The following is a 140,824-nucleotide window of genomic DNA, read 5'->3' as shown; positions in this document are numbered from 1 at the left end:
ATTCTTTTTTCAAATAGAGTTAAGCAATGAAATTCTTTTTTTAAGCAATGACATTTTTTTAAACAGAATTAAATTACGCGATGAAATCTATACTAATAAAAGGGACCTTTTGAGGCTCCATAGAGCGTCCACATCAGCAAAAAAAACTACTTCCGAAAGATGACACGTGGCATAAAATATAGTTTTACTAATTTTCAAAAATTATAAATAATATCTAAACATACAACATAAAAAATGGAAAAACTACATTAAACATATGTAAGATTACCATTTTTCACTTAAAAAAACGGCTTATCTCCATAATGTAACATTACCGTTTTATAAAAAAAAACAAAAAACATTATATATAATTTCGAAAATAATAAATATATGTAAACATACTGATGTTAGGAGTTTTCAAGGCTCCTAAGACAAATGTTGTAGTATAAATGATTGTCGAACCAGTTCTGAAGGATATCAAAGCACCGAGAATGCAAGTACTCACTTAATCTAAGTGCAACCAATGATTTAGATGGGTTTTAAACTACTACTAATACTAGAAAGCAATAACAGAATGATATTTTCTTGACTAAGGGAAAAGAGAACTCATGGGCATAGGGATTAGACCTTGGGTGATCAAGTATCGAACTAAGGATGGCAAATGATCAATCAAACTATCAACCTTAAGCCTAGACACAATTCTAAGCAAGCTCTATGTCTAGATGAATGCTCATTTGCTAACATATCTCAAACATCAAATGTCTTTGGTTGAATAATATGAAAGCAATCATTACTAACAAGTCTATTAGCTATCTTAGCACCTTTAACAACAAATGTCTTTGGCAAAGTATACTAAAAGCCTAGGAGAGTTGTCTCAGGCATTTCATCAAACACCTTTTGGGTGGGAAATGTCAATTGATCAACTTTTGAGTGGCCAACTCAGAAGATGCATTATGAATACTCTACTAGCAAGGAACAAGAATGATCTACACTAAAACAACCTAGAACTAACCTAATCACCCTTAATCTCCCTAACTCATGAATTCAAAAGGTGATTACTCACTAATCTCCATGATTCCTCTTAAACCCATATTGGATTTCAGATTAATCATGTAGAGAAATAGATAAGAAATCAACAAGAACACAAGATGAAAGCAATGAAATCTCAATCAAAAGAGGGTTTTTTATTAGTTCTCCTCTAGAAAAGAGATTCTCTTGCCTCCAATGGCTTACAAAAGTACTTAACTTAGGTTTAGAAAGTGTAAAACATCAAAACAAATGACCAAAAGGTCCCTGAAATAACATAAAAATCGTCCAAGCAAAACACCCGGAGTGACCTGGCATAGTCGCTCCAGGAGGTCACTCCCGACGCGTTTTTTCGTGTCTCGGCGCGTCAAAACGCGAGTGACTTGAGCTGGTCGCTCTGGCTGGTCGCTCTGGCTGGGAGTGACTTGAGGTAGTCGCTCTGGCTGGTCGCTCTGGCTGGGAGCGACCTCGGTAGGTCGCTCTGAGAGGTCACTCTGCGATACTCGACCAGGATGGATATGCCTCTAGTAAATTGATCATAACTCCTTCATTACATCTCCAAATGACTTGAAACCACTTCCATTAGAAAGCTAACTCAATTTTCTGTGTCTCCACAAAATCTTAGCAACAGAAGATTTCTCTAAAGGCTCCATCCATACTCATCTTTCACCCCATTTTGGATCACAATGCTCCCAAACATCTCAAATCACTCCATGGCACACTCCAGCACCTAATAAGGACAATGAATGCAAAATGCAACCTAGACATGGCTAAATCCTAATCTATATGATGAAAATGCTCATGGATGAATGGATAAAACAATGTAAATATGCAAGATATCAACTCCCCCAAACTTGTTCTTTTACTTGTCCACAAGTGAACTTTCTAGAACTCATAGGGAGAGAGGTTGAAGGTGGGAGCACATAGCCAAAAGAAACACAACTAGCACACTCTCTTATTACACTCTAGCTTCTCTAGGCCTATCTCAACTCTTTTTGCTCTTACACTCATCATCAAGCATCCACACATTCAAATCAACCAACTCTCACATTCATTAAGCACAAAACATTAGGTGAATTCTTGCAAATGGTCAGTTGGTCCAAATCATTTGGTTGGGTAAGGAAGGTTTTTATTCAAGTGATTCAAGAGGTTCAAAACATATGATCTTTAAGGTGGTTTACTCTCGAAACAAGTAGACTTGACATTGCACATAATATATCTAAGAAAGGGATCAACTCATGCTTACAATGCTCAATCTCCATTGTTCTACCCTTTTCCCAAACATACAATTACACAATTATTCCCAAATGTCAAACCCAACTCACATCTCTCACCAAAAGATCCTAAGAACTTTAACTCCTTCTCCTTGAAATCTACAAGGAATTTTTTTCAGAACCTCAAAATATTTCTTAGCTCCTAACAACTTTGCTAGCCCCTTTTTTTTTTTCTTTTTCTTTTCTTTTTATATTTTATTTCTTTTCCTTTTTTTTCTTTTTTTTTAGATGGGGGCCAAGACTTTTCATAACTTGAGCTAGAGGTTTTTCTACTTATCCCAATAAGACAATTCACTTAACACAAAGAGTCATTTCTTTTCCTTTTTCATTGCTCCCAAATCATAATCACAACTCTCACCCCCCACCTATAGCTAGACAATAGAGTGCCCAATCTAGCAAGAATGAAGATCAAGCATTGTCGTTCCCGATACTCTCAACATTATGCACATGTAAGACTTTCCGAAAAAGGCCTCACTCATCAAACAATGAAAGCTTAAAAGGAGGGAAGGGTTTTGGGAGTGGTCTACCACTAGAGTTTGTCAAAATAAGATTGGCATAAAGGATGTGACAACTCAAGTGTGTATAGCCATGACTCAGTACACAAGGGACCATGAGCAAGAAGCATTAAGTTCGTTCAGTTCAAATAAGGTTGTAGTTGGCTTCAAAGACTGAGTTTCAGCAATCAACAAGTTTCAGGAAGAGTTTTCAAGGCTCGAAACATACAAGTCTTTTTGAGAGGTGCAAAAGCTACTCAGGTGCAACGTAGTGTTCTTTACAAGGCATTTAAAATCATTGCTCCCAATGCAAGTGAATGCAACCTATATGCTCTAGACTCTCCTAGAAATGCAAATGATGCAAACTAAATGATTGATTTTTTTTTTATATGCAAATAGGTATGCAATGCATGACTCAATGAAACAACATCAAAGCAAACATGATCAAATACTTGGTACCTCCCCCAAACTTGAGTTACACAGTCTCTGTGTTGTCAAGTAGAGAGAGAGAGATACCGAAAAGAAGACTAATATGCAAAAATAAAATGGTATATACAGGGGAGTGTGGTGGGTTACCTTCTATGGGGAATGAGTAGAGGGAGATGATCCCTCCTCGTCGTCCTCAGGTGGTAACTCTTCAAGGTGCTCATCAGCAGGAGTGTCCATCTCTTCAATGTAGAAGGCTTGCCCGAACACAGTTGGTTTCCTCATTTTCCTCTTGATGTCAAAGTGGAGGATGTTCTCTTTACCCAAATGGAGATCAATCGTGCCTTCCTTCACATTAACAATAGCTCCTGCTGTAGCTAAGAATGGTCTTCCTAGAATCAATGGATCTTGAGCCTCCTCACCCATCTCAAGCACCACAAAATCTGTAGGTATCTCATACCTTCCAATCTTCACAGGGAGGTCCTCTAAGATGCCCACAGGATACTTCACTGAACGATCAGCTAACACCAGAGAGAGTCTACACTTCTTGTACTGAGTGAATCCAAGCTTCTTTGCAACAGACAAAGGCATCAAGCTGACACTAGCTCCCAAATCGCTGAGACTTTTCTCAAATACCATAGGTCCAAGAGCACAAGGTAGTGTGAAGCTTCCTGGATCCTCTAATTTCTCTGGAACATCAAGCCTCTGGATGATGGCACTGCACTCATGGGTAAGAATCATCATGCCTTCCATCTCCTTCTTCTTTGCAGCTACAACATCTTTCAGGAACTTGCTGTATTGGGGAATCAACATGAAAGCATCGATGATGGGCATTGCAACCTGAGCTTCACTCATTTGCTTCTCAAACAGAGCCTTGTACTTCTCTAGCAGCTGCTTCTTGAATCTACCAGGGAATGGAAGTTTGGGTTCATATGGAGGAGGAACAAAAGAACTTTCACTTGCTGGAGTAACAACTTCACCATCTTTTACTGTCTTCTTCTCTTCCCCAACCTTTCCTTTACCTTTGGCTTCCACTATCTTCTCCAAGATCTCGTCATTGATCTTCTCATCAACAATCACCACTTCATCATCTATGTTGATGGCAACCCCCTCACCTAGTTTCTCAGCATCCTTGGTGAGGGTTCTAGGAGGTAACTGCTTACCACTCCTAAGGGTGATAGCTTTGGCCTCCTTGGGATTTTGGTCAGACTTTCCAGGTAGAGATCCTTGCTGGCGATTCTGGTGAGTGTTCATGGAAGCAAATTGATTCTCTAAATTCCTGACTGTAGAAGCAAGGTGTGAGAATTTGTTGTTGAGCTCATTGTAGCTCCCATCAATCTTGGAATGAAGGTTCTTCAACTCATAACCAACTTGCTTCTCACTTCTAGTCTGAGACTCCAAGATTTGTTTCAGTAAGGTATCAGTGCTGCTCTCTTGAGGAGCAGAGGAACCAGACGAGGGGTTTTGCTGAGGCTGATAGCTGCCTTGCTGGTTATTTCTAGGCGGATAACCACTCTGTTGGTTGTTGGGATAGGATTTCTGTTGGTAGTTGTTGTACTGAAAGTTGGGCTCCTTTTTGTACCAGCTACCATTGTTGTTAATGAAACACAACTCCTCTTGACCTTCCAAACCCTCAACCTCATTGACAGCAAGTGGATCTTCCTGCTTGGAGTTACCAACAAACTTCAGCTGCTCTTGGGTTGCTTTTTCAGCAATGAGTAGGTCGATCTTGTCTTCCAAAGCTTTGATCTCTTTCCTCGTCTGCTTATCATCTGTTCTACTGCCTCTGTCGTGGTCTCCACTGTAGACTGCATCACTCTTTACCATGTTGTCAACCAGCTCTTCTGCATCCTCCTCAGTTCTCCCCAAGAAGAACCCATTGCTAGCTGTATCCAGTCTGGCTCTGTACTTAGGAAGAGCACCACGGTAGAATGTGCTCAGCAAGCTCTCCTTAGAAAAGCCATGGTGTGGGCATTGAGCTTGGTAGCCCTTGAATCTCTCCCAGGCTTCACTGAAGCCTTCCAAGTTCTTCTGTTGAAAGCTGGAAATCTCGTTTCTCAGCTTAGCAGTTCTTGAAGTAGAGAAGAACTTCTCCAAGAATGCTTTCTTGCAGTCATCCCAAGTAGTGATGGAGTCACTGGGTAGAGACTTCTCCCACTGACGTGCCTTATCCCCCAAAGAGAAAGGGAATAGCTTGAGCTTTAAGGCATCTTCGGACACACCATTGGTTTTTGACAACCCACAGTAGCTGTCGAACCTGTCCAAGTGATCAAATGGATCCTCTAGAGCCAAGCCATGATACTTGTTGTTCTCGATCACGTTGAGGAGTCCTGATTTGATCTCAAAGTTGTTGGCTGCCACAGCGGGTGCTCGGATTCCCAATCTATGACCATGAATGTTGGGGCGGTCGTAAGTGCCAATGGGTCGAGCTGCTCGCTGTTGGTTTTGAGGTATGTCTCCCATATCAGTACTCAATCTCTGCAAGTGAGCCTGTTGCTCTTCTTCTCTTCTATTTCTAGCACACTCTCTCTCTAAAGCTCTGATGTCTGCAGCTATTGGAACTAGGTTTGATGGACCCCTGCTCCTCAAGTTCATACACCTGTAGATTAAAGGGAGGTGAAGAAGAATCAGTAACAAAATAAAATAAAAATGACTTAGTCTCAAGCAAGTGACTAAATCTCAATGTTCAAATCTACTCAGAATTTGGCAACGGCGCCAATTTGATGTTAGGAGTTTTCAAGGCTCCTAAGACAAATGTTGTAGTATAAATGATTGTCGAACCAGTTCTGAGGGATATCAAAGCACCGAGAATGCAAGTACTCACTTAATCTAAGTGCAACCAATGATTTAGATGGGTTTTAAACTACTACTAATACTAGAAAGCAATAACAGAATGATATTTTCTTGACTAAGGAAAAAGAGAACTCATGGGCATAGGGATTAGACCTTGGGTGATCAAGTATCGAACTAAGGATGGCAAATGATCAATCAAACTATCAACCTTAAGCCTAGACACAATTCTAAGCAAGCTCTATGTCTAGATGAATGCTCATTTGCTAACATATCTCAAACATCAAATGTCTTTGGTTGAATAATATGAAAGCAATCATTACTAACAAGTCTATTAGCTATCTTAGCATCTTTAACAACAAATGTCTTTGGCAAAGTATACTAAAAGCCTAGGAGAGTTGTCTCGGGCATTTCATCGAACACCTTTCGGGTGAGAAATGCCTAAGGATCAACAACTGAGTGGCCAACTCAGAAGATGCATTATGATTACTCTACTAGCAAGGAAATATGAATGATCTACACTAAAACATCCTAGCTCTAACCTAATCACCCTTAATCTCCCTAACCCATGAATTCAAAAGGTGATTACTCACTAATCTCCATGATTCCTCTTAAACCCATATTGGATTTCAGATTAATCATGTAGAGAAATAGATAAGAAATCAACAAGAACACAAGATGAAAGCAATGAAATCTGAATCAAAGAGGTTTTTTATAGTTCTCCTCTAGAAAAGAGATTATCTTGCCTCCAATGGCTTACAAAAGTACTTAACTTAGGTTTAGAAAGTGTAAAACATCAAAACAAATGACCAAAAGGTCCCTGAAATAACATAAAAATCGTCCAAGCAAAACACCGGAGTGACCTGGCATAGTCGCTCCAGGAGGTCACTCCCGACGCGTTTTTTCGTGTCTCGGCGCGTCAAAACGCGAGTGACTTGAGCTGGTCGCTCTGGCTGGTCGCTCTGGCTGGGAGTGACTTGAGGTAGTCGCTCTGGCTGGTCGCTCTGGCTGGGAGCGACCTCGGTAGGTCGCTCTGAGAGGTCACTCTGCGATACTCGACCAGGATGGATATGCCTCTAGTAAATTGTTCATAACTCCTTCATTACATCTCCAAATGACTTGAAATCACTTCCATTAGAAAGCTAACTCAATTTTCTGTGTCTCCCCAAAATCTTAGCAACAGAAGATTTCTCTAAAGGCTCCATCCATACTCATCTTTCACCCCATTTTGGATCACAATGCTCCCAAACATCTCAAATCACTCCATGGCACACTCCAGCACCTAATAAGGACAATGAATGCAAAATGCAACCTAGACATGGCTAAATCCTAATCTATATGATGAAAATGCTCATGGATGAATGGATAAAACAATGTAAATATGCAAGATATCACATACAACATAAAAAATAGAAATACTACATTAAACATATGTAAGATTACCATTTTACATTTTTATTTTTAAAAAATAATACGTAAACATACAACATAAAAAATGGAAAAACTACATTCAACATATGTAAGATTACAATTTTTCACTAAAAAAAAGACGGCTTATCTCCATAATGTAACATTACTATTTTGTAAAAAAACATTATATATAATTTTGAAAATAATAAATAATATGTAAACATACAACATAAAAAATGGAAATACTACATTAAACATATGTAAGATTACCATTTTACATTTAAAAATAACAATAATATGTAAACATACAACATAAAAAAATTGAAATCTACATTAAACATATGTAAGATTACCATTTTTCACTAAAAAAATGCCTTATCTCCATAATGTAACATTACCATTTTATAAAAAAAGAAAAAAAAACATAAATATAACTATTTGACTATTTGTCCAAATTCTTCTATTAAACATTGTCGTTTTACATTAAAAATGGAAAAATACATTAAAACTTAAACATCTATTTTAAAATATAGATATTAACTAAATATAAAGTATAAGAAAGAGAAATACTCAATATATAGAAAATAAATAATAAGTATATATTATAAATATATAAATATACGAATTATATATACAATAATAAGTAAATGCACAATTTTAAAAAATGGAAAGAATACATTAAATATTAAACATCTATCTTAAAATGTAAAATATAGATATTAAGTAAATAGAAAGTATAAGAAAAAGAAATACACAACTTAAAAACAATGGAAAAATATATTAAGATTTAAACATCTATCTTAAATGTAAAATATAGATATTATGCAAATAGAAAGTATAAGAAAAGGAAATACACAATTTAAAAAAAATGGAAAAAGTACATTAGTATTTAAACATCTATCTTAAAATGTAAATCTATCTTAAAATATAAAATTATTAGTAAATAGAAAGTATAAGAAATAGAAATACACAATATAAATAAAAATAATTAATAAGTAAATATATAATATAGGTAAATACCCAATTTAAAAAATGGAAAATTACATTAAGATTTAAAATATATCTTAAAATTTAAAATATAGATATTACGTAAATAGAAAGTATAACAAATAGAAATATACAATTTAAAAAAATGGAAAACGTAAATTAACATTTAACATCTATCTTAAAATGTAAAATAGAGATATTAAGTAAATAAAAAGTACAGGAAATAGAAATACATATACAGGAAAATAAATAATAAGTAAATAATGTAAATATATAATATATGAATTATATATATAATAATAAGTAAATACACAATTTTTTAAGAAAATGGAAAAAGTTCATTAAACATTAAACATCTATCTTAAAATGTAAAATATATAATATAAGTAAATACACAATTAAAAAAAATGGAAAAAGTACATTAAGATTTAAATATATATTTTAAAATATAAAATATAGATATTACGTAAGTAAAAATATAAGAAATGGAGATAAACATTTAAAAATGAAAAAAAGTACATTAAGATTTAAACATCTATCTTAAAATGTATATCTATCTTAAAATGGTAGTATATTATATAAAAATAGAAATACCACATTAAACAAAAAAAATGTATAGTTTTACATCAAGAAAGTTCCTATAAAACTGATTATCCCATCAACATCAACCTCACACAATCAAAGAAAACTTCAAAGCACTCGAGCAAAAAAATAGTTCCACCATCAATTCTTGCCGTCCCAAAAACCTTTAATGACCTTGAAGGAGATTTTTTTATAACAATGAACTTTTTGTTAGGTGGATTCATTGTTGTAAAACTCGCAACTTCCAAAAGCCAAACTTATTAATGGAAATTGAATTGCTTTTCATAGACACAAAAGTATTCTTACAAATTTAAATTAATCTAATCCATAATTTTATTGTTAATATTCATACTAACTCTTTCATGATCAAACCATTACAGTTAATAACCATTCAAGCGTTTATCCCGAAACACTTCCTTTAATCAGGTATTGGTTTATGTTGGTTTAGTATTATTTTTGGTTTATTAACCGGTTTAGGATGGTCCTATTGTAAATATAATTTAAGTTGGTTTAGCATATATTATGCTTAAAATAACTTAAATTAAATAATAGTAATATTATGCTTAAAATATAATTTTAGAGAGTTTTCAAATATAGTTTACAGAACATTATAGGTGATGAATTTTATTTATTAAATTCGTTTATTACTTAAAACTAAGTTTTTTTTAAAACATACTGAGTTATAAATATCAATGATGGATTGGTAAGTATAACATGAAGACAAAAATATAAATATTTGATTTTCAAGATAAGAAATTCAGCTTTTATCCAGTTACTCTATATATAATATCTTAATTTTTTTTTAAAAAATATACATAATTTATATATATAGATTAATCTTCCAAACTTAAACTATTATATTATATATGAATAATGTTTTTAAATAAAAATAATTCTGATTAAAATAAATAAATAAAAACAACAAAAGGTTATTTTCAAATAATGGATGTAATTTACATTATACTATCATTTAACAAGTATTAGATACGTTTTGATATATCATTATTTTCTATTTCCAGAAAACAATAATGTTAAACATCAATATCATCTAGGTTAAGTATACGAACATCACAATTCAAACATCACAAAATTTTTATATAAACATTATAATACAATATTTTAATCAAAAAATACAATTCAAAAAAAAAATATTCAAAGAATAGTTATATACTTAATATTTGAAAATCAAAGATATTTTTGCTAAAATTATACTTACCTGGCCAAGGAGATCAACCATCTTTTTACGGATCGATCGATTGTTGAGCATGTGGTGGATCCGAAAATACTCTGGAGTTTAACTAAATATCTAAAACATTTATTCCAACACTCAACAGATAGTTTTGCTAAATATGATAACTAGATAGCCAACAAAATTACAAAAAAATATTTAAATAGTAAAAAATATGTTAATTTAACGTGTTAAAATTTAAAAATAAATTTAAAGTATGGCATGCATTCTTAACATTTATATAAATATATTTCATAGCCTAAATATAAATAATTTAACAACTTAAATTAGAAAAAAGTAAAAATCCCGGGCGTAGCCCGGGTTAATCCCTAGTCCTTACTAATAAAAGGGACCTTTTGAGGCTCCATAAAGCGTCCACATCAGCAAAAAAAACTTTTCCCGTAAGATGACACATGGCATAAAATATAGTTTTACATTTTAATATTACTAATTTTCGAAAATTATAAATAATATGTAAACATACAGCATAAAAAAATGGAAAAACTACATTAAACATATGTAAGATTATAATTTTTCACTTGAAAAAAAGACGGCTTATCTCCATAATGTAACATTACCGTTTTATAAAAAAAATAAAAAACATTATATATAATTTGGAAAATAATAAATATAATGTAAACATACAACATAAAAAATAGAAATACTACATTAAACATATGTACGATTACCATTTTACATTTTTATTTTAAATAAATAATATGTAAACATACAATATAAAAAATGGAAAAACTACATTAAACATATGTAAGACTACCATTTTTCACTAAAAAAAAAGACGTCTTATCTCCATAATGTAACATTACTATTTTGTAAAAAAAACATTATATATAATTTTAAAAATAATAAATAATATGTAAACATACAACATAAAAAATGAAAATACTACATTAAACATATGTAAGATTACCATTTTACACTTAAAAAACGGCTTATCTCCATAATGTAACATTACCATTTTATAAAAAAAAATAAAAAAACATAAATATAACTATTTGACTATTTGTCCAAGTTCTTCTATTAAATATTACCGTTTTACATTAAAAATGGAAAAATACATTAAGACTTAAAATATAAAATATAGATATTAACTAAATATAAAGTATAAGAAAGAGAAATACTCAATATATAGAAAAATAAATAATAATTAAATATTATAAATATATTAATATACAAATTATATATACAATAATAAGTAAATGCACAATTTTAAAAAAAATGGAAAGAGTACATTAAATATTAAACATCTATCTTAAAATGTAAAATATAGATATTAAGTAAATAGAAAGTATAAGAAAAAGAAATACACAACTTAAAAACAATGGAAAAAGTATATTAAGATTTAAACATTTATCTTAAAATGAAAAATATAGATATTACGCAAATAGAAAGTATAAGAAAAGGAAATACACAATTTGAAAAAAATGAAAAAATTACATTAGTATTTAAACATCTATCTTAAAATGTAAATCTATCTTAAATTATAAAATTATTAGTAAATAGAAAGTATAAGAAATAGAAATACACAATATAAAGAAAAATAAATATTAAGTAAATATATAATATAAGTAAATCCCCAATTTAAAAAATGGAACATTAAATTAAGATTTCAAAATATATCTTAAAATTTAAAATATAGATATTACGTAAATAAAAAGTATAACAAATGAAAATATACAATTAAAAAAAATGGAAAACATACATTAAGATTTAAACATCTATCTTAAAATGTAAAATAGAGACATTAAGTAAATAAAAAGTACAAGAAATGGAAATACATATACAGGAAAATAAATAATAAGTAAATCATATAAATATATAATATATATAAATAATAATAAGTAAATATACAATTTTTTTAAAAAATGGAAAAGTTCATGAAGCATTAAACATCTATCTTAAAATGTAAAATGTAAAATATATAATAAAGTAAATACACAATTTAAAAAAATAGAAAATGTACATTAAGATTTAAATATCTATTTTAAAATATAAAATATAGATATTATGTAAATAAAAATATAAGAAATGGAAATAAACATTTTAAAAAATGGAAAAAGTACATTAAGATTTAAACATCTATCTTAAAATGTACATCTATTTTAAAATGGTAGTAAACTATATAAAAATGGAAATACCATATTAAACAAAAAAAATAAAAATGTATAGTTTTACATCAAGAAAGTCTCTATAAAACTCACTATTCCATCAACATCAACCTCACACTATCAAGGAAAACTTCAAAACACTCGAGCAAAAAAATGGTTCCACCATCAACTCTTGCCGTCCCAAAAACTTTTAATGACCTTGAAGGAGATTTTTTATAACAACGAACTTTTTGTTAGGTGGATTCATTGTTGGAAAACCCGCAACTTCCAAAAGCCAAACTTATTCATGGGAATTGAATTGCTTTTCATAGACTCAAAGGTATTCTTACAAATTTAAATTAATCTAATCCATAATTTTATTGTTAATATTCATACTAACTCTTTCATGATCAAACCATTACAATTAATAACTATTCAAGCGTTTATCCCGAAACCATTACATCATGTTGGTTTAGTATTGTTTTTGGTTTAGTAACCGGTTTAGGATGGTCCTATTGTAAATATAATTTAAGTTGGTTTAGCATATTTTATGATTAAAATAACTTAAATTAAATAATAGTAATATTATGCTTAAATACAATTTTAGAGAGTTTTCAAATATAGTTTACATAACATTATAGGTGATGAATTTAATTTATTAAATTTTTTATTACTTAAAACTATTTTTTTTAAACATACTGAGTTATAAATATCAATGATGGATTGGTGAGTATAACATGAAAACAAAAATATAAATATTTGATTTTCAAGATAAGAAATTCAGCTTTTATTCAGTTACTCAATATATAATATCTTAAATTATTTTTAAAAAATATACATAATTTATATATATATATATATATATATATTATATATTAATCTTCCAAACTTAAACTATTATATTATATATGAATAATGTTTTTAAATAAAAATCATTTCTGATTTAAAAATAAAATAAAAACAACAAATGGTATTTTCAAATAATGGATATAATTTACATTATACTATCATTTAATAAGTATTAGATACGTTTTGATATATCATTATTTTCTATTTCCAGAAAACAATAAATTTAAACATCAATATCACCTAGGTTAAGTATACGAACAACACAATTCAAACATCACAAAAAAATATTTACATAAACATTATAATACAATGATTTAATCAGAAAATACAATTCAAAAAAAAACAATATTCAAAAGAATAGTTATATACTTAATATTTAAAAATCAAAGATATTTTTGCTAAATTTGTACTTACCTGGCTAAGTAGATCGACCATCTTTTTACGGATCGATCGATTGTTGAGCATGTGGTCGATCCGAAAATACTCTGCAGTTTGATTAAATTTCTAAAACATTTATTTCAACACTCAACAGATAGTTTTGCTAAATATGATAACTAGATAGCCAACAAAATTCAAAAAAAAATATTTAAATAGTAAAAAATATGTTAATTTAATGTGTTATAATTTAAAAATAAATTTTAGTTATGACATGCATCTTAACATTTATATAAATATATATCATAACCTAAATATAAATAATTTAACAACTTAAATTAAAGCAAAAAAAAATCCCGGGCGTAGCCCGGGTTAATCCCTAGTTCTTTTTAAAAGTAATGAAATTCTTTTAACGAACGTACATATAAGTCGTGACTGGTAATTTTAGAATAAATGGGGAAAAAAATAAAAAAAATGAGAAAGAATGAAAAAGGTAATATGGGATAAAGAGGAAAGTGGAGTAAATGGAAGAGAAAATGAGAATAATTATATTTTCTGCTCATATATTTACTTTAAAAATTACTTACAGTCAAAGCCTTAGTGATCAGTTTTTTCACTTTTTCAGTGGAGGGTTGACTCCCACTAATTCATGGTGTGGTTTTACTTTGCTCATCAAAAGTTAATATAGGTTTACCAATGAAACCACCCTATTGCAGTATTGCTCATGTCGGAATGAACATATATACACTAATGGTTTGTCTCAAGATTTTCTTGAAATTATTCTCCCTGAGTGCTTTTTCACTTTAGCCCAAGAACCATGCATTACACTGAGAAAAAAATATAAATCATGGTTAACCTAAGTACAACTAAATCACCAAGCTACACAACAACGACAGTTTTTTTTTTTTAATCTTTTAATCAGCTTCTTTGATCAAGATTATATAAGCTCGTGATTATAAAACTACAGTATATCATAGTAACCAAAAACTATTTCCAGTGTGAAATCAAAGCATCGTACTATTCGACTCTGTAATCAACATAATGCGTTTTGTTTACAGCTATATCTTGAGTTATGTATGCTTGTAAAGAAACCAAGAGGTATCATATCTTCGTTATATTTTGTTTACCCAAAATTTATCATACTATATTAAAGTTAGTTAGCCTAAAATGAGTTTTAGGTTTTAAATTTTATTTTTTAGTTCCTGATTTTTTAGCTATTGGTGTAGATTTTAATTTTTTTAAAAACAAACTGAATGGTAGTTTTTTAGTTTGACTTTTATATATAATAAATAATAATAATAATAATTTTATAAACGTTTTATGAATTTAAATTTAATATATTTGTAATTACATGTTTTAAATCACTAAATTAAATTCTATCACTTTAATGAATTTCATCTAATTTATGGGGATAATTAAGAAAATATCCTATTTATAATTTTAAATTTTCAAAATTCATATTTAAAGTTACCCTTTATTATATGTGATAAGATATTTTTATAATGATTCTAATAAGAAATTACATATTTTGATGACAAATTTAAATTCAAAATATTATTAATATTAGTATTATAATTTCTTGAGATAATAAATATATATTTGAGATAAATATACAATCTATTTCAATAGTATACAATAAGAAATCTATAAATTTTATAAAATACTAGTTTATCACTAGAAAATAATATAATTTTATAAATCATATCTACAAAGAAGGTTATATAAATTGCTATTAGTATTTAAAATATCTAAAATCAAATATACTGTTAAAAAGCAGATGAAATAGCAGTATTTTAAACAGGGGAAATTAAATATTGAAAAAACTAACATAATATTTTTCAGAAAAACCTAACAAAAGTGTTTTTTTTTCTTTGAAAATTGAAAAAGTGTTGAAAACCAGTTTACCTAGATTATAGGAAATCTATTTTCTCAAAATCTTGAATGGCTAAAAATGGAATTTTGAAAAACAGAAAACAAAAACTACTAAAAAATCTGTAAACAATCAACAACAAAAAATGACCAAAAAGCTCAGACAACTAGTTAAGCCTTTACTTTACATTTTTATTAAAGGGAATTTGCACTTCATAACCTAAAAAGAAACTTCAATTAGCTATATGGAAATCTACTGTACCACTTTCATAAATCCTAAATGTGTCCTTACAAAATAGATGATGAAATAAAAAATAACTAAAAACTCTCTTGTTTTTTGCCACAAAAACTTTACTATTTATTGCCTCCTCTTCTCAATTCATAGATATTTTCTTTGATAAAGACAAGATTGATGATGGTGAAGGAAGAAGAAGACGAGCTTCTTGGTGTGTTAGGTTGCAAGCTAGGTAAGGTCGTTGGATATGGCGGAGGTTGCTTTGAAGCTCGAGCAGTCCGGCACGTTGGGAGCTACGTTGCAAGGCACCAGCGCATGAGGACGAACGGAACCGGCTGATGAGTAGAGATCGGATTCGTCAAATAACTATTTTTTTTATTTCTGGATATTACTATCACAAGCCAAATTAGTATGTATCCAGCTTGTATACATCATCTTCCTCATCTAGCTTCACCTGTTTTTTAAATTATTAACCACTATGTTTTTGTGGAGTTTTATGTAATTTCACACACATTCCTTGCATGATTCTGCAAATAATTTTGAAAAACAACCATCTACCTAATTACCATTCCATCTATGTATATTCACCTAAATGAGCCTTTATTAAATTCATTAAGAATTTTCTTTATTTAAAACACTTCCACTTTAAAACTAATAGAAACACATGTAAATGGAGAATACTTCTCTTTGCTTCTATTCATATATGGCCTTAACATCTTAACGACATTGTTGTCTCATATTTGAAACCATTTGCTAAAAGCAAATACATTAGAATTTCCAAACCCTCTTAACTTATTCGCAAAAGGGGCTGGTCCAATATGTGTGGCATCACGCGTTTGGCAATAGTCAATGTTTTGTTGGGTGCCAAATTTTATGTTTCTCCAAGATTTTGAAAATGCGTTCCGGTGAAGTAAAAAAAGAAGGAAAATCCGAATTCCTAAAATTTATTTTTAAAAATATTCTTAATGCAAGGTAGCGAAAAACATGAAAAGGGAACACAATTGCTTTGCCACAAAATGCAAAAAGGCAGAAAAGAAAAGTATTATTCAAAAAGGAAAAAAAGCAACTTGACATACTTTTTACTTGTAAGAATGATAATAATATTGCCGTTATAAGAAAAAGACTGATAATAATATTGTGTGTCACAGTATATGTGGCTTAAAATTATTTTGGCAGTCTGAAATATCTAAGTTGCTTTCGAAGGCACAGACCAAATAATAAATAAAACCTAAAAACATTATAGTGACCCATCCTTTTCAGTATCAATATCCAAAATATAAAATTATTTAAAAGGGAGAATGGAAATAAAAATAACTTTTCCACTTTCCAGCACATTAATTCTGATTGTCTTTACGTTGAATGGCACATGTTCATCTAAAATCTAAGGGACATATATTATTGTGCAAAAAGAAAAATCTTCAGAAAAAACAAGACAAGTAATTTTCGCATGGCCCTAATTATCCAGGAATAGATTTTCTTTGTTTCTGTAAATTTTATAAAAACTAAAAGATTCAAAATACTAAAATTATGCTTCTTTCAAAAATAATTATAATCTAAGGAGATGAATAATGTGTTTAAAGATATTTCATAAATTCCCACAAGTTAATAATATACAAATTCAACATATATATAAATATATATATGTACAATAGTTTATAATTCAGATATTATATTGTTTTTAAGTTCATCTTTGAAAGATTATAAAGTGAATTTTTAACTTTAAAAAGGTTGATTTTTAGGATGAAAAGATTCATAAGTGTGTGTTATTTAAATTAATTTTCTAAATGCATTGAAAGTTCGTTAGCTCGAAGCTAAACTATTTCAAACAGCACGGAGTCAGTCATTAGATTTCGATCACGGTTAACTTTTTTGTCAAAGAAACATTTTTGTCACTTTTTTTTAGTATCTTTCTTTTAGCAGAACTGTTCACAAGATAAGAACAAGCAAAGAAGACTCAGAAGAGTGTCGGTTGTAATGGCCAACGCAACAACGGTCAGTGTCAACTTTCTGCCATTAGTGAGTGTCTTCCAACATTTTCAACAAATGAAGAAAGAAAGAAAAGCAATAAAAGAAAAAAAAAAACAGAAAAGAATTCGGAAACAGAAAAGAAAGTGTACAGTTCAAATAGAATTTGAATTTAGCTAGTTCGGTTCAAGTAGTTTTAGTTTTCGATTAAGAAAACAAAAATCTACCGAATTGAACCAAAAGTTTACAATTTGGTTTCAGTTAATTTGATTATTCAATGTTGTTATCAAACTTAATAAAAAAACTTGGGCTTTTTAATTATGTTAATTCAGTTAGTTTGATTTAAAATACTGGTAAGATTGATTTAGTTGTAACTTTAAACAAACACGAAGTAACTAATTGCCGAACCGAACCTCTGATTAAATTAGTTTTGAAGATATGTTATAACTCTGTTCAAAAACCATAATCGAACATGAACAAAAAACCAAAAACTTCGGTTCGGTTTGGAATGTTTGGGCTGGTTCAAAACCACAAGGATAGCACAAAACATGAGGATGGATGGATTAGTGAGAGACTAAAAGGAGTAATGTCACAAAACCCTCATTCTCCAATAAACTGTATATACAAAACAATCATACATATATACGTATATAACTATTTAAACCCGTTCTTGGAAATTGAGTGATCGCGATAGAGCAGCAGGGTTAGCAGAAAGAACATGAGAGTTATTGGTTTGATCCTTGTTACTCTTGTTCGTCTTCTGATCAAACCCTTTGAACATACCGCCGCCTTTGCTTCCCAATGTTGAACCTTCGTTCTTGATTCCCAATGTTGTCCATATAGAGCTCTTTGCTGCTTCGTTGGGATCGTCTATTCTCAACGTTTTCGGGACTATAACGCACCCGTTCCTCTGTTTCCGCTCTGTTGAAGAATCCTCGTCTCTGTAGTGCTTCCCGAGAGTGGGAGAGTTTGGACTTGAACCCTTTTGACTCATAGGTGATGAGGATTGATTCGGCGGTGCCATTGGGATGGTCCAGTAAGGATAAAAGGGCATTGGATACCCTGGAGGAGGGTAAAAACCTGGTGGAGGCATCGCTGGATTCCACGTGTATGGCCATGGAACACCCGGGATGCAAGCATAACCATTCATGTTGTTGTTGTTCACTTGTGGTTCAACAACTCTGCAGCTTTGTGCTCTTGTTTCATCCACTGAGGTAGTCACAGAGGAACCACTCGAGCAGTCATCTCCATTCTCAACCCGAGCGTTTCTAGCTCCGTTTGAAACCTTCTGGTCTCCTTGTAGTTTCATCACGGGGGTCATGGGAGCAGCGTGCTGCTGATGAGGAGCTTGTAAACCAAAGCTCAGCACTCGTGTGTTCGCCTGTAAGCCCGGATCGAGCCTTGCAGCCTGGAGAGCCTCGGAGATGGTGATGTGACGGTATTGGGAGGAAGAGCTTTTGTGCTTGCGGCGTCCTGCACCGACGGGCACATTCCTCATGGTGCCTCCGGCTGTCCAGTATCTCTGACAGGCCTTGCAGAAATGGCGAGGCTGGTTGATGTTGTAGTTGTTGTAATAGCAGAACTTGGTGTCCATGCTTTTGCATCTCGGACAGGGAAGAATCTTGGTTGGTTTCTTCAGGGTTTTGCCGTCTGCTGTTGTCTGCTGATTGGTCTCATCGCTCTCTATCTGATCAGTTGATGTCGCCTCCTCTTTGTCCCCTGTCTCTGGTTTGGAATCATTCGAATTGTTTAGACTCTTGTTGTTACAGTTATTCTTCTTCTCTGGAGTGGCTTGCTCTGTAGTTACCTGAGGTAATAAAAAACAGTTAGTTAAAATAAGAACAATGGACCAATGAATAAACAAAGTCTCTAAAGAAAGTTCTAGACCAAGAATCAAACAATTTATTCTTAAAGTAATGAGAAAAAAAACAATCTTCATCAACTCCTCGAATCTCTAAGACTATTATAACAAAATTAGAAAAACAAAAACATAAAGATGGAAACTGATAAACACAAATTGTAGATCCAAAGAACATAACAATACACTGAGAGTTTTAATCTGATTCAAAAAAGTATTGGATATGATGATGAGCTCGAAACAGAGGATTCTGTCAAAGTTGTCTGATTTAAAGTTTATGAGATTCAGACAAAACAGGTTTGTCTGTTTGGTGATTCAGAGATTAAAAACTACCTTTGTAAGACTTCCATTTACTTCGGTCTGGTTTTATTAACAAGTTTCAATATTAAATTGTTTTTTTTTAATCCCTTTTAAAGAAAACAGAGCATAATCAATCAGTAAGTACCTTCTCTGGTGATGTATCATCTCCGCCGCTGTAATCCTCTTCTAGAGCCACCGCCGTCGTCGGTTCAAAAACAGCCGGAAAAGGGATTTTCATACCGAAGAGCTTAATAGCTGGATCTCTACTTTCCATCATCATTATTTAAATATGTTTTTTTTAATAAATATTTGTGTGTGTGTGTGTTTGTGGAGATTTGGGGGAAGATATGGAGGTGAAGTGTTGAAAGAAGGGATTTAGATCCGTATAAAAGAGGAAGGGGGTACCACGTCAGCATCACCATTCATTTCTCAGCCACAAGTTTATGTGGCCTCCGATATTTTCCTTTTTCCCACCTCTTTATTAGCGGGTCGGGTTTCCCGGTTTTAATAATCATAAATATTACTAATTCTTATCTTTTTATGTCTATTATTCGCATCTTTTTTTTTTTCCTTTTAATTAATTAAAAGAGGTTTTGAGCTGAAGCATCTTTGTATATATATCTTCAGACTTGAAATAAGATGATGATGTTATACGGTTGAACTTTAAACTTCGCTTCTTCTTCTTTTTCCCAGGTTTCTATCAAGACATGATTTTTTTCAACTAAAGTCCTTTTAGATTAATAAAGGTAATATTGGACTAGTGGTTTAGTGTTTGGAATTAGTTTTACTGCGCCTCAACTTCAATTTCTCCTATTACTATCTTTAATCGATGTGCCCGGCTTGGAGAGATTAGTCGGATTCAAGGTCCAAATCACCGTTCGTTTATTCGAAATAAATTTTATTTTCTATGAACTATTTATTTTCTCTTTTTCAAACTAATGTAAAATTATGTTCTATCACTTTTTTTTTAACAGCGATGTTCCGCAGCCCGTAGCCACTCTCAAGGAGCTGTCCGTAACCCGTAGTCACCCCTGGCCCGGAGCCAGCCTGCGCTAATACCTTTAAGTGGCGTAAAGCACTCTGTGGCCACATAGGGTTTATGGACGAGTCGAACCCAGGAACACGCAGCCAAACGGTATGACGCTTAACTCAACTGGGTACCACTAGCCCACCACTACGTGGTTAAATATGTTCTATCACTACATCGAAATGAATGAGTCTTTGTGATGTTTCTCGATAAATTAGTTCACTTGTGATTCTCTTTAGCTACAAAACATGGAGACTTCACGAAACAAAGAGCTATTGACAACATTCAGTTTCTTCATCAATTGTTGGTAATCGGTTTTCAAAGTTTTTTTATTATATAAATGCCATAATTAAAGTATATAGTTTTTTTATATTTTACTCTAAATGTTTTAAATAATATAGAGACTCGGTTTGAAAAATATATTACATTAAATTTAGAATTGGTATGGGTGTAAAATTTGTTATGTTAAATGACATATTTAATTTTAATGTGAATAAAGAGACTAAAATAAAAATATCAATGAAGGTTGTCGATATATTTTTTTTTCAGTTCAAAAATAATATCGACAACTTTTTATATTTTTATTAAGTTACTTATAACAAAAAAAACTTACATATTTAAAACTTGAAAGTGGTCCGTAATTTATAAAGTAAAAAGAAAGAAATATTAAAATTGAAAATAAATTTGAAATGCTTTCCAAACTAATGTTAACTAGGATCGAACTAGCACGTCCGTGCATATATATAATATATATATATATATATGTTTTAAAAAAGATAATCTTTAAAATACAATTATTTTTTATTTATGTAACCAAATATTATTTTTGAAAATTTTATATATATTGAAATTTATTTTTTCAAAATTGTACTAATCATATATTCACCATTTATTTTATTTATTTAAAAATGTAACAACATATTAATAATGTACTTTTAAACATTGGTTTTATATGAATTATTACAAATTTTAAATTTTTATTTACAAGGTTTGTATTCTTGAGATAGTTTATGTGACTAAATTAAAATAGCTAATATTATATTTTGATGATATATTTTATTTAATGTATTATATATTAGTTTTGTGATTTTTTTTACTATCAAATGTGTCCTATATTAAATATGGTAAAAACAGTAATTTCATAATATAAATGTATTTGGGTTTTACAGAATTTTTTTTTGTTCAAGATTTATATTTTTTTCTTTTAGGATATCATCTATGAATAAATTTAAGATATTTTTTTTAATTTCTAGTTAGTGGCCTTACATAAATTTTTTTATGGTAGATAAAAATTAGGACCCTAAATTAATAGATTAGATGGATAGTTCAACTAATGTTAATGGATAGTTTGTTTCTTTTAGGTGGAAAAATATAAAGTAAAAAAATAGGAAAATGAAAAATATAATGTTACTCTCATCAAACTTAAAATAATAATAGTATTTTTTTAGTTTAAACTTTAAACAGTATCTAGTGTAACTAAGACGAAATGTAATTCTTTTTGATTGGCAAATTTATAAGATAATTAAGATTTTTTTTTATCAGCCAGATAATTAAGATAATAAAAAAAATCATTTTTTGTTCACTCTAACAATGATAACCGGTCAAAACCTAAGTTGAATATTTTTAGCATTTCATTTTCTTAACATCTATTTTTTTTTACACCAGCTATACATTTTACATCAATAGAGAACATCCTATGTTCTGTGTTCTTTGTGCAAGTCAAGATGAACAAAGAAATCGTATCTTTCTAGTTTCCAGGTTTCATCTCAGATATGGAGAAAGCTGTCATTTGGATTGCTTGGTTTTTGATATTTTTTCTTTCCCAGAATCTAATAAAAAACAAAGACAATACAATTATGATCAAAGAGATATAATTGGATGTGCTCAGTATACTATGCATGATCAGGAATCGGACCAGTTAGTTTGTACGTGTGGATAAGGAAAAGCAAAGGAAGGTTGGATTCAACGACGTGTCAGTAAATCATTGGATTTCAACAAAAAGGTTCCGTAGGTCGCTGCTACATTGTACAGTTTATCAACTTGCGTTTTTGGAGAATCTATATCAAAGTCTACCTTTTGCCACCTCAGATTTGTGTTGGCCCACGTCATATCTGCGCATAGATTTCTACAAAATTGCATATCTTTCACTTGGTCGATCTAATAACTACCCTCCACGTGTTCCGCTGTGATCGCATCCTAACAAGATTTTTTCTTCTTGTGTCACTCGCTGGTTTTTAAATGGTAACAATGGCTAAAACTAGAAACCAAAAATATTACTCTATGTGTTCGAATGGAGTAACGGGAGAAGTGTTCATCCCGCACAATGCAGTTCTCCCGCAATAAAATCACTATTCATATTTTTTTGTTTTTAAAATCAGTTCAAGCGAAAGATCTGCATTGATCTGTTTTTTTCTTTTTTTTGTCTAATAAATAATTTTGTTACAAACATTTTAACTTAAAATATATTTATCCAATTTTATAAATAATGTACAATGATTAACTCAAACTATATAGTTCACATTAATACTATTTTGTCTTTTTAAAATTATAAGCATGACGTCCAATCGCTGATAAAACGCAACATCTCTTAAGGAATAAGATAAAAATCTTCCTACATAAATATCAGCACAGATAAGTAGTTAATAATTTTTTTATGTTTTAAAATAGTTGATGTATAGGTAAATGATTGAAATTTTGTAAATCTATTGAGAGAAGACAATTTTAAATGTACTCTTAACCGAGAACGAATATTTACTGAGTTGTAAGATCAACTAATTTTCATGACCAATTACTGTTTTAAAGATCCTACACCCACTAGTAAAAAGTTTTGTGGTGATAAGTTCGACCAAGAATTTAATATTAGCATAATCTACCAGTTCTCCAAAAATAACTTGATCAACTAGAATAAAAATAGAAGAGGTACAAGTATCTTATCAAAATTTCTACAGCCATTCGGTCGATTCTACAACATATGAGATATTTGTTTTCATATTTTGGTGTAGTTTTTATTGTTTTAATATATATAATTTGTAGTTTTGAACTGCTTTTTCCATTTATAATTTATAATAAATTACTTTATCTGCATTTCTTCTTCATGATCCACTTGTTCTGCACTTGTCCCATTTCATCTGCACTTGTCTCGCTTGATCTGCTTGATCTGCAACGCTTGAACTGTTTTTACCATTCATACCCCATATGTTCCAAAATAGTTGATGTTTTGGGTGTATGCAAATCAGTTAAGGTATACATTCTTTCATAAAAAAGTAACACTAAAAATATAAACTAAAAGTAATTCAGCCAATCCTTAAAATAAGTATAAAACATCATTGCTCACATAATTTTCAGTAAAACTAAGATTAATATAAAAATACCAAAATATCATTTATTTTAAAACATCAAAAACTTTCCAAAACGTCATCTATTTTGGAACGGAAGGAGTACCATGTTAGATGACAATCCGCGCCATGCGCAAGATGAGTTTTTTTTTATTTTAAATATTGTATTTTATTATTATAAGCAATACACATTTTGTTATCGATAACCTATTTTACATTTGATTAGGAGTGTGCATTTGGGTACCATTCGGGTTCTATTTGAGTCTATTATGGTTTCAGTTTTTTCGGGCTAAGATTTTAGTCATATTCGTGTATTGATAAATTTTGTTTTGGGTTCGGTTCGGATTCTTGCGAGTTTGGTTCGGGTTTGGATAATTCATTTAAACTATTTTTAAAAAATTAAAATTTATTTATACTTTAAATTTCTCAAAATATAAAAGTAAAATAATATATAAGATACAAATTTGAATAATGTATGCCGAAATACTTAAACTTAACATAAAAATTGGTTTAGCCTAAATATTTGGATAGGAAATCAGTAGATATTTTCAAGTATTTTTGGTATTTTGAATATCGTTTAGCTATTTTAGACATGTATTTTAAGTATTTGTATATATTTCCAAGTATTTTGAATAACTTAAAAATATCTTATATATCTTATATATTTTGGATATTTTTAGATATTGAATCTAAAAATAATTAATATATTTAAGTATATAAATCTAATTCATATATATTCGAATACCTGAAATATTTTGGTTTAGATCGGATTTGGTTTCGGTTCTATAGATACCAAAATTTGAATATGTTAGAATATCTAACCAATTTCGTTTCAAACTGAGTAATAATTTTTCGGATCAGATTTGGTTCAGTTTTCTGGATTCTGATTTTTTTTTCCAGCCCTTATATTTGATTGTAACAATGTTTTAAACGAAAGTGATGGTGGTTCATATTGATTTTGGGTATGTAACAATTTTAAAACCAAAACACATTCTACTATGTACGAAGACCATTTAGTTAATCATTAAAAATTGTTTTAGGCCCATTTAAAAAAACGATGGGCTCAGACAGGAAATGAGAGACATTCTGGGCATTCAGAATCTTGGAGGAATGAGAACTTATCTAGGATTACCAAAAAACCTTGGGGGCTCAAAGATTCAGGTTTTTAGTTTCGTGAAGAATAGACTAAACAAACGGGTTAATGACTGGACTTTTAAGTTCTTTACAAAAGGAGGAAAGGAAGTGATTATTAAATGGGTGGTTATGGCATTACCAAATCATGTGATGTCTTGCTACGGATTGCCTTAGGTAACCGCAAAAAAACTGACAGGTACAGTAGCCCAATTTTGGTGGAGCTCAGGGGGAAGTGCGAGAGAAATGCATTGGAAATCTTGGGATAAAGTATGTGTTAGCAAGGAGGAAGGAGGTTTGGGTTTTAAAGACATCACTAATTTCAATACAGTGATGCTTGGTAAACAGTTTTGGCGATTGATTGAGAAGCCAAATACTTTCTTTGCTCGTGTTTTTAAAGGTCGGCATTACAGGAACGCCTCACCCCTGGAACCGATTCGCTTGTACTCTCCGTCATATGGCTGGCGGAGTATTACATCAGCTAGATCTCTGGTTAGCAAAGGACTAATCAAACGGGTGGGATCAGGATCTTCTATATCTGTACGGAATGATCTTTGGCTCCCAACCACTCGTCTGAGACCAGCAAATAAAATCAACATAATCTTTACCCAGACCTCACAATGGATTCTCTTATAGATCTCACTTTGCGAATTTGGAACTCGTAGGCACTTCAGGCTTTAGTGGACCCACAGGATGTGAAAATTATCGAGAGCATACCATTGAGCAGATTCCAGATGGTAGACATAGATGGATGGCATTTCACAACAAATGGGAAATACACGGTTAAATCGGGATATCAGGTAGAACGGGTTTACCCGGATAGAGAAAAATCACCAGTATTGTTTGGACCTACAGTCGTTGTATTGAAGTCATTCTGCTGGAATGTAAGGTGCCCACCAAAGCTTAAACATTTTCTCTGGCAATTGGTGACAGGGTGTATAGCGGTCAAAAAAAATTTCCAAGCGCCAGAGATAACTGCTGATATATGTTGTGCAAGATGCGGAGCTGACGAGGAATCGATAAATCATGTGTATTTCGAATTTCTTCCAGCACTTCAGGTTTGAGCTCTCTCAAAGATACCAACAAATCCAACTATGTTTCCAACACAATCCCTTTTTACAAATATGGATCATGTTTTCTGGAGAGTCTTTCCGCAGTTAGATGATCACCAGTTTGCATGGATACTATGGTATATCCGGAAAGGAAGGAATAGTAAGGTCTTTAGCAATCTGGATATCGATCCTAGGGATACGCCCAAATTGGCGGAAACAAAATCAACCCTTTGGGCTGAAGCCCAGATAGTGAACGAACGAAGGATGGTCCCAGATGTAGAGATTTTGTCTTCACTGTCAAATCCAGGTCGATGGTGTTTCGTAGATGGTTCATTGAAAGAGAAGGATATTTCTCCGGACAGGGTTGGTACAGTACTTTAGAAGGCTTCGATGAGTTGCTTGGGGCGAGGAATGTTCGGGCTAGTCTCTCTCCTCTCCATACGGAGATGGAAGCACTACTTTGGGATATGGAATGTATGAGGAACTTACGTCAATTTCAGGTTATGTTTGCAACAGATTGTTCTCAATTGGTGAAGATGGTTTCAGAACCAGAAGAGTGGTCAGCTTTTGCAATATTATTTGGAAGACATTAAAACCCTGAGAGAAAGTTTCCTCCAATCAGAGATCGTCCATGTACCAAGAGCACAAAATATAAAGGCGGATAGCCTAGCACGCAGTGTTAGGATTCAGCCGTCTTTCGTCGTTCACATGGATCAATATCTTCCGGTTTGGTTTAGAGAGTCTGTATGAATCTGTAAAGTTGATGACAAAAAAAAACGATGTGCTGAAAGAACCGATTCACAAAAATCTATAAATATAAGGAAAAGCTTTGAAAAATTGTTAGATTGACTAGCTTACAAAATAACCATAAAAAAATCCTTAGAAAACTTAGGAGTTTTGGTTTAAGGGAACGCAATTGCACAGAATGGTTAATTTATAAAAATCTAATGTGACCATATCAAGCTCAACGAAATTCTCGACCAAGTAATATATGTTAATTTATAAACATTTATGTAGTTATTATGAGTCATAAATACAATGGAATAATTAAAATATATGCAATCTCTTTTGCTGAGTTATTACCCCCTCCAATACGAATACGAATACGAATATACTATTGATTTCCACTATTAATTTCACACGTTTGAGTACACAATCATCAAGAGTTTTTTAACACATTAAAAGTCGTAAAAATATAAGGAAAGATTTATAAGGTTAGTTATACATATTAAAATAAGGTTCTATATATTATAATTTTTAGTCATTCATTAAATGTTCAGCGCTTGCTATTCTAGTAAAGTTGGTCGATTAAAAAATGGGTGAGAAACTCTCTCAGCTTAAAACGTAAACATACTTTTCATGGTTGTTATTTAACCAATGATCTATGATTAATATATACTAGATTTTGACCCGCACTTTCTAAGCACGGGGTTGTTGGATTATATTATAATACAAAATTTTATTATATCGAAAAACATAATTTTTAACAGCTATATAATCTACAAATTAGTTTATTTGAGATTTTATATGTATACTTTTACGTAAGTTTCTTTTCGACATGAGAATTATATCCGGATAACAAAAACAAACCGAACCGACCCAAAATTATAGGTTTAGTTCAGGTCCAGAAAAGATAACCTATTGTGTTTTTTTTGACCCGCAGGTCTTTGTTTGAGTCCGGATCCTACCCTAGACCCGATCATAAATATGTGTTTATTAGGTATATTTGAATATTTCGAATATGTTTCCGGTATTATGGATATTATTTTTAAGTTTTTGGTTTACGATTAGAGTTTTGATTTCAGGTAAAATTTTCAAATTAAATTTTTTTTTGGGTATTTGGATAAAATTTTGGGTATTTTTCAGTTCATCGTGTCAGATTTTGAATAAGATTTAAAAATTTTAGGTATTTGAATTTTTTTTGGTATTTGTTTGGAGTTTCAAATATTTTTCGTGTTTCGGATATTTTTCAGATTTTTTTATATATTTCGAATTCTTTTAGGATCTTAAATATCCGAACAGATGTGGACTCATTACGTCCATATCAGGTCCAACAACCTTTTGATATAGATTTTTAACGTTATTGTACAAAAACATGGTTGATGAAATATTTTTCTGAGTAAATGTATCATAAAAAATAATATTAAGATCTGTTAAAATATTTGAAATATTGTATGTTTAGAATGATTAATGTAGTATCAGAAAAATAATAAATAGTTATATATAATTCCAACAACTTTTTTATATTAGACTTTTTAAAACTCTTTCCCTTTTAATAGTATTGATTCGTTTTAAGTGAAAAGTATATAAAAGTATAATATCTAAACAAATAATTTTCAAAATCTTAAATAATCAATACTGATATCGTGAAGTCGGGTTAGCTTTAATAGAACCAATGAATTTCTTCATTTTTGTGAAGGTAACATGAATATTCAGAAAAATCATTTTTAAATATGAAAATATTATCAAACTATAGACAGTTGAAAGTTTAGTATATGATATGAGATTTTAGTAGAAAATTTTATATATGATATGATTACTTTATTATAAACGAAAGAGGAAGTTAGAATGTACATATATATATCTTGTAATTTATCTTGCTTTAAATCATAAATTATATGATAAAAATGATAATATAAAACATTAGTTTCAATGCTTTTACAATTAAAATTCAAAATGATAAATATAGTAATAGTAATGATTAGGATTTAGGAGTGAGATTTAAATAAATAAAAGAATTGACTAAATTTATTGTTAGAAAAATATATGGTAACATATTGTTAGTATAAATTTAAGGTAATACAAAAAAATAATGAATTAAATGAAAGGGTCCAAATAACTTTTATAGGTATATTTTTTTAGACTCCTTCCCTTTTAAGTTTTAATAGTATTTTTTTTTTTTGACAACAAAGGCACCATCTTTCATTAAACTGGTCCGGGAGGGTTAGCCTGAGCTAAGTCCGGATGAACCAAAATGTTTACATGGGAAAATTCAGAGTTTTTCATACGAGCATCCTTCGAAAGGAGATCCGCACGAGAATTGAGCTCGCGATGAATAAAGGAAAGGGAAAATAAAGTAAACAAAGAACGGAGATGAAAGAATTCATCTAATTCTGAAGCCAAGGATGGCCAATATTCTTCTTCTTCGATCAGCTTAACCATTTGCAGGCAGTCCGATTCGAAATGCATAGATTCATGCCCCAGTCGGAGAGAATTACCCATTGCCCATAACAGGGATTGGAACTCCGCGTGTATGGGAGAGATGACTTGATTTCTCCCAAAGGAACCCGAGATTGAGCTCCCGTCTTCTTTGTCGAGAACAAAACCCCCACCGAAAGTAGCTTGGTTGATCGCCCAAGATGCATCCACTTGACATCTCGGTTTGTGCGACTCCATCATCTCCTCTCGGTATACCGTTGCTGCGCGCTCTCGAGCCTTACCTGCCAATACGACATCTTGCGCAACACACCACTCGTCACTTTCCTGGCTGGCATTTTGTAGAGAATCCAAAGGAGAGATCTCCACTCCATTGAACAGCTTATCATTCCTTGATTTCCATAAATACCAGGCAATCCATGGAAACTTGATAAGCCTTTGCGTTGAGATTCCTTTTGCAGTGGCTCGAAACAAAAGGAAATCAAAGTTCTCCAGGAGTGACTTACTCGGGAATTGTCCCGGAATTGATGGAATGTCGGACAGCGCCCACGTCTGCACCGCCGGAGGGCATTCGAAGAGGAGATCGTTTATAGTTTCCTCATCTCCTCCACACCTAGGGCACGCTCGTTCGTTTCCGCAGTGTCGTTCAGCCAGTCGGCTGCATACCGCGATGCACCCTGTTAAGCATTGCCAGAGGAAGTGTTTAATCTTCCTGGGAGCCTTCAGTTTCCACACCTTAGATAGTAAGGGATTGATACTCGGTTCTAGCACTTGTTGATCATCACTTTCGCACTTTTCCAGAGTCGCTAGTTCATACCCAGACTTGACTGTGTATAGACCAGACTTTGTATGGGTCCAGCAGAACCCATCAGCCTTAATATTCCTGCTAGGTCGAATGCTCTAGATAAGAGAGATCTCCTCGGGATCACATATGTTCTGTATCAGGTCCATCTTCCATTCGCCGGTACTGTGATCAATTAGATGATTCACATACAGCTTAGGATCTCTCCATGTTCCATTATCTTTGACCAATCTAGGTGTTTGTGTCGGAATCCATTGATCAAACCACACCCGCGTGTTATAACCTGATCCAATCGTATGTCTCAGCCCCTTCTTGAGTAGATCCTTAGCCGCAAGCATGCTTTTCCAACCATACGATGGGCTATTCGAACTGCTTATCTCCAATGGGTTGGTATGCCTATAGTACCTGCCTTTCATCACACGGGCCAGGAGAGAAGTTGGGTGATGTAGTAGGCGCCATAATTGCTTCGCAAGTAATGCGAGATTAAAATTCTTCAAGTCTCTGAAACCCAAACCCCCTTTCTCAGCAGGTTTACATATCTTATCCCAAGCCATCCAGTGTAAACCTTTGTTATGTTCTTTTGTGCTCCACCAGAACTTTGCTATCGCACTCTTTAGCTTATTCAAAACGTCTTGGGGAAGTAAGAAACACGACATGACATAGGTGGGAAGTGCTTGTGCTATAGACTTTATGAGGATCTCTTTTCCTCCCTTCGTCAGAAACTTCGCGGTCCAAGAGTTGATCCGATTGTTTATTCTGTCTCTAATGAACGCAAATACCTGTCGTTTGGATCCACAAATCTTTTCCTGGAGGCCTAGGTAGGTACCCATTCCACCTTCTCGCTGGAATCCGACTGCTGTTTTGATGGCTTGTTTCGCTTCCGCTGGGACTTTGTTACCAAATAATATGGACGATTTGGAGGTATTCAGTTGTTGCCCCGAAGCCAGACCATAGTTATGAATATGATTTTAGAGAGTTGAACAGGTATTGAGAGATTTAGAGAAAGATTAAAGTGAGATGAGATGATTTATGAAATGTAGAAGAGAAACATGATGAACTAGAGAGAGAATATGATGAACTCGTGTTCATCATTAATCAAGACAGAGTTTACAATATATAGAGAGAGACATTAGGGTATTCAGAAGCATTAAGCATGTGAGGTCAAGGATAAGGTTGCTTTAATTTGAATGTAAACCAATGGGGAAGATCACACGCTTAAGGCATCTTTGGGTGAGACTCCTTTTGCCTTTACAGCCTGTGCCAGACTGTCAGGATAAGCCGCGGTCACTCTATCCATCCAAACAGTCATATCTTCTAAGGTAAAACTCCTTTGGCCGTTTACCTCTCTTACCCGGGTAACTTCTCTTCTTGGTCGAGTTATGGATCGACCCGGACAGTACGGACGGTACGGCCAGTACGGCCTCTTGTACGGCCTGGTCGATCCCTAACCTTCCTTCCCTTTGCCTCCACATTCTCACATCCTCAACTCCCTAAGCCATCTTCTCACATATTGATCAACTCATTTCAACACTCCCCCTCAAGCTTAACTTAGTAACTTAGTTAAGCTTGGAACCACCATGAGATCTTCCTCATTAAAAACCTCACCAAGGAAAACCCATTGGGACAAAACCTTGATGAGGGAAAAAGAGTGAAGACCTCATGGCAAAGGGGATCAGCTCCTTGGGGAAAGATCTATGAGCCCCAATCTGGTATGAATGGACTCCATAGTCTTTTGTCTTGCGGCCTTGGTGAACACATCCGCAAGTTGATCCTCACTCCTTGTGTAGCATGGCAAGATCACTCCCAAGACAATCATCTGCCTCACCTTGTGACAATCAACTTCAATGTGCTTGGTTCTCTCATGGAAGACTGAGTTGGTCGCAATGTGTATAGCCGCTTGATTATCACAATGCATAGTCATTGGAGTTCCCTGCTCTATCTCCAAGTGCTTCAAGATTCCTTTGATCCATACCAACTCATTGGTAAGCTTCAGCATTGCTCTATACTCAGCTTCAGCGCTTGAACAAGACACCACCTTCTGCTTCTTACTCTTCCAAGTCACCAAGTTGCCTCCAATGAATGTACAATAGCCGGTGGTTGATCTCCTGTCTGCTCTATCTCCAGCCCAATCCGCATCACAGTATCCCACCACTTCAGTGCTCTTGTTGCATCCCATCCACACTCCAAGGCTTGACGTTCCATTCAGATACAAGAGAAGTCTCTCCACCATTCGCCAGTGATGATCCTTTGGGACTTGCATATGCTGGCTCACTTGGTTCACCGCAAAGCATATGTCTGGTCGTGTGATTGTAAGGTAGATGAGCTTCCCTACTAGCTTCCTGTACAGCTTTGGATCATGAAAGGCCTTGCTATCTTCAACCTCCCCCTCACGTGGAACCTTGTATCCATCTTCAAGAGGCATCTTTGCTGTCTTGTCTCCTTGTATACCTGCATCTTTCAAAAGATCAAGTGTATACTTCCTTTGGGAAATGAACAATCCTTCCTTAGATCTACACAACTCAATTCCAAGGAAGTATTTCATTTCCCCTAAGTCCTTGATTTCAAACACAGATTTCAAAAACTCCTTTGTGGCTTTTATACCAGCCTTATCACTACCTGTTATGATAATGTCATCAACATATACGAGTAGACAGATGATACCTGAAGGTGTAGTGAGGGTGAAGAGGGTGTGATCCAACTCTGACTTCTTGAACCCACGGCCATTCAGAGTAGTACTCAGCTTGTTGTACCATGCTCTAGGTGATTGCTTCAACCCATAGATTGCCTTCTTGAGTCTCAATACATTCCCTGGTTTCACAAGATGTTCAAGACCCGGTGGTGGATGCATGTACACTTCATCTTCTAGTTCTCCCTGAAGAAATGCATTCTTCACATCCATCTGCCAAAGCTCCCACTCAAGGTTCACAGCAAGAGACAATACAATTCTTATTGTATGTAGCTTAGCAACAGGGGCAAAGGTATCAATGTAGTCTTCCCCATATGTTTGAGTGTATCCTCTAGCCACCAGTCTTGTCTTCTTTCTGTCAATGGTTCCATCAGGTAGATACTTAATGGTGAATATCCACTTGCTGGTTACTGCCTTCTTTCCTTTTGGCAACTCACTTTCAAACCAAGTGTCATTCTTTATCATGGCATTTGCCTCATCTCCAACAGATTCCTTCCAATCTTGATGTAGCATTGCCTCTTCATATGATCTTGGTACACTACTTTCATCTAGGCTCATCATGAATGCGCAATGCTCCTTTGGATAACAGGCAAATGAACACACAGCTTGAGAAGGATGCTCCACAGCCTGGGCATTGTAGTACACTCTCGTGTTTACCCAGTTGGAAGCATCTCTCTTCAGCCGTGTGCTTCTCCTCAATGGTACCTCAGCTGGTGCTTGCTCTGGTGCTTCTACTTCAGTTGCTTCCACTTCTCCTTGTTCTGGTAACTCATTAAGCTCTTCATTACTTGGTTCAGCTCCACCTTGATCAGGATGATCCGCAAAATCTTGATTCTCATCCGGCTCAATTCCATTCCCTCCCTCATGATCAAGGTGAGATGGTTCTTCAGCTTCTTGTCTTTCAGATGACTGATTCTCTGTCGACTCCTGGGACATTCCAATTCCAAGGCCTTCTAGTATCTGTCTCAAGCTTGTAGCTCTATCTGAAGGTTGTGAAAGATCCTCCAGCTCTTTCCAATCTTTATCTTCATAGTAGCTCTTCTCTTCAAAGAACTTGACATCTCTTGATACAAGAACTCTCCTTGACTCAGGAACAAAGCACTTGTATCCCTTCTGTGTGGTTGAGTATCCTATCATCATAGCTTTGATACTCTTTGCTTCCAGCTTGTTTCTTATCTCTCCCGGGATAAGAACATAGCTTACACACCCAAACACTCTTAGGTGATCTAGGACTGGCTTGCTGTTGTTGAGAACTTCATAAGGAGCTTTGTCTTCCAGGATCTTGGTTGGAATCCTATTGATTAGGTAGCAAGCCGTGATCACAGCATCACTCCAGAATCTCTTTGGCACTCTCATCTGGAACATCATTGATCTAGCCACTTCCATAAGATGTCTGTTCTTTCTCTCAGCCACTCCATTTTGTTGAGGTGTATAAGGGCAACTCGTTTGGTGAAGTATCCCATGTTGAGCTAGATGGTTCTTGAATGCATGGCCAGTATACTCTCCACCATTATCAGACCTGAAAATCTTAATCTTGGCATTATACTGGTTAGAAACATATGATTGAAAGTTTCTAAATGCATCTAGAACCCTATCCTTTGTTTTAATTAGTGTTATCCAGGTGTATTTGGATTTTTCATCTATGAATGTGACAAAGTATTTGTAATTGTCCCTAGATAAGCATGGAGCAGTCCATACATCAGAATGAACAAGATCAAAGCATTTATCATAGATAGTAGTGGATCTCTTGAACACAGTCTTACAATGTTTTCCCAAAATACAAGCTTCACATTCATTATTTTTAAACATGACACCTGGTAACATTAAGCTTAAGGCTCTAACATGTGGATGTCCTAGCCTAGAATGCCACAATGCACCTCTACTTAAAACGGAACTCAACAAGCAACTAGAACTAGAAATGATAGAAAGGTCTTCAAGTAAATAAAGGTCTCCTTTGGTTACTCCTTGCCCAATCAACTTACTGCTTTCAATATCCTGAAATTTCACATCATTAGGACTGAAAATAACATTGCATTGAAGATCATTGGTACACCTCTTAACAGATAATAGATTAGAAGTAAACTCAGGCATGTACAAAGCTTTAGAATCCTTATTAAACAGTTTCAAGTCTCCTACTCCTCTAATAGGAATTCTATCACCATTTGCAATCATTACATGTCCATGAGCCGGTTCTATGTTCTTTATAAGGCTATCATCACTTATCATATGATGTGAAGCACCTGAATCAATAATCAACGGTTTTATTCCTTGAGCAATATGATTCCTAGGTGATTCTTTTACCAGTTTCAGTTTATCAATGAGATCAAGCAATGTGAATTCATTTCTAGACATCCTATCAGCAGCAAAGGTTGTATATCTATCTTGTTCATTTCCCATTCTATCAAAGTTTCCTAGCAAGCTATCACAAGTTCTAGGCAACACATGAGCAGTATAGGAATAACCAAGGGCTTTACCAGACTCTTTAAGGGCTTTGATCAAGGCATCAATGTCTGACTTCTTGATCACCTCATGATCCATGTTCTTCACAGCTCCTTGGTGGTGAGAGGTTAAGGCTCTTCCTTCACTTTCACCCGCAAGACCAGATGAGCCAGCTCCTGATGCGCCAGCTTCACTTGTCTCTGCAGAAAGGTGAGCTCTTCCCTCTCTCTCCTTGTTGAACTTGGCCGGCTTCAAATGGGGGTGTAGGATCCAGCACTGACTCCTCTTGTGTCCCGGCTTCTTGCAATGGTCACAGTTTCCACTGAACTTCCTTTCCTCTCCACGGTAAGCAGCCTTGTGTGCTTGGATTGCTTCAGCCTTGTTGGACAGAGCCATGTCTCCTTTCCCTCCAAACATACCAAGTGACCCCTCTTCCTTCTGAATCTGCGCACACACTTCCTCCATAGATGGAAGACTCGGCATCCTCAACATGTGCTTGATCACATCATTGAACGGAGGATCTAGTGTCAGCAACAATCCAAACACCTGATCCTGCTCCCTCCTCTCCATGAGTAGCTCTTGATCCGCGGTGCTTGGCCTCAATGATTCAAGCTCAGACCACAAGGATCTATACTTGCCCAAATGCTTGGTGAACTCTTCTCCATCTTGAACCAGTGTGTTGATAGCCTTCTTAATCTCATACACGCGGTTCAGATTGGTAACGTTCCCAAATGTCTTCTGGAGTACCTCCCACAGGTGTTTTGGAGTCTCGCAATAGCTGTAGGCCTCCAAGAGATGCTCTTCAAGGGACCCTTGTAGTACTGAAAGCACCATCAAGTCTTCTTGAATCCACTTCTTCTCGGCAGCAGCAACTTGATCTCCCACACCTTCATCTCCTTCTCCGTCTTTAGCCACTGGCTTGGTTGCATCATCCGTGATGTGACTCCACAGCCCTAGCCTCCCAATGGCTGTCTTCACCAGCCTTGACCACAACAGGTAGTTACTACCACCCTTCAATGCAACAGGAACCGTAATGACCTTGTAGTTTCCCTCCATCTTGCTTTGTTAGAACCGAAAAGAAAGTATGAAAGAGTATGAACTGAAGCTGAAGAACACTCTAAATCTCAATACCAAAGCCAACCTGGCTCTGATACCATATGATTTTAGAGAGTTGAACAGGTATTGAGAGATTTAGAGAAAGATTAAAGTGAGATGAGATGATTTATGAAATGTAGAAGAGAAACATGATGAACTAGAGAGAGAATATGATGAACTCGTGTTCATCATTAATCAAGACAGAGTTTACAATATATAGAGAGAGACATTAGGGTATTCAGAAGCATTAAGCATGTGAGGTCAAGGATAAGGTTGCTTTAATTTGAATGTAAACCAATGGGGAAGATCACACGCTTAAGGCATCTTTGGGTGAGACTCCTTTTGCCTTTACAGCCTGTGCCAGACTGTCAGGATAAGCCGCGGTCACTCTATCCATCCAAACAGTCATATCTTCTAAGGTAAAACTCCTTTGGCCGTTTACCTCTCTTACCCGGGTAACTTCTCTTCTTGGTCGAGTTATGGATCGACCCGGACAGTACGGACGGTACGGCCAGTACGGCCTCTTGTACGGCCTGGTCGATCCCTAACCTTCCTTCCCTTTGCCTCCACATTCTCACATCCTCAACTCCCTAAGCCATCTTCTCACATATTGATCAACTCATTTCAACAATGAATGATCTTCATCAACTCAGCACATTGCTGGACATCTGCTTTGCAGAAAAATAGGCTATCGTCTGCGAAGAGGAGGTGCGAAACTGCGGGACTTGCTTGAGCAATCTTAAGCCCCGTTAATCTTCCTTCAGCTTCTGCACCTTTTATTTGGGAGATAAGAGCTTCTGTCAGGATAATAAAAAGAAAAGGCGACAAAGGATCTCCCTGCCGGAGTCCTCTCGTGGGTTTGATGTTGCCCTTTGCTTCACCATTTAAGAGGACCTGATAGGAGACAGAAGAGATACACCATTTAATCCATGCTACCCATTTCTCTGCGAAACCCATCTTAAGCATTAGAGCTTCCAGAAAGTTCCATTCCACTCGATCATAGGCTTTGCTCATATCAGTTTTGATAGCTACAAACTTTGACTTGCAGATAGGATTTGTTCTCATAGCATGAAAAATCTCCTGGGCTACTAAAATATTGTCTGAGATCAGACGTCTAGCCACAAAGGCCGATTGTGTCTCCGAGATGAGCTTCGGGAGGAATTTTTTTAGTCGTCTACACATAATCTTGGAGATGATTTTGTAACTTACATTACATAAGCTTATCGGTCTAAATTCTGTCATCTCCTTGGGGCGATCTGTCTTTGGAATCAAGCAGATGTTGGTCTGGTTTAGTTGGCTATCAAAGGAGTCCGAATTGAAGAATCCCTTGACTGTATGAATCACTTCTTCTGCGACTATGTCCCCAAACGCTTGATAAAAAGTACCAGTCATCCCGTCTGGCCCAGGCGCTTTTTCTGGGTTGATGTCTCCTATGGCTTTCATGATTTCCGAGTCCCGGACCGGACGTATGAGCGACGTGTTCATATCTGGGGAGACCTGCACAGTAATATACCGGAGTACATCCTCGGGATTTCCCGGAGAAGAAGTAGTAAACAGGTTTTGGAAATATGTAGTTGCCACTTGCTCTATGCCTTCGTCGTCCTCTACCCATCCACCAGCTGAGTTTCGTAATTTAATTATACGATTCCTTCCTCTCCGTTGCTTAGTTATTGCGTGAAAAAACTTTGTGTTGCGGTCTCCTTCCTTGAGCCAGAGGACTCTGCTCTTTTGTTTCCAATAGAGCTCTTCCTCTCGAAAGGCTGAGCATAAGTTCCATTTTAGGTTCAGGACTTCCTCGCTAGTGAAACCATCCTCCGTTTGAGCTTGTTCAAGCAAAGCCTTTATATCTTCGATCTTCTTTGCCGAGTTGGTCGGATTTGCTTTTTTCCATTTTGCAATAGCTCGTCTTACATTACTTATTTTAAAATGGAGCTCGCTTGCATCTCTTCTAGAGGAGATTCCCCATCCCTCTTTTATGGCTTCCTCTAGACCGTCTTTGCTCAGCCACCGCTTATCAAACTTAAAGTTACGTTGGATCCGTATTTCCCGTGATTGGATCCTTGGCAGGACTGGTCAATGGTCTGAGCCCCATAGCTTAAGATACTCCACATTAGTGTGGGAAAAAAGATGGTGCCATTCTTCATTACCTACCGCACGGTCAAGTCGACATTGTACCTTGCCCGAGCTTCTGAACCCAACCCACGACATTGGGTTACCTTTGAATGGAAAGTCGATCATGCCACAGTTAGCCAACATCGTTCTAAAGGGGATAAAGGACGCTTCCTGCCTTTTTCGCCCTCCCTTTTTTTCTCCATTGTTCTTGATTTCATTGAAGTCTCCTACCATGAACCAGGCTCCTGTTCTTCCCAAGCTCATCCGGGTAAGGCGTTCCCAAACATATTCACGGCACTCAATGACCGGATCACCATAAACAAATGTCAAGAAAGTCTTGCGTCCATCAATAGTGGCTTCTATATCAATCATACGCTTATCAGAGTAAAGAATCTTGACATCAAAAGAATCCAAATAAAAAAGAGCCAGTCCACCGCTTCGACCTTCCGGTTCCACGGTGAACAATTTATTATAACCATAAGAAAGCTGTAAATCTTGCATAAAAGAAAAAGAGTTTTTTGTTTCTGATAGAAAAAGAAAAGAAGGTGAAAAGTAACGGTGCAACTCTCGCAAGTGTTGCTTCGTCAAGTAGGCTCCCGCCCCTTGACAGTTCCATGAGATGATGTTCATATCTTCTTACTGGGTGGTTTCTGGGACACCACCGAACCTGAAAGAGAAAGAGATTTCTTGCTATTAGCAGAAGGAAACACCTCAATACGAGGGACTTTTTGAGAGGCAGATTTTTGGGGTATACCCGATCCTCTGACTTTCTTAGGGGATGCTCTTCCCTTTTGAGCTGCAAGTTTCTTGGACGCACGAGCACCTTTAACATCAGCATTGCTAGCCGGTTTCTTCTTTGCTACCCCTTTATCTGTAGCAATCATGTCAAGGGGAGCTTTCAGCATGGGTTGTGCCGATGTAGCATGTTTCTTGGTTTCATGCTCGGCTCTCTGAGCCTTCTCATGCCTATGGGAACTCAGATTTTTTTGTCCCATTGTCTCATCTGGCTCGTTTTGGACCTGCATTGGGGACAGCTGGGAAATAGCATCAATCTTCTCCGCATCAAAGCCCGGTTCATCTACCAAGAGGTCATCATTTTCCATCATATTTTCGTCCATTATCACGTCCCCAAACTCAGAGACAAGCCTATCCACCTCTGCTTCATCTTCCGCAGTCATAGTCACATGTTTAGCTTGCTCTTCAGTTAGCATGTCGTCATCCAGGAGCTCCGCCTCTCTTGCCGCGGTATCATTGAGGGAGGCTCTCTCAAAGGATGCATTTTGCCTTCCTTGTGCACTCTCTGCTGTCTGTCCGATCAGAGCTCTTTGAGAGGTTGGTCTGTTCGATGGCTGGTCTCCAATGATGATAGTATTTCTACCAATTAGGATAGCTGAGCTTGTCGCATCTTTTGCCTTAGACATTGGAGTTGCATCAAGTGGAGCCATGACCGCTTTACCTTTTAACCTCCTCCGTTTTTCCTCTTCTGTCTCATTCCTATGCACCACCAGATGTCCACTCCCTTGTGTTCCATTATTGGTGAAATTTCTCGGATGTTCAGAGATAGTTCTTTGGGAGTCTGTGCCATCCTGATCAGCTCCTATTGACACTGGGGTACTATGGTTCATTCCCCTGGGCACAAAGACCCGATCCTTATGTGAGTCTCTGGTTCGGTCGCTATTGTAAGACTGAGAAACTCTTGGTCTCCACTCTTGCTGTCGTGACCCGTTAGCCTCCCTGGAGAAGTTCTCCCCTTTACCTCTAGCTGTAGCAGCACGAGGTATATAATCTCGACTTTGCTCCCTGCTCCTATGCTGTGTGTTTGAGCGGATCCCCGCACTGTCATCACGTCTTGTAACTCGAGGATTGGGGTGTTCTTTGTCCAACCGACTCCACACCCCATGTATAAACGATTCTGAGTTATAGTTATTCCGCTGGTACGAGCGTTCATGGTGGTATGACATGTTGGTCTGGTTGGATTTAAAGGCTCGAGACTCCTTGTTATTATCATACCGCTTGTTTCTCCCATAAGCACTATCAGTTTGAAACTTGCGGGGCGGTGACTGCCTGTGTAAATCTAGCGAAGGAGAGCGTGGCCTTTTGTTGCCTTGCTTACGTTCTTGGCCAGGGTCATATGCTGGTAGCTGCCGTTGTGCACCAGGGCTGTTTAAAGCCAGTCTCTGTAGACGTTTTTGTTCCCTTTGGGCTTCCGTTAGCTTCGGGCAGCTATTCTCATCATGAGAAATCATTTTACAAGTGAAACAGTATCTGTGGAGGCCCACGTATAGGAAAGTGACCTTTCCAGTATCTCCATTCGGAAAACCCACTGTTCCTTCAAATTGGAGAGGCTTGTCAATGTTGACAGAGATTTGAATACGGGCACTTGTTGCGTCTATTGCCATCTTTGTTCCCAGCGCCTTTGCTATCTCAATGAAAGTGCCATCATTCCAGAAATGTACCGGAACACCCGTAACTTGCACCCAAAAGGGGATTGTGTTTGGGAAGTCTTCCCTAGTGAAAGGCTCCCATCTCTCCAGAGCAAAACTCCAATGGTTGAAGTGGCAAGGTCTCTTGTTCAATACCGCTTGGAGGTCTCGCTCATTGTCAAAATCAAATTGAAATCGTCCATTCCCTAAGTTTCTCCCTCTCACTCGTCCTTCTACGTTCCAGATGCGAGGTCTAGGCAATTGCGAGATTAGGGCTTCAATGCTTCTCCCCCCCAGATGGAGGACACGCCCAATAAGAGTCAACTTAAATCTTTCTGCCATTGCCGTCATGTCACACTCAGGGATCCTGATGATGTCCTTCTCTAGATCTAGACCTCGGTTCCCTTGATCTGAACTCTCTCCACGCAGCACCATACTGTTTATCTTACTCATCCTGTCAACAACACTGAGGGAGAGAAGATCGATGTAAGTAGACACTAGATCTGAACTAATATTGATATCGAAATCAAACAAAAATACTTAGCATATGCTAGAGATGAACCAGAAAACACCGGAATAGCTTTACGTGAGCCTGAAGCTATAGGAAACCAAACGTAGCAATCGCTAGAACCAGAAACAAAAGAAATCCCCTGATGAGCGAGGTAAACAAAGAGTGTAGTAGTCTCCTTTGTTTCTCGTCAGAGCCTAGAGATCTATCTTTTATCGCAGGTGACGGTGGATCGCTTGGAGACAAAAATCGCCTTTTTTTCCCCCAAAACCCTAGGAGCCGCCATCACTCGTTTGTATCTTGAGTTAATTTATCTATTTTTAAGTTTTAATAGTATTGATATAATTATCTTAGTTTTCTTGTAGTGTATAGAAGTGTCTTTCGTTTTGTTGGCCAACAAATAAGCCTATTTTGAACTTGTGAACTCTGAGAAAAAATCGTCACATACGAATTTGTTATTTGAAAACTGTATATATTTTATTTAGATAAAAACATAATTATCTGGAAAGAAAAAGAAATATCAAAAATGTTGCTTCATTATGCTCAATATGTTTCTTATCTGAATAACACATTTGTATCAGTCCCCAAAATAAATAATAAAGCATTTGTACTTTTCGATCTAGCGTCTTCGAAATTGAGGATGTTTTGATTTATCAGAGATAAAAAAACTGAGGATTTTGTTTTTTGAAATGGTAGATAATATGAAGATAAGTCATCTACTGTTTGTGTTTAAGCCTTGCCTTTACACAGTACTGCTGGCAAGATGTGGACGCTGCGTCCCCTTGGGAGCTACATTAAAAACAACATGTTCTCTACCTATCAATTTTTTCCTTTTGCTTAAATTCTAGTCGATGCTTACAACAAAAGTAAAAAAAAAAAGATCTCTTCAACAGTGACAAAATTTATGTCAATTGTGAAGAGGTTTTAAGAACAATATAAAACTGTGTATTTAGACCTTATTGAAACACAAAAGAGATAGTTCAAATGAGCACAAAATAAAGGAGGAAGCTTTAGATTGCTTTCATGATCAAAATGATTCTAAACTAGTATTCATAAAAAAAAGGAAGGCTGCACTTTACAGCAGCCAAGTTAAACCATTACGAAACTATAACACATCTTTTATATAACAAAACTATCTTGTTGAGAACGCTGGTATATATGAGTCTTTGGCCTGACTTCATAGACTTTGGGCTTGTGCTCTAATACTCCTGCGGAAACTTAGTGTAGGGTGCGGAGCTAAGTTTGGAAACTCAAATGCAGCGGCTTGATAAAGGGATGAGAGCTCAAAGTGTTCTTTTGAAGTAGTCAATATCTTCACTTCACCATAAGATCAGTCAATAGTGTGAGATCTGTATCTTTGTAGCTTATTTATCTAACGAAGAGTTCGGTTTTTTTACCTCGTTTAATTCCCCTAAGCTGTCTCATAATGAAAGTGAGTTGTAACAGCCCGATCCCCCGGCGTCCGACCGGGGTTATCGAAGGGGCGTTATGGACACGTGTCTACTCATTTAGACAACCCTACGTGTCCCGTTACTGGTCCCGAGAGACGAGCGCATAACCTTCTTTGAAATACCGTCACACCCACATCCATATACTTCTACTTACAGTCCTGCGCACAGGGAAAAAATGGAAATGGAGGGGGTGAGCAACAAGTTACTCAGTGAAGTGGCTCTAGACCAGCCTGCCCGCACGACACTCTAGACTACTCTATGCGGGAACTAGGACTGACTAGCCACTACAATCACTTAATGCATTTTATCATTTCCTATCACCATCTGTAATTTCTACACACACTTCCATTCATTTCTAACAACCTAGTAATCAATCAATACAATGATCTCACTCATTGCCACACACGCCATCCCTAGACTTAACCGACTCATCTTACTAGTCCGACTCGATCCTATGACTTCTTTAACTTCCTGTACCCGACCATGAGCTAGAACCCTACAATGCATATCCTTTTCATCTTTTCATCTTTTCCTCTTTTCCTCAGTGGGTAGCCCCCCACTAGGCTTCTACCCCATATTCATGTGGATTGGCCACATCTCCTATGGGTGCTTCCATATTCATGTGGATTCGCCACATCTCCTATGGATACCTAGCGTGGACTACTTACCCCACCTACTTTCCTTAGACTCTCTATATGCTTTCCCACCCATGCTTAACCTTAACAACATTCTTTCATACTTTTACTTATCCTTCCACTTCCTTATCGTTTTCACCTAACCCTTCCCATTCCCAATTACTTCCCTTTTCATTCCTACTTGTACTTGGACTCAATCACTAGACGCCACCCGTTATCGGTGTCACACAATACACATTGCATTCAAGTTCTACTTCAATAACTTTTATAATCATTGCTCATCTATCATCCTAGCATTTATTTCTCTCTAGCATCCTAACTTCAATCACAACCACACATGGGACAACACAACCAAACATAAAAGAATCAACTACCAATCAGCCATTACCACAACAATTCAATTCAGTTCATCAAGTCCCATTTATCAATATGAGGGTTCTTATGCATCATGATCCATTCATCTATCATCCTAGCAATACCATGTACTATCAACCTAACTCCCAAACAGGGTCTAATCAAACCTAACCCCAACATATAGGAGTATACAGGACCATGAAAGAAGGTTGGGTTCGAAACACTCCACCTTAGCCTAGATCTGGATCCGGATCTGGGAACAAGAGACAAGAGGGAGGAGATCTGAACAGATCTGGAACAAGTAAACAAGAGAGAGACGAGATCTGGTCACCACCACAACACCACACAGCCACCACCATCACCACACTCGGACGATCACCCCACCACCCCTTGGACGTCCACCACCACCACCACTGGCGGCTCGGCTTGCTCTTGGGGGGCTCGCGGCAAGGAGAGAGAAGAGAGATCACGGAGAGAGAAAGAGAAAGAGAGGCATGAGAGAAGAAGAGAGAAAAGGAAAAGAGAAGCTTGACGGCTAGGGTTTCCTAGTCTCTCTAAATCTCTGCAGAGCTTCGCTCAAGTTTCAGAAATGAGAGAAAAGAAGGGGCTGCATCTCTTTTTATAGGAAAGGGTGAAGGGAACCCTAGGTTTTTGTCAAATGGGCCGTAGAGAAGCCCAATCTTTTATGATAATTTGTGGGCCATGAACCGGGCCGTTACAATTCTCCCCCACTTGAATGGAATTCGTCCCCGAATTCTGTGTGTCGGTAATCCAACTTAACATCCCAAACCCAAATGGGTAACAACTCGTCCTTTGAAATCTAATGGTTCATGCAACAGGCCAGGTTCCATATTCCTCACAGAGATCCAACGTCTTCTTAAATCCCCATCGATTCTCCAACCGCGTTCTCATCCCTAGATTGCTTTCATCTCATATGCATTTCCATATCACCACCACTCTTGTCGACGTAATTCTCTAATGGTCATGTACCTCTTCTATCCTTTCATAAAGCAGCTCATCATCAACAATTATATCTGCTAAGCGGTTTCCTAGATCATCTCAGGCTCGAGATTCTGATCTCCCCCACTTTGGTCCAACATAAGGGATTCAACATGGTTGTTCATACAATTCTCATAGGGGATATCCATTTGCTCGACTCGTAGCTAATGTCTTGCATGGATTCAACTAATATCAGCTCCATTAACCTACTTCCTCTCTAAGCTCAACACACATGTACACCACATAGGTTGATTGCGATATCCTTGGCGACCCAACAACAAAAATATATTGTTATCATGTTCCATTTCCATTTGACACATACAACTCTTGCATCAATCATATACGGCCTTACACCCCACTGTTCTCAACTAACAAATCTCGACTGCAAAGCTCCATTAAAACCCTCTTTATCTTTACCCATGGCAGTTCCTCTTCGAATTCTGATAAATATGTCTGCTGCCCACTATAATGCCCATTGCGACCAATAACTTGTCCCATGGTCTCTTCCTTCACCGTTGCGTGGTACCCAACCACATCTCCGTTGATTAACTTAGCGAGCACTTCATCTCATGAAACTTAACAAGCTACTCCCAAATACCGTCACACTCTTCGGTGGAATAGAATATTGTGTCTTCGATCATCACTATCGCGTGCTTATCTTAATACGCTTGCGGCATCGTACATCCACTTCACATGAACATGTTGCGCATCAGTTGATCTAAAGACACACTTCTACAATTGGTAATGTCCATTACCAACTCATAATGTTGTCTCCTGGATGTTTTTCTTTGATATCAGAATCTGGCAATACCGTAATGTCAAATCGCTCTTAGTGAACTCCAAAGCTACTTGCTGTAGGTTCCAACAACTCAACGAACTATATGGTGCTAACCAATATGGTTCCTTTGACTAGACAATGTTCTGTATTTCCGCTCTATGGTGTATGCACTATTTCAGTTCCATGGGTCCTTAAAAAAAATGCTCAAAAGCGTTTGCATACCCGGCGACTGCAGCAATGGTATCCAATACTTAGAGTTTTCACTTCCAAATACAAATCATTCTCCTTTACACTTAACTCTTAAGCTTACAACATCAAGATAGCTTATATCCATATCCTAATCTTTATTCCATTACGGACTACTCTCCTCTCCTATCGAGGATTATGAGTACATGCCAATACAATACATTAACTCCATGTGCTTGGTCACGGTCTGCTTTCCTAGCTCTCTTCCTATTCATTAATCTTTGACCTCCGTATAGATTCTCGCTAAGCCCCGATGCTATCCCTAACATACTGCAACATCCCCGAACACTGGTACACCTCTAAATACGCATCCCAAAATTCTGTCACTTCATATCATTCCAAACTCCAACCCCAGCAGGTCCTGACTTGGTGTTTAGCTACTCCGCACCGAACATATCCTCATCCTTGAGTCCTTCGGTCTGACCATGTTTTCCTTGATGAACGAACCTCCTATCATAGTCCTACTGGTTGTACTAGTAGTATGCTCCCATCCATTATATCCTAGTGTGGTTCTTCTCGCACTTCCGTTCTTGTCACAACGAAACCGCCTTGTGGTAATGGCGATGTCGCAAGTTCCCCTTGGCTCTGAGTATGTGATGCTTGGTTAGCCTATGATCTTCTTACAACCAAAACTATAACTCTGCACGTAATCTTGATTAGCTCATGATCCCAGTAATCTTGCACGTCACAACTATTCTTCAAATCGTTTTCATTTCCTTCAGGAAGCGGTGAATCAGTTCTTTCTCCCTTAGAGGGTGCCCAACAAATCTCCTCGGGGGATTACATCCTTATTGTATTCTCTTACATACATGTCTCTCTGGTCGTTACTGATTGTCGAAGACATCTTTCAAGTAGACATCCGATCAGAACCATACTAGAAGTATAAATATAGTGGGTGGTTTTGAAATCGTTTTCAGATCTTTTAGGAGAATCAAAACTTTCACAAACTCTTTTCTTTTTAATGAAAACAAGTTTTTTTTTTAAACGTCGGAAATGCTGATCCCTTAGGACAGAACTAAGGGATCTTATCCCGCTCTGATACCAATTGTAACAGCCCGATCCCCCGGCGTCCGACCGGGGTTATCGAAGGGGCGTTATGGACACGTGTCTACTCATTTAGACAACCCTACGTGTCCCGTTACTGGTCCCGAGAGACGAGCGCATAACCTTCTTTGAAATACCGTCACACCCACATCCATATACTTCTACTTACAGTCCTGCGCACAGGGAAAAAATGGAAATGGAGGGGGTGAGCAACAAGTTACTCAGTGAAGTGGCTCTAGACCAGCCTGCCCGCACGACACTCTATACTACTCTATGCGGGAACTAGGACTGACTAGCCACTACAATCACTTAATGCATTTTATCATTTCCTATCACCATCTGTAATATCTACACACACTTCCATTCATTTCTAACAACCTAGTAATCAATCAATACAATGATCTCACTCATTGCCACACACGCCATCCCTAGACTTAACCGACTCATCTTACTAGTCCGACTCGATCCTATGACTTCTTTAACTTCCTGTACCCGACCATGAGCTAGAACCCTACAATGCATATCCTTTTCATCTTTTCATCTTTTCATCTTTTCCTCTTTTCCTCAGTGGGTAGCCCCCCACTAGGCTTCTACCCCATATTCATGTGGATTGGCCACATCTCCTATGGGTGCTTCCATATTCATGTGGATTCGCCACATCTCCTATGGATACCTAGCGTGGACTACTTACCCCACCTACTTTCCTTAGACTCTCTATATGCTTTCCCACCCATGCTTAACCTTAACAACATTCTTTCATACTTTTACTTATCCTTCCACTTCCTTATCGTTTTCACCTAACCCTTCCCATTCCCAATTACTTCCCTTTTCATTCCTACTTGTACTTGGACTCAATCACTAGACGCCACCCGTTATCGGTGTCACACAATACACATTGCATTCAAGTTCTACTTCAATAACTTTTATAATCATTGCTCATCTATCATCCTAGCATTTATTTCTCTCTAGCATCCTAACTTCAATCACAACCACACATGGGACAACACAACCAAACATAAAAGAATCAACTACCAATCAGCCATTACCACAACAATTCAATTCAGTTCATCAAGTCCCATTTATCAATATGAGGGTTCTTATGCATCATGATCCATTCATCTATCATCCTAGCAATACCATGTACTATCAACCTAACTCCCAAACAGGGTCTAATCAAACCTAACCCCAACATATAGGAGTATACAGGACCATGAAAGAAGGTTGGGTTCGAAACACTCCACCTTAGCCTAGATCTGGATCCGGATCTGGGAACAAGAGACAAGAGGGAGGAGATCTGAACAGATCTGGAACAAGTAAACAAGAGAGAGACGAGATCTGGTCACCACCACAACACCACACAGCCACCACCATCACCACACTCGGACGATCACCCCACCACCCCTTGGACGTCCACCACCACCACCACTGGCGGCTCGGCTTGCTCTTGGGGGCTCGCGGCAAGGAGAGAGAAGAGAGATCACGGAGAGAGAAAGAGAAAGAGAGGCATGAGAGAAGAAGAGAGAAAAGGAAAAGAGAAGCTTGACGGCTAGGGTTTCCTAGTCTCTCTAAATCTCTGCAGAGCTTCGCTCAAGTTTCAGAAATGAGAGAAAAGAAGGGGCTGCATCTCTTTTTATAGGAAAGGGTGAAGGGAACCCTAGGTTTTTGTCAAATGGGCCGTAGAGAAGCCCAATCTTTTATGAGAATTTGTGGGCCATGAACCGGGCCGTTACATGAGTCTTCTTCCACAACTAAGGATCCTTTTTACTCTCTGCTTCCCATCACTAAACCAACTACAACATGTGTTCTACCATTGTGTCTTTCTCTTTGGCAATATACTCCAGAAACTTGCAGCTAAAACCCCATAATTATCAAACACCAAACCCATGTACTCATTCAGCTTCACGATTCCACACTTCTAAATCTAAAACAGTTGCTCTTCTCAAGCTATGACAGTAAGCTACTCCATATTCTGTCTTTAACGAGATAACATAATCGTAACCTTTCACATCTTGATTTTCGTTGAGACCATGTTGCTCTCACCACTATAGAGCTGAAAACAGTTTTGTCGGTTTGAGTGCTTGCGCTGATTCACTGAACAAGGATTTAAGGGCCGGCTCAATGGTATCACATGGGCCTTGGGGTAAATTGTTTTTTTTAATTTCCAAACTATTATTTTTCTTTAATTTCCAAACTATTATTTTTCTTTAAAAAATCAGATAGATATATGTTTTTTTCAAAATACCAAAAGTATTTTTTAAATAAATCTATGGAAATGAAAAAAATACTTTCATATAAAAAAATTTTGGTCCTCTTTTCTTATTTTTAATATAAAAATATATGTATTTTTTTAAAAAATCGAACCTTTATCTATTAAGAAACAGGGGGATAGGATTGGGCCCGGGACGGTCGCACCGCTCGCCCCTTATCTAAGCCGGCCCTGAAGGTGTTGAGCATCAAACATTTCTCTCACGAACTTAAAGGTCACACCTTTAGCCGTTACGACGTCTCTGTCTCTCGTCGTCAACATGAATAGGAGACTCTGATCTGATGAAAGCTTCGACCTTGAACTCCTTGCTTTTCTAAGATAGTTTGATGGAAACTTGAGATGGCTTAGACAGAGTGTGCAGAAGCTAGAAGAGTATAAGATAACCCATGAGAACCAACTAAAGCTCTGATACCATGAAGAGGTTTTAAGAACAAGATAGAGTTGTGTATTTAGGTCTTATTGAAACACAAAAGAGATAGGTCAAATGAGTCGTATTGTGATGCAAAACAGAAATAAAGGAGGAAGCTTTAGATTGCCTTCAAAATCAAAATGATTATAAACTGATATTTATAAAAGGAAAGGGAGACTGCACTTTACGGCAGCCAAGTTAAACCATTATAAAACCATAACACAACTGTTATATAACAAAACTATCTTGTTGAGAACCATAATATATGGGTCTTGGGCCTGACTTCATAGACGTGGACTTGTGCTCTAATACTAGGTTCAAGAATAGAAACCTTTTGCATCATAAGGACATACCTTAGGATTAGGTTTAACTATGCCTGACATTGATCTTGTTACCATGGGATGCTATTTCTGTTGAATAGGTTCTGGAACCGGAGCTAAGGAAGGAGAAGACACCTTTGGTGATCCAGTATGATTAGGATTTGAAGTTGTAAGAGGGGGAAAATAAGCCTCTGTGAATAATGGAGAGACAGCTTGATGAAGAACCTGAGTGTCTTTAGGAATGGAAACTTCTTCATTGGTAGATGATTTGTCCTGAGGTAAGAAACTCATTTGCCAAGCCTTAAGTAGTGGAGTGAGAACTAATGGATGACTTTGCTTGTAGGTATCCGCAAAAGGAAAGTCAGTCTCATCGAATAACACATGTCTAGGGATATAGACTCGTCCAGTAGGTGGGTAAAGACATTTGTACCCCTTGTACTTGTTGTTGTAGCCAGGGAATACATAGCGTAGCAACCTATGATCGAATTTGTTGACACCATAATCTCTTAGAGATGGATAGCAAGCACAACCAAACGTTCTTAGAAAGGTGTAGTTCAAGAGAGTGTCAAATAGCTTCTGATGGGGTGTTTGATGATTTGGCAGGGTTGAGGTTGGCAGAAGATTACTCAGAAATGCAGCTGTGAAGAAGGCTTCCATCCAATAATTCAACATCATTTTACTCTCGAACATCATAGATAGCCCCAACTCGGTGATATGGCGATGCTTCCTCTCAGCAAGACCATTCTGCTGAGGCATGTGAGGATATGAGACTTGTTGCTGAATCCCATCTTACTTAATTGTTAGGTACTTCTTACTTAAATAAAAGACATGTAAAAAGTACTCTATGTTATTTTCTCAAAAAAGTACTCTATGTTAGACCAAATATAAGTTTACGTATCTATCTAATTTATTAAAACCGAAGTACAATTAGTACTTAATCCTGACTTTTTTTAATATTTACAATTGATTGCCACTAACCTAGTATACAATCGTTTTATCTAATTATTAAGCCAACTACTTAAATTGAGAGAATCTATGAAATGAGATATTGGCTTTGTCTTCTCCAAATCTCAACTTCGGTGATCCGTGAAGGCTTTTCGAAGTGGCTCCTGGTCTCCCCGTCATCGACTCACTATGCTCTGCGACTGTGCTCACCTAGCCACCGTGGCTCTTCCTCCATGGCCTCCAGTCTCCATCTATGCCGCTTTGCTGCATGACGCGTCTGTATTCCACGACCCCTCCATTTAGTGTCTCTGTTCCCTCGTGGCCTTCGTCGTCATGGCCGTCGTCAAGCTCCAGATCCGGTGAAGAGAAAGCTCGATCCATTCCAATGGCTGGATTCTCCATATTTGCACTTAGGTCTCTCAAATTTCTGATTATTTTCAAATCAGACCAAGGTTTTGTAAATTGAGAAACATCCTTCTGAATCAACCCCAAATCTTTCAATTGTGTAATGTAGACCCAATGAGTATTTCTCTTTTGAATCTTGGTACCTGAATTTTTTGTTGTTTTCACTTTTTTCGAATACTTCTAAATTCATCGGAATAACCTCATGATTTTGCCCCAAACTTTTCAAGTGTGCACTTAAACCATATACTAGATTTTGACCCGCACTTTGTGCACTTAAACCATATACTAGATTTTGACCCGCGCTTAAAAGCGCGGGATTTTTTTGTTGATAAACTTATTGTTTGTTAGTTCACTAATAAGTTTAAAGCTACGTGTTCGGTTTCGATTCAGTTCTTTTTAGGGTTTTAGTTCGGTTTTGATTCGATTTTTGATTTTTGATTTTTGATTTTTTTATTCAAAAAATATAGAAACTATTTAGTTATTTATAAGTTTGAGTTTGGTTTCGGTTTATTTGTTTTGGTTTTTAATTTGTTTTAGATACCAATTTAAAAACCTGTTAAAATCTTGAGTTCAATTCGGTTCTGGTTTGGTTCTCGCTTTAAGGATAATCTTACATAATTCAGGTAAAAGTCATATTTTTATTTTTGGATGAAATATCAGAAAATTCAGATAAATTTAAATATTTCTTATAAGAATATTTGAGTGGTTCAGTTTTTTTAGTATTAATAATTCACATTTTTGAGTGATTCATATTTTTTTAGTATTAAGAATATCTATACTATTGAACAGATGAAAACATTTGTGATTGTTATAGCGGTTTTGCACCTTGCGTGGATGTGAAGTATTAACGAACCTATATTGGTTGAACTATTTTATTTAAGGGGAATTAGTTGAACCATTTTGTAAATATATTAAGGTAGACAAAATTTCACTGACCATATATTTTATACATCAGTATATGTATTTATTATTTTCAGGATTTAGAGCTTAGGATTATCCTTCCACATATATACACATTCAGGGACACTGCTCTAAGGTTGACAAATATATAACTGTAAATCATTTTAATATAAACTCCATGGACTATATGCAAATATAAAAATCAATATTGTTAAATTTGTATATTCAGTAGGTCTGATATGTGTCTGATATGTGTATTTTTAGTTCTACCAGTCAAAACTATGTGAAGTCGTGAACCATAAATTGTTAAAATCGTAAGTAAATATTTTCTGATTGCATAGTCTATATGTCATGTATTTAAATAATGATAGTCCACTCGTGAATCTCACAATGTTTTGTTTACATGAAAGAAATGAGTATTATTTATTATTAATTAATATATAGCTAATTATCTTTTAGGCTATATTGTAGATATGATCGACAAATATATAAGTATCACAGATGGCTTTGATTCATGTCACAAAAATTTAAAATATTTTATTTAAGGTAAATCTTAGAAAATTTAGGAAATCTAGTTATATCACCTATTAAATTGATTAAATTATTGTTAAAGAAATATATAGTAATATATTGTTATTATAAATTTAAGATAAGACCAAAATAGTAATAATCTAGTGAAAGAGTCTAACAACCTTTCATAAGTAGATTTTTCAAGACTGCTTCTCTTTTAATAGTATAGATGTAATTATGCAGACAAATGCAATCTAAATGATTAAAATGAGATAAAATTAGATTAAAAGTCATTAAAAATACTATATATCACATATTCATAAACACTACATATCTGTAGCCATTAAAGTGCACTAGAGCTTGACTCGTGTAAAATATATATTGCAATGTTCGACATTATCATGGTCCTCTCAGTTTCAGCCATGATACTGTCATCAAGAACAACTGCAAAGCCATTGTTATAAATAAAAGATGGCGTCTTCTGCACTATCATGCCTGAAACTAAGAGGCGTTTTGTTTCGTGCAGTGCTGTAAATTTCGAGGACCATGATCCACCATTCTGTTAGACCAACCAAAGGATCTTAACTTAAAGTCACACATCATTATTTTTGTTTGAACATTTAAAATTCATTTATTTATTTATTTTATGTTTTTTACGTCAAAAGGTCATTCTATTATTCAAACTTGAGGTGGTCTGGGTAACCAGACCGGAATATAATAACTAATAAAATATAACTCCCTATGGAAAGATTTAGCAGTCTTTAGCTAAAAAGTCTGAAATCTGATTGCGCGCTCGTGGAACATGAATGATATTGAAGTCTGGGAAGCATATCTGTAGCGTCTCTATCCTCTCCAATTCTGTCGCAAAACTTGGCCAAGCATGAGGTTCCTCTATCATTGCAATCAGCTCCTTGTAGTCTGACCCAAAGCTCTGACATGTTGAATGTTGAAGCATATTCTCCATTGCCCATCGCAGTGCTTCTACTTCCAAATGCAAGGCTGATTCGCGTCGAGTGCAATTTGCGTAAGAGCATCACAGATGAATATGGTAGAGGTCGTTTACCGTATTAAATGTTTTAGTTAATGATTTTTTTTTGCTTATAACTTTGATTATCAGTTCTATGTGATATTTGAAATATTTGTTTTATTTATTTAAGACTTGATGTATTATTTTGCTTTTGTTTATGATAAAAAAAATGTTGTTAAATTTATTACTAATTAAATATAATATTTTGAATCTATATTTTATTTAGTTAAAATACAATGTTAGAAATTTAAATCTACATTTTATTTATTTAGAATACAATTTTACAAATTTAAACTACATTTTATTTATTTAAAATACAATTTTACAAATTTAAATCTACAGTTTATTTATTTAAAATACAATTTTACAAATTTAAACTACATTTTATTTATTTAAAATACAATTTTACAAATTCATAAAATTAATAAAATTAAAATATGAAATAAATGAAAATTGCGTCTACGGCAACTAAACGAACATAACTAAATCTACTTTCTGCGGCTACGGCAATGTTCTGCGTCTTCGAAATGAACAACAAGCTGCGGCTGCGACTGCAAAACGAACAACAACCAAACGAACAGCCGCAGACTCAGCCGCAGCCGCAGCCGCAGGAACCTGCGGGAACCAAACGAACAGCACTACTGAAATATTATTAAAGTTAAGTTGTTTGTTGTTACTTGTTAGCATATAACTAGGATGTAACTAATTAAAGATAACAATTGGATTTCATTTATGTTTCAGTTAGCCGAAAGTGTGCCAGTAGCTGAAAGTGATCTCAAGTGTAATTTTAAACTCAATAAGTGTCCTAGAATGTAAAACTTTCTAATATATACTTCAACTGCGAAAGAAGGGATAACAACCGGGACAAATTAGCTCCACGGCTACTAAAGGTTAATTATATCTCCTCCATTCACATTAGTTCCATGCAAAAAATAATCGCCGCATCTTTGCTTAAAAAGGAGTATAAAAATACAACCACACCAATCCACCGCAGCCAAGAAACGCCACAGCTTGACCGGAATTGTATAAGTCTACAACCATCAAAGCCAGCTTGAACTTTTGAATTTTGTATAGACTTTTGTTTTTGTTATACAAAAATTGAACATAACTTTTTTGGAAAAATATGTAAATAATTTTTAGTTATAAATATATATATATATATATCTCTCATTTTAATTTTTATTTACTCTAAATTAATTTTTTTTAAATGAACCTTTTTGTAATAAATGTTTTTATGCGGTGAAACACTGGAGAGTAAGGGGGTGTATTCAATCGAAAGTTTTAGGTGATTTGTATTAAAAATGATAAATTCACTGTTATTCAAACATGAATTTTAAAAACTCATTTAAAATCCACTGTTATTGAACTTAACATTTCGTAGAGTACTCTAAAATCCACTGTTATAGAAAATATTTTAAGTTGTGGAGTTTTAAAGTTTTAAGGTGATTTTAGGGTGTTTGGATGGAGTTTCTTAGTTAAAAAAAATTAAAACTCAAATCTCATGGTTTTAGATTATATTTACCTAAATTTCTGCAACTTATTAAAATCATCTAAAACTCTATTAAAAGTCAAATCACCTCAAAAGTGAATACATCCCCTAAGAATTGAACTAAGTTGTTTGAACTGCAACTAATTTTTCTGTAATAGTCAGTTGACCTTATAAAAACTATGAACCGATAAATAATGAAACAGAGTTAGAACCACTAGACCACTTCAGTCTTCAGCGCGATCTAGTTCTTTAAGAGTTCTCTACGTTGGAGTTCGTCTCAAAGACAGAAACCACACCTTGCTAATATCAAAGTATGAAAAGGAAACTGAAATCATAAATCCAGCACACATCAATATAAGATAATTCCTCAAAGTGAGTCTATAAGAACATCCCCATCAGTTCATATCTTTACGTGAATATTAAAATAAAAATTATTAATATTTTAATAGTATAATTATCTAATTAAATTTTAGTTTTTATAAAAAACAGAACCAGTTGCGCATCAACACATGTAAGAGAAGTATCTAAAAGGTATCTCCAAATTCTTTTTCAGAGAAATTATTGACCTTCTTTTTCCTATTTTACTATTTTTTTATCAAAAAAAAAATTAGTAGCTAGTCTCTCAATCTTAGTTTCTATCTTTTCTAAAACAAAATGTTGAAATAATTGGTAGAGTTCTATTATTGGAAGTGCTCTAAGACCATCTTCATGTATTTCTCTATTTTTTATTCTATAATAGAGGAATTTTATAACAGAGATGAGTTCCTCTCCAACGTATTCTTTTATTTTTTTTTTCTTTAAAAAATATTATTACAAGATTCCTTTTATTTTTACAATTAACATATTTTACTTATAAATGTTAAAAATTAATCCATTCATTGCAATTTTTGATTTTTTTTCATAAAATTGCAATATTGTTTAAACTAAACATTTTATTCGAAAAAGACTTAATACACAATATAAATTTAATAATTATCAATATGAAAACTCTATGTGGAATTTTTAATAATTAATTTTATTTTATTTTAATTACATATAAACTTCAAATATCATTTGTTTAATAAAAATTTTCCTTTTAAAGAAAATAATAGTATTTTTTATTTATGTTTATTATAATTGTGAAATTTTATGAATCATTATGTAAACAAAACAATTGTTGTGTTATATGTAAAAAGAAAATGTATTTTTCCATGGACATGTATTTTAGTTATAATCTCAAAAAGTCAAAAGACTATTTTGTAAATAAGTATGCCTTTATTATAGAGGAATGTTATTTTTTTCTCTAAAAATTGAGGTAAAAATAATAATTGCTATTTTAGGTAAAAAATAGAGGTAGATTGGAGTAGATTTAACTCTATTATAGAGTATAGAGACAAACAATAGAATAGTGTTGGAGATGCTCTAAGAACATCTATAATAAGGAGTCTCTCAACCTTAGTTTCTAGGTGATATTAAATTAGTAATTTAAGTTGATTTTGTTTTGTATTAAAATAAATGACTTAAAACTCTAACTATACCACTAAAATAAAGACATGTGTAAAAAGGTTTCTCAGATTCATTTAAAAGTTTTTTTAGAAAACAATTCTATCATTTTACCTCTTTTCTCCTGTTTTTAATCTTTAAATAAAATTTTATCTTAAAATTGTGCTAGTTAAAAAAGGTTAAGGGGGTGTTATTGGTTAGTGGATTTAAAGTTAACTCTTTAGGATTTATAATGTACTGTTATTCAATAATGCATTTTAAATATTTTATCAAAATCTTGTGTTATTAGTTATTGTATTTAAAATATCTTTGTTAAAAGATTTTGAAATCTAGTGTTATTGGTTGTTGTATTTAGAGTCTCTTCATTAAAAGAATTTTAAATCCATTGTTATTCAATTAAAGATTTAAATGAAAGATTTAAAATCTTGTGTTATTCATGTTTTGATAAAATTTTACAATTCATTTGATTTGAAATATTTTGAATGGATTTAGATAGCATTCTATGTGTAAAATATATAAGTCAAAATCTAACCTATTACCTCGTGATTTTATAGAACTCTATCTAAACCAAGACTCGTGAAAACATATGACTTGATGAACACCACTCATCTAGTGGCAAAAAACTTCACTTTGAACCAGATTCTATGTATCTAGAAAATTTATACCAATTTTTGTTATAAAGTTCGCGTCTCCTATTGTGTTAATTCTGTATTTTTCATTTGATCAAACCCTAGAAAATAGCTTTCATCATTTGACCAAACCCAGATTTCCTTTGCATTATCAAATTCAGATTTTTTTCTTACGGTACTTCACAATGCTTAGATCATCCTTTCATTTTTCATAATGATAAATAAAATAGTGTTTCCACTTTGTATTATGGTGATTTTATAATAATATTGTTTTTTGCACCTACATACAACGTTAGATGAGATTCAAGAGAAGAATGTACGAATGATAGATATATAAATAACTTTTATTTTATATTTTTATAATTTGAGAGTTTGGAATTACAATTCATAGAATCCTCTTAAAATGAATTATAGTTCTGTTATAATGAATATATAAATGCATTGACAGATTTAAAGTATCTAAACAAATCATATATTGAAAATGAATAAATAAAAAATTAAAATCTAACCTATTTGAAATCTAATAGAGTTGATTTCAACTTATATAACCAATAACACCACCTAAATGACACCAGGGTTTCTCAATAGGAGTTTTCATAGAGAGAAGGTTCTCTCATTTCTACCCGCTCTCTAATCATTTTATTTTTAACACTATTCTGTCGAAAGAATTTAATATTTTGTAACCGACTTGGGTATGGATCTTTTAACCTGGACCCAAAAACCCGAACTAATCGATCTAAAAATACCCGACTCGGAATCAGACCGGATAATTACAAGTAGGGCTGGGCAAATAAACCGAACCCAAAAATCCGAACCAAACCCGATCCGATAAAAATGAATCTGGACCGATCTGAACCCGATATAAATACCGAATGGATCTTGTTTTATGGTATTTTGGGTTATGGGTATTATCCGAACCGAACCTGAAAATAAATGGATATCCGATAGAACCCGAAACATTCAAAATGCCAAAAAAAACTTGTACCAAACATGATCTCAATTCCTGATATGTAGCCAAAATACACTAAGATATTAATAAACATCTACAATAACTATCTACTACATGAAGGTTGATGGTTGAAAGTGGCGGTTGAAGCTTGAAATTTTTAGATTTTGGTTTTATTTTCATTGAATAATTTTTTTCATTTCGTGAGAACTTAATTTTTCGTTTTATGATTTCATTTATTGGTTTTCTTTCTATCAATAACAATATATACCTTTCATTTGACTTTGAATGATCATGTTTGATGTTTTTTCTTATTTTTGAATCGAATTTACTTATGTTTTAGTTACAAAATAGGTATAAATCAAGTACTTTAAACCCGAAGAACCGATTTTACTTATGTTTTGGTTACAAAATAGGTATAAATCAAGTACTTTAAAACCGAAGAATCGGTTGGAACCCAAAACCCGAAAGTACACCGGGTTGTTCCGGTTCTTTGAAGATTTATTATCCCTGATCCGAACCCGATAAAACCCGAACCGGTCCCGAACCGGATTTTTATATAATCCGAATGGAGCTGATTTTGATAAACCCGAAAAACTGAGACCCGATTGGACAAAACCGAAACCTGATTGGGACCCCGAATGCCCATGCCTATTTACAAGTATCATTTGGATCTAAATTATTTTTGCCCGAAAGAACCGGAATCGAAAGGAACTGATCCGTATAGACCCGGACGCAAAAAGAACCGATCCGAATAGACCCGACCCGATAAGTACCGATTTGTATCCGACTTAAAAACATGTATATCTAAAACTATTTTGTTTTGTGTTCTATTTTATATATATTATTTTATGATATAGTTGAAATATCTTGTGTTAACAACATTTGTTATTATTTTTTAACATTTTAAGTAATATGAAGCTTTAAAATGTAAAATTTAGAGTTTCAAAATGTTTTATTTTAATTATTAATAGTTTCATTTAAGTTATTTTGTAAAATTTTAGATTATATGACAAATGTCAACTAAATTTGATGGAATTGGTATGTCATGTCCTTTTCAGATCCTAAATATTTGATATAGACCCGAAAAATTACTGGTATTTTATGGGTACTTTAATTATAGATCTGAACCGCTCCGAATCCGAACCGAAAATTTCTAAGTATTTATTGAATCTAAATATTTAAGATCCGAAAGATCCGGATCCGAAAGAAATCGGTTCAAACCCGACCCGAAGACCTGAACGTGCATGCCACTTCTTAGTTTATAATATTGAGAAACTTGGAGAAATGTGTGGTGTGTGATAGGCAAAGTCCACCATTGACATTTAATTTATGTTTTCTTATTGACATTATACAGAAAGGGAAACTTCCAAGAAAAATTTCCTGTTACAGGTGTGCTTGTGAACTTTGTCGACATAATTGTTATATATTTTGACATTTGCAGAAAAAGAACAGTGCATGCATATGCCCATAAAGCTACCTTCATCATTAAGTGGATTTCAACTAGAAAAGTTAATCCACTTTGATGAAATACATTTATAACCTTCTCTCTTCTGCCCATTCTCTATTTTATTAGTCCATAATTTTCATAACTTAGCCGAAGTTGTATGTAAATAAAAATGATAGGGTACAATATTTGAAATAACAAAGCGGTATGATGAATTAGCCACTATAGAAGCCACATCCGTGAAGTGATCATAAAACATCATTTAGAATTAGTGCCATGACTTTGACAAGCATGAATCAGATCGGCACTTACTTATATTCTAACTTAATTTAAATTGATTACTAAAGTATGCATAGATATGTATACTTTGTCAACATGATAAAACAATTGCAGTATTTTTCTCTCTCGCTATTGTCTGCTTAGCTATCTTCCATTATAGTGCCTGCCATTAGAGATTTAATAGTAAACATAAGCAAAATTTGATATTCAGATAGTTTTGCTTTACTGGACATACTGTGAGTTCGATTTATATTGTGTATAAATTTGATAATCATAAAGTTGGATGAAAATGAGGAGATTAAGAAAGTCATAGACCAGTAAATTCCATAGATTAAACAATTATTATCCACTATATGACGATAATATTATGAATTCACTATTTAAATAAAGTATTTAATTAACTGTGGTTTAATTTCATCTTGGCGAGATTACATAAAGATTGAATGAGAGAGGTTAAGTTCAGGTGAAAATATGTACTAAGAAGTTATATACTATTGAATAAAATTTTGTTTCTTGCAATTCTATCACCGATTACAAAAAAAAGGAGAAAAATTCTATCACCGATATAATATTGTCCAATAGTCTAACTCATCGCACAATTAAGACTTTTTTAGCGCAGACCCCTTAGATTACCAAATTAAAATCTCTGCGATGAAGTCATACATGCGGGTAGGCGGCGGTATGTTCGAAAATAATAACAGTTACACAAAGTTTCCCTTCGCACTGACTCCACCAGTGAGTCAATGACTAATGGTAAACGACACGCGTAGTTGAGTAGCCATGCCCATTGGGTACCACAATCCCACCACTTTAATCATGTCTCCAGATATTTCTAATTGATCATAATTAAACGGGGAGAAACTTTCCCAAAGCTATCTGCATATATATATATATCTAAACTACTATTAAAAATGAAATACAATTAAATATCTGCTATATATATGTATAACATTTCAGTATTTCAACGAGCATAAACTTTCCCAAAACTCTATATACTTTTATAGAAGTCGTACTCTCTATACACTTTAAACTTTGTATTTCAGATTACAAGCAACAAAAGCACCTCCAGATAGAATCAAAACTATGAAATATCGTGTAATAAGATTAAACATTCAAACATTGAAGCCCCTTTTCAAGAAAAAAAACAAAAAAAAAACATTCAAACATTGAAATTAGTAGTTTCACTTATGTATGGTCGAGTAATTTTTGGACGAAGAAAACATTCTATTTCGTGATAGGAGAAGTGACATTAGTCATTAATCATACACCAGGAGTTAACCAGAGTGATATAAACAGTGAAGAAAAATATGAGCTTGACTCTTCTTGGCTACGGTTCATTAAAACAGCTTTTTGGGGTAAAACGTAATTAATTTTTTGGTAAAATGTCATTAAAACACTTTGTTGTTGAGGAACATGTGATCGAGTATATATACACTAATACACATACATTTCTATTATACTGTGACTATAATTAGTATTTTATACTATCTTAAAACCATAACAACTGCAATAAACATGAAAAATTAATGAATATTGAATGGTATTTAGGTCTTTGATCTAAAAAACCATGGAAAGTGAAAACGTGTCCAAAACTTGTTTTTTTCATATTTGATTTCACCAATTTTAATTTAATAATTAAAAAGGCTATATCCGACATGAAAATTGTATATATATTGCGGAAACTGGAAGAAGAGAAGAAACCAATACAAAGATAAAACTCATAGCAAACTGTGGGGGAAAAAAGAGAGACAAACCGACGACAAAGGGTTTACTATACTATATTGATTTTGTCATAAATCATTATCCTCAAATGGCCAACAAAGCTAGCTTCCATCTACTCATGATCTTCTGCTTAACTCTATCTCAGTTTTTTTTCTTCTTCCCTACCAATGCTTCGAGTAAGATCGTCGTCTCTTTATTCTTTTCTTTTATGTTATAAATATGTTCATCAAATGATTTAACAACAAAGATATACTACTGGTTGGTTCTCGAGTATATATGGTATATTGCTGAATATATATATATATATATATATCTTTCTTGTGTACTTATGTAGGATATGGGAGTTTGATGGAGAGGCCTGATCAAATTTTCCTACCTCAACAAGATACAATACTGGTTTGTTCTCAAAAAGCTTATAATTAGCTTCAAAAACTAATCCCCTTTTAAAAAAAAAAATACTAATCCCTTTGCTGTTGTTTTGTTAGGACGTGAAAAAGGACGTGGAGGAAAGGGTGACGATGGAGTTAAATGATTATCCAGGCTCCGGTGCCAACAACCGGCACTTGCCACGTGGAAGAGGATGCATCGATTGCTGATAAAATTTAAAGAAGAATTAAAACGTGATACAAAAAAAAAACGATTAACGTCGGAAATCTTGACGGGAAAAACTTAATTATAATCGATAAATTTATGTAGCTTACGTCTGAATTACTGTTTACTGACTATTAATTCAGTTAGTTAACATCGAGGTACATACGTGGCCAGTTTAATACTATCGGAGGCCCTTGGACAAAAAAATACATTCTGAGGCCCTATATCTAATTAGTTTTAAATATTATGTTTCTAAAAGTTTTTAACTCGAGTATTTAACATTTAGACCCAAAAAAAAAAAGAAAAGAAGCTCGAGTATCGCATCAAATATTTATGCTGGATTTCTTAGCTAGAAAATTTTGTAATTTTGTGCTTTTAATGCTGTCTATATCTAAGCCAATCATGTTAATGGAAATAATCAAGACATCCAATGGTATACAATAATTTTCTTTAGATTTTATTTTAAAATAGAGTAATTTTGTAGAGTAATGTTATTTTTTTATTCTATATTTAGAGTAAAAACAACATCCTCTATATATTAGTTCTGGAACATTACAACATGATTCGTAGCCACATTTCGTTACGAGGATGATTCTTAGAATTCTTTAAAAATAAGTTGGTTAATATAAACATATATTATGTTTTTATTAAACTAACTATCAAATTAATTAATAATATACAAAATAATATTTTTTATTTCCTTAAATAAAAGCTACGGGTTTACCTAATATGATTAAGATATATATGACAATTAATGATTATGAATTATACATATTGGATAATATATAATTTTTGCATCCTCTCTCTTTTTGTTTAATTTATATTATTAAAGAAATAAAACAAGTACATTAAGCATAAAATAAAACAAAAAGATTTTTTCTGATATGTTATATTTTGAATTTTTTTTAAATGACTATAAATTACTAAAAAGGATAAAAGTCTCACACTGAAAATTTTGTGATCAATGGTTTAACTTTTTTTTGTTCAATCAAGATACAAATGATCATATATCATAGGGGTGAGCGTTCGGATACCCGTACGAATTCATATCGGGTATTTAAGATTTTCAGGTATTTCAGTATAAAGGTATATAAACCGTTTGGGTATTTCTACACTTCGTGTCAAGTTCAGGTATTTTATGTTCAAGTTCAGATATTCTAGGTAAGTTCAGATATTTAAATTTTGAAAAATAAATAAATTAATCATTCATTGTTTAAGTTTTTTGTATTTAAAATATATTTTTAACTTAACAGGTTTTCTAAATTTTAAAAGATTAAACTATTAATAGGTTTGAAGATAAAACTTTAAAAATAGAAAGGCACTAATTTAGTTGTTGTTTTGAAATTTTAGATGCAACTTTTGTTAATGCAAGAAACAAGAGCTTGATATGTATTTTAAATGAGCACCAAATAATTTTATCCATAATTATATGTATACTAGGATAAGATCCGCGCCTTGCGCGGGATTAAGTTATTATTTTTATTATATTTTGGAGAATGAAACAATAGTTTGGCTTCATTTGGATTATGGGTGTTCAATGCGGATATCGGGTTGGTTTCGGTTCGGTTCGATTTTTTTCGGTATTTGGTTAGTAAAATATAATTACTATTCTAAATCCATATTTACTTTGACTTTAATCTTTCACATACTATTGAAAGATTTCAACTGGACGACTAAATTGATCAGCCAATCTTGTTGCTTTAAATCATTAGTGTTTATATATATATATATATATATATATATATTATTAGTTTGAATATTTATTAAATAAAAATTCATATGTGTTATATTTTATGATCATTTGTAACTTATTATAACAAAAAAATAATCTATTGATCACAAAATTTTCAGAGTGGGAATATTCAAATTTTTATAATATAAAATTCAAAAAAAAAGAACTAAGATACCAAAATATAACATATAAGAAAAAATATAAATGTTTTTATTATATATTTAATGTGATTTTTTAATATCTTTCAATAATATAAAATTAAAAAAAAAGAACTAAGATACCAAAATTGTTATCAAATATTTATTATTCATAATACTTAATTTTCATATATACGTTAATCATATTAGGTAATTTCGTACCTTCTAATTAAAGAAAGTGCAAAAAAATTTTTGGTAGATTATTTATCAATTCGATAGTTAGTTTAATAAAAAATATAATGTAAGTCAAGATGGACCAACCTATTTTTCTAAGAATAGTATATTTTATATAGTCATTTATTAAATGAGAATTTATAATCATACAGTTCTATGATCATTCATATCATTTTATAACTGAATATTTAAATCATCGATAACAAAATTTTCAATGTGAAATCTTTAATAAGTTTATAATTTATAAATGTTTTTGAAAATTCATTGAAAGCTTTAATATTAAAATATTTATGTAATCTTATGGTATATAGTATAATCTATATATATATATATATGTTTTATTATTAAATGATATTTTTTACTCATATGGTTTTAAAATAATGTGTATCTTCTTATAATATTAAATAAAAGTTCATATTAATACAATTTTATGATCATTTGTAACTTATTATGACAAAAAAAATAATCTATTGATCACAAAATTTTCAGAGTGGGTTCAAATTTCTAATAATTTATAGACGTTTTAAAAAATTCAAAATATAACATATAAGAAAAATTATAAATGTTTTTATTATATATTTAATGTGATTTTTAAATATATTTTAATAATATAAAATTAAAAAAAGAACTAAGATACAAAAATTGTTATCAAATATTTATTATTCATTATTATTAATTTTCACATATACGTTAATCATATTAGGTAATTTCGTAGTTTTTATTTAAGGAAAGTGCAAAACATTTTTTGGTACGTTATTTATCAATTCGATAGTTAGTTTAATAAAAAGTGTAATATAAGTTAAGATGAACCAACCTATTTTTCTAGGAATAGTATATTTTGTATAGTTATTTATTAAATAAGAATTTATAATCATACGGTTCTATGATCGTTCATATCATTTTATAACAAAATATTTAAATCATCGATAACAAAATTTTCAATCTGAAATCTTTAATAAGTTTATAATTTATAAATGTTCTTGAAAATTCATTGAAAGTTTTAATATTAAAATATTTATGTAATCTTATGGTATATAGTATTTAATATATATATATATATTATTTTATTATTAAATGATATTTTTTACTCATATGGTTTTAAAATCATGTGTATCTTCTTATAATAAAAATGTTAAACCATTGATCATTAATTTTTAACATAATAATTTTAATAGTTTTAGTCATTTATTGTCGTTTTTAAAAATTCAAAATATAACATATACGAAAAAATCTAAATTTTATTTTTATAGATAATTTGATTGTTTAATTTATTTTAATAATATAAAATTAAACAAAAAAATGATGGAGGAGATATACATTGTTATCAAATCTTTATTATTAAAATCATTAATTGTCATATATATATATTAGTCATTTATGGTAATTCCGTAGGTTTTATTTAAGGAAAGAAAATATCATATCATATCATTATATCATATAGTTTGACCAACTTATGTATCTAACAACATATAAAAATCGAATGTGGACCTACTTATTTTTCAATTGAATGTAATTGACTACCTAATTGAGTGCCACCTATGCATTGGGGCCTCTTTTAATTAATACAAAATTGAGGTTACATCTTTTCAAATGTTCCTCAATTAATATATAAGGGATTATCTAATTTTGAGCAATCTGCATCATTGATATAAATATTTTGAATATAATAAGAGAATTAAACTAGAAATATAGGGCTAAGTACACTTATGTTTGGTTATCTTCAGATATCCATTCGGGTTTAAATATTACCAGTTCGGGTTCGAATATTACCCGTTTGGGTAGGCCTGGGCATTTTACCCGGACCCGAAGACCCGACCCGAAACCGACCCGGAAAAATCCGGTTCGGGTAGGAACCGACCCGATCAAATTACCCTATCGGGTCTTGTTGCAGAGGACCCGCGGGTCTTGGACCCGACCCGACCCAAACCCGAAACCGATGGGTACCCGAATTAATAATGTAAATTAAATAAAATGCTTCTAGGGAGAATCGAAGACGGGTTATTTGTCTAGAGAACATGGGGATCAACCACTAGGAGACAACGAATTGTTGTTGTATCTCGCATAGTTTAGTATATATACACATTTTAATATAATAAAAACACAAATTTTGAATAAAATTTTGAATATTTTCGGATATATAAATATTTTCAGATATTGTTTTGTATTTTTAGATCTTTTTTAGATCGAACCCGACCCGAAACCGAACCGAATCCGAACCGATAAATTCTAATTACCCGAATGGGTCTAACTATCTAAGACCCGACCCGATCCGGACCCGGCACGACCCGGACCGACCCGGAACCGAAAATTTGAAATTACCCTATCGGGTCCTAAACTCTTAGACCCGAAAGATCCGGACCCGAAAGGACCCGACCCGAACCCGACCCGACGACCTGAATGCCCAGGCCTACGTTTGGGTTCAGATATCCAATCTCTCTGAATTCAATAACCGTTCGGGTATTTTGCTACTTCGGTTCAGATTTTTAGATCAGATTCAGATACAGATTCATGTATTAGATAAAATGCCAAGCCCTAATAAATCGTATGAATATGAATCTCATTAATAAATATTCCTATTATATATAGACATATTAATATCATTTGAAATAAATTATTCATTTATAAAATATAAAAATATGTTAATTTTAAAATTTGCAGTGAAAAATTATTGAGATCTTAATATTTTAATTTTGAAATTTGTATTCAAAAATCTCACATTAAATTTTTTATAATTAATGGTTTAAATTTTTGTTAGAGAAAATATACAAATGTTAAAAAATCATACGAGTAGAAAGGGTCAATAATATATATTTATATTAAAATATACTATGTATCTATGTTAATATCATTAAAGTTTAATTTATATCATATAAAGCAAATAAAATGAATATTTTGATTTATTTACCAAAAATGTGATTGTAAATTAACAAAATGTATTGGTCTTGATTTATGTACTTATTCTAATGTATATACTTTTATGTATACAAATTATTTTTATTTTTAATATGTGGTTTCTAATATCTTATTTGATCTTGACAATCCCATAAACACACTTCTTCAAATCAAATTCATTTTTAATATTGGAAGCACCATATATATTATTTCATTCAGATTAAATAATTTAGTCTTAATTTTTATTCTTAAAAAGCTTTTAATGAAATATCATGACAAGATTCCAATTACTTCCTTTTGAATTTGTTCGAAGAATGAGAGATTTGATCATTCGACTAATATTTGTTTCTCCCTAATACCATATCTAGCTGTTATAATTATAAGAATGAAATATTTGAACTATTTATTAATAAGTTTTCTGGTTTATCATTTAATAAATCAAATTATTTTTATTTTATACATAGTTAAAATATACTAGAATGGGAAAGTATTATATATATTATCTGTATATTTATAAGTAATTAAACCTTAAAAGCATATGCTAATAAAATAAGTAATTTGTTTTGCTATTTTAGAATTAGATGATTTTTAGATTGGACTGGTGAATATATACTAGACATACATTTATATTTCGAGTATGCACTTATATTCTATAACAGCTTGATATATTAGATTTGAACACTAACCTGTTAATAGAGTTTGCCGATGATTTTCTTCAAAATTTTGATTCATATATATGTATTTGGAGTGGAACTAATTTTTACAGATGTCTATATTTTTTAATTGACACTTATGTAATTCACCAAATTTATTAAAAAGTTTAAAAATAATTAAATTAATATTAATGAAACAGGGACGATAATGAAAGCATAATTTTATAGAGGTAGAAAATGAAATCACTTATGGAGGGTCAATAGTAAAAATATCGAGAGCAGAAAATCTAATCCCCTTTAGTCATTATACAATCGATGTTGTCTATTTGGTTTTGGTAATTTGTGTCAGCCGCAAAACTTAATTTCCTTTTGTGCATATGAAGTCTTAAAAATAATTAAAATGAGTTGTAATACGTTAACTCTTCAACAATGATGATACATTTAAGAAACCAAATTTCATATTCGTCATTTTACATTCTATAAAGATTATAGTGTTGCAAAATATTAAAGCCAATTAATGAACAAACATTATTATAAAACTCAGTCCGCGCATGCGTGCGGGTTATCATCTAGTTATTATATATTTCACTCTATTATAAAGTGAACCATAGGAAAAAATCTAGTTGTATAATATAGTCATTTTATTTTATTTTAGTCATTTTATGCCCTAAGACATCTTGACTCAATAACATTATTTTAGTATCAAAATCACATTATTTTAGTGTGATTTTAACACGAAAAAAATTCATCTCTAATTTAACTTTAAAACACTATTGTAGCGTGATTTTGACATTAAACTTTTTCAACCCATCACTACAAATTAAACTATCTATCTAGTGCCAACACTATTTAGTGGAAGAAAAGATTTTTTTTTCTTCTTCTATGAATTTCTGTGGTTTATTCCAGAGATCGAGTTCTTCGTTTAATGCTATATGATATTATAATCTAGGATCCAGTAAAATCTTTTAAAATATGTACATATTTAAAAAGTTATATTTTAATAGCTTGATAAATTTGATTATTTTAATAGCTTAACAAATTTGATTATTAGAATATTCTAAGGAATGCTAAAAGTATTACATACCTTATTTCAAATTTTTATAAAAAAATGAATTGATCAACAAAAAATTATCTTATAAAGGTGAACATCGATCAAGAATATAACAACAAAATAATTAGAAATGCCAAAAAAGAACATTTATACTTTAGCAAAAAAAAAAAAAAAAAAAGCTAACGGTTACTTGAGGAAATAACGGAAGCTGCATTTGTATTTGAAGTCATAGTGAGGTTTTGGCTGCCTGTCCAACGCATCACGAGTACGTTATGAGCATGACTCAAGCAGTGCTGGCTCTAGGGGATGGCAAACATGGCATATGCCATGGATCCATCTTAGAATTAACTGATAAAAAAGGTTCATATTTATATCTGTTTCTTAATTACAACAAGGGTCCAAAATATTATGTTTAACCAATTATAATACATTAAAAATAAGTTTGTCCAAAAGTCCAATATAGTTTAAGCCGGCACTCGACTCAAGAGCGTGTTTGTCATCAACGTTAAGACGTTACATCAAATTAATGAATGAGAAACCCTATATCTAAAATGGACGATTGATGGCTGATTAAAAGATTTATTTTATTAGTTTAATCTATTTTATATAAAGAAAAAACTAATATTTACTAGTATTTATATATTTAGATATTAAAATAAATATACTCTTTAAACCTAATATCTTTGTTTTTTAGAAAATAAAAATCTAATCTTAATAAAATTTATATAAGTGTAAATAAATTTAAATTTAATAGCTAAAATAAATTACAAATAATTGGTTTAATGGTTTTAACTTTTAAACCAATAAATTTAGAAATTAATTATATTTAGTATTGATTTAAATTATTATTTTATAACTGTGTATGGCGCAGAAAGCCTGCTAATCATTTTATATATAATTTAGTTAAAAATATAATTATTTAGCCATTAGGAAATAGAGATGTTATAAAAAAAGCAAAATTTAAATGAAGAAATTTTGATCACGATCTTTGCAAAAAAAAAAAGGACTGAGAGAAAGAAGAGAGGGTCAAGTGTTTACGCTGCGTTTTGTGGGGGTGGGGGTGTCGTACGGACACAACTAAAAGACGCGCTGTAGATTTCGCATCACCTCTTGGCGGAGCCAACGAGACACCCCAACCCAACACAACACTCAGAGATCTGATATAATAACAACTCTTAAAAACTTTTCTCACTTATTCTTTTTATTTATTTTATACTAGATTTTGACCCGCCCTTTCAAGGGCGGACATATTTTTTATTTTATTTTTTAAGAGTTGTTATTATATCAAAGGTATATAGATTCTCAATCTCTCTCTCTTTTCTGCCTCTTTCATTTGATATTACGATTAGATTGCAGATTGTATTGGAACATATATCATCTCTATAGCTGGATCCCCCCCATTCTATAGATCTGAATCTTTTTTCTTAGGTATTTATTCTTTCTTTCTTTCTACATCGTCACCAACCTACCTACCTAATCTCATCTGTCTCTCACTCACTCACTCAAACCCTCGAAAGCCTGCGAAGACAACTCTTGAAGCGTCTCTATCTCTCTCGTCTTGAGCTTTCCTCAAAGGTATATAGATTCTCAATCTCTCTCTCTTTTCTGCCTCTTTCATTTGATATTACGATTAGATTGCAGATTGTATTGGAACATATATCATCTCTATAGCTGGATCCCCCCCATTCTATAGATCTGAATCTTTTTTCTTAGAACTGACTCTCAATCTTATTGGTTTTATAGATTAGATTAGTTTCTGCCTTGTTTGCTTAGTATTGCTCTCTGTAAATATTTGTGAAAACAGATGGCAGCAGCTTCTTCGATTTCAATTGGATCAACCGTTCCCAGAGCCTCCTCCTCCTCCTCCTCCTCCTCCTTACCGCAGTCAAGGGCACAAGCTGTCAACTTCAACTACTCCCTCCCTCGTTTCACCGCTCTGAGGTCATCCACTCTCCTCTCTGGACCAGATTCCTCTTCTTTCGCCAAGTCTCTCCGCGGCTCCGTAACGAAACCTCAATCAACAGACACGAAGCCCTACGGATTGAACATCAACGCTTCGTACAAAGTGGCGGTCCTCGGTGCTGCCGGAGGGATCGGCCAGCCTCTGTCCCTTCTCATCAAAATGTCTCCTCTCGTCTCCACCCTCCACCTCTACGATATCGCCAACGTCAAGGGAGTCGCCGCTGATCTGAGCCACTGCAACACTCCCTCTCAGGTCCGTGATTTCACCGGACCGGCTGAGCTGGCCGATTGTTTGAAAGATGTCAACGTCGTTGTCATCCCCGCTGGTGTGCCGAGAAAGCCCGGTATGACCCGTGACGATCTCTTCAACATCAACGCCGGTATAGTGAAGACGCTTGTTGAGGCTGTCGCTGGTAACTGTCCTAACGCCTTCATCCACATCATCAGCAACCCTGTTAACTCCACCGTCCCCATTGCTGCTGAGGTGTTGAGGAAGAAAGGTGTCTATGATCCCAAGAAGCTCTTTGGCGTCACCACTTTGGATGTTGTGAGGGCGAACACCTTTGTTTCTCAGAAAAAGAACTTGAAGCTCATCGATGTTGATGTTCCGGTCATCGGTGGCCACGCTGGAATCACCATTCTGCCTCTTTTGTCGAAGACCAAGCCTTCGGTCAGCTTCACTGACGAAGAGATCGAGAAACTCACTGTGAGGATTCAGAACGCTGGAACCGAGGTGGTGGATGCTAAGGCGGGTGCTGGCTCGGCTACTTTGTCGATGGCGTATGCCGCAGCGAGATTTGTGGAGTCGTCTCTTCGTGCTCTTGACGGAGATGGAGATGTTTACGAGTGCTCTTTCGTGGACTCTACTCTCACTGATCTTCCTTTCTTTGCATCACGGATCAAGATTGGGAGGAACGGAGTTGAAGCTGTGATTGAGTCTGACCTCCAAGGGCTGACTGAGTATGAGCACAAGGCGTTAGAAGCTCTTAAGCCTGAACTGAAAGCTAGCATCGAAAAGGGTGTTGCATTCGCAAACAAACCTGCTAACTAATGTCTTTGATCTCATCTGAGAGAAACATTTCGAGAGGATAACAGTTTCCTTCTCATCATTTTGAGTTTTGTTTTGTTTTTTGTTGCATCGGCGAGACATTTCTGGTTGTAGAATAAAGAATGTATTGGCTTCTTCGGTTCTGAAGATGTTGGATACATGACATTGAAGCAGATTTTATGATTCATCACACCAAATATCATTACATTAGCTAGACATATTTAATGAAGAGAACAGGGAAGGTCTCTAACGATCATACACGAACTTTACGATGTTGTGACAGTCAAACACAAGCTAGTAGATTCTTGGTCACTCTAATGGTTGGTTGTTCCTGGTGGAGTCGCTATGGTGTGTCAACGCTGTGACCCTTATCTTCTTGTGAATCAAGATTGTGCTGTTCCGATGTGATTTTCGCCACATAACTCGTAATATTCAGCTGCTGCTTGATCTCGGCCAGCAATTTATAGATTTCTTACGCTGATGCTAAACTTTCTGTAAGCTTATGACGCTACAAGAAACCGGTAAGCGATCCCAATTTTAAACCGGATCGGTTTGTTGCATTCATACAAACACCTGTCCTCACTTTCTTTCTTACGTAATAAATTAATCCGCCAAATTAGCCAAAGAGGAAAAGGTCAAAAGTCAAAACAGTTTTGTAGTAAGAAATCAGGGAACGTCTCTAGAATATTCAACTTATTAAAAGCTATTACATACAACTTGGGTCCAATTTGCCCACTCTATTGAAAAAAGAAGCAAAATAAATTATTTTAATGTAAAAAAAAAAAAAAAAAAAATTATTTTAATGTCACATTATTTCTTTTCAGCCGTTGAATGGACCAATTATTTAATTACTTAATCTGATTTCAGTGAATCATATAAAGTGATCTGATTTCAAAAACAAAAAAAAAAAAATTTGATTTCAGACATTGGTCCAAAAAAAAAATCTAATTTCAGTGAATCTTAAATTAAAAATGGAATGAGAATCCGTAAATAAATGATTACAGACATAAATGTAAAAACAATTTCAACCAAATGACTTCCGTCACCGTTTGGTTAAATTGAGGAGAGATGAGAAATTAATTAACAAGGCGCTTTTCTTTTTCTTAACTAGCCGTTTAACAGACGTTATCACAGATGAAGCTCCAAAGCTCCGGCTCGTACATACCGAACCTCTTTTCAATACACGTATGATAAAGATCTTTTATACATACACACGCGCTCCCATAATATATTTACCTTGATTCTGATTTTCTTTTTCCTGACCGAACACGGAAACAAAACACGAAGTTTAAGAGTTTCATTTGAGGCTAAAGGTTCCAGATTTCTAAAGAATTTTTTTTTTTTTTTTTTTAATTTTGGGTTCCAGAATCATTTCTAGGTAATGTTGATTTCTCTCGATTATTATATCTCCCCTGTACTTGTATTATTTATTGTGCGATTTGATTTTCATTTGTAGAATATTAGGGTTTCATTATTGTAGATCGAATCGTTTAATCTCTCTTTCTTTGTTTTCAGAATTTGAGGCTTTTTTATTATTATTTTTTGTTTAATAAGCATCGGAGCTTCTTGTTACAGATCAAGAACCATTGGTGTTGAAGGAAGTTTAAAGATGTCGGATCATTTGAGTTTATGTACCGATCGTCTGATAACGGCTGAGAGCTTGGAGTCAGAAAAGGATTCTGGAGAAAGTTCCAGGCCTCAAGGCAAAGATGTGGCTTCTTCTTCGTCTGGGGATGAAGCTGAAGATGCTAGGAAGTACTATGCTGTTGTTGCAGAAGAGGAACCGCTTCTCCAAGCTGTTGAGTGCCGTATTTGCCAGGAGGAGGATATCACTAACAACTTGGAGACTCCTTGTGCTTGCAATGGCAGTTTGAAGGTATTAAAAACAATTCCACTTTCTTTTTTATAAGTTCAATTTTGCTTCTTTGTTTCTGACTTTCACGACTTCGTAGTATGCCCACCGCAAGTGTGTTCAGCGTTGGTGTAATGAGAAAGGCGACATAATCTGCGAAATATGCCACCAGGTAATCATTAATCTGCTAAATCTTTGTGTCAGTGTAAAGATGTAGGTTGCAAATTAGATTTAACTTTGGGTTGATGAAAATGAATCAATTTCAATATGTCAAATCCAAGTTGATATTAAGCTTTGATGAAGCAACGAAATCCACTTTATAAGGTTCCATATTGTGCTTTAACTACAAGGGATTACCAATTACCACTTGTAAACAGCTCTCTCTTTTGTTTTGTTTTGTTTGAACAGCCTTATCAATCTGGATATACAGCACCTCCACCTCCTCCTCCTGATGAAACTATAATTCACATTGGGTGAGTTAGTGGTTTGTTTATTGGTTAAACAATTACAAGGATAATATATTGTTTATTGATTACCTCCTTCATCCTTTATCCCTCATTTCTCTTGACTTGTTGTTTCTGTGATACTGTAGTGACGACTGGGAGAATGGAGTTCACTTGGACTTGAGCGACCCGCGCATTCTAGCAATGGCTGCAGCAGAGCGCCATTTCTTGGAAGCTGACTATGACGAGTACTCTGAATCTAACTCAAGCGGTGCTGCCTTCTGTCGCTCTGCTGCTCTCATCGTAAGCTCCCACTTCTCTTTTGTTGATGTTTCTCCAATCATCTCTTTTTTTTTTTTAACTGTGACGCGCTCCATCTGGTTATGGCAGCTGATGGCACTTTTACTGTTAAGAGATGCACTAAACCTCACAACTAACCCAGATGACGAGGACGACCCCACTGCCTTCTTCTCTGTATGAACATCTCTTTACTTCATACCACTTCTCTTTTTGTGTATCTTTGTTAATCACTTGATTGATTCTTTTCTCTGTTTCTCTCTGTGGTTTCAACACAACAGCTTTTCCTTCTTCGTGCTGCTGGTTTTCTCCTCCCATGTTACATCATGGCATGGGCCATCGGTATTCTTCAGCGCCGGAGGCAAAGACAGGTGTATATGAGCATGACAAATGCTCTGTATAACTCTTTTTAACATTGTTAAAAAAAAAAGAAAAGCCTAATCTAATCCTGATTTTGTTTCTGATAATATCAGGAAGCAGCGGCTCTAGCTGCTGCGGAAGTTGCCTTCATGATACACGGTGGTATGCCTCAACGCAGGGGACTACACTTTGCTGTAGCACAAGAGCAGCCGCCGCCAACATCCAACCCAACACCAGTCTGATCTTTCTCCCATCGATGATTCTCCGGTAAGACTATTAATACCAAAACAAAAAAGCCTGAACTTGGTTGTAAGAACTTCCACCTACTTATGCTGCTTCTTCTTCACATGTTTTATCATTTTACTCAGTATGTTTATGTTCTCTGAATCTGTTAAGATGTTACTTCTCTACTACCAAATGTTGTCAAAGCTCTCAAGGCATCTTATGTACAGTCTTATTATTGTTATTATTTTTCTGCAAGACAGAGAAAAACAACAAGTAAATAAGTTTTTGATTAAATGAACCACACGCGAGATTCAGTTAAATATTTGCGAACTCCTTGGCATCTTCCTCTTATCTTCCGAACCTTGAACTGTCAAGACTGCACCCTTTGGCGATCTTGAGACGAGCTTCATGCGTATCAGAGTCTTTAACGTCTTCATCAGGCTCCTCCCTTGGGCAACGCCGAACTTGGATCTCCCCTGTTACGCATCGATGAACGCTTTCTGCTTAATTCTTTCGAGATTTCCTTCTCCAAGACGTTTGCCTTTTTTTTTTCTTTTTTTTTTTGAGTTCATATTATCCTGATATTGCCTCTATAAATAGGCTATTTCTGTAATCTACTGATTGATCAAACAGATAAATCAAATCATCTTCTATCATCCAAATTCACAAAGAAGAAAGCTTCAGAGATGGCCACCAAAGTGTATATCGTGTCCCCCCCCCCCGAGGGTTGCGGAATTTATGTAATCTTGGGTCTGAATATTTATAAATGATGTAAAGGGATGGAGATTTTCGTATTAATAGTCAAGAATAAACAAACTCGGTCAATTACAAGAACTAAAGATGCTCGCTAAACAAATATCTTTCTATTTTATGGTTTGAGGTCGTTTGGGCCGAGCTTGCCTAGTGATCGAGGTCGTCCAAGATTTTGTCTGTGATGAAGAGGCGATGCTTTCCTTTTTTGTACTTTCTGTACTTTTTTGAGCGTCCTTTCAATGATTCTGACGTCTTCTATTTATGATGATGTACGTTTTGTCTTCTAACGAAATTATCAATTGTTGCTTAACGGGGTCGGGCCTGATTTTGGGCTTAGTTCTTAATGGGCATGTGCTAAGTTCATCTCCAACAATTGTTCCCCCACAGTTCGCCAAGTGTTGAATCTTGGTGAATTCTTCTGGAATCTTCTGTCTGAGAAAATCTAGTCGGGTTCGGGAATTGTTAGGAAATAGAACAACACATTTTTCCTTTTATATAAGTGATGGTTGGGTCTCTTATTTTTTGTTCTTGTCCCCCATTTGGAAGTAAAGTAAAAATTTTTTTGCTCCTTTTATTATTTGTGTGTGGTCTTTTGCCCTCTTTATTTATTATATTTTCTTTTTTGGTTCTTCCTTGCCGACATATCTTTCTTCTTCCTTTTTTTTTAAAAAAAAGAGGAAAACAAATCTCGTTGTTTGTCGTGAGGAGGTCCGTGGGAGAAGAAAGACTGTGGGGTTGAGCTCGTCTTTACTTTTTTCCTCCCTTTTTTGTTTTTTTTTTAATATAAAAAAAAGGAACAAATCTGGTTTTGTTGTGAGGAGGTCCGTGGGAGAAGAAAGGCTGTGGGGTTGAGCTTGTCTTTACTCTTCTCCTCCCTTTTTTGTTTTTTTTTTTTTTAAAGGAACAAATCTGGTTTTGTTGTGAGGAGGTCCGTGGGAGAAGAAAGGATGTGGGGTTGAGCTCGTCTTTACTCTTCTCTTCCCTTTTTTGTTTTGTTTTTTTTTTTAAAAAGGAACAAGAGGTCTTGTGGGAGAAGAAAGGTTGTGGGGTTGAGCTTGTGTTCTGAGGTGTGGGAGGAGAGACTGAGCTCGTTTTGGAAAAGGGTTGAGCTCGTCATCCGTAGAAGGTTTAAGAAGAGTTCATCGATGGTGGCGCCGAGCTTGCCGCATGATGTTCCGAGCTTGTTAATGGCGGCTCCGAGCTCGTCGACGGTGGTTTCGAGCTCGTCTCCTGTTGCTTTGAATCCGTTGATGGCGGCTCCAAGCTTGCCTCTTGATGTCCCGAGCTCGTCGATGGCGGGTCCGAGCTTGCCGCCTGATGTTCCGAACTTGTTAATGGCGGCTCCGAGCTCGTCGACAGTGGTTTTGAGCTCGTCTCCTGTTGCTTTGAACCTGTTGATGGCGGCTTCAAGCTTGCCTCTTGATGTCCCGAGCTCGTCGAGCTTGTGGTTGGGTATGATCTTTGCAAACTCCTCGGCATCTGCGACTGGTACTACCTTATCACTAGAGATGTCAAATGGGCTGCATTGGGCCTATTTGGGCGTGTCCATATGAACGTGTCTTTTTGTTGGACAGTTTTGGTCAACATCCAAATAAAACCATGTCCAAATAAGATCATATAAAAAAAAACCATGATCAGTTGGATTGCTCATGGGGTCCACGCACTCATTTAGTATAAATAACTTAATTTTTATTGTAAAAGATGGAAATATACTAAATTTCGTATACATTATAGACTTAAACTTTATTATTTTGCAATTTAAATTTTTACGAGAAAATTTGATTTTGAGATTTTTGTGATTTTGATGAAATATATGACTTTTGGTTAACGTGGTTTTACGGTTTTGACCGAGAAAATGTAATTTTAACGTAAAATTGTGATTTAGCAGTTTTTGCGAAAAAAACACAATTTTATGGTTTTGATGGAGAAAATGCAGTTTTTACGAGAAAATATGATTTTTTCAGTTTTGGTGAAAACTCGATTTTATGATTTTGGTAAGACAAATTAAAATTGTAATTGTTTTCCAAATTTCATAAACCTAGATATTTTAGCTATTTAGGATACTCAATGTCCAGATGGTCTTTTCCAGTTTTGTCCATGAGCTCAATTAGATTTATCCATTTAAATCTATTTAAATTTGATATAATATAGATGTATCTATATTAACCCATAATAATTTGGACATCATTTGTTTGTCAATCTTGAGACAAGCTTCATGCATATCCGTCTCTAACCTCTCCATTAAACTCTCTTCCCTAACACGGAACTCGGATTTGCCCTCTTTAGCATCGATGAAACCTTGTTCCTTGATTCTCTCGAGATACCCATCTCCAAGGTATATTGACTACATTGCGCGGACGTTACCATCATTGCAATACGTGGAGGCGTAGAGGAGCACCACGTTACCTCCTCTACTGTGTCCGATAGTGCTCGATGACAGAGCGTAGATCATCAGCTTTGTACTTGTAGTTACCGTAGTTGAAACCCAATCGCCTTCTCGCTGTTCCAGTGGTATATAAGGCCTGTTCGTTTACTAAACGCGCTGCGTCAACACTAGCGGCTGAAATTTGTTTGTAATTTTCTTCTGCACTGATCGCTGGTGAAGGAAAAACGAGAACGCGCGTTAGAATGATCGATGGAATCCAGTGATGTTTTTGCCGCTGAAATAACTAGCGTCACTGTTTATCTTTTCTTTCTCTTCTTTGCGACTGAAAAACATGGATGCTCTTCCATTCTTTCTTTTCTCTCTTCGTTAAGTTCTCTCATTTTCCCTTTAAACTCAGCCGCTAGTATTGACGCAGCGCGTTAAGTAAACGAACAGGCCTATAGTCTCTGGCGTGAAACTCACCGCCGATCGTGGCGTGAAGACGGGAAGAATGGAAATGAGGATTATCTGATAGAGGAAGAGGAAGGTGTTAATGATGAGAGCGTCGTTGCCAAATGCGCTGAGATTCAGACCGCTATATCTGAAGGTGATTGAGAACTCGTGTTTTTTTTAGATCTTCTCTTTTTTTTTTTGTTTAAAAGTTGGTGAAAATATGGTCTGGAAATTTTGAACCTTTTTGCTGTCTTCCTCTTGTCTGAAGCTGAATATTTAGTCAAAGTAACTCGTTGTCTCTTGTTAAATGATCTGTGATCTTGTCCGCAGGTGCAACCTCGTTTCTGTTCACCGAGTACAAGTACGTTGGCGTCTTCATGGTTCTCTTCGCCGCCATCATCTTTCTCTTCCTCGGCTCTGTCCAAGGCTTCAGCACCAAGAGCCAGCCTTGCACTTACGACAAGACCAGAACATGCAAGCCTGCTCTCGCCACCGCCGTCTTCAGCACCATCTCCTTCGTCCTCAGTCCTCTCTGGCTTTCTCGGGATGAAGATCGCCACTTACGCCAACGCCAGAACCACTCTGGAAGCGAGGAGAGGCGTTGGCTGTGATGGGTTTCCTTCTCGCTGCGAACGGTCTCTTGGTTCTTTACATTACCATCAACCTCTTCAAGATTTACTACGGTGATGACTGGGAAGGTCTCTTTGAGTCCATCACTGGTTATGGGCTTGGTGGATCTTCCATGGCGCTCTTTGGTAGAGTTGGTGGTGGGATCTACACTTGATGTTGGTGCTGACCTTGTTGGTAAAGTAGAAAGGAATATTCCGGAAGATGATCCAAGAAACCCTGCTGTAAGCACTATTATTAACACCATTCTTTTATGTTAGTTACCTGAGAAGTTTGACTTATTTTTGTTATGTTTCAGGTGATTGCTGATAATGTGGGTGACAATGTTGGTGACATTGCTGGGATGGGCTCTGATCTCTTTGGATCATACGCGGAATCATCTTGTGCTGCGCTTGTTGTTGCTTCCATCTCCTCCTTTGGAATCAACCATGTTGTTCCCATTGCTCATCAGTTCAGTGGGAATCTTGGTTTGTTTGATCACAACCCTCTATGCCACCGACATCTCTGAGATTAAGGCTGTTAAGGAGATTGAACCGGCGCTGAAAAACCAGCTCATTATTTCGACGGTTATCATGACTGCTGGAATAGCTCTAGTGTCGTGGATTGGGTTACCATCTTCAACTTTGGGACACAGAAAGTTGTGAAAAACTGGTAAGACCCTTTTGATTGGTTGCATTTTCTTTTTATGTGAACCCTTTTACTTAAATTTGGGGTATGCAGGGAGCTATTCCTGTGTGTTGCTGTTGGTCTCTGGGCTGGACTCATTATCGGCTTTGTTACTGAATACTACACAAGCAATGCGTACAGGTAATATTGAGTGCCATTTTCTCTTTCTTTTATGACTGAATAATTGTATGTCTGTGTGTGTTTTGCAGCCCTGTGCAAGACGTGGCAGATTCATGCAGGACAGGAGCAGCAACCAACGTTATATTCGGACTTGCTCTTGGATACAAATCCGTTATCATTCCAATCTTTGCGATTGCCGTCAGTATATTTGTTAGCTTCAGCTTTGCTGCAATGTACGGTGTGGCCGTTGCTGCTCTCGGGATGCTCAGTACCATTGCAACTGGTTTGGCGATTGATGCTTATGGTCCAATCAGTGACAATGCTGGTAGCATTGCTGAGATGGCGGGAATGAGCCATCGCATCCGAGAAAGAACCGACGCTCTTGATGCTGCTATCGGAAAGGTATATATCAGTCTTACTTTTGTACAATGAAACAACAGTGCTCAGACTTGTGGTTTGTTATGTAGGATTTTGCGATTGGTTCTGCTGCTCTTGTGTCTTTGGCGTTGTTTGGTGCATTTGTGAGCCGAGCAGGAGTACAAACAGTGGATGTGTTGACCCCAAAGGTGGTGATCGGATTACTTGTTGGAGCGATGCTTCCTTATTGGTTCTCTGCAATGACGATGAAGAGCGTGGGAAGTGCAGCTCTTAAGATGGTGGAAGAAGTGAGGAGGCAGTTCAACACCATCCCTGGACTCATGGAAGGTCAAGATCTCAACGGATGCTTCCATCAAGGAGATGATTCCTCCTGGTTGCCTTGTCATGCTTACTCCTCTCATTGTTGGTTTCTTCTTCGGTGTTGAGACCCTCTCTGGTGTCCTTGCTGGCTCCCTTGTCTCCGGAGTTCAGATTGCGATATCAGCTTCTAACACTGGTGGAGCCTGGGACAATGCCAAGAAGTACATTGAGGTAAGCAATCTTTTTGTGTGCGAGAGAGTTTATATTTGTGATAAAAAATATCAGAAGAGAGAGAGGTTTGAGGATTGTGAAATTGATGAGTGCAGCCGGGGGGCATCAGAGCACGCGAGGAGCTTAGGACCAAAAGGGTCAGAGCCACACAAGGCAGCAGTGATAGGTGACACAATAGGAGACCCATTGAAGGATACGTCAGGACCGTCGCTTAACATATTGATAAAGCTAATGGCTGTTGAGTCTCTCGTCTTTGCTCCCTTCTTTGCCACACATGGAGGTTTCCTCTTCAGGATCTTCTCATGAAGTTGAAGGCTAACTTATATATTAAAAAAGCCTATTTCTCACTCTTTTTACATCTTTTTTTTTCGGTGGCGGTGGTTTACTTTTTGTTTAGTGGTTTCATTAAGAAAAGTGAAAATGATGTTATACTTGTGTTCTTTTGCCAAAAGAAAAAAGTACAATCTCATGTTGATTGTTGAAAAAAGAACAATCTCATTCAACATGACAAAAAGAAAAAAGAACAAAGAACAATCTCATCTTATTAAGCCGTTGCATATAAGCATTATAAGGTTTGGATCCTTACATGTGTAGTCACCATGTGTTATTGTATATAATATAAATCAAAACAAGAAAGATCTATTGTTGTTTTTCTGAAACCATGCGGCGGTTCCTGCCTCTCATTGCAACCGGTGGCAACTTGTAACATTCTGTACGACAAGCTGCACATTCTGACGCTGGTGATGAGCGCTGGCAGTGGGGACGGCAGATCTTACTGCATTCTATTTCCGATTTTGCTTCACCTCCTATGACCAATACAGCTAGTATCATCACTATCCACACCATGCTCTTTACCTTACTCATTTTCTTCTTTATGTTTATGAATTGAGTTACTTATGATGCAACTGTTTCTATTGTTTATGGATGAGTTACTTATGATGCAGTAGTCTATATTTATAGTTTCGAGATTGCGATGAATACATTGTCTTTCAGTTAATTATCAGTCAAAATTTAACAGTAACCAAAACGGAAAATATTAGTCAAAATTCTTGTTCAAAAGCATTTATATGTATTGGTCAAAGTTTTAATTGCTGCCATAGCTTGGACTCAATTAGTAACTTGTAAGGTATTAATACACTTGGATTCAACTGCCAATACATCGGTTCTATTTACTTTGTGACTCTTGTTCAAAAGTATTTGTGCATTAGTCAAAGATTTAATTGTTGCCATGCTTGAACTCAATTAGTAACTTGTAAGGTATTAATACATTCGGTTTCAACTGCCAATACATCTGTTTTATTTATTTTGTCACTCTTGTTCAAAAGTATTTGTGTATTAGTCAAAGTTTTAAATATTTTTACTTTTTACCTGTTTAAATTACCGTATGGACATACATATCTTTAAGCTTTTCACTTTTTACCATCTCCAGCATGGACATTAAGTGACAGCCTAATTGCCATGCAAATGAAAAGAAAATATAATGTCAGCATGAAGATAATAGTAAGCTTGCAACATTACAAGGTTTCGCTTTTCCAAAAACACATTGATAACGTTTGTCACCTAACTTGCAAAAGGGATTCTTGTAAGAAGATTGGAATACAGATTATATCTCTCCTCTGTATCCACCAGAGCCGAAGTAGTCTTTCCTAGAGTTAGATATGGCCACACTCTTCTGCTGCTCCAGTTTCGGACAGTCTCTAATACGATGTCCCAGACCCCCACAGTAAGCACAACCCTTGACACCACTTGCATTAGCAATATTCTCTGCTTCCTCCATCGGATCCTTCAGCTCAGCAAGGACAGGTGGAATCCTCTGTTTAGCTTCTTGCAGCAAGTGTTTCAGATCAAGCAGCGTGGTCTCGCTTTGGTTCTTGTTTATAAACGTAGTTGCTATCCCTGTTTTCCCACACCGACCTGTTCTTCCTATCCTGTGCACATAGTTCTCAATCTCCGCAGGCATGTCGTAGTTTATGACGTGCTGAATATCAGGGAAGTCTAACCCTTTTGAAGCAACGTCAGTCGCGACCAAGACGTCTTTCTTCCCAGCTTTGAAGGAAGAGATGGCGTACTCTCTGTCCTCCTGATCTTTTCCCCCGTGTATAGCAACAGCTTCCACTCCTTTCAGTAACAAGTACTCGTGGATATCATCAACATCAGCCTTGTTCTCACAGAAAATTAAAACCGGCGGAGAGGTCTTCTGCAGGCACTCGAGGAGGTAAACAATCTTTGCTTCTTGTTTGACGTATTCAACCTCCTGGATGACATCGAGATTCGCAGCTCCGGCTCTTCCTACGTTAACTGTCACAGGTTTCACCAGAGCACTTCTGGCAAATATTTGAATTTTGGTAGGCATTGTGGCAGAGAAGAGAAGTGTTTGACGCTGAGACTTGAAATGGTCAAAGACTTCCCTAATGTCATCTTCGAAACCCAAATCAACCAACCTATCTGCCTCATCCAGCGTCAGGTACCTATATCAGAAAAAAAGAGAGGTAAACATCATCGTCCAACTAACATTACCTAGATGTGAAAGTACATGGCACAGCCTTAGGACTCTCACGAGAAGAAAGATGCATTCAGAAAGATAAATGAGAGCTGAAAATTTGTTCAGAGAAAAGAAACCATATCGAATCACCCAGTAAAGTGCTGACAAAACCTAGACAACCCTATTGATCTCTGGCATTTACTAGGAGGAACGACAAAACAGGTACAATAAACCACAATAAAACAGATACTCCAACGAACCTAGACTAGTGTATAACAGTCCAGGCATAAGTGCAAACAAAGATATATACATAGGGGTGGGTGTTACCTGCAGGCATCTAAGTTCATCTTTTTCTTGGCGAGCAAATCCTTCAACCTCCCAGGGGTAGCAACAACAATATGAACACCTCTCTTGACAACATCCAACTGGGACCTCATATCGACACCTCCAATGCATAGCAAAGACCTCAAAGGCGCGAAACCAGCCTTGACCAAAGGAGCCACAAACTGTTCAACAACTTCGTAAGTCTGCCTAGCAAGCTCTCTAGAAGGGCAAACAATAAGGCCAATGGGGCCTTCTCCAGGACCAATAGGCATCATCATCTCCTCCTGGAGAGCAATCATAATCATAGGAAGCACGAAAACCATAGTCTTCCCGGAACCAGTGAAGGCAATCCCAATCATATCTCTCCCAGACAAAATCACAGGAAGACCCTGAACTTGAATAGGAGTCGGCTGCACTATCCCTTTCTCCCTGAGAGTATCCAAAATAGGTTTCTCGAACTTCATATCCTCGAAGCTCTTGATGGGAGGAGGAATGTCTTCACCGCTAACAATGATATGCCATTGCTTCCTAATCAAATCCATCTGCTTGCTAGACATCTTCCTAATACGCAAAGGAGGTTTCCAACCTGTTGAGAGAGGCTCTGTGTAAGTGATACCTTTGGCTAACTCACGAACAGACATGAGCGTCTTCTTATCAGATAAGTGCTCCATCATCTCCTTCTCTTGCAGGATGATTTGCTCGGTGGCACTGACTTCGGGTACGTCACGCTTGAGCTGAGTTGCTTGGACGAGCAAGCTAGGTTTGGATTCGGCGAGCTTCTCCTTCTCCGAAGCTTCTTCCTCCACCTCCAACACTTTGCCCTTCCGTTGAAGAATCTTTTGCTCTTCCATGGCTCTACGCTTCGCAACTGGAACATACTCCACGTAATCATCGTCTACTTCCATGATTTGATGGAAACGAAAACCTAATCAAGTAGCAGAAGCAAGATCTCTCTCTCTGGAATCCTAAAATAGTCGGGGGAAACTGACCGACCCGGGGTTTCGCCAATCGGGTTAAGACGGCGTCGATACCATCCATCACTATTGGGCTGTTGAAGGGTCTCTTATTTGGTTTATAAGGCCCAATAATTGAAATGGGCCTAATATACTGTAATTGGTGGGTGATTCATCTCGTTTGACGACTGTTTGCTTGTATTTCCTCCATTTCGCATCCTTCACTTGCATACGTGAGTTTTCTCCAATTTTTTTTTGTGTCGATTGAGAATTTGAATTGTTGATCCCTCATCTAATAGTAATGAATTTAACCTAGATTACTCTGGATTCAATCGTATCTAGACGATTTTGATTGATTGTTACCAAGTCTAAACTCCAATTTCACCATTTTTCTTTTTTCTTTTTTGATTTGGCTGTTGCAGGAGACACAAAGACAAAGATCTGTATTTTTTAAATCTATATTTGTAGAGGGGGGGGGAGGAGGAATTGGGTCTCACATATTCAAGTTTGTACAATACAAGACTACTATGGCAGCAGCCACATTCTTGAGGATTGCGTTGTTCTTGTCCGATTTGAATCCGTGGCAATAAGACCACGACTTCTCTTGAACCAGTATCGTGAAAGCAGACCAACGAGCTTCTCGTTGTGGCTGTTCTCAATCTCCCTCTTCTGTTGTTGTTGCGCACATGCTGAGTTTCCCTCGGGAAATGGATCCTTTCTCAACTTGTTTGCTTTGCTCGACGAGCTGGTTCGATTGTTATAAGATCAATAGCAAATCAAAGGTGTCAGAATCGCCAAGAGGACTAAACCTAAACGAAAAAGGATATTTATCGCTTCGTAAGTAATTTTAAGAACGAAAAAAAGGAAAAAACTTTTTAACCAAAAAATAAAGAACAATTTTTTATAATAGACATTTTTAAGTTTTTGTCACGAAAATGACCAAAATAGTATTTTTTATTTGAAAATTTTAATTATAATTTTATTTTTTAAAAATTGAAATCCTATCTCCAAAACCATACTTATAAATTCTAAACTTTAAACCTTAAACTTCACTCCTTAACTATAAACTCTAATACCTACATTAATTAACCTTAGGGTTATTAGTGTATACTAGATTTTGATCCGCGCTTAAAAGCACGGATTATTTTTCAGTTGAAAAAGTATAAGATATGAATTAATATTTTAGTCTTGTTATACATTATTATGTTACAAAATTTTATTATATCAAAAAAGTTATTATTTTTATTTAGTTAGTTAATGTAATTAAATTTTAAATCGCTTGATTACTTTTTTCAAAAAAATTATATGGATTGATCAGACTCAGCGCGTCTATTATTTTAAAATAAATTATTTTTAATTAGATGAGAACAATACTTTTATATCAAGTTTGGACCCGTCGTCGAACCAGTAAACACGATGACTTGTACATAAGTTGGTTTAGATTTAATGAAAACTCGTTAATTTAAAGCATGCAAACTTCAAAAAAACATGCAATTAAGTGTGACCCGGCATTTGGTTGACAAGGTAGGAAAAAAATAACCTTCAATAATATTTTAAGAGATGAATGAAACTTCTAATATATTAACGTAATAAAAAATAATTTAACATAAATATATATAATTTTGTTTCAACAAATGATTTGCTAAAGTGTTTTTTTATTAAATTTGATTTTGTAAATATTTAGAATTATATAATGTTAGATGACATGATATAATATGTTGTATGATATATGCTTACATTTTAATAACTGATATCTAAATATTATATATCCATCTTTGAGCATAATATATGATGTATATAACATTATTGAATAACAACAATAACATTGGATGATAATAAGAAAAATAATTAGAGAAGTGTATCATACAAAATGAGAAATAATAATAGGATTTTTTAAAAATATTTAAAATATTTATAGTTATTGTAGTTAATGGTAGGATAAAAAATAAAGAGTTTTATATAGATGTTATAAATTCTTTTATAATATATTTTTAAAAATATTTTCTTTTAATAATATAAATTTTCAATCGCATCTATAATATATTCTTATAAAAATCATCATAACAATATATTAATAATATATATATTTAGAATATATTGTTAAACTAGGGGTGGGCGTTCGGGTACCCGTTCGGGTTCGGGTCGGGTATTTCGGATTTTCGGGTATTTCGGTATAGAGGTCTAGAACCCGTTCGGGTATTTCTGTACTTCGGGTCGGGTTCGGGTATTTTTAGTTCGGATTCGGTTATTTCGGATCGGGTTCGGATATTTAGATTTTGAAAAAAAATATTAAAATTTTCATTTCTCAAGTTTATTGTATTTTAAAATATAACTTTTAGTTAACTAATTTTTTTATTTTTAATAGATTGAATGGTTAATAGATTTGGACATAACATTTTAAAACTAAAAAGGCACTAATTTAGTTATTTTTTTTTTAATTTTGGATATAACTTTTTGTTAATTTTTGAAATAAAAAACTTGACATGCATTTTAAGTGAGTAGCAAATCATTTTTTCCGGAATTGTATGTATATCATATGAACTTAAATTATGTGTAGTATCAATATAAATATTTTATATAAAATGAGAGATATAAACTAGAAACATAAGGTTAATTATACATATGTTCGGTTATCTTCGGATATCCATTCGGGTTCGGGTATTATCCGTTCGGGTTCGGGTATCCAATCTCTCCTTATTCAATACCCGTTCGGGTATTTTGCTACTTCGGTTCGGATTTCGGTTCGGTTTTTTCGGATCGGGTTCGGGTGCCACTTCGGATATCTGGTAAAGTGCCCACCCCTATGTTAAACTAAAGTACACAAAATAATCTCTAACAATATATTTAGAATAAATTGTTAAACTGTATGCAAAATAACTTCCTTTAAAATATAGTCAAAATTATTAGAAGTGTTAGTCAAGAAAAATCTATAATGTATAAGCTGAGTAGATAAATATTTCAGAAAGGTCAACATATTCATTTGAAAAACCACATTTCGATCAACGAAAAAATGATAAAGTGAAGCCTTTGTTCAAAAAATAAATGATAATGTGAAATGTTGCAAAGTTGGTGGCACCAAGGAACAATATAGTTTTGGTATCTAAATTTACCAGTCACCTTTTGGTTATGGATTCATGAGACATATTTTGGTAAGATGATATTTTAGTATAATGGAGTTATGTATAATTTTTTGGTGTAACATACTAACTTGAGTAATAAATAAGAGCATTGATTATTTTATAGTTATAGAAATATAAGGTAATTGATTATTGTATAGTTAGAGAAATATAAGGTGAGACCAAAAAAAAAGTTAAGTCTAATGAAAGGATCCAACAACTTTTTATAGGTAGATTTTTTAAAACTATTTCCCTTTTAATAGTATAGATTTATTTCTTTTGATAAAATATTTAAATCTATTTTGGTCATTTTTATTTTTAAGGTCTATATTTTTGACAAAATGTTTTTTAGATTTATCATAAATAATTTCTCAAAAAAATCCAAAAAGGAAAAACCTTTGTTAAAAACACTAATAAAAGCAAATTTAATATTGAGTTATCGTTTTAAGGGTTGTCATGATTTCAAAAGAGTTTAAATTCAATTATAATCTCATATTTTCTCTGTTAAAAGAAAATAGAATTTCCAAATAACACCATAATATATATATATATTATATATAATTTTATTCTTTTTTTAAAAATATGATTTACAATAAATAAATAGTGTTGCCTGAAAATATTTAGGAAATCTCTTATATTTTAAAATATTCATTTTTTTTCTTTGCAAGCTTGTTTTTTGTATGTTTCTCCTACAACACATAATAAATCGAGTACTGCTATAGTATGGTAGAACATAAACATGAATTTTGGTGGTAACACATATTAGAAAAATTTACAATTGTTAGAAAATTTATTTTTTAAAACTAAACATTAATAAATTCTATATGCTATCGATGAACTTATTTTAACAAAATCACAAAATATATAACTTTTTGATGCCAAAAATATAGATATAATCCTTTCATGACATATAATAGAAGAATATTTATATATGATATTAATAAGATAATATCAAATATTTGTACAAATGATAATTATCAGATTTTTCTTTAAACTGTTTATTATATAATAGAAGTTATGACTTCTTTAATGTGTAATGTTTTAAATGGACCATCTCTAGAAAGTTGCTTATATTTTTTTTTCTTTTTTTTCATGATAAAATCCTAACAACCTATTTAATTCTCTTTTTATTCCATCAAAATATTATTTGATATGCATAATTTTGAAAATATAATATTCCATCAATATATAATTATATTTGCATATAACCATTTATAATCTACTTAATAATAATAACATTTAATTATTCTAGAGTTTATATTTGTATATGATCTCGTTAATAATAATAAAAATGAAATTTACTATGCAAATACAATAATTTTAGAATTTTACCTTGCAAATAATAAAATCGAATCAAATATTAAAATCCTAACATTATTATATTTGCATAATAAATGTTGTTATTATTATTAATTATATTATACATGTATCAATATTTATATATAGGTATTGTGTTAACCAACATGTATTGATAAATATATAATATTTTAAAATACAATACTATAGATTCAACCATATACTGTTACATAATAAATCGCTTTATATATATATATATATTGTAGTGATGAATTTTCCATGCGTTATTTTTTTTTAATTTGGACCATTTTTTAAAATGTTATCAACTTTTAAATGAATTTAGTATAATATTTTATCTTTTTAGTACAAATAGATATTGTTTAAGAAAGTTCTAACAAATCTTTTAAAATCTTTGCAGAATCAATTTATTTATTTTTCCAAAAAGTACTTAACTTTAATTTTAGTAACCATAAACTATAATTAGGAATTTAAAAATATTTTAGTTTTGATTTATATAAAATAAATTAAAATTATATAAATATTTTAATTATAGATTTAATGATAATAAAAAATTTAATTGTTATAGAGATCTATTTCTATTTCAAATTAAAAGAATATATTTTATCCAAATTAGTGTATTCCTAAAATATGATATTTACTACAAAATTATTTTGAAGTATAATGTATTATCGCTTCTCTTTAAAAAAAATATGTTTTCTAACAGTATCTCAAAAAATTGCTCCCTGCTATAAAGGTCCAATTTAAGTTGCTTCCATATAAATTTTAAATAAAAATAAAAATATGTAAAGTAGTATTGTTACACAATAATGTTTTCAAAATATGTTTTTTACAAGATACAAAATTTATAGTAATAATATTTAAACCACGTAAAGATAGCTATTATAAAATTACATAATATATGACACTAAATTCTATTAAGTTATTTGTAAATTTTTTTATATTTCTTCCGTATACAAATATATGATATTTTTACTTTTTTATTTGTATACAAATGTATGATGTCTACTTTTAATTAATGCAGTTTGCTTTAAAAATAAAATATTAATCAAAATGGAAAAATGTAAGTTGTTGAATTTGATTGATATCAAAAAAAAATTTAAACTAACTAAATGAAAAAACAAAAATTAATAGATAAAATTAATTTCTCTTAATATGTGTGAACAACCTTAGACACCATATATTTGTATCATGAGGGAGTATAAACTAAAATATTTAAGTAGAGAAAAAAACGCACGGTTGTAGGGTTCAAGATGTTATTTATTAAATCCATTGACTCATCTAAAATCATGAAAATGTACCTTTTTATATAATAATAAATGAGATTATATCATATATTTGTGCAGATGAAATATTGTAATTATCATGTTTCCAAAACTATTTATTATTAAAATACAAATAAATTATTTATGAAAGTTATTGACTAGACCTAAAATTATAGAGAAGATGACAAATCAGCAAGAATATGATTTACAATAAATATATAAATTTACCTGAAAATATGTAGGAGATCTCTAGTATTCTAAAATTTATATTTTTTTCTTTGCAAAATTATGATTTTTTGTGTGGAATCACCGTAGCCTAGTGATTAAGGGTTAAAGGCTTCAACACCCAGGTCTGGGGTTCAAATTTCAGACTATGTAATTTCTTGCAGATTATAGGAGGTTTCAAGTCTCTGAGAGAGCAATTTATTAAAACAATTATGCAGACTACAGAAGAAAGGCTTACAAGGGATTATGCAGACTACGGAAGAAAGGCTTACAAGAGATCTTCAACATGGTGCAAGTAAATCTGGTCTGGCGTGGATTTTCATAGGACGGCTCAGGTGATGCAGTTAGGCGTATGTCCTCATAAGGCAGGTAGTATTGTCGGTTGTCGAATCGTCTATGTAATATTTTTCATGTCATAATTGTAATATCATAATAAATCAGCGTTAAAAAAATTATTTTTTGTATGTTTCCCATACGACACGTATAATCTAATAATGCTTTGGTATGGTAAAACATAAACATGGATTTTTGTTAGGCATGGGCATTCGGGGTCCCAATCGGGTTTCGGTTTTATCCATTCGGATTTCAGTTTTTTTCGGGTTTATCAAAATCAATCCCATTCGGGTTATATAAAAGTTCGGTTCGGGACCGGTTCGGGTTCTATCGGGTTCGGGTCGGGGTTAGTAAATCTTCAAAGAACCGGTATAACCCATTGACTTTCGGGTTCGGGTCCCAATCAGTTCTTTGGTTTTAAAAATACCTGATTTGTACCTATTTTGTAACTAAAACATAAATGAAATCGGTTCTTCGGATTTAAAATACATGGTTTGTACATAATTTAATAGCCAAAACATAAGTAAAATCGATTCAAAAATAAGAAAAAACATCAAACGTGATCATTAAAAATCAAGCGAAAGATAAACATAGTTAGTGATAGAAAGAAAACCAGATAAATAAAATCAAAAAACAAAAAATAAGTTCTCATGAAATGAGAAACATTATTCAATAAAAACAAAACCAAAATTTAAAAACTTCAGGCATCAACCGCCACATTCCACCATCAACCTTCATGTAACAGATAATTATTTTAGAAGTTCAATAATATCTTAAAGTATTTTGGATACATATAAAGAATTAATATCATATTTGGTAGAAGTTCTTTTTGTGATTTTAAATGTTTCGGGTTCTATCAGATATCCATTTAGGTCCGGGTTCGGTTCGGATAATACCCATAACCCAAAATACCAAAAAACAGGATCCATTCGGTATTTATGTCGGGTTCAGATCGGTTCGGATTCATTTTTATCGGATCGGGTTCGGTTTGGATTTTCGGGTTCGGTTTATTTGCCCAGCCCTAATTTTTGTGGTTCACATATTAGTAAAATTTACAATTGTTAGAAAACTTATTTTTTAAAAGCAAACACTAATAAACTAAAATAATAAACTTTGTATGCAATCGATGAGCTTATTTTAACAAAATCAAAAATATATATCCTTCTAATACCAAAAATATAGATATAATCCTTTCATATATAATAAGAGATTTTTTTTAATATAATATCAAATATTTCCAAAAATGATAATTATCATAGTTTTCTTAAACTGTTTATTATCTATTATATAAATATTACTAAATTTCTTTTTTTTTAAATCATTGATTCACCTAAAATCATGGAAAATTATATTTATATGTAATAACTAGACCGCATTTTATGCGGACTATATATATATATATTTTAATAAAAAAATCATATTAATTTTTATATTTATGATAATTTAGATAATTAGATATAAAAATTATTAAAATATGTGTTTTTGATAATTAAACCCATTTTGTCTCAGAGACACTTACCGGTCTAGGACCAAACTGTAAGTAAACGTCAACATAACGACAAAAGAAACTTTCATTCCTCTTTGTGAATCCTTAAAAGACATAAGGCATGGTAATCTGGAAAAACTGTTGACTGTTTGCTCGACTATTAAATTCACAGGAAATGAATACAAACAGTTTTATGTGAACTGAGTTTACTATGCCATGCTATGAGATGACAGTGCAAGAAAGGTCACCAGTGGATAGTCAGGCCATAAGTGCATTAGTTAGTTTTGGATTGAACTTGGACTTGTATACATCCGAAATATCCCAAGTGTACATGTTTTCTTTTCAGTGTACTGAGTGTTAGTAATCTATAGTTTATTATGTGTCTTTTTTCTCTTACACAGAGTTCTATCATGTACGAAACACGTAAAAGATAAAATGAAAGAGTTATACAAATAGTTCACACAAGTAATAAGACCTTGAAGGTTTGATTGTATATCATTAGTTTATTGAAGTATTATAAGTGGTTTTGCTTTTCCAGTCACAGTGTCTTGTGAATCATGAAAGGTTTTGAGTCCGGTGAGAATGAGCTGTTTTCCACGACTGTATACGGAGAATAGTAACTGAGAGACATAGACTCGGGTATTGCGATCTGGATGTGTGTGTGCTCTTCGCAATTTTCTGCTTGGTTTTGAGCGCCTTGTTTCTTGGACTGCAACCTATCCAGTTCGATAAAGACGTCTCTCATGGTAGGGCGATGTTCTGAGTTCAAGCTCAAACACCTTCTTGCAAGTTTGGCTACTGCAAGGACTTCTTCTTGGTCACATTCCTCCTTGATGCGAGCATCGATAATCTCATGAAGTCTGTCATTCCTCATGGCTTCGAGGAAGTAAGCTCCCAACATCCTTACTTCTTGTGGCCTCAGAATGGAGACCGGTTTTCCTCCAGTTAAGAGCTCAATGAGCACAACTCCAAAGCTGTAGACGTCACTCTTCCCTGTGAAGTGGCTTGACTGGAGGTACTCTGGGTCTACATATCCAACTGTTCCTTGCACTATTGTGGTCAGGTGAGTATCATCTATAGCAACGGATCTTGAAATCCCAAAATCTGATACTTTTGCGCGGTGCTTCTCATCCAACAAGATATTTGTTGACTTGACATCTCTGTGATAAATCGGAACCTAGGCTGCTGAATGCAGGTAGGATTAGGGATGTTAAAACGGGCTATCCGAGCCCGTTTAAACCATGCCCGTTTATAACCATGCCCGTCTAAAGCCCGTGAACACATGCCTGTTTAACCAGCAAACCCGTTTAAGCCCGTTAACCGTGAGCCCGTTTAACATGGAGATGTCCGTTTAGGCCCGTGAGCCCGTTTAAGTATACAGATTTGTTTTTTTTTTGCCATGTAAATCATATTTTAAATCTGAAGAAACTGTTTTATGTAATAACTTTATCTCTGTTTTAATTATTTATTTTATGTAATGTTATTGTTTCTTTCTTTTTTAGTTATCTTAATATGTAATAAACCTGATTTATGTCTAATACATATTTAAAATCTGCAAGTACATAAAATCTGAAACTTAGAAAGTGAAAGACTACACAGAGAATCTGAAACATAAAGTTTACTTTATAAAAAAACTGAACCATAGAAAAACAAGATAGAAACCAACTTCATCCTCCTCCTTTAATCTCAAACCAACCCCTTTCTCCATCTTCTTGTTATCTGAAAATATGTCAACCAAAACAAATCTCAATCAGCATATGTAGCCGACCAAATAACGAAACAAAACAAATGGTTCAGAGTCTTCAGACAAGAAATAATTTATCATATAAGATACTGAAGACATGTGCATAACTGATTATCAATGTTCATTTAGACAAGGCATACACTAACAAACTAACGTGGAAGACACAAGTCATCTCTCTAGTAACGACTACTGGTGACATAACGCCTTTGTATCAAATCTTAAGACAGTAAACATAAAAACAAACAAACATGTTGTTCCAAAGAACCGAGTAAGTAACAGTCAAGGACTCAAGGTTACCTCTTCACTGTCTCATGCGTTTGAATCTTCTGACCTTGAACTTTCTACTCTTGAGCTGCTCACTGTTTTTCTGACATCTTCAGTGGCAATCTCATCAGTATCTTGGACGGTACCTACAATTTAAAATGCAAGTTAATCCAAGAATCATTTAACTATAAATATGTTTGTGTAAAATTTTAAAACTACCTTCAAATTCTGCAAATCCTCTAAGCCAATTGCGAGCACAAAGCAAAGCTTGAACATTTTTTGGAAGAAGCCGGTTTCGGTATGGAGTCAAAATTCTACCTCCAATACTAAAGGCCGACTCAGAGGCCACCGTAGTAAGAGGGATGGTAAGCAAATCCCTCGCCATATCAGCTAAATCACTCAGCCTATGATGATTCTCTTTCCAATAACCTAAGACATCCAAGTTTGGATATTTTTTTCTGTTTACTCTTGGCTCCTCTAAATAAATATCTAAATGTGTCTTTGGGTTGTCCACACCAGCTGCAATGCTTCTTTCTAACTCAAAAAGATCCTATACAATGAAGCTTCATATCAATAACTCAAAAAGATCCTATACAATGAAGATGCAAAGTCTAAAACATTTACTTACATTGTCAAATTCTTCTTCAAGTGGTGATTCATTGACTATCTCATATGGAGTTTGTGAAGCTGAAGGACCTGATGAGCTTGCCCACTTTCTAGCTTGATAGTCTTTGTAGAGCTTCTCCAAGTTTTCCCTAAGTACTGCGATCTTTAAGGCAGAAGTAGTAGGATCCACAGTTTCATAAGTTTTTTCAAGAATCTCAATTTTCAATCTCGGATCTAACACAGCTCCCATAGCGAGAATCATATTATAGTCCTCCCAGTACTTATCAAACTTAACTTGCATTGGCTGAATCATTTTTCTTATCCCATCATCATCACAGTGAGCATATTTCTTCAACAATCTTTGTATCCTCCACACCTCTGTGAAATAAACATTTGATGTAGGATACTTAGAACCAGAAAAATATGTAGTAATGATACTAAAAGGCTTCAACAGCTCGCATATCTTAACCCCTCGGTTCCAGTCAGCCTCCGAAGGCAACGACTTGTAATGTGTATCAAAAGATGCCATGCTTTCAAAAGCTGCTCTGAACTTCAATGCTCGGACTAGCATCTGGTATGTAGAGTTCCATCTAGTCGGAACATCAAGAGATAGACCTGCTCCGTCTATGTTCCCAACTCTCTCAACACAAGCTGCAAAAGACTGTATTCTTTGTTGAGAAGCTTTTACATATCTGACACTTTCCCTAATGTTATGCAAGAGATCTTTTGCTAACTCTAAACCGTCTTTCACTATCAGATTTAAGATGTGAGCACAACATCGCACATGCATAAACTTCCCATCACATAACAAACCACTGCCACCCATCATCTGAAGTTGCCCTTTAAGTATTCGCAGCATACTATCGTTGTTGGTAGCGTTATCCAGAGTGAAAGAGAATACCTTTTTCTCCAAACCCCAATCCTTCAAACACTCAATAATCGTGCTAGCAATTTCTCCACCAGTGTGTGGACACTTCAGAACGCAGAAAGCTAAAACCTTATTGTTTAATTTCCAGTCATCATCAATGAAAGAGGCAGTCAAACAAAGATAACCCATGGTAGTGGGACGAGCTAGCCACAAATCAGAAGTAAAGCAAACTCTACCCTGATGCTTTGCAAATACATTCCTAAGCTTTTCCTTTTCTATTTCATATCTTCTAAAGACATCAGCGACAGCAGTTTGTCTACAAATTGGCTTACAATCCGGATTGAGATACAAACTCCTTGCTCTAACCTTTTCATATTCAGCATATCTAAACGGCAAATCATGATAGATTATGATCTCGCTAGTCATCTCTCTATCAACTTTATGATCATATGGAACCCTATCTACCTTCTTAGGCTTTTTTGGACAGGTTTCTAAATGGCGATGCAAGTGTTGTGTGCCATGTGTTTTAGTATTGATCACTAGTTTTCTACCACAATAGTTACACTGACCTCTTTCCTTGCCATCACTTTCAACTCCAACTGAGGTAAAATCGTTCCAAACTGTAGAAGTTAAGCGCCTCTTGCGTGGTTTTGTTGCTTGAGTTGTTTCAGCTACTTGCGTGTCACTTGGTTCTGGTTCTTGCATCTCTGTTTCTTCCTCACTCACTGCATTTTCCTCATTCAAAGCATCTTCTTCATTCATGTTCATGTATTCCTCTTGAGCCTCAAGGATTGCAATTGTGTTGAGAGAATCTAAATCCATCCTGAAAATACACAAAAATGTTAAGATGATGATCCTTAAGATGTATATATCCTTAAGAGTAAGAGTCATGAGATGTATATACCTTAAGGACGAGCTGATGATCCTTGCCGAGTTGGATCGAATACTTCTTCCTCAGCTGGTGATCCTTGCCGATATCTGAAACCCATAATCAAAATCAGAGGAAGAGTTGTTTCAGAGATTGCTCTCGAATAAGATGAAAAAATGTCAAAACAACATGTTTACCGTAGCTTAATGAAGAAAACGAAGAGACCCTTTTCAGCACAAGTCTCCTACAAAACCCGACGTTCTTCCAAGCGGACACAAAGTCGAGCCAAGTACGAAGATTGTGTTTTGTCTATACTCACTAGGGAGAATGAAATCGGTATGGGGAGAAGATGCATCAGACTTTAAACCAGAGAGATGGATTTCGGAAACTGGAAGTTCGATGACGACACGGTTCTCGATGACGACACGGTTCGTGATGGTTCGATGACGGGCGATGGGCGATGGGCGATGACGTGAGGTGGTTCGTGATGGGCGATGACGACACGGTCTCGTCACCGATAATCTAATTAGGGTTTGAAGTACGACCACGAGCTTGTCGGAATCTCACCTGCAGAACATTTTTTTTTTCTTATGGAATGGCTTACGGTAGAGGAGGCTTCTAACGACGTCGTTTTCTCTTTTTTTTTTTTTAAAAAAAAACTAAACGGGTAACGGGTAAAAAAATGTATATTTTGACTCTGCCCATTTATTAAACGGGCCTTAATGGGTAACCCGGTATTGACCCGTTAAGTTTTACATACAAATAAACGGGTAACGGGCCAGAAATTTTATACAGAGCCCGTTAGAGCCCGCGGGTTGGAAGCCCGTTTTTACAACCCTAGGTAGGATAGTGCATCAGCTACTTCGCAGGCGATGCAGAGGCGTACTTTCCTAGTCATTGGGAAATCTTCTGATGGGTTTTGTATATGATCGAAAAGGCTTCTGTTGGGAATGAACTCATACACCAACATAGGCACCTCCGTCTCAAGACAACATCCTAAGATCCCAACAACATTTCTGTGGTTAATCTGCGATAGAAGGATGATCTCATTGATGAACTCTTCAAGATTCTCTTCTTTCAATGCTTTGGACTTTTTGACAGCGACGATCATCCCATCTTCCAACATTCCCTTGTAAACTGTACCTTGGCCGCCTTGCCCTAGTATTCTGCTCGCGTTGAATCTGTCCGTTGCCTTCTCCAGGTCATTGGAGCTCAACAGTTTGGTTTTGTTGACATTTCCGTGGAGGGAGAACATTTGCTGCTCTAACAACAAACCTCCATTTCGTTTGAAGAACTTCCTCTTCTGCTTGGCTGCTTTCTGCTTTTTATTAACCTTGCATACCCACCACGTTCCAACAGCTATAAGAAACAATCCAGAGCTTAGAATTCCACCTGCAGAAGAACTCTTTGAGCATTGTAAGTTTATCTATTCAGATTTTTTTTCAATCTAGAAAACGATGGGACTACGCAGAAAACAGTAGTGTTATAATAACTTGCCTAGAATAGCAGGCCACGTTTTTTCACATCTGAATGATCCAGCCACATTCACACACTTGTTCTTTCCACACACCCCATATATAGTTCTGCACTCATCAATGTCTACGGACAAAACAATACATAACTAAATTATCATACGTATTGGATAGAAGCTATAGACAAGCTCTGTATCCAAAGTGACAATGAAATGTAAAATTCGGGTCATAGTTTTCAATTTAAAAATACTTTGTCATAAGTGGAGTTACATATATATCTTATATATTACTTAATTATTTTTCAGATTTGGGATGTCAATCATTTATTAATACTCTGCTTCACGTTCATGCGTGGACAATTGATTTCAAGTTGGAATCTCATAATAATTCCAAATTTAATATAATATCAAAACTCATATTCTAAATATCATAAACTCCTAATTAATATAAACATTTTGATTGGATATAACTGTCGTACTTAACCGTCGACACCCGGATATAAATATCTAATTGGTTTTAAGTTAGAAGTGCAAAATAAACTTGAATTTAATAGGAAGCTTATGCACACCTTGACATCCACCAGGTAAATAAGGATTTCCTTCATAACCAGATCTGCACCTGCATTGATACTTATACTGATCATCCGTGCGAATTACACTTGTACTTATCTCGCAATGTGAACTCTTTGGAACGATGTTGGGGGGAACTTCAAGACGCCATTCCAGATCCATGGTCACTATAACATTCTCTGTTAGATCAGGTGAGGTGAGCGTGTACGTAGAGAAGTCCTCTCGTGATAAGTAGGCCTCCTGACATACGTTTTTACCAGGTTCCAGTTTCTCCACAGTTGAATCATACACTTGAAGACCCGGAGGAATTTTGGTCTGGCAGCACTTATATCCGACGCAGCTCTTGTCAGCATCTTTGTAATACCGAGTCTCTTTCCCACATCTCGCTTCACATCCAACAATTTGAGGCCCTGTTCCTACCATCATCGCTTTGATGTTACATCCAACAGCTGTGAACTTGTTATTGTCTGATATGAAGAATGGACTCCCCGTTAGATTCAAAGATTGGACATCTTTTTTTCCATATGAATAGCCTGAAGTCTTCCTTGGACTCTGAATTTGAAACCCGTTGCTCTTGTGAGAACGGTCCTCATAGATAAAGTCATCTGTAAGGGAAAAAGAAATAACGTCCAGTCCGATGCTTGGCAGGAAAGGAAAAGAGAGGTGTATAGTTAAAAAAATAAAAATAAAATTATTAAGATAAATCATTTCACTACAATTCGGTCGATAATGAAATAAGCATTAAGAAAAGAATATTTCAACTTCAAAAAAAAATAGATACTTCAGTTGTGGTGAATACTTAGTTATAAGGTGTTCACGTCAATGTGCACATATATGTGTATGTAAAAATATATACATGTGGTTGATAAATATATAATAGTACTGCTATTTAATATTAATTGATAATTTTGTTCAAAATAACACACGAAAGATAAAATTTTTAAAATAAAATTAATTAAAAATAAAATAGGCCTAGACATTAGTAATTTTTTTCATATAAAGAAAATCAAATTGTATCCGTAAATAGGGAAGGCATGGATCGAATATCCAGGCATTTGGAGGCATTCATGTCAATTCGATCTGTAGCCACCCAAATATTTGGTGTCTCAAATATCTAGAATTTGAAAGGATATCCGATTTGATCCGTAAATAAAATAAAAATTTAAAAATAAATGAAAAAATATTAAATAATATTAAATAATAATATTTTATTACAAAAATAAAAAATTATTTAAGTTATTAAATTCTTATACCTAATATAATAAATTTAATACATAAAAATATTGTAAAACTTATATAAACTATAATATATATAATTCTTTAAATATATGTGTATATATATGCATATAACGGATCAAATTAGATATCCATTCCTAAAAATATTGGCATTTGTGTTTTGCTTTTTTACGGATATTGTATTATAGTATTTGATTTGCTTCATAAAGTTACGGACATCTGTATTTTTCGGTTCGAATCAAAACAGATAACGAATAGAATCAAAATTTATGAATATTTTCCCCACTCTATCCGTAAGCAATAAAAATAATATATATATAATTTAGCTTTCGATTCGTTATCTATTTTGATTTGAACCAAAAAAATTGGATAATGTGAGTTTTATTGGAACCATGCATATGAGTTTTACATTAAAAAAACGTAAAATACATAGTATGAATACATTTACGTAGAGTTTGGCTGACAAGTTCTCTACATGTGAACTCACGTACTCATTATCAAATGGTTGTGAGACTTTCAGGTGTCCATTATAGTGTGAATACATTTATTATAATGCTTTATCTTTAATATATAAGGGATTTAAGAGTTAAATATTTATAAAATATATAATTTTTATTTTTAATTAATATTTTCTTTTATTAATTTTAATATTATTTTGTAATTTATAAGTATGAAAAAAAAATTAAACAAACACCTAATTTTAGGCCTCAGAATTTTAAGCGGACCCTAAAAAATAGAACTGGAACTGACATAGAAATACCCGACCCAAAATCGAAACAAATATAACTATATAGTTGGGTCCAAAATTCCTATACCCGAAATAACTGGAACTGAAAAGAACCGACCTGAATAGACTCAGACTTGAAAAACGATCCTAATGGACCAGACCCGAATAGACCCACTTCATACTCGGTCTAAAAATATGAATTTCTAGAATTATGATTTTATTCATTCTATTTTATATTCCCTCTGTTTCAAAATACTTGAAGTTTTAGGTTGGGGCACAACTATTAAGAAACTTGTTTTTTATCCAAAAAATATTATTAAAATATAAATTAAAAATTATTCAACCAATCACAAAACATACTATAAAATATAATTGGTTACACGGTTTTTGTTAAAGTTTAAAAAATACATTGAAATATGAAAACATCATCTATTTTGAAACATCAAAAACTCCCTAAAACATCATCTATTTTGAAACAAAGGGAGTATATTTTAGTTTATAATTTAGTTGAAATGTTTTATTAGCAATCTTCATTATTACTTTTGTAACATTTTCAAGTATTATGAAATTTTAAATGTCAAATTTAGAGTTCAAAAATGTTTAATATAAAATATTAATAGTTTATTTTTGGTTATTTCAGAAAAATTTCTTGATGGAACTTGGATATTTTTGTCTTTTTGAATTATATGAACCCGACTCGTACCCGTTATGGATCCAAAAATTATATGTATTTTATATATATTTAATTATAGACCAGAATCCGAACCAAAAAAAATTCAAATATCTAATTGAATCTAAATGTTTAGGACTCGAAATGAACTGATCTGAATCCGACCCAAAACCCAAACGTCCAAGCCTACCTGATTTGCTTGTAAATAATTTGATCAATTATTTTTTAGATATACGAGATTGGTTGTTTTCATCTCAACTAAACATAAATGTTTCATGTTCTAAATAAACTAAAATCCGATCAACTTATTAGTTACATTTAATTTGGTTTATTGTTTTGTATTCATAAACTTATGTATAATTTGATATATGTTATTTTGGGAAAAATGTTAGTCTGAAATTGCATAATTGACAGTAGTATATATACTGTCATAATCAATCAAAAAGGCTAGCCCTAATTTAGTTTTCATAGGAATTTAGATATTGATAGTTGTTCTGGATTTTCAGACCACTTCTAGTTTGAATGGTAGAATAGTCTTTGATGTTCAGAGAAAAGTTAGCCCTAATTGAAAAAGAATTTTTATAATTTAAGTTAATTTTAAGTTAACACTAATAAAAGCAAATTTAATATTCAGTTATCCTTTCTAAGGGTGTTATTATATGATTTTAAAAAGAGTTTTATTTCAATCACAATCTCATATATTATTCAAATAATGATGCAAAACTATGTTTTAAAATCTCATATTGGATGAAACTTTAAGCTCCAAAGATACACCATTTCCGCATTGCCACAGCAAGTGTTGGACATTTATTAGTAAATCGAAAGCTACAAACCAGAAGTAGGATTGAGCGTAGAAAAAGTATGTAACATGTATCATGAACATTTCTCAAGGAAACAAAGAAGAAGAAGAAGACTAGTTGTTCTTCACAGTGACTGTCTTTATGAACTCGATAACGGTTGATACCAGCTGACTTTGATGTTTGGTATAACAATGATCTGCTCCTTCCACAATTTCCAGCTTGTGGTTCGGTATGATATTAGCAAACTCCCTGGCATCTTCCACAGGTATTATCTCATCCTCTGATCCATGAACCGTCAATACTCTGCAATCTTTGTCAATCTTGAGGCAAGCTTCATGCATATCAGTGTTCAACCTCTCCATTATGGTGTCCGCAGTAACACGGTAGACGGATCTTCCTGTAAAACACCAGCACATTGATATCAGAGACAAACGCAGCAAAAATAAAGATCAATAATAACAATACCATCTTTAACATCGAAGAACCCTTGTTGCTCAAGTCTATCCAAAAAGTCTTCCCCAAGACGCTCTCCTATCCCTCTTTTGAGATCATAACGCCCGGAGAGATTGATTACATTACTGATATCGTGATACTTGGAGGCATAAAGGAGGACCACATCACCTCCTATTCATTTAAAAGTTGAGCTGTCATCAAAATAAGTTGGTCGAGGAAGAAGATGGAAGGGTTCTACTTACCTTTACTGTGGCCTAGAATAACAGGAACCACACGGTTCATGTTAGAGAAATGTTGGATGACAGAACGTAGATCATCAGCTTCGTGGTTGTAGTTACCAAAGTAGAAACTGCCTTCACTCTCTCTGCAACAATGGAAGGCATCTCCAAGAAAATCAAATCAAAATCCAAAGTGACCAATCAAGGATGAGGGGGGAAAGAGAGAGAAACATATTAACCCATTTCCAGAGAAATCAAAACGGAAAGCGCTGATCCCTTCTTTCTCAATAGCAGCAGCCACACTCTTCATGACTGCGTCGTTCTGCATAGTTTCACAAGGCCAAGGATAAGTTTATTCATACAGACATATGCAATCCCCACACCATCATGAAGTGTCTAAGTTGCTAACTAGCTAACTTTTTTTTTTTTGATTATACATAGTTTCTCCAAAGGCTTCCCAGGCCCAAGAGACTAATCTGTGTCGCTGCAGCCCGAATGTGAAATCCGCAGTGGCCGGAAATCGAACCCAGGTGGCGGGACTCACAGCTGTGAGCCCTTTACCACCAGAACTAGACGCCCCGGTTCTAACTAGCTAACTTCTTCAAGAACCAGTTATAAATAAATAAATAAACAGAAAGGAAACTGTGGTAAGGTTTTCAGTTTTCCAGCTAAAACAATGAAACCCTTCAAGTCTTAGTATCCAATTGTAATAAAGAAAAAAGGCTTTGAAGAGTGTTTGGCTTCTAACATACATAATTTGATCTAAGATCTCAGCAAGCACAGAGCTTAGAAAACACAAAAAACCTTGTTTGATCGAAATCCATGGCATAAGACCACAACTTCTGTTGATCCTGTTTCGTGAAGCAGGCCCACCAGTTTTTCGTTGTGGCTGTTCAGAATCTCGATCCTCTGTTGTTCTTCTGCACAAGCTGAAAAAAGAAACAGGAAACTTGTAAGTCAGAATCTTGAGGCAAATCGATCTAAGACGGCACCTGAAGTTCCCTGAGACGAATCCATTCTCTAATTGTCTGCCTTTGGTCCAGGTAAATGGTAAACTGTGAGTGAATCTCAACGTTGACACCAAACTCACTCTTCCTAGTGTTGTAGAATATTTATGCAGCCAAAATTGTTTTTTTAAGCACCTTTTTCCAATTATAAAATATTTTTTAAAGCTACATATTTTTTTTTTTGGGGAATTGGGACCTATAGCTATGAAAAAAACGTTAATTAGAGGACTAGCGCTTTACCCTAACGGATCGATACACGCCGTGATATATATATATATAATATTACTGTAAGATCCTCTTTAATTTACCGGCTCACCTGCTATGAAAAAAAATGAAAAATCATTTTCTTTTAACCCCTAAGTAAATCGTGTCTCTTCCCTTTCCACACAACCTCCATTCCCACTTTCTTCATCTACGGTTCTTCCCCTTCCATACGCTTCTCTTGCAAATCTCCTCCACCCGCTCGCCTCCGTCTCCGTCGTTCTCGCTTCAGATCGTCTTCATCTTCTATTTTGCTTCTCGGTTCTCTCCATCTTCGCTAACGCGTTACGGTGTCGACGGAGCCAAGTAAAACCGCCGGTGTCTTCAACTTCATATCGCCGTGGGGTTCTCAATTCTCTGCCACGACCGTAAGTTCTTGCCTCCTTATGCTTCTTCTCTGTTTCTCTGTTTTGATTATTCTATCTCATCAAAATTAGAGTTTTTACTAGTTCTCTGTATCATCGTGAAGGAACCAATAACATATCGTATGAAGCTGTTTATACTACTATTGTTTGGAATTATCCATTTCAAATGATATAGTATTCGGGAATCACTCAACCATTTTTTGTAGTATACTATATCATGTCATATCATGGTATGTATTTTCATTTTAGGTTTCCACTTCGAATGACATAGTAATTAGGAATCACTCACCCAGGATATTTAGTAAACTATAAGTTTGCAATTGCTTGATTTTCTACCGGTGATTCTGTGTTGTTTGAGTAGTATGCGCATGTTCAAAAGAACTGACCTCAACCATTATGTGTAGTTTTGGTGTGGTTTGATTAGTAAGTTCGTCATGTCCGTTTTGTTGTTCATTTAATTAACAAGTATAATAGAATTCAGCTACACTAACAAGACAAATAGTATACATGTCAAACTATTCCATTTCATCTCTAATAGTAAAGCCCCTAATACTATTTTCCATTCTTCTATCGGTTCACCATCCTCCTAGTCTTTCATATGTACTTGTTTTCATTAATTTTTGTTAAGTGTTTAATGTCATGTGTAGGTTTACCACTCTCCCATTAGATTTGTATCCAAGTGACATATACAGTATATGGAATGGAAAATGTCCACCAGAATATACATGTCACTACAAGCTTTGTATATAAGTTTACCAAAGATTTCGCTTCCCTGTGCTAGATTGGGGTTTATATTTTCCTATCTTGGATTTAGTATTTGATGTCAAGTGTTCTATTATCATACCCCCTATCTTACTATTTGATTTTGCTCATGAAGCGTCTACATACATATGTCTCCTATTATGCCAGACGAGTTTTATTCAAAAAGGTTTGGGTTCCATTAACTAGGTTTTGGGGTTTACATTCCCCTAACTTGGCTTTAGTGTTTACTCTCAAGTATAGTTTTAACACTCCCTCGTAATGAAGCATCTAAATACATATGTCCCCTATTATGCCATGTGGGTTTAATTACAAAAAGGTTTTGGTTCCGTTTACTATGTCTTGGGATTTATATTCCCCCAACTTGGGTTTAGTTATTACTCTCAAGCGTAGTTTTAACAGGCCCTCATTAAATTTGTTTCCACCTAACATAGTATACTGTAAATAGAATGGAATGAATATAAAACTATAACTATCAGAATAAGATTTGGGGTTTATATTTCCCCTAATTTGGGTTTAGTGATTACTTTGTCCCCTATTATGCCATGTGTGTTTAATTAGAAAAATGTTTGGGTTCCGTTTACTATGTCTTGGGGTTTATATTCCCCTAACTTGAGTTTAGTGATTACTCTCAAGCCTAGTTTTAACAAGCCCTCATTAAACTTGTTTCCACCTCACATAGTATATTGTATGTGGAATGTAATGAATATAAAACTATATAACTATTTTGGATGGCAGAAGAAAGCTTTGATTGAAGTTAGAAACGAAATTTGGGAGAAAAACAAAATTATTGCACAATTGAAGAAGACAATTGCTGAGCTTAGTAGTGATTTGGTCAAGAAAGAAGAGATAGAAGAAGACATAATTAACCGCTTTCTTAAGATGTAATGATCTTATTGTAATGTTTAAGCGATATTATTGTAGTGCTTACGACATGTCTTGGTCGGGACTTCTTTGTAGTTCCTATAATATCGACTAGTTTTTAATTGAAGACATCATGTTTTCTTTGTCGTAGGGTGAAGGTGAATGCAAATCTCCTTTACCTTTGTATATAATCTAGCTCATTAGGAATGTAAATACAAGTCTCCCATCTCCATTATATTATTTAGATATATGTATATATGATATACTATACAGTTACTATATGATTAACATGGCTTATATAAGGTTGAATTGTAGTTCGGATCGAATATAAATGATTAAGTGATAGAAATGTACATAACATACACTATACTATGTGGAATATAACTACCTTCAATTGTAAATTTATTGCACTAACGACATCATCACAGACGAGCTGTAACCCACAATTGCAAATTTATTGCACTAACGACATCATCACCTTTCTCCAACCGCACACTTCACCGTCTTCGGTTGTGATTATTTTAGTAAATATAAACTGATCTATATCCGATAGAATGGAAAATATTCTCATATGACATGGCGGTGACAAACTGTAAACTGTTGTTATACTATGTGTATTCTATTTGAAGTGGAACTATTTCTATATTTTGGCATCAGCATTACGATCCATGCATTCTCCGTTTGTAACGTTCTTTCTTTTACACTTCTGTTTTTTTTATATTTTCATCTCTCTAGAATATTTTCCTTCCTTTCATTTTTATTTCAGGCGTTGACAAAATACTCTCATTGTTACTATGGGTCAGTAAATCACCACGTCGTTTACTTTAGTTAAAGGAACTGGGAACCTGTTCTCTACAAGGGTATAACCAGCTAATAAGATGGTAAAAAGACAGTGAGTACATTATGTCAACATCATGGCTACTCTCTTAATTTCCATCTCAAATATGGCTATTGTTGCAATAAGCCCTTTTTTTTTCTTTAAAAATCAAAATACAGAGAACACTAATATCCTGCCTTTAGAAAATTTACAATAAATAACTAAAAATCTTGTCAAAACTACAAATCTACAACAGCAAAAATATATAAAACTATCATGAAGTATTTCTATTAATATTTGTTTTTTAAGATAAAAAAAATAGAACACATTTGATTGTATAAACATAATCACAAATGTTGTTATAATTTTTTTTCAAAACTTAAAAAATTCACAATTTAGTTTCTCATTTCACAGATTTTGATATGATTTTTTCAAACTTTAAAGATACCCACAAATAAAATATTATAATTATGTATTTACATGTCATAGATCAAATATTAATATAAATGTTTGGTGAAAATTTTTTTTGATAGACTACCAATAATAATATGCTTTTTGTATTTATAGAAAAAAACTTGATAGGGGTATAGACTGTATAGGGTCAGCAGAAATTAATTAATACAAATTAAAAAAGTATCATATCATACGATAATAATAAAATGTATTTATATTCATAAATAACACATAAAGAGAGAAAATTTACAAAATAAATTTAAAAAGTAGAAAAACATATGTATATTTTAAATTAAAGGATTAAGAATTATAGTTTAAGTTTGGGAATGGTAATTTAGAGATTAGGTTAGAGTTTAGGATTTATGATTTAGTATACCGAATTAATATTTATTTTCTTTTTAAAAATATTTTAAAACATTTCAAAAGTTTTAAAAAATTATTTATGCTAAATATATTATGATAAATACTAAGTTAATTACTTTCTCTTTAATAAATGATATTTTGATACTCTTGTTTTTTTTTGTTTTTTGTGATAAATCTATTTTATACTCTTTCGGTTCTGAAATATGTGTGCTTTAGAAAAAAAAATTGTTTAAAAAAATACATTTTCATATTTTCAATATATTAATTAATGATAAATTGTAATAATTAATTTTGTTACAATTTTATTGGTTAAAAGTTGTGGAGAATATTTAATTACGAAAAAAATAATGCAATGGTAACTAAAAATTTATACATTTTTTTATTAAGTATGAAAATTTTAAAACACATTTTTTTTTAAACAGCTGAAGAACTATTTAAGATAATTGCTCTAAATTAAACTGTTTTTGAGAACTTCATGGGTGTCATTGACCCTAACAAGACACTATCATCACAGCTGTCTCAGCGTGGCACTTGAGGTGCTGGAAGAAACTCCTAAGACCCGGTTGGGAACGAGTCAAACCACAAAGGAGTTAGTCCCAGTGAGATAGAGGTTCTTTATAAATCCAGAAGACACAGCCAGACGTTGAGGTCATAGAACATTTCTCTATTTCTAGACAATGTACGAGCTTCATTGTTACAAACTCAATAAATGTTTCCCTTTAAATTGCAGAAAACGTAAAGTATTAAATGTGTATCATGAACATTTCTCAAAAGCGAAAAAAGAAAGACTAGTTGTTCTTCACAATGACTGTCTTTATGAACTCCATAACAATTGAAACCAACTGACTTTGATGATCGGTATAACGATGATCAGCTCCTTCCACAATCTCCAGCTTATGGTTTGGTATAATATTCGCAAACTCCTTGGCATCTTCCACAGTTATTACCTCGTCATCGGATCCATGAACCGTCAAGACCCTGCCATTACAATCAATCATAAGTTTAATGTCTATATACCAACTTCATCCAAATATGAGTTAGAGCAACTGAACGAAACTCACCTGCAATCTTTGTCAATCTTGAGGCAAGCTTCATGCATATCAGTGTTTAACCTCTCCATTAAGCTCTCCTCCGTAACACGGTACACGGATCTTCCTGTAAAACACAAAGCATATTGATAGAAACACTAGAGTTTTTTATCAGAGACAAAGCCGGAAAATCAACAGAGCTATAATAACAATACCACTGTTAACATCAATGAATCCTTGTTCCTTAATATTTTCCAAAAAGTCTTCCCCAAGACGCTCTCTTATGCCTTTCTTCAGATCATAACGTCCCGAGAGATTGATTACATTACTAATATCATGATACTTGGAGGCATAGAGGAGAACCACATCACCTCCTATTCATTTGAAAAAGTTTGACCATCAAAAAAAAAAGAAGTTGAAAGTCTGGAGGCAGAAGACGAAACCTGTCTTAGTTACCTTTACTGTGCCCAAGAATGATAGGAACGACACGGTTGATGTCAGAGAAGTGTTGGATGACAGAACGTAGATCATCAGCTTCATGGTTATAGTTACCATAATAGAAACTGCCTTCACTCTCTCTGCCACAGCCCAAAAGTGAAATCAAAATCCATATTTATTCATTCACCTATGCATATCAATGATAAAGATAGCAAACGAACATTACCCATTTCCAGAGAAATCAAAACGGAAGGCACTGATCCCTTCTTTCTCTAAAGCAGCAGCCACATTCTTCATGATTTGGTTATTCTGCATATAAATGTTCATAGGCAAATATAAGTTAATTCAAACATAACTCCTACCAGCATATGTAACTAGCCAAATGGTCTATGCACACTCTATGGAATTTAACATTTTTTCAAGAAAGCAATAAACTTTATTATCTAACTGGAACAAAGCAAACAGCTTTGAGGAGTCTTTTTGCCTTCAAGATTCAGTTTTAAATCACACAACTAACCTTGCTCGATCGAAATCCATGGCACAAGACCACAATCTCTTTTGACCCGGTTTCGTGAAGCAGACCCACCAGCTTCTCGTTGTGGCTGTTCCGAATCTCGATTCTCTTTTGTTGTGCAAAAGCTGCGAAAGAACAAAGTCAGAATCTTGTGACAAATTTGGGCAGAAGCATTTCTTTTCCACCGTACCTGAAATGTTCTCAGACGAATCCATTCTCAAACTGTTGCAGGAGATTTGAGTGTTCTTGATGGGAAGGCGAGCGTTGGTGAAAGATAATCTTCTGGGAAGAGGGGAGATTTTGTAATTTAGAGAATTGTGAGGTGCGAAATGGAAGTTATGCAAAAGAGTGCTCATTGTTTCAACAACGGTCGAGCTAGTTGATAGTGTGAACATGTTCTGTTTTTTTTTTTATGTTTGCAATTGAACTCGTAAAGAGTTCTGTTTTTATAGGTTGTTTTAGCTAATCATAACTTTTTGGGTTATCTTAAGCTAATTTTCTCTTCTTTTTGTTTCCGGTTATCAGGACTCTATTGAAGCTTCAACCTTTCTTGTATATGTTTGGACTACAAAGTGATGCCACGACGTAGGACTGCTTTTCTGTCATCTTCCCTCAATGGAACTGTTGTTATAGTATTACTGTCTTTTGATGCGAGCCATATACAAGCAGAGGCTTAAGTGTTTTTCTTATCGGTTTCCTCTACAAAGTGTGCACCCAGTAAAAAGCTTGTCACATTTATGGTGGCTGGCTGAATATCAAAATTAATGCTATGTTTTCAGGAAAAAATGATGACTGCTTTGTGATGGTAATATTTGCGTGTTTTTAAGTAATTGTCCCATATTACAGACCCATCACGGGACAAATAAGCCACAGCCACCACATGTTGTCTATAGAAACTAGAAAGTCACAAAACAAATGATTTTTTTTTGTCCTTTTAGACGGTAGACTTATTGAGTTAGATATCAAGAGTTCACACGGTAAGAATCCACGCCAGTTTTTGGAGCTACCACTATGTGTGGTTGTGAGCCAATTTGTTCTCTCTGTTTTTCTTTAAGCTACAGTGTTACACACAACGTACAATGCATCTTGCATTTCCTTCTTCCTTTATATTCACTCTCCTGCAATATACTAGAAACACCAACATAATTTAACAAAAAAAAACAATTTGAGAATGATGAGATTGTTTATTTTACTTTCTTTCAATGCTTTCATATTACGTGAAGCATATGGGTTTACCGATGAAACTGATGTGCAAGCACTGTTGGAGTTCAAGTCTCAAGTTTCTGAAGACAAAAGAGTGTTCTTGTCCTCATGGAATCATTCCGTCCCTCTCTGCAACTGGAACAAGGTTACATGTGGTCACAAACACAAAAGAGTTACTCAGTTGGACCTTGGAGGATTGCAATTAGGCGGAGTGATATCACCATCTATTGGTAATCTTTCGTTTCTTATATCACTTGATCTCTCTAGTAACTCTTTTGTTGGAACCATCCCTCAAGAAGTGGGAAACTTGTTTAGACTTGAGTACTTGAATATGAGCTTTAATCTTCTTGAAGGAGAGATTCCAGTCAATCTGTTCAATTGCTCTAGATTGTTTGACCTTGAGTTAGATTCAAATCAGCTTGGAGGAGGTGTTCCTTCTGAACTAGGGTCATTAACAAACCTTCTTTATTTATATCTTGGTCAAAACTACTTGAAGGGAAAGCTCCCTGCATCTTTAGGAAACTTGACATCACTCATGCAACTTAGCGTTACCGGTAACAAATTAGAAGGAGGAATTCCTAATGAGGTAGCTAGACTGAATCAAATGGTACTTCTTACGTTATCGGTGAACAACTTCTCAGGAATTTTTCCTCCCTCCATTTACAATTTGTCCTCACTTGAGATGTTAAACATCTTTAGTGCCGGTTTTTCGGGTAGACCCAACCCTGATATTGGCACTTTGCTACCAAACCTTCAAGAGCTATATATGGGAAACAACCATTTCACAGGAGCCATTCCAGCAACACTTTCCAATATCTCTACTCTTGAAATATTGGCAATGGAGTATAACAATCTAACAGGAGTTATTCCTACAAGCTTCGGAAAATTGCAAAATTTGGAAGTCTTACAACTTCATGAAAACTCTCTGGGAAATCACTCCTTTGGAGACCTTAAATTTATTGATGCCTTGTCCAACTGCACCCAGTTGCTTATCTTAAGTGTGGGTTTCAATAGGCTTGGGGGTGAGTTGCCTACCTCCGTTGCAAATTTGTCCACAAGCCTCAATGAGTTGAAGCTTCAAATGAATCACATTTCTGGTAGCATTCCTCATGACATTGGGAATCTTATAAACCTAAGTAAACTTGTGTTGTATGGTAATATATTGAGAGGAACACTCCCAAACTCTGTTGGGATGATTTTGGAATTGGGTTATTTAAGTCTAGATTCAAATAGGCTGTCAGGAGTCATACCATCTTCTATAGGAAACATGACTAAGTTAGAAACACTTTATCTGAACAACAATAGTTTTGAAGGACCAATTCCTCCGAGTCTTGGAAATTGTAGGCGCCTGCTATATTTATATATTGGATGTAATAGGTTAAATGGAACTATACCTCGGGAAATCATGCAAATCTCATCCATTGTTCATATATACATAGAAGATACTCCTTTGACCGGTTCGTTACCAAACGATGTTGGAAGATTACAAAGTCTTGTTATACTATCACTTGCAAATACTAGCTTATCAGGACAACTCCCACAGACCTTGGGAAAATGCCTATCGATGGAAGAACTTTATCTGCAAGAAAATTCTTTTGTTGGAACCATTCCAGACATAAGAGGATTAGTTGGTGTTAGAAGACTTGATTTTTCGAAAAACAATCTCACTGGGAGTATACCTGAGTATCTTGCAAAGTTTTCTAAGTTGGAGTATCTCAATCTATCCATTAACAACTTCAAAGGAAGGGTGCCAGCAGAAGGAAAGTTTCAAAACTCTACTATAGTTTTGGTATATGGAAACAAAAATCTATGTGGAGACATCAAGGAACTGAAACTAGATCCATGCATTGTGCATGCACCATCAATGATGAAGAAACATTCCTCTCTTTCGAAAAAATTTGTGATCGGGGTTTGCCTAGGCATGAGTTTTCTTTCCTTAGTGTTCATTGTTTTACTTTCATTATGTTGGTTCATGAGAAGAAAGAAGAAGAAGCAGCAGGAGACCAATAATACTAATTTTTCTACTTTGGAGGTCTTCCATGAGAAGATAAGTTATGGAGATCTTCGAAACGCGACAAATGGCTTTTCCTCGAGCAATTGTATTGGATCAGGCAGTTTTGGTACTGTGTTTAAAGCACTGCTCCCAGCAGAGAAGGATGTAGTTGCGGTGAAAGTTCTAAATCTGAAGAGACGTGGAGCAATGAAGAGCTTTCTGGCAGAATGTGAATCTTTGAAGGACATAAGACACCGTAATCTTGTGAAACTATTGACGGCTTGTTCGAGTATTGATTACCAAGGTAACGAATTTAGAGCTCTCATCTATGAATTCATGCCTAGTGGAAGCCTTGATATGTGGCTGCACCCGGAGGAAGTGGAAGAGATTCACAGGCCCTCAAGAACCTTGACACTTCTTGAAAGACTTGACATTGCGGTAGATGTGGCTTCTGTTTTGGAATATCTACATGTTCATTGTCATGAACCTATAGCTCATTGCGATCTCAAACCAAGCAACATCCTTCTAGACGATGATCTAACCGCCCATCTTAGCGACTTTGGTCTTGCCCGTCTTCTCCTCAAGTTCGACCAGGAGTCATTTCTCAACTATCTCAGCTCGGCTGGTGTGAGAGGAACCATCGGGTATGCCGCACCAGGTAAAACAGTCCCACATGTTTCTATGAATGAGATCAGTATATTCTTTGTTCATTACAATCTTGTTCTTGTTGTTTATGTGAACTATGGTGCAGAATATGGATTGGGCGGACAGCCATCAGTACATGGTGATGTGTATAGCTTTGGAGTTCTCCTTTTAGAGATGTTTACTGGGAAAAGACCCACAAATGAGTTGTTTGGAGGAAACCTTACCCTACACAGTTACACCAAGTCTGCATTGCCTGAGCGAGTACTGGACATTGCAGACAAATTGATTCTTCACAGCGGTCTTAGAGTTGGTTTCCCTCATGCGGAGTGCTTGGCATTTGTTTTGGAGGTGGGACTTAGGTGCTGCGAAGAATCTCCTGCAAATCGGTTGGCAATAAGTCAAGTTGTGAAAGATTTAAACTCGATCAAGGAGAGGTTTTTCAGAGCCAGAAGTTGAAATGATTATGGTTTCCTCTTCAAATTTGCAACTATATCTGAGGTCTATGTAATATCTTCTTTCATAATTTGTGGTTGCTCTATTAAACATACTTATGCTTACAGAATATATTGTCTTTGAATAATACTATGTCTTTTGCAGACAATAGATTAACCTTGTATTAGCAGTTCTTTATCTTTGCTAATTTTCAATGTCCCCTTTTAATTTCGACTTTTATTTGCATTATCTCAGTTTCTGGTAATCCAAAATGCTGATTTTCCTATGCTAAGGGTTTTTACCCTTAGTGATCAATATGGGGTTTTCACTCCGGATGATCAAGTTAAGTTTTAAAGGGACTACAAATAGGGAACAATCTAGAGTCCTAATAATCTAGTGAAATCTGCAAAGCTTCGAAACAGAAGTTGCAGGTTCTGTTCTTATTTTTTCTAACTAAGTTAGACAAAGCAGCTTGATCTGACCTGAAAGCTTGACTTTTTTGTAACTTTTATTAATCAATCAGTTATGCTAATAGTGGCAAAGCAGGTTACAAGAGTTGTCTGGATGATAAATATCTGTACGGAGCAGTTTGTGTCTGAGTTCTTTTCATCAAGTGATTTTGTTGTGTGCTTCCGAACATTGTCACTTTAGCAAACATTCTTATAACTAATTCATCCCTTTAAACTGCCATTCTCTGTTGTTTATTATGATACCATCAAGAGAAAGATACAGCGAACAATGACTGATTATTACAAAAAGCTAGGTGAGTTAATGCTGGAAAAGAGACATTCTGATTTTGTCTCTGTATTAGCTGCAAATTCATTAACAAATCTGAGCTCTTTGTGATATCCTTGCATGTATTCTCACAGTGGCTATAATTACAAGTCAAATTCTTGCAAAATTTTATATTGAACTTTAATAAGAATGGCTGTGCTTTTCATTTCTATATGGTGTTGTATATCGATGTTGGATTTTAGCCAAATTTTATCATAATGTAACTCTTTTGTCATTTGGTAAATTTTATGGTTATCGATGCTAATATTTATTTCATTTTCATATTCTCTTTGATTTTATAGGAAACATTTTGAGTGAGGTAGCTCCAGCTCCTCTCAGGATTAACAGCAGCGTGACGGCATTAGGATGTAAGACCCGGAGTTGCCTGTTCAACTTGTTTGTGTGTCAAACCATTTTAGAGCTGTTTGCTGTTTGTCGTACCATTTTACTTGGGTCTTTCTTGTGAGCCTCTGTTTATCCCCTTCTAGTGCTGTTTTAAATCGGATTTAGTCTTTGTTTTTCTTATTTCTCAGCTGTTTTGTTTTATTGTTTTTGTTTCTCATGTTAATCTCTGTAACCTTTTTTTCTGTTTTAATAGGAAAGCCAGTTTAAAAAAAATAGTAAACATTTTAAACATATTGTTTACATTTTCGTATATTATAACATTTTTGTTCATATGTTTTATTCATGAGATCTGCTATTATGCACATTGTCATGGTATTGCAATGTTTCCTTTCAATAGCGACATGAATTTTTATATGAAATCAAGGAACAAACAAATCTTAGAGACGGAGAAGGTGATCCCTCCGAAAAAAAAGAATACTCTTTAAAATGCGCTAGAAGCAATTCTTAGCCACTGAATCGTGCCTTGTAAACTAAATTCATAAAACTCTAATTGTACGGTTAACATATTTACGACATGATTTTGTCTTATTTCAAACCGTTTTTTTTTAGGTTCATGATCAAATTTACTTAAATATTAGTATTATTGTAATATGTGTAGTATTTTACGTTTATGTTTTTTTTGTTTTTTTTTATATTATACTTATTTGATGTAATATTACCATTGTGTAATATTTGTTTTAATGTTAGTTATATACTTTGTATTAAAATTTTTAAGGATTAAAAATGATTAAAAAAGAAAGTTATTAAAACTATTGGAATATGTATAAGTAAAAGATTAAAAATATGAATCCTACTATATATTAGTTGAGAAGTCACTTTAGTGATTTTTGCTTACGTGTCGATCATAGGTGAACTCTTACAAAATTGTTATAATTTGATTGATCGATGATTTTTAATTTTTATTTATTTTAATTATATCTAAAAAGAAAAGATAAGTCTATAACCAATTAACGTCACTTGTCAAATAAATAAAAAAATAGTTACCTTATGGTAACTCTTAAATATAAAAATGATCAATTTATTTCTCTTTCTATAATTTCAACAATTAGTTACCATAAATCATTATTTGTAATATTATTTAAAAGTAAGCAGAATTATTATGTAATATAATATCAACAATTAGTCACCTATGATCGACACGTAAGAAAATTTTACTAAAGTGTTCAAAATACATACGTAAGTAACTAATTGTTGAAATTATTACAAATAATGATTTATGGTAACTAGTTGTTGAAACTATATAAAGAGAAACAAATTGATCATTTTTTATATTTAAAAATACATACAATAATAAACAACAAACCGTTTATATAAATCAATATAATGATTTTATATTCTAATTTAAAAGCATTATATTTATATAAATTATCATAATAACTATTAACATCTCCTAAAATTCATATTATATGCTTTATAAATCATCTATAAAAATATTAAAAATTATATGTTTTGGCTTATTGTATATTTTAAATTATTATAAAATTTTGTAAGTCATCTATAAGAGCTTAAAATCAAAGCTATATATCATATTATATATTAATTGGAAAGTCCTTTCAGAGATTTTGGTTATGTGTTGATCATTTATGAAGTCTCAAAAAATGTTATAAATTAAGTGTCGATAATTTATTATTTTTATTTATTTTTATTAGATTTAAAAGAAAAAAATAAGTCTATAAACAGTTAATATCACTTGCCAAAAATCTACATAATATTACAAATAATTATTTATGACAACTAATTGTTGAAACTATAGAAAGAGTAATACTGTTTGATCGTTTTTATATATTTATAAACTACATAAAATAGTAAACAAAAAAAGTTTTTTAAAATCGATATAATAATTTTATATTCTTATATAAAGCCTTATATTTTTATATGGCCTTATATTTGTATATAAAGTATTATAATAACTATTAATATCTAATAAAATTAATACATCCTTTTTAAATCATTTACAACATTATTTATCTTGGCTTATCATATTATTTAAATTATGATAAGAGGTTTTAATTTATTTATACAAGCTCATAAATTAATTTATAAAATCTATTTTTAAATTTCATTTTCTATTAAATGATAAATCACTTGATTGGTTTTTTATTAGGAATTGATCATATATAGAGTTTGAGAAAAAAATATTATAATTTGATTTGTTAATGGATTTTCAATTTTTATTTATTTTGTGAGTACGAAAATTAGTTCTAGAAATAGTTTTATCAGTATCCAAACGACCTAATTAAATATGTTATTTATATAATAGCAATCAGTTTCAGTATTATATACCCTCAAAAATTAAGTAATTTTATTAAAAACTGAATCATGAATATTATACATAACTAATTTATGTACAATTATCAATATAAAATATCAAAACAATATTTAAAATAGTCATATTTATATATTTTTTTCAAACAATTATTATTAGAAAAATATTTAACAGAAACACATAATGATAAAAACATATTTTAATTTGAAAAATTATAATAAATATATTGTTACAAAATATTCAAATCCTCGAAACCGCGGTCATCCACCTAGTAAGATATTATTTCAAAACCTTACTTAAAATTGCTTGTGGTCGGTCCCACCTGAAATTTGGGCCGAGCTTATGAAGAGTAAACTTGAAACAATGGGCCTAGAGTTATTAAAATCATAAAAGAGTATTTTGATCATCGATTGGAGAAGAAGAAGAAGAAGAAGAAGAAGATGGGGACGGCGGTGGGGCAGTGGCTAGAGGAAGCGCTGCTTGATCTCTGCGGGAAACCGGAGTCCGGTTTGAATTTCGATCGCGATGTAATCTCCGGTCTAGTCTCCTATTGCGATCTCGCTCAGCCTGTCGATGCCAAGGAGTATCTCGACGTAATCTCCGATTCGATTCCAAATTGATTAGTGGGTTTCTAGAAATTAATTAGTGATTTTGTAGATATAGGTTGTTCAATTTCGTCTTTCTCCCCAATGAATCTAGATGATCTCTTGTTAAGAAGTCAACCGATTATTATAATGAACACTTCGTCTGTTAAATCGAATTTTATCATTTAGTATGGAAGAGAAACCAGATTAGATGAACAAGCTTTGACTTTGAATGAGTCACATAGTTTGAATCTTTTTTTTAGATATGGTACTAGCTTTACATGTCTTGAACACCATTCTTGCAACTACTAGAACAACCTAGCTAGTGTTCTTGAAATAACTTTAGGATACAGAAAAGAATGTAGCAGCTAGCTTTTATTAACGCAAACATTTGAGTAATTTAGATTGGGAATGCAGTACTTGAGGCTGCTTAAGGAGAGTTGTGCATCGCCGAAGTCTGATTGAGAACATAAGTTATCTAGTCCAGAGTAAGTAAGTAAGTAGGACTGATTGACTTTATTGATGTTTTTGTTCAGAATATTATTGGAAAAGAAGGCAAAAGCATCATTGCAGAATATCTACAGCGAAGAGGATACAAAGAACCATCCAGCCATGTGGCAAACGCTTCAGGTCCTGAACTGCAGATGTATGTTAAACCAAAAGTTGATTATACTGGAACCAAGAAGCCGTCGAAAACACCGAAAGAGGGAACCTCTTCTAATCAGCTACCTGGAACTGCAAAACCAACAGCTCCGGCCCCTAAAGTTAACCCTAAGAAGAAGAAAGGGGGGAAAGTGATCTCACTAGCAGAAGCAGCGAAAGGGTCGATAGTTTTTCAGCAAGGCAAACCGTGCGCTTGTCAAGCTCGCAGGCACAGATTAGTGAGCAACTGCTTGTCCTGTGGGAAAATAGTGTGCGAACAAGAAGGAGAAGGGCCTTGCAGTTTCTGCGGAGCGCTTGTGCTTAAAGAAGGAAGTACATACGCTGGGCTGGAGGAAGGGTTTACTCCAGTATCTGATGCTGATGTGGCAGCTGAGGCCTATGCGAAAAGGCTTGTGGAGTATGATAGAAACTCTGCCGCACGTACAACGGTTATCGATGACCAGAGTGATTACTATGAAAGTGAGGGTAGTAAATGGGTTTCTCAAGAGGTAGGTATATACAGTGTCTCCATTGGTAAACTACACTATGTGTTTGTTTCTCCCATTGACTTGATATATGTGGGTTGTTTTACTCTCAGGAGAAAGAGCTTTTGAGGAAGAAGCGAGAAGAGATTGAAGAAGCTGAACGAGCCAAAAAGAGCAAAGTGGTTATGACATTCGATTTAGTCGGCCGTAAGGTATTTCTTATAAGTCCCATGCTTTACTACTCGTTTGAAACTAGGATGTAACATTTTAAACATAAAGATAATTAGATAATACGGAGGCCGTAGCATCGAAATGTTCGTTGAAGTTCATTTTCACCGACTCAACTAGCTCGCTCTCTCCAGTGTTACTAATTCATTTATTCTGCTTGTCCTGGTTATTCTGCATTGACAAATGATTCATTTGAAGTAGTCTTGATTCATTATTTGACTCACAGGTACTGTTGAACGAAGATGATATATCAGAACTAGAATCTGGGAACAGGATCTTGGGACCACCCGAGACTAGACCCGTGAACAGAATAAAACCGAATCCAACGGCAAAACTCATTCCAATCTTCTTAGATCAGGGACCAACCGAGAAGAAGACAAACATTGGTAGCGCCTCCAAGAGAGACAACAAGAAAAACAGGAACGGGTTGTGTTTGGAGATCACAGGAAGGGTACAACATGACAGGAGCGAACTTAAGTACTTACAAGCCGATCCATCATCAGTAATCGATGGGCTTCATGTAGAAGATGGTGGTGAATGTTCCTTAGATTACGACTGATTCTTTTGTTTTCAGTTTTCTATATACAAGTCCCGGTTTACCGAACCGGATACTTTACTATCTTCTTCAGTTTTAAAAGTCAAAACAATATTTATCCTGTTGACTCCACGTCGGATGAAAGATGGCTGATAAGCCGTCGGTCAAGAATCACGTGTTTGGGTAGCTCTTTGATCACTCGTTTGCTTACGTGGCTTGATTTAATTGGCTAATGGTAAATTCTCCCGGTTTTATTTAGATAAGATTATTCGTCTCAACGTGTAATGTGTTCCCACCTATCAATATCCTTTTCTCATAGCACTATGTAATGTATATCTATATTTTTTGGTTTAAAAAGCACTTAGATTTTATTTTGAATTCGTCACCATGAGGAATAGAATATGTTCGAATATAAATGAAAGTTAGTTAATTAAATCATAAAACACATTTGTGTGAATAAATACATGTGCTATAGCATATATGTACTTATAGATAGAAGAAATACTGTTGTAAGATTGAGATCAATCTATAATGTTATGAAAAAATACTTGATGTATAGATAATTTTACTCGGTATGACATCATAAGAAATATTTTTTTCTTCAACTACCAAAAGGTAGCACTTTGCAAATTATAGCGCTGTTTGATTGAATCCACCTACCCACGGTGAAATTCAAATGCAATATAGATACGGCATTAAACTATTAATGAATATTATAACTATGATTAAGACAATAAACAATCCTCCACCCTTAATAAGTAATGAATAGTGGCAAGGTCGATAGAAAAGCAATATTGATATGATGCGACACAAGTCCCTTTGTTATCCACACCTTTTTCACCAAAAAAACTCCTTTAATTTAAATATAATAGTATAGAAGAATTTTTATGACGTCACCCACCCATGACTTCTTATAATGGAAAAGATTCCATCTGCCCCCTACCAGAAAATCGGAAACTGGCTCATTTATATATATATACACACACATGCAGACGTATTTGTTATATTAACTGAAAATCGGAAATTGTTATATTGTTTTCATTTGGCTAATTTGTTTTGTTATAAATTAACCGCAGTGACAATGTTATTATTATATATGCTGTCACTAAAAATATAGTACATGTAACTGAGAATAAAATTCAGATAGTTAATCACTGAGTGTCAAGCTAGGGTTCTTTAAGAGTAAACGGGAAAATGTACTAATTACCTCCATATTTTTATCCTAAGCATCATACAAACATAAGCGGAGATTATATATATATAAAATCTAGTTTAAATATATAAATGCTCTTGAAACTTTAAAAACACACGCATTACTACAACTCACAATGTAGTTACTCATATAAGGGAATTATATATAGATATTTTATGCTGAAAATTAAAAGTAGTAAAAAAAAAAATAATAGAAAATTAAAGGTGTAACGTTTGGACAAAAGATGCCACCAGAGCCTCTGGGAAAAATGTTAGATGGTAAGATGTCTATATCAATAGCCACATTTATGTGCAAACGATACCGCAAACGCCATGTGGTCTCTTTAAACGCAACGCTATGTATCAATACAAACCAAACCGCCAGCTGTACCAATCGCTGTATGCATGTTACTGCGTTTCTGCGGAACGTGGAATTCAGGTGATTGGTTAAAAATAGATTAAGGATTAAACAGGTAGAAAATCTTGTTTATATTAGAAGTAAATTGGAATCGAAAAGTGAGTTCGATTAAGGAATCGAGTTCGTTATACAACAAGGACTGAAGTCACTAAATTTATATTTACAAATTTCTCTCTAACGCATCTAGGGATACTAATGGTACGTTGGGATAGTGGTTTGGTGTTTGGAATAGGTTCTATTCCACCCGTAATTCATTTTTGGAAGGAATATTTTACGCCAATGCATCAGTATTACCGTCGACTGGTCTCGGTCCTAGAGAAATTATTTGGGCTGAAAGTCCATACATTTCTTGATTTACAAAAATAACTATAGAAATAAAAAAATAGTATTTTATTCAATCGATTAAATCTTTCATTTATAGTCAGGGAGTAGTGTGAATGCACTCGTTGTCCATATTGATAAAATCATATATTCTGTTTTCTCATATGAGATCACATGTTTTCTATGACCCGAATGCAGTTCGTCTCGTCTCAAAGCATTCAATATTGTCTAGACTGCATCATCCTTACTTGTTGATCATTCAAATACGATTTCCATTGATTATGGATGCAAGCTTATGATGCCTCTTTCATCGTTAAATTTTATCTTCTAGTAAACCAGCCTTTATTATTTGTTAAATTTATGAATTAAATAGGTTTGTTTTTAAATCGAACTGATATTGTAAGGATGCGAAATTAACCTTTAGCTAGCTGTTTCCACCAAAACTCCTTCAAAGTGTACTTCTTAACTTTAGGACTACTACGTGACTTATTATTGTCACATTAATAAATCATCATTAAGGTAAATATTTTATAAAACTTTCAAAACCTTTTAGCCTATATGTTTAGTTAGCTCGGTTTTAATCTCAGTTTTCACATTTGATTTTTTTTTCTTTAACATAATGGTGTAATCAATATATTTCTGAATTTGAATACACATTTTGTCGGATAAGCTTCAAAGATTACTTAGCAAACAATTTATTCATAAAAGAAATTTGGTTAACTAATTCTATTAGGTTTAGGATAAAGATAAGGTTTCTAGATCATTATGTAATAGGTAAAGTTAAGGATCCAATTACCTGTATAAGGAAATCTTAATATAAGGTGATCTCATAAGAAAGCATAAGAAAGTTAAGAAGGATAATAAAATGAAGAAACTATTTTATACTTGCTTTGCATTCACATATGTTCTATGTGACTTTATTTGGTATTAGAACCAGGTTATTGTGAGTGCATTGTTAAAAGCGTTCTATGGTGGATACAAAGGCGTTGGTCAAGACTCGAGAAGCTGTGCCCGACGCAGTGGTCTGTCTGATGCTAAGCTCGACGAATTACACGGTTTGGGAAATGAGGATGAAGGTTCTTCTATGAGTCCATAAGGTATGGGAAGCAATTGAACCAGGATCAGCTGAAGACAACAAGAATGATATCGCTACAGGTCTTTTGTTTCAATCAATTCCCGAGAATTTAATATTGCAAGTTGGTGAAGTATGTTATCCCAAAGAGATTTGGGGAGCTATAAAATCCAGAAATCGTGGCGCAGATAGTGTAAGAGAAGCTCGGCTGCAGACCTTGATAAACGAATTCGAATGTCTAAGGATGAATGACTCGGATTCTATAGATATCTTCTCAGGAAATCTATCTGAACTTGCATCTAAAGCAGCCTCGTTGGGACAGAGTTTTGAAGAACTTAAGATCGTAAAGAAGTTTTTAAATGGTCGTCCCCAGAACAAGTATATTCAGATCATAGCCTCTCTTGAACAAGTGCTAGATTTGAATACTGCTAGGTTTGAGGATATTGTTGGGAGACTAAAAGCCTACGAAGAACGTATTCAAGATGATGGATCGTATGAGCAGCAAGGTAATCTTCTATTCTCAAACTCTGAGAGCTCGTATGATCAAAGTGGGTCAAACAATTCGAGAGGAAGAGGGAAAGGATGGAATCGTAGACGTGGTCGAGGCAACAGAAGAAGAGGACGAGGAAGAAGTGGTTCACACGAGAGAAGCAAAAGAAGAAGGACTACTCTCAAATCCTTTGTTTCAATTGCAAAACGAAAGGTCACTTTGCTTCTGTTTGTCCCGATAAGAAAGACGATCAAGAACTCAACAAAGCTGAAACAGAGGATGCTGATGTTTCTCTCTATATGCTTGAAGTGTTATTTCTTAACGAAGGGAAAGTCTTACTGAAATCACTTGAGTCGAGTAAGAAAGAAGATGGAATGTGGTACTTGGACAACTACACAAGTAATCACATGACCGATGAGAAGTCTTACTTCTCAGAGCTCAATGATAACGTTAAAGGGAAAGTAAAATTCGGAGATGGTTCATGCGTGGATATAAATGGCAAACACTCAATACTTTTCGAAGGAAGAACATGAGAACATAAACTACTAATTGATATATATTACATTCCTGAGTTGAGAAGTAATATACTCAGTTTAGGTCATGCAACATAACAAGGCTGCGACGTTCGTATGAAAGATAACTATCTAAAGTTACGTGATCCAAGTTGAAGGTTGCTAATAAAAGTGTTAAGGGCTTCGAACAGACTTTACAAAGTCTCTCTCAAGGTCGGAAGCCCTACATGTCTACTCGCAAAGATTAAAGAAGAACCGTGGAGATGGCACGCTAGATTCGGACACATCAGTTTCAAAACCATAAGATCCATGGCAGCAAAAGAGATGGCTAAAGGATTACCTGAAATACAAGAAGTAAAGCAGATATGCGATTCTTTCTCGGTTGGCAAGCAAACTAGACAATTGTTTCCTTCTGCTACTGTGTATAGATCAAGTGGTGCGTTGGAGTTATTGCACGCTGATCTTTGTGGTCCGATATCCCCTGCAGCCTCATCACATAACAAATATATTTTTTATGGTAGATGACCACCATACAAGATACACGTGGTCCATCTTATTAAGAGAGAAAAGTGATGCGTTTGAAAGATTTAAAACTTGCAAGAGTCTTCTTGAGAAAGAAGTCGACAAAAAAAATCATAAAGCTTCGTACGGACAGAGGTGGAGAGTTTACCCCAAAGCATTTTCAAGAATTTTCAACAGGGAAGGCATCAGACGTCACTTAACTGCACCTTACACTCTACAACAAAACGGTATGGTCGAAAGAAGGAATCGTACGTTGATGGAGATGAAAAGAAGCATGTTGAAAGCAACGAATGTTCCAAACTACATGTGGGGTGAATTGTTCGTCATGCAACTTATCTTATCAATTGTGTGCCTACAAGAGCTCTAAAGAATCAAACTCCATATGAATGTCTTAAAGGAAGAAAACCAAGTATTGTTCATGTTAGAGTCTTTGGATGTATCGCAAATGCAAAGGTGGATTCGGCCCTCCTCAAGAAGCTTGACGACCACTCTCAAACGTTGGTTCATGTAGGAATAGAACCGGGTTCCAAGGCTTACAGATTTTATAATCCAAACTCCAAGAGGATAGTCGTAAGTAGAGATGTGATTTTTGATGAGCAAGCTTGCTGGAATTGGAAGGGAGCCGATAAACACGAGCAGTTTAACTCTGGAATGTTCCGTATGACTTGGGGATCGACCCTAAACGAAGGGAATGAACCGTTTGTGATTGGTATGCATCAAGGAGAGAATACTACTGATGAAACAAAGCACCTCGATGCGAACTCAGAATCAACACATACAGAAGAAGAAAGTGAGCAAGCCGCAACACATGGATCAAGAAGATCAAGTCGTCAAACAAGCAAACCAAGTTATCTTGATGACTACATCTTACTTTCAGAGATTGAATGTGAGTAGCTACTTCTCTCTATCAACGGTGAACCCGTTAACTTCCATGAAGCAAAGAACAACAGGCAGTGGCACATGTGAAGATGAAATAGACTCTATCAGTAAGAATAATACTTGGACGTTGGTCAAAAATCCAGCCGGAGTCAAGATCATCGGTCTCAAGTGGGTATTTAAGATGAAAAAGGAATGCATATGGATCAATCAACAAATTCAAAGAGCGTCTTGTAGCAAAAGGATATGTACAAGACCATGGAATTGACTTTGATGAATTGTTTTCTCCAGTAGTCGACTAGAGACGATAAGACTTTTGATTGCTTTGGCTGCTGCAAATAAATGGGAGATTCTTCATTTAGACGTCGAAACGGCTTTCTTACATGGTGAATTGAATGAAGATGTCTATGTTTCTCAGCCTGAAGGGTTTGAAAAGAAGGGAGAAGAAGATAATATTTTCAAACTCTCCAAGGCATTGTATTGATTAAGACAAGGTCCACGTGCTTGGAACACAAAGCTCGATCAAATTATCAAACAACTTGGATTCAAAAAGTGCTCAAAAGAAAGTTTTGTGTATCGAAAGAAAGATGGAAGAAATCTACTAATCGTGGCTATATATGTCGATGATCTCTTTGTTACTGGAAACTCAGTTAAGGAGATCAAAGACTTCAAGAAGGACATGTCGAAGAACTTTGAGATGTTTGATTTGGGTTTATTGACCTATTATCTTGGGTTGGAAGTAAGACAGAGCTCAAACTGCATTATGATCAATCAAGAAGCTTATGCTCGGCGTATATTGAAGGAGGCTGCAATGGATGAATGCAACTCAATGTGTATACCAATAGAGTTTGGTCTACAACTCGCCAAAGGATCGGACGAATCCGAAATCGATGCAACGTTTTACCGAAGAAGAATTGGCTTCAAATATCTTATGCACACAAGGCCTGACATGGCGTTCTCGGTTGGTATCTTAAGTAGATACATGCATTCGCCGAGAGCATCACGACAATGCACTGAAACAAGTGTTGAGGTATTTGAAAGGAATGGTCAGGTATGGATTGTCATTCAAGCAAGGAGGATTTACGAAGCTCGTTAGATATAGTGACAGTAGTCACAACACTGATTATGATGATGGAAGAAGTACAACGAGACATTTGTTTTGTCTTGGAGAAACGCCAATAACCTGGTGTTCTCAGAAGCAAGCATGATGTTCTCAGCAGAATTCATGGCTGCAACAGAAGCTGCGAAACATGTCATTTGGCTACAAGATCTGATAAGTAAGATTACGAGGAGAAAGATGTAGAAGACGCTGATTCGTGTTGATAACAAATCAGCTATTGCACTATCCAAGAATCCCGTGTTCACCGTCGAAGCAAACACATTCACAAACGGTTTCACTTCATTCGTGAACAAATTGTGCAAGACGAGAGACGTGGAACACGTACCTGGAACAGAGCAGAAAGCGGACATCCTAACTAAAGCCTTAGCAAGAATCAAGTTCAAAGAGATGAGAGAGCAGATTCAAGTTCAAGACCTTAGTGAAGATGGTTTGAAGCTTAGAAAGGAGAATGTTGGATAAGCTTCAAAGATTACTTAGCAAACAAGTTATTCATAAAAGAAACTTGGATAACTAATTCTATTAAGTTTAGGATAAAGATAAGGTTCCTAGATCATTATGTAATAGGTTAAGTTAAGGATCCATATTATCTATATAAAAAAATCTTAATGTAAGATGATCTCAAAAAAAACATAAGAAAGTTAAGAAAGATAATAAAACGAAAAAACTGTTTTATACTTGCTTTGCATTCACATACGTTGTCTGCAACTTTACATTTGAGTATGTAACTACGAATTTTCAATTATAAGAGTAACAAATTCCTAAGTATATATTTGAATTTTGGTTTGATATTTTAATTGTTAAAACATATGGATGTAAATAGTAACTGGCTTAATATGCTTATCATAGCATTTTTATTTCACTTAGCATTTTACATACCTTTATGTTTTATACGAATTACTATTATACGTTAATTTCACTTGTAACACAAATTATCATATGAGATACTGGCAGCTCTATGTGTCTATTTTTGGTGTATTTTGAGCATAGGGAAATTTATTATAAGGCTAGAGACAAGTGGTCCAAGAAAATGAAGAAAGTTGTAATTTATCTGTAAAAGCTCTGCTGGTTACAACTTACAACCTCGCACTTTAAGCTTTTTAACAAAACCTTTATGATAAATATCTAATCCTTCACTACGTAATTTTAATGTCTAGTGCCATCTATACTGATTAAATTCCTCCTAAATATATACTATTAAGTCTTTTCGATCATTGAAAATTTAATGGTGCTTACAAATAATTTCCTTATATTTTCGTAAACATGTTAGTAGCTAGTAATAGATCAATTTGCATTTAAGACGTATATATATACATATATATCTTTTAATTAATTCTATATCTGAAATGATATTTTCAAATTGGCAGACATGTTTAAAATTCTATATCTGAAATGATATAGTTGAGAATTCTGTGTTGACGACGTCTAGTTTAGAATGTGTCATGAGATGTAATTTTTTTCAAACGTGAGAAGCATTTACGATATCTAATACTAAAATTATTTCTTAGAAATATACAGTTCTTCAACTTGTATTTTTAATATATTTTACGATATCACTGTAGATAGATTGTTGGAACAGGATATTCAGATTCTTTTTTTTTCTCACACTGCATGCAAAACTCAAAATATTTTGGATACTAGAAAGATATGTGCGTAGAAACAATTACAAAATACTTGGAACATCAGTATAGCGTTTGTCAATATATATACGTTGAAGAAGTTATAAGAAAATCTTAGGGATAGCATGCAATGGTATCTTTAGAGAGGCATTTTTGAGAATTATGTGTGTTTTGTAAGATATGTTTATTTTTAACCTCCTTGCATGTTTAAGAGTTATGGCTCGTTGAAGTATAATAGCAACCCAGAGGCTTAACTTTTCACGGGGGTCGTCCTTTTGTCACCTATGAAATTAAGGACAATATTTATAGATTTTATTAGGTATGGATATGGATGTCAGGTCATCCGACCCCGAAGTTAGTGGCTGTAGATGTAATACTGATCAACTACACTATGTTTAGACAAGTTCCTGAATTTTTTTTCCGACATGCTTATGCATTTAAAGCATGACTTCATACGGCTTAGTGGTCAGTAGCGTGTATTGGTTTCTACATATCCTCATGCGACGGTAACCCTCCAGAGTCCGCATATGAGATTCAATGTTGAGCCATATCTATCCCATAGGAGAACTCACGTTTCGAGAAATCCCAAGTGGGAAAGCTCATGCATGCTTCGGAAGACCCTTTACTCGCTCCTAATTCTTGGTGTGAGGAAGCCTGCATGGAAGGAATTACCCATCCACATGCGTGTCAGTGTTGCATCTGTATTCGTCTGTTTCTGAAAAAGAGGAAAGTCGCCTCTAACATAGTTTAATAATATACTTATACATCTTTCAAGGAAAAAAAAACATAGTTTAATTATACTTATATATATATATATGTATATATGTATATATTACCATATACATAGTTTATGGTAAAAAAAATTGTATATGCTCTAAAAATGAATGAATAGTCAATTCAGAAAACGAATTTTGAATATTGTGGTTGTGTAATTTTTATATAAAAATATGTGCAACTAGTTCAGTTGTAATCATTAATTCCTACGACATTTAAATCATATACCAACAATGAATACATATCCGCATTTTTAATCAAGAATACGAAATTATCCTTAAACATATGATAACTGATTCAGTTTTAATTTTTTATTAATTAAATATAGTATAGCAAAACAAAATCTATTTGCGATAACTAAACAAACAAACAAAGAAACTGAAGAAACATAGGTGGACGACTCATAAAATGTATCAATTGTTTGGGAAAATTTATGGTATTATGAATTATAAGGGTACGTACATCGTTTGAGAAACTCACATAAGATTGGATAGATAAAATGGTAGTATTTAATATACTTTAATTAATAGTTTAAACTTAAATTAAAATGAACTAATTATGAAGTGTCATGTGTTATGAGAGTATCTCCTAAAAAATTGTTAAGTTCTTAAACTATATCTTTTAATTACTCTTTCTTCTTTCTCTTTTCAGTTTAAAATTTTTTTGATGTTTTTTTTGAGGAAGGGCTTAAATTTTTTTGATGTTTGATATTATTTTTAGATATTACTAGTTGCTCTAACATCGTCTAAGAGAATCTCCAATTCATTGTTATTTTCACCTTTATAATAATATTTAAAGGTGAAATTGCTACAACTCACATCTATTTCTTCTTTTATAATAGAGATATTTCTCTTTACTTATAGAGAAAGAAATAACATTTTTCTATTTTTTACTCTATATTTAAAGATTACTATTATAAAAAAAAATATTGGAGCATATATCACTTTTATTATAGAGTTTCTCTATTTTAGAAGTTAAAATAGTAAATACATTGGAAATGATATAAATTGATGAGATTGATGTTAGGAACATTAAAGATGACAGATTGACCCCCCTCTCGTATCATACATTTAGTTAATGAAACATGCCCAGCCTGTTTTGTACAATAAGCTAAGATATGTTACATCAAAGGTACCAATCAATTTCTTTGTATTAATATAAACTGTTTCGCAAAAATGAAACACATTTCTTTCAAATCCAAATCCTCAATTGATTTTCTTGTCTTTATGCCGTTCTGCTTGTCTATCCAATTAAAACAAGAACACGTAACTATAACAAAAGTTTAGTTTAACATCTTCAAATTTAAGATAGTTTTTAACTTAGCTAAGAATAAGAAATGGTCTAACTATTTGATTCCACCTACAGTGATCCCTTTCCCGTATTTTGGGTACATAGAGTATTTATCAAAGACAGATTGTCGTAGCACTATGAGTTTTGCATTTGGATTCGTCTGCGTCTATAGTATCCCGATGTATTTTATTCATTGATATTCAAATAATATATATCTTTTATAGAGAAATAATTATAATTTACACGACGCTAAATAATATTATTTAATTTAGATTGACCAGTTGTGTTTTTGTCATTTTACATTTATGCATATAATCAATCTATTTGATCCCGTCTTAGGTGGGCGTAGACTTCAGTCTACAATAGTTAACTAATTGTACAAACCAATTGATTAGTGAATTAGTTAAGTAATAAACTAAAGGAAGTAATTATTCAAGGTTGAGGCGCCCTAGCTGTGCCAGTTTTTTGTTTTGTTATTGAACCCTAACCAAAAATATTAATTAAGATCCCATTACACGAAAGCAAGTACCATCATCATCATCATATATAATCATTCATATTTATCAAAGATTTTTGTACAAATAATAATTATAAGAGAGGGAATCCCAAAGCTATCATCATCCACATTGATCTACGATACTTTTGATTCATTAGGTCTTCTTTTTAGTTTTTATATTGTTAACTAATGTAAAATAAATTGTAATTTATAGTGCTATATTTTGTTTAAACAGTTGAAATTATTTGCAAACGAAATATGCAATAATACAAAACGTCAAAGGAGTTTTATAATATGCATGTAAAACAAAACTATACCATTTCTTCGAATAATACCAGCGAGGACCTGAATAAACATATTATTTGTATATATAGCAGTAATATAATTTTGAAGGATCTAATATTAAATGTTATTTGTATATTCCAGCGAGGACCTGAATAAACATATCATTTATATACTTTCATTTTAAGAATATTAAAACTCTGCATTCGGAAAACACGATTCAGCTTTTGCTAGTGGTGTTACGTTTAGGTCATTGTATTGGAGATTTGATCTTTGATTAAAAGTACCAAAGAGAATAAACTTGGTTAAACATTAATTAATATTTAAACATATGAATATGAATAATTATGATAATGTATTTCCGGCAAAAGTAGCAGGGGAAGAATGATTACGTGAATGATGTGGGACCCAATGTTTTGAAATATATTTCTAAATATTTGACCAAAGGAGGAGTTTTTAAGAGGAGTGTGGGGCCCATTACCTTCGCGTCGACCTCTTCATTGTCTTTATGGAATGAATGATAAAAGAGGACACCTCACGTGGACTCTGCAGCCACAACGACTCTCTCCAACCATATCTTTCATACACTATTATTATTATCAGAATTAATTCATATTTTCTGTATTTGATTTTTACTTATTTATAGTAGTAAAGATTCTTATATATGTATATGTAAAAAAATTTCTCATTTATTAACGCAACGTTCTGATTTTCCCCTTTTAACTAGTCGTGAAAAAGTGTTTTCCTTGTACGGTGAATATTGTTGTCCACTTTTTTACGGTGTGGCTCTTATCTATTCATTTTTATTATTATACATAGAAGTAAGATAATATGGAAAATGATTATATTAAATCGTATTATTTTCTATTTTTGTGATGTAATAATGACAATTTTTTTTTCTTAACTCTTAACGAATTGATTTGACATACAAGCTGGAAACTGACGTTGAAAGTTTCAAAGCTAGGGTTAGATTCAAACTATATTTGCTAATTACATGAATCCATCGATCAGTCCATTTGCGTTGATAAAATGATACTTTTGTTTTCTTCAACTATTAAATGATACTCCCATTGTTGACGTTTCTCTTCTTATGTGTTTCTTTTATAATTTTTTATCGTATATAAAGAAGTGACGAACATTTTTTTGTTGCATAAAATAAATAAATATGCAATGGGAGTTTTTATTTTGTTTTAGTTCTTTATTTATTTTTGAAAATGTTTTGTAAAGCTCACCCATATAATTTCCACTCATGATCTTTGTTTCTTTAAGCTTTTCTTCACATTCCATATCTCTCTCTCTCTCTTATCCTCTCCTTCTCACTCAATTCCTTGGAACGTCTTTTCTATTATTTTCCTCACTTTATATATATGCAAAAGCCGTCCTCTACTCTCTTAAATGTCATAATGGACGGCGGAGACAACGTTGGAGGAGGAGATGATCACAACCGTCACCTTCACCACCACCATCACCGGCCAACTTTCCCTTTCCAACTCCTCGGAAAGCGAGACCCCGACGACAACAATCAACAACAACAACAACAACAACAACCTTCCCCCTCCTCTTCCTCATCTCTCTTCTCCCTCCACCAACACCAACAGCTATCCCAAACGCAACCGCAACCCCAGCAGCAAAAGCCACAACCGCAGAAAGACTTGCAGGTAACGCAAGAGGAAACAGCGGTGGTCGTAGCTAAAAAGCCGCCGCTAAAACGAGCGTCGACGAAAGATAGACACACGAAAGTAGACGGAAGAGGGAGGAGGATAAGGATGCCGGCGTTGTGCGCAGCTAGGGTGTTCCAGCTCACAAGAGAGCTCGGCCATAAATCCGACGGTGAAACCATCGAGTGGCTTCTTCAACAAGCTGAGCCCTCAGTTATTGCCGCCACCGGAACAGGAACTATCCCGGCGAACTTCACTTCTCTCAACATCTCTCTCCGTTCTTCAGGCTCCTCCATGTCTCTCCCTTCTCATTACCGTAACGCAGCTTCCACTTTTAGCCCTAACAACATCTTCTCTCCATCGCTACTTCAACAGCAACAACAAAGAAGTGGTGGTGGTGGGTTTCTTCATCCTCACCATCATCTACAAGGACGTGCAACGACGTCGTCTCTCTTTCCTGGTATCGATAACTTCACACCAACGACGTCTTTTTTGAACTTCCATAATCCGACAAAGCAAGAAGGAGATCAAGATTCGGAAGAGTTAAGTCCGGACAAGAAACGAAGACTCCAAACGACGTCGGATTTACATCATCAACATGATCAAATCGGTGGCTATACGCTTCAGTCTAGCAACAGTGGTTCTACCGCTACAACCGCGCAAATACCAGGAAACTTCTGGATGGTTGCGGCTGCGGCGGCCGCAGGTGGTAATAATAACCAAACAGGAGGTGGTTCTGTTGGTAGCGGTGGAGGCAGTGGCGGTGGAGAGCCTGTTTGGACGTTTCCTTCTATTAACACTGCGGCTGCTGCCTTATACAGAAGTAGCGTTTCCGGCGTTTCAGGCGGTGCGGTTTCAAGCGGTTTACATTTTATGAATTTTGCAGCGCCAATGGCATTTCTTACTGGACAACAGCTTGCAACAAGTAGTAATCATGAGATCAATGAAGATAATAATAATAATGAAGGAGGAAGAAGTGACGGTGGTGATCATCATAATACACAGAGACATCATCATCAACAACAACAACAACAGCATCATCATCATAATATTCTCTCCGGTTTAAATCAGTACGGACGGCAAGTTTCCGGCGAATCTCAGGCTAGTGATTCACTTGGTGGCGGTGAGGAAGATCCACAAGATTAAAAACAAACACAAAGAGAACAAAACAACTAATCGTGGTTGACCCGGCGGCGCCGGTGGTGGCGACGGCGTTCGCCGGCTGTGTAATACTTTTGATTTGCCGTTATTTTTTATTTTTTACTTTCTGTATTAATTTTTTTTTGCTAAGTTAAAAACAAAAATACGTGAGAACGTGAGATTTTTTTTAGTTTTGATTTTTTTTTTTTTACTTTGATTTGAGTTTTTCTTGTGAGTGAGTGGGTGATTAAATAGTACACGGGATTTATCTGTCAGGTTTTTTGGATTTTGAGGAGAATATGACACTTTTTATCATTATTGCTTTTAATGGTTTTATTTTTACTGCTAGTATGTATCACTGTCTCGATTCTCAATCATTATCCACAAGAAAATTATTTTATGCATAAAAATAATTTTAAGTGTTCGCCCAATAACTTTGCTTACTCTCTCCTGGCTCCAATGAAACATTAATTTATAAATGAAAGTATAACATTTTCTGTTTGTAATAAGTTGTGCTCCACAATATTGTAAAACCTTAAAAAAAGGGGTATAAATCTTAACATTTAGACCCAAAAAAAAGTATTAACATTTTCATAGTTTTGTCAGTAATTTAACGTTTTTAGTGTAAAACAAAATTGCCAAATTTTTAGAAATTTTATATCGAGGAAGGAGATGGGCCTCTCTCTTGTCTTGGCCCACCAATCTCTCCACTGGGCCCTTGAGGTTGTTGTTTTAAAGCGAATAGAAAACAGCAAAGTGTCTCGTTTGTTTTACATGGTCGAACTAAAACGATACACAAAACATAAAAATATCTCGTTTGATCGTATATGCTAGGAAACATATTAAATGTTTTGAAGTATATGATTCATTTTATCTTTATTTCTTTGTCGTTTGTCCCCACTGAAAAATCGATCTGCCTTTTATATATGATGTTCATATATTCAAATGAAGACTAGTTTAAACTATGTATCTGAACCTAGCTCCGATCTAGTTTGGAAGACTTGTTCGACGTAAAAATGGTCTTTGTCTTTAGCAAACGTTAGAACTTATAAAGAAAAGATAGATTAAAAAAAAAAAAAGATAGTGATTGACTGTTTCAGACTATTATTTTGTGCTTGCTTACCTTTAAAACGGAACATAACATTTTTACTTATAAGAAGTCATTATCAAGAAAAATAATTTTGGATTGTTATATTCTCTTGGATTTAAAAATCTATTCGCAAGGGCCTCCTCCAATGTTTACAAAAAGATGGAAACAAGCAAAAAAGAGAGGAGATATAAATAAATAAATGTGAATTTGTATTATTGCAGACTATACAATATATAATCGAACTGTATAATAAAAACATTTATATAAATTCAATAAGTTGTGAGAGAGAAAAAGATTGATTGTGGTGGTGAGATGAGGACTGTAGTGTTGTAAGGAGTGTGGGACCAAAACGTTATCAGGTGCAGTGATTGTCGTGTGGCCCCAATCCATTTGATTATCTCTCCGGATTTGATATTTTATGAAGTGTTACACCAAATATTAAATAATATATTTTGTTCTATATTATTTATAGTCTAATTAATATTATTATTTAGGTCAAAATTTTAAAATTAATTGATTAAAATATTATTTATTTACATTTAATAATAATATAACTAAATGAATATTATATATTATATCAAAATTTAACAAAACTAAAAAACATTTATCATGTTCTTCTCAATTTAAAATATATAAACTTTTAATTTCAACTGATGTTTTATATAAAGTAAATAAATTTATATAAAAATTAACTAAAATAAAAATATAAATAATCAGTGAAAACATAAAATTACAAAATTTTAGCAATTAAAATATAAATGTAATAAAAATAGTTAATTTATTGCAAATAACTAATGTATTAAAATTTAAAATCAATAGTATATAATATTATATTTTCTATAATAGTTGTAGATAAAATTAAAATCAAGCACCAAAATATCAAATTTTGATGTTATTTCGACAATAAATTTAGTATTATGGTTGGAGTTACAACACAAAATATTTCTCTTTTCTTTTGGTTTCATCTTACATCAACTATAAAACCATACTAGATCTTGATCCGCGTCCCCGCGCGGATGTTAGATTTAACTTGCGTTCAATGTAAATTTATAAATCATTGATTTTATAAAATGTCCATTTATATTTTTATGTTTTGTAAAATATATTTAGTGTAGAATATATTATATTATAATATAGATGTTTGATAATAATTGTTTATCTGTACGTAATATTATATTTATAAATTTATAACTTTATGCCATTTGATGTAATTGTAATATTCATATATTAACCTATTGATTTTTTTGTTAATTTATTTAAAAATAATATAATTTTTTACAGTAGGTTTTTCTGAATTATTATTAATTTTATGATATTTGATTTTCTTAAAAATTGTACTGTAGCAGTTTGTGTTTTTTTATTTTCAGCAAAAAGAAATTACAGTTTGTGTTTTTAATTTTCAGCAAAAGAAATAACAATTCATTGTAATTAATTAATTTAAATTTTTGATATGAAGTGAAGTGGCAGATTTGTAAATACGAAAGAATTGCAATGGCTAAATGTATAAATAAAAAGAAAGATTTAATCTGTTATTCGTGTTTTCAAACAATTTTCATTTAATCTGATATCCAAGTTTCCAAACGACAGAATTTGTAAATGAGAAAGAAATACAGTGACTAAATATGTAAATAAAAAAATATTTAATCTGCTATCCTTGTTTCCAAACAAATTTCATTTAATCTACTATTTAAGTTTCCAAACAATACCAAAATGTACTTCAGTTTTAGTAATATAGATACAATGTTTACAATTTTTCAACATTCTACTTTTATACTTTTATTCTTCGCATCATTTTATTTTTTCTTCCCACCTAATATAAATGAATAACTATCTATTTTTTTCACTTACAATAGTTTTTGTTTAGTTAAATTTGACATTTTATCCCACCATTTATATCTTATATTTTTATTCTCTTACATTTGTATTTTGTGAACAATAATAATCTATTAAGATTCACGTAATTAAAAACATATCATGTAGATCCTATCAATATATTATATAATCAATAATCTCAAAGTTCGACATGCGTTGTTGAAAAGATTCAATACAGTTTAATACATGTAAATTATCACAAAATTTAACAGTTTTATTATATAATTTAAACTATTGAAAAAATTTCAACAATCCCATTAGTCATGGTCTAAGGTGAATGAAATGAGATTCACCACTCGATGTAAAGCTTAAGGTATTTTTTTTATTACCAGAAAATTCTGAACTAAAACCTGTAAGTCTTTAGGCCAAAAACACCATTATGTTATTATAATTTTGTCGCAAACATTACTAATTATGCAGTAGAGATTTCTCTTGTCTGTGTAATTTATAAATTTTCACACTGGCATTATGAAATAGCAAATCACATCTAGTGTTTATACTCGTGATTTGACCAACGGATGGCAGTATTTATTTAATTTGACTTTGTATGTAAGCAGATGTATGATATAAAACATATTTGTTGAGTCTCTTTTACGTTTATATGCTAAGAAGTTTATCCCATGTATCTATACAGATTAGCCAGCTACGAATTGATAGTTAGTTGTGGTCAATATATTTGTTCTCATTTCGAGTGGTAATATATGAAACCACATTGCAGTTAATAATAACAAAAAAAGTTTTGAACAAAACAAAAAGTTAATAATAACAAAAATTTATAACCAAATTGTATTTGTTTCACATTTGTTTCACATATTATCATTCAGAGCTTTAATATTTTATTTATCATCGTTTTAGTTTTCTTTCACAAATAAATTTATGTTTTGATATAACTAAAAGCTTAGATTTGATATTCATATAATACTTATGGGTTTTAGATGTGTGATCTTGTGTGAAGGTCCGCTTGGGGCCGGTAGATGCAGCGACCCTCACTTGGTTGAGAGTCGAGGCTTTAGATAGTACTGGGACGTCGCAGATAATGTGACTAATCGTTTGTTATTTGAAGAGTTTGAACCGTGGTTTAAATCTTTTACAGATTGGATTGCTAGTGGCAACTTCAATATCTTGTATAACTCTTTATCAAACTTGTTCAAATTTGTGTCTCCTCTATCCATGTACTCCTTTGAATTTTATGTCTTGGTTTTAACCTTTTGGTTTGCACATCATGGTTTGTATGATGTTGCTAGTATCAATGTAATCATTTAAATTAGTAATGAAAATTTGGGTGAACAAAAAAAAAGATAAGATGTGTGATCATATAAATTTATGTTACTACAAAAAACACAAAATTTAAAATAACTGTAAAACCAGACGATAATTTCCGAACCATTTTTGTCAATTTTTTGAGCCAGTGAATAAATAATATATATATATATATATACCAATACAATTAGTAATTAAACCGGTTTGTCTACAATCAAATCCCACTCAACTAGTCAACTGAATTTTAGAACAGAGATTCAAATAGTTAAAATAGTATTGTTGAGGTAAGTGTTAGAGCACATGGGTTTAGATTCGAAAGCCATCGTACGGAAACGTAAAAGTTGGTCCCCATAGTAAAAACTACAATAAAGAAGCAAAGGTACGATTAGAAGTGTCAACCTTCAACTAGTCACGGGGTCAAATGAAATCCATGTGTTTGTTTGTTTTTGAAAATATGCATATTTGAAACGAATATATAATTATAAACTACACATACAATTTTTTTCATAAAAATATTTGCCTTAGACATTATACATACTAGTGAGCACTTTCTTACATCTAATGCAATAAATCCTGCCGGTACTTGTACAACGAATATTTATTCTTAAAAAGATGAGTATTATTTTTATATTTGATTTCATGATTTCAAATTTTGAGCCAGAGGAAACCCAAATGCGGACACACTTGAATACTTGGCTATCAAGCTTACCATTAACCCCTTCCTATTTTCGCTGCAACAAAAAAAAGGTTTTGGAAAGAAGATTAATCCTACTATCTAACCAGTTTTGTGACTGAACGAATTACAAAATTAGATCAACATAAATCACAATCTATACCAATATTAGAAGAAAATTTCGATTAAAATGTTCTTAATTCCAAAATTAACCTTGCACACATTTCCTTTGATCGCCTTTTGGTCTGTAACCGCTTCTTTCTATCTTTATGACCTTTCAGTATAATCTTGAGCTTACTAAGCCTCTGGTCTTGAAGCTCAAGCTTTCGCATGAGCTTCAAATATCTTTCAAACCTTTCTTACTTGGTCTTCAAGGTAAGGTCTAAAGGTGTACAGCTCTTCCAATCCTTTTCATTATCTACATTGATCATGCCGTAGGCTAGGGATAAAGTTCTTCAAACTAGCGAGTATCGCAAATCATATAAATCATATAACACTGAATCATAACACAATCAGCTGAATTACATGCATGTCTTTAACGTTAATTGGTATGTTCTTTTTTTTTGTCAGCCAATTATAAATACCAATGAAGTTAATTGGTATGTAATCAAATGAAATCACGATTTAGATAAGATGTATATAATCTTGAATTGGTTTGAGTATATTGGTTTTTGAATCATATGCTCATAGGAATATATAATCGAATCAATAATTGTGATTGCCACATGTATATCTAAAGGGTTATGATACTCAATATGTATATAAAAATTTCTTGTTGTGTTTGTAATCGAACAATGGTTATAAGAATGTTTATATATCTGAACGGTTTGTGATAATATGTATATGAAAGTTCTTGTAGTAGTGCTTATGATTGAACATTGGTTTTAAGTAAGTATAACGTGCATCTTAACTAATGTCATTCTTATAATATTTTTAAGTATCACCTGTTATTCGATCGGGAAAACAAGAAATAGTTATAAGATCAGTATAATTCACTTCATTTGTGCATGCAATGGTGTTAACGCCTGACTTAGTCCTAAGCAAGCAAACAGTTTATTTTCTCCACTAGAAGAGATTCTGAGCGACCCAAGTCAAATGAGAGTTTCAGCAACAGAAAAGGATTGAAGAAACCATACAGGTAAAACCATGTTAATATGCATTTTTTTTGTTCAAAAACTTCAAACATATCTTAAGAAGAAACTCACAGATTCTCCCCCATTATGTTTAAGAACATGTTGCAACTCTTTATTGAACCACAAAAAGAAAAATAACGAAGAGATTGATTGAACTATCTCTATAATTGTAGCTATAGATGGGATTCATTTCTTTTGTGCAAGTCACAAGTAAGAACATAAAATATGATAGGGAGATTGATGTGTTTGCTACTATATTTCTCTCATCTATAACATCAGAAAACATAACATAACCATCAACCCAAAACAGAAATGTTGTTAGTTAAAGGAAAAAAGTTTCCTAGCTACACGAAGTTTACTATAATATGGTGGAAACCATCCAATGTATGAGAATGTGTCAACAACTACACGAAGTTTATGTTAATACATGTCACATGTATGAAGTAAATAATAATATGGTGGCAACATCACAATCGGGTTTAATTGATTTTAAGCTAAGTTGATGGGGTCAATCCGTAATTTACTAAACTTAATAAACTTAATGATTTATTAAGTTTAATAAACTTAATTGATTTATTAATAAACTTAGTAATTTAATAAAATTTAACTTAATAATTTATTATACTTAATAAATTTATTAAACTTAATAAACTTAAAAATTTAATAAACTTAAACTTAATAATTTATTAAACTTAATAAATTTATTAAACTTATTAAACTTAATAAAATTTATTAAGTTTAATAATTTATTAAGTTTATTAAGTTTATTAATAAATGATTAAGTTTATTAACA

At 34.0% G+C, this 140,824-nt stretch overlaps 14 protein-coding genes, 3 long non-coding RNA genes, 1 other non-coding gene and 1 pseudogene across 20 annotated transcripts; 11 read left to right on the top strand and 8 right to left on the bottom strand.

Annotated features, from left to right (window-relative positions):
* The first annotated feature begins 5,156 nt into the window (after positions 1–5,156).
* LOC117126374 lies at positions 5,157–5,263 on the top strand. The gene has a single exon (XR_004448942.1). It is a non-coding gene; the product is annotated as a small nucleolar RNA R71 (small nucleolar RNA).
* A 12,806-nt stretch (positions 5,264–18,069) lies between these two features.
* LOC103873236 (cyclic dof factor 3) lies at positions 18,070–20,135 on the bottom strand. The gene is made up of 2 exons (XM_009151659.3): positions 19,898–20,135; positions 18,070–19,401 (listed from the first exon to the last, which is right to left on the bottom strand). Exons 1-2 carry the CDS (start codon positions 20,030–20,032, stop codon positions 18,253–18,255), a joined length of 1,284 nt encoding a protein of 427 aa, XP_009149907.1. The 5' UTR covers positions 20,033–20,135; the 3' UTR covers positions 18,070–18,252.
* LOC103873237 lies at positions 20,110–24,606 on the top strand. The gene is made up of 2 exons (XR_004448391.1): positions 20,110–20,616; positions 20,727–24,606. It is a non-coding gene; the product is annotated as an uncharacterized LOC103873237 (long non-coding RNA).
* A 10,282-nt stretch (positions 24,607–34,888) lies between these two features.
* On the bottom strand, positions 34,889–36,141 carry LOC117134589. Its single transcript, XM_033292999.1, has 2 exons — positions 35,416–36,141; positions 34,889–34,936 (listed from the first exon to the last, which is right to left on the bottom strand). Exons 1-2 carry the CDS (start codon positions 35,948–35,950, stop codon positions 34,929–34,931), a joined length of 543 nt encoding a protein of 180 aa, XP_033148890.1. The 5' UTR covers positions 35,951–36,141; the 3' UTR covers positions 34,889–34,928.
* A 12,621-nt stretch (positions 36,142–48,762) lies between these two features.
* On the bottom strand, positions 48,763–59,817 carry LOC117134587. The gene is made up of 3 exons (XR_004458777.1): positions 59,807–59,817; positions 49,052–49,058; positions 48,763–48,869 (listed from the first exon to the last, which is right to left on the bottom strand). It is a non-coding gene; the product is annotated as an uncharacterized LOC117134587 (long non-coding RNA).
* Positions 59,818–61,613: 1,796 nt separating this feature from the next.
* LOC103873234 lies at positions 61,614–62,823 on the top strand. The gene is made up of 3 exons (XM_009151656.3): positions 61,614–61,977; positions 62,136–62,197; positions 62,287–62,823. Exons 1-3 carry the CDS (start codon positions 61,890–61,892, stop codon positions 62,395–62,397), a joined length of 261 nt encoding a protein of 86 aa, XP_009149904.1. The 5' UTR covers positions 61,614–61,889; the 3' UTR covers positions 62,398–62,823.
* A 7,583-nt stretch (positions 62,824–70,406) lies between these two features.
* LOC103873232 (malate dehydrogenase, chloroplastic) lies at positions 70,407–72,298 on the top strand. Its single transcript, XM_009151655.3, has 2 exons — positions 70,407–70,666; positions 70,896–72,298. The coding sequence occupies exon 2, from the start codon at positions 70,896–70,898 to the stop codon at positions 72,102–72,104; it is 1,209 nt and encodes a 402-aa protein (XP_009149903.2). The 5' UTR covers positions 70,407–70,666; the 3' UTR covers positions 72,105–72,298.
* Positions 72,299–73,228: 930 nt separating this feature from the next.
* On the top strand, positions 73,229–75,572 carry LOC103873230. 2 transcript variants are annotated; one of them, XM_018659900.2, is made up of 8 exons: positions 73,229–73,414; positions 73,677–73,977; positions 74,054–74,125; positions 74,362–74,426; positions 74,546–74,699; positions 74,787–74,870; positions 74,975–75,064; positions 75,167–75,572. In XM_018659900.2, the coding sequence occupies exons 2-8, from the start codon at positions 73,711–73,713 to the stop codon at positions 75,293–75,295; spliced, it is 861 nt and encodes a 286-aa protein (XP_018515416.1). In that variant the 5' UTR covers positions 73,229–73,414; positions 73,677–73,710; the 3' UTR covers positions 75,296–75,572. The 2 variants fall into 2 exon arrangements, with proteins under 2 accessions (XP_018515416.1, XP_009149902.1); XM_009151654.3 differs by having other exon boundaries at positions 73,239–73,479.
* Positions 75,573–77,176: 1,604 nt separating this feature from the next.
* On the top strand, positions 77,177–81,604 carry LOC103873363 (annotated as a pseudogene).
* On the bottom strand, positions 81,460–82,330 carry LOC108872363. The gene has a single exon (XM_018659901.2). The coding sequence runs from the start codon at positions 82,033–82,035 to the stop codon at positions 81,811–81,813; it is 225 nt and encodes a 74-aa protein (XP_018515417.1). The 5' UTR covers positions 82,036–82,330; the 3' UTR covers positions 81,460–81,810.
* A 238-nt stretch (positions 82,331–82,568) lies between these two features.
* LOC103873229 (DEAD-box ATP-dependent RNA helicase 35) lies at positions 82,569–85,125 on the bottom strand. The gene is made up of 2 exons (XM_009151653.3): positions 83,981–85,125; positions 82,569–83,639 (listed from the first exon to the last, which is right to left on the bottom strand). The coding sequence occupies exons 1-2, from the start codon at positions 84,880–84,882 to the stop codon at positions 82,775–82,777; spliced, it is 1,767 nt and encodes a 588-aa protein (XP_009149901.1). The 5' UTR covers positions 84,883–85,125; the 3' UTR covers positions 82,569–82,774.
* On the top strand, positions 85,110–85,837 carry LOC117134588. The gene is made up of 2 exons (XR_004458778.1): positions 85,110–85,163; positions 85,353–85,837. It is a non-coding gene; the product is annotated as an uncharacterized LOC117134588 (long non-coding RNA).
* Positions 85,838–90,223: 4,386 nt separating this feature from the next.
* Positions 90,224–114,540, top strand: LOC103873225 (probable LRR receptor-like serine/threonine-protein kinase At3g47570). Of its 2 annotated transcripts, XM_033292977.1 has the most exons (4): positions 90,224–90,229; positions 93,561–93,564; positions 111,189–113,887; positions 113,981–114,540. In XM_033292977.1, the coding sequence occupies exons 3-4, from the start codon at positions 111,205–111,207 to the stop codon at positions 114,328–114,330; spliced, it is 3,033 nt and encodes a 1,010-aa protein (XP_033148868.1). In that variant the 5' UTR covers positions 90,224–90,229; positions 93,561–93,564; positions 111,189–111,204; the 3' UTR covers positions 114,331–114,540. The 2 variants fall into 2 exon arrangements, with proteins under 2 accessions (XP_033148868.1, XP_009149894.1); XM_009151646.2 differs by lacking the exons at positions 90,224–90,229; positions 93,561–93,564 and having other exon boundaries at positions 111,121–113,887.
* Positions 97,670–99,483, bottom strand: LOC103873227 (wall-associated receptor kinase-like 8). The gene is made up of 3 exons (XM_033273451.1): positions 99,148–99,483; positions 98,517–98,640; positions 97,670–98,411 (listed from the first exon to the last, which is right to left on the bottom strand). Exons 1-3 carry the CDS (start codon positions 99,481–99,483, stop codon positions 97,849–97,851), a joined length of 1,023 nt encoding a protein of 340 aa, XP_033129342.1. The 3' UTR covers positions 97,670–97,848.
* LOC108868769 (non-heme chloroperoxidase CPO-A1) lies at positions 102,420–104,340 on the bottom strand. Its single transcript, XM_009151650.3, has 6 exons — positions 104,157–104,340; positions 103,969–104,093; positions 103,404–103,486; positions 103,189–103,310; positions 102,959–103,117; positions 102,420–102,890 (listed from the first exon to the last, which is right to left on the bottom strand). The coding sequence occupies exons 1-6, from the start codon at positions 104,179–104,181 to the stop codon at positions 102,607–102,609; spliced, it is 798 nt and encodes a 265-aa protein (XP_009149898.1). The 5' UTR covers positions 104,182–104,340; the 3' UTR covers positions 102,420–102,606.
* On the bottom strand, positions 108,697–110,543 carry LOC103873226. Its single transcript, XM_009151647.3, has 7 exons — positions 110,224–110,543; positions 110,037–110,158; positions 109,746–109,828; positions 109,538–109,659; positions 109,297–109,455; positions 109,115–109,208; positions 108,697–109,031 (listed from the first exon to the last, which is right to left on the bottom strand). The coding sequence occupies exons 1-7, from the start codon at positions 110,426–110,428 to the stop codon at positions 108,842–108,844; spliced, it is 975 nt and encodes a 324-aa protein (XP_009149895.1). The 5' UTR covers positions 110,429–110,543; the 3' UTR covers positions 108,697–108,841.
* A 3,573-nt stretch (positions 114,541–118,113) lies between the features above and the next one.
* Positions 118,114–120,541, top strand: LOC103873224 (activating signal cointegrator 1). The gene is made up of 4 exons (XM_009151645.3): positions 118,114–118,344; positions 118,872–119,486; positions 119,576–119,674; positions 119,917–120,541. Exons 1-4 carry the CDS (start codon positions 118,192–118,194, stop codon positions 120,247–120,249), a joined length of 1,200 nt encoding a protein of 399 aa, XP_009149893.2. The 5' UTR covers positions 118,114–118,191; the 3' UTR covers positions 120,250–120,541.
* Positions 120,542–122,029: 1,488 nt separating this feature from the next.
* LOC103873362 lies at positions 122,030–124,250 on the top strand. Its single transcript, XM_018659604.1, has 4 exons — positions 122,030–122,080; positions 123,087–123,231; positions 123,275–123,832; positions 123,931–124,250. Exons 1-4 carry the CDS (start codon positions 122,030–122,032, stop codon positions 124,248–124,250), a joined length of 1,074 nt encoding a protein of 357 aa, XP_018515120.1.
* Positions 124,251–132,242: 7,992 nt separating this feature from the next.
* On the top strand, positions 132,243–134,339 carry LOC103873222 (transcription factor TCP14). The gene has a single exon (XM_009151644.3). The coding sequence runs from the start codon at positions 132,573–132,575 to the stop codon at positions 134,007–134,009; it is 1,437 nt and encodes a 478-aa protein (XP_009149892.1). The 5' UTR covers positions 132,243–132,572; the 3' UTR covers positions 134,010–134,339.
* The last annotated feature ends 6,485 nt before the right edge of the window (positions 134,340–140,824 follow it).

Source organism: Brassica rapa, chromosome A06 (assembly GCF_000309985.2).
Source record: "Brassica rapa cultivar Chiifu-401-42 chromosome A06, CAAS_Brap_v3.01, whole genome shotgun sequence".
Lineage (NCBI taxonomy): Eukaryota > Viridiplantae > Streptophyta > Magnoliopsida > Brassicales > Brassicaceae > Brassica > Brassica rapa.
This window is presented reverse-complemented; position numbering and strand designations above follow the sequence as displayed.

Bases quoted from the DNA above. Each gene is read 5' to 3' on its own strand.
- LOC103873236 (XM_009151659.3), bottom strand. From the start codon at position 20,032: ATGATGATGGAAAGTAGAGATCCAGCTATTAAGCTCTTCGGTATGAAA. The intron at 19,402-19,897 runs GTACTTACTGAT...TTATTACCTCAG, and splicing joins ATGATACATCACCAGAGAAG to GTAACTACAGAGCAAGCCAC.
- LOC117134589 (XM_033292999.1), bottom strand. From the start codon at position 35,950: ATGGAGAGGAGGGAGCAGGATCAGGTGTTTGGATTGTTGCTGACACTA.
- LOC103873234 (XM_009151656.3), top strand. From the start codon at position 61,890: ATGGCCAACAAAGCTAGCTTCCATCTACTCATGATCTTCTGCTTAACT. The intron at 61,978-62,135 runs GTAAGATCGTCG...GTACTTATGTAG, and splicing joins CTTCCCTACCAATGCTTCGA to GATATGGGAGTTTGATGGAG. The intron at 62,198-62,286 runs GTTTGTTCTCAA...TTGTTTTGTTAG, and splicing joins CTCAACAAGATACAATACTG to GACGTGAAAAAGGACGTGGA.
- LOC103873232 (XM_009151655.3), top strand. From the start codon at position 70,896: ATGGCAGCAGCTTCTTCGATTTCAATTGGATCAACCGTTCCCAGAGCC.
- LOC103873230 (XM_018659900.2), top strand. From the start codon at position 73,711: ATGTCGGATCATTTGAGTTTATGTACCGATCGTCTGATAACGGCTGAG. The intron at 74,700-74,786 runs GTAAGCTCCCAC...TGGTTATGGCAG, and splicing joins GTCGCTCTGCTGCTCTCATC to CTGATGGCACTTTTACTGTT. The intron at 75,065-75,166 runs GTGTATATGAGC...TGATAATATCAG, and splicing joins AGCGCCGGAGGCAAAGACAG to GAAGCAGCGGCTCTAGCTGC.
- LOC108872363 (XM_018659901.2), bottom strand. From the start codon at position 82,035: ATGAGTAAGGTAAAGAGCATGGTGTGGATAGTGATGATACTAGCTGTA.
- LOC103873229 (XM_009151653.3), bottom strand. From the start codon at position 84,882: ATGGAAGTAGACGATGATTACGTGGAGTATGTTCCAGTTGCGAAGCGT. The intron at 83,640-83,980 runs GTAACACCCACC...TTTCTGATATAG, and splicing joins ATGAACTTAGATGCCTGCAG to GTACCTGACGCTGGATGAGG.
- LOC103873227 (XM_033273451.1), bottom strand. From the start codon at position 99,483: ATGGTAGGAACAGGGCCTCAAATTGTTGGATGTGAAGCGAGATGTGGG. The intron at 98,641-99,147 runs GTAATTCGCACG...ATGATAATTTAG, and splicing joins ATTGCGAGATAAGTACAAGT to TTATGTATTGTTTTGTCCGT. The intron at 98,412-98,516 runs GCAAGTTATTAT...GTTCTTCTGCAG, and splicing joins AACGTGGCCTGCTATTCTAG to GTGGAATTCTAAGCTCTGGA.
- LOC108868769 (XM_009151650.3), bottom strand. From the start codon at position 104,181: ATGGATTCGTCTCAGGGAACTTCAG. The intron at 103,311-103,403 runs GTTAATATGTTT...CCATTGTTGCAG, and splicing joins TTTGATTTCTCTGGAAATGG to AGAGAGTGAAGGCAGTTTCT. The intron at 102,891-102,958 runs GTATTGTTATTA...GGTGTTTTACAG, and splicing joins GTTCTTCGATGTTAAAGATG to GAAGATCCGTCTACCGTGTT.
- LOC103873226 (XM_009151647.3), bottom strand. From the start codon at position 110,428: ATGTTCACACTATCAACTAGCTCGACCGTTGTTGAAACAATGAGCACT. The intron at 110,159-110,223 runs GTACGGTGGAAA...GTTCTTTCGCAG, and splicing joins TTCGTCTGAGAACATTTCAG to CTTTTGCACAACAAAAGAGA. The intron at 109,456-109,537 runs GTAACTAAGACA...TCAAATGAATAG, and splicing joins CATTCTTGGGCACAGTAAAG to GAGGTGATGTGGTTCTCCTC.
- LOC103873225 (XM_033292977.1), top strand. From the start codon at position 111,205: ATGATGAGATTGTTTATTTTACTTTCTTTCAATGCTTTCATATTACGT. The intron at 113,888-113,980 runs GTAAAACAGTCC...ACTATGGTGCAG, and splicing joins CATCGGGTATGCCGCACCAG to AATATGGATTGGGCGGACAG.
- LOC103873224 (XM_009151645.3), top strand. From the start codon at position 118,192: ATGGGGACGGCGGTGGGGCAGTGGCTAGAGGAAGCGCTGCTTGATCTC. The intron at 118,345-118,871 runs GTAATCTCCGAT...GTTTTTGTTCAG, and splicing joins ATGCCAAGGAGTATCTCGAC to AATATTATTGGAAAAGAAGG. The intron at 119,487-119,575 runs GTAGGTATATAC...TTTTACTCTCAG, and splicing joins GTAAATGGGTTTCTCAAGAG to GAGAAAGAGCTTTTGAGGAA.
- LOC103873362 (XM_018659604.1), top strand. From the start codon at position 122,030: ATGGTACGTTGGGATAGTGGTTTGGTGTTTGGAATAGGTTCTATTCCA. The intron at 122,081-123,086 runs GTAATTCATTTT...ATTTGGTATTAG, and splicing joins GAATAGGTTCTATTCCACCC to AACCAGGTTATTGTGAGTGC. The intron at 123,232-123,274 runs GTTCTTCTATGA...CAATTGAACCAG, and splicing joins TTTGGGAAATGAGGATGAAG to GATCAGCTGAAGACAACAAG.
- LOC103873222 (XM_009151644.3), top strand. From the start codon at position 132,573: ATGCAAAAGCCGTCCTCTACTCTCTTAAATGTCATAATGGACGGCGGA.